Below are 121,896 nucleotides of genomic sequence, written 5' to 3'. Positions count from 1 at the left end.
TAACCCTCTGAGGTCTGAGCTGTTTTCTGGGCCCTGGAGGTGTTCTGACATGCTCTGACATTTCTGGTTATTTCTGTTACTTGTGACATTTTCATGGCTAAAGTCTAATTACACTGTATTCAGCACAAACTCTGCTACAATAATATATCAGCAGCATGTATGTAAAAGTTTGTAGTTTTGAGATAATGACATTTATGCGTGGTTTGTGAAAATACAAAAAAAAAAAAATTCTCACTGAAATAAGGCCATGAAACCCATACTGATTATTTCTTCACAAGACTTTTGAAAATTGTATGACGTAGCCTAGAATATTTGCTGCAAAACTATGTGAAAATCACCCTGACTGCTCATTCAGATAAGACAATATATTGATTTAAAAATTTTACGACGTGTTTTGTGTGAAAAAGCTTTATGCGGGAGCTCATTAATATGTAAGCTTTTCTCACCTGAGAAAGACAAAGAACCTCCCCTAACGGCCCTATTAGGAGCTATCAGGCCCCTATCATTCTGAGCAACCTTGCTCAATACTGTAAATGAGGAGATTTAAAAAAGAATGGCTTTTAAATTGTTTGGATTTATTTACAACACAACATAATCCAAAGATACACAACAAATGCCAAAAAAGCACTTCAAAGACAGAGACCTTTGTGCCATTCCTAAAAACATTGTACATACCTTTCATTTCCAAGATTTTCACTTTACCATGTTCACATACTGAGACTCATGTGGATGTTGAAGTCCTCAGTGGCATCTGGGCCCTGAAAAAAAAAAGTGAACATACTGATATCAAGAGAAAGGCCTGCACGATTTTGGAAATAAATATTAGATTTTTCTGGTTAAAATTGCTTTTTAAAATTGCTTTTTAAAATTCACAGAATACACACACACACACACACACACACACACACACACATGTTTCCAACAATATAAAAAAATGAACACCAGGTTTATTGTGCCTTGTAGGCATAGGTTATATGCGCAGTGCGGATAAAATAATAATAACAAATAGCAGCCTATAAATCTTCCAAAATATTTCAGTAACAACTAAGCTAGAGAAAAATATATTGATTATCATGTTACTTCAAATATTTCCATCCATTATGATGATATGAAATGAGATAATAATAAAAACATGAAGCCGTTTGGTGCGTTTTGCTTTCATCCAAAATATGATACATTCAAACGCGATTGCTTGCAAAATATGATACATTCAAACGCGATCACGCTCAAATATAAAACATTATGGTTACCATAAACATATCTATGTTTGAGCAGATATCCACAAACACAGTAAACACGGGTCTAAATATTATAATATCCCCCATATATCTAGCAACAGTTCAACTGCAACGTGACATTTATGCAACAATAACAAACTAGGCTATGTAACAATGTCTTACCTTACATCTTTCTTGTCTTCAAATAGCGTTCTTCTTCTTCTGAGGTAGCCTAAATCCAATGTAAGCTCAGGCACGTCTTTCAAACTCGACGAAAAGTGAAGTGAAGTGTTTTGTTGTTGAGGTAATGAGCGAGTTCGCATTCCATGTGGAGATTTGCATGTGAATATCTTTTGCGCGAGTAGGCGTGGTCAAATTAACTGTAATGAGCAAGCGTTTGAGAAGCTGGACATCTTGTTGGTTTTATACAAATTACTTAAACAGAGAATATTTTTTTTCGTTTTGAATCCGATTATTTAAAAGTACACACTTAAATGTTTATAAAAGTATATGGCTCATAAATGTGTGACAAGTATTCGCTGAGTTTTGTTTCAGTTTATAGGCTTGCTCAAGAAAAAAAAGTTCACCGCGACGGAGAGGCAGAACGCACACCCTGTTTATTTTCTTTATTTTACAAAAGCACAATGTTTTGATTTGATTGTAAGTGGACACATACAAAAGGAGAAATATCACAGATTCTTTTTTTATATTTCTTTTTTCTGTATGACCATAAATGACGGAGTAATTTAAGTTTATAGTGCTACAATGTGGAGAAAATTCGGCAAAACGCGCCGGCGCGTTTGTCGACCTCAGAGGGTTAATTCAGGTCTCTTCAAGTTTGACGATCGTCCTGAGAATTATTGGGCATGGAAGTCCTCTTTCATCAACGCAATTGAAGGTTTGCACCTGTCAGCTGCTGAGCAGTTAGACCTTTTGTCTAAATGGTTGGGAGAACAGTCTACACAACATGTGCGAAGGATCAGAACTGTGCACACAGGTAATCCAAACACAGGCTTGGGAAAAGCATGGGAGCGCTTGGAAGATTGCTATGGCTCTCCAGAGATTATTGAGAAATCCCTCTTTGACAGGATTGATAGCTTTCCAAAAATCAGCAACAAAGATGCGAAAAAGCTTAGAGAACTTGGAGATCTTCTACAGTAAGTGGAGTCTGCGAAACATGAAGGCTACCTACCCTGACTTACTTATCTTGACACCGCACGTGGTGTTGCTCCCATCGTAGATAAGTTACCTTACAGTCTTCAGGAGAGGTGGATGGCTCAAGGTTCTCAGGACAAAACAGCACATCAAGTCACCTTTCCTCCATTCTCATTCTTCTGTGATTTCGTCAGCAGAGAGGCTCGAACACGCAACGATCCAAGTTTTGCTCTGTCTTCAGGAATCCATAGTGTGTTGAAACCAGAGCAGCAGTTCAAGAGACAAATGAAAAGCTCAGTCTATACTTACAAGACGGAAGTGTCAGCAGCGACTGTGAGTCAGACACGCAGCTCAAGCTATGATGATGTGGATAAGATCTGCCAGATTCATAAGAAGCCCCACCCTCTCAATCGTTGCAGAGGTTTTAGGATCAAACCTCTGGATGAGCGCAATACTTTTCTAAAGGAGAAAGGTGTTTGCTACAGGTGGCCAACATCTACTCATCTGGCCAGGGAATGCTCATATCGCAGCACTTCATCCAGGACCACAGCCTTCAAACTTATTTGATCATGGCGGGGAGGGAGAAATAGACACGCCTCAACCTGCTATAACTTCCAAGTGTGCAGAAGTCTGTGGTTATGGTGAATGTTCACGGTCATGCTCTAAGATTTGCCTGGCTAAGGTTTACCCAGAAGGCCACCCAGAAGGAGCAATCAAGCTTTATGTGATCCTGGATGACCAGAGCAATAGATCGCTCGCTAGAACCAAGTTCTTCAACTTGCTGCATGTCAAAGGAGAGAAGTCAACATATACTCTACGTACCTGTGCAGGTGTGACAGAGACTGTGGGAAAAAGAGCTACTGTTTTCATTATAGAGTCTTTAGATGGAGTAATGAAGGTGAAATTGCCAACGTTGATCGAATGCAACAATATGCCAGACGACAGGGCCGAGATACCAACACATGATGCAGCACGTTGGCACACTCACCTAAAGCCCATCGCTCATTGCATTCCTCCTTTGGATCCAGAAGCCCAAATTCTTCTTCTTTTGGGTCGTGACATCCTTCAGGTTCATAAAGTACGGGAGCAACGTAATGGTCCTAATAACGCATCCTACGCGCAAAGACTAGACCTAGGATGGGTCGTAGTCGGAGACGTTTGCTTATGATCCGTCCACAGGTCTGCAGCACTTAGTGCTTACTGTACCCATGTACTTGATAATGGACGTCCTTCTCTGCTTCCTCCATGTCCCAACAAACTCAGCGTTAGGGAGAAGTTTGACATCAAGCCTCTGCCTGAGATATCTCTGGCGCACGGCACCTTCATCTTTGATGACTATGCCATAGGAGACACCATCTTTGAGAGGACAAAGGAGGATAATAAAGTTGGATTGTCTATTGAAGACAGGCGCTTTTTGGACATCATGGATAAAGAGATGTTCATGGATGAGAGCAATAGTTGGGTCGCACCACTCCCATTCAGAACACCTCGCCAACGACTCCCTAATAATAGAGAACAGGTATTTACACGCCTAACCTCCCTTTTGCACATTTTTAGAAGGGAGCTGGTAGCTGTAACTGCAGACATCGAACAGATGTTTCACAGCTTCATTGTGAAAGAGGAAGATAGAGACTTCCTTCGTTTTCTCTGGTTCAAGGATATTGACACCATCAAAGAGATTATTGAATACCGCATAAGGGTGCACGTGTTCGGTAATAGTCCATCTCCTGCTGTAGCCATTTATGGTCTTCGACGAGCAGCGGCTTATGGTGAGGAGGAATATGGTTCAGACGCCAGACACTTTGTAGAGAGAGAATTCTATGTCGATGATAGACTATTGTCAACACCCACAGCTGCGGGAACAATCGATCTGTTGACACGAACAAAGAAAATGCTGGCCACTTCAAATTTAAAACTGCACAAATTTGCTTCTAATAGCAGGGAAGTAATGAATGCATTCCCGACCGAAGATCATGCGAAGGGACTCAAAGATCTCAACTTGGAAGTTGACCCTACTCCCATCCAACGTAGTCTCGGACTTAGCTGGGATGTGAAGGGAGACACATTCACCTTTCATATAACCGACATTAACCCTTGTGTGGTGTTCATATTTTTGTTACTCAGCCAGTGTTCGTGGGTCTGGTGGACCCGCTGCATTTTTGGGTTTTTAATTCAACACAATCAAAAATATTATGTTAAAATACTCAACAGATGTTTACTTCATCCCAATTACAAGCAATATAAACAGCATATATGGTTCATATTTTCTCTTTACCTTTGTTAGATCCCATTTAAGAACTGCAACCTCGTGTGGGAATGGCACTCACTCTTGCACTCTTTCACACTTACACACAATCTCTCTCTCACATGCACGCACACACACACTCATGCACACACATACACACACCCACAACACACACACAGACACACACAACACACACACCCACAACACACACACACAGACACACACAAAAAACACACACACACTCACTTGGATATGTGGTGTACGGTCACTCTCCATAGGCATAATGGTTTTTCTAATGTACAAACTGTATATTCTATCCCCCTACACTAACCCTACCCCTAAACCTACCAATCACAGAAAACTTTTGGCATTTTTTGAATTTCAAAAAACACCATTTAGTATGTTTTAGTATGAGGACACAGATGTCGTCATAAACCATGTTTACGTTGTAATACCCATGTCATTATACACATTTGTGTCCTCATAAACCATATACAAGAACATACACACACTAACAGCAGGCCCTGACAGGAGGAGGACAGAGTAAAGGTACACAGGACCTACAATTTCCACACTTTTATTAGCCCCGGGTCCAGTGGACCCGAACATCCTGTGTGTAATATAAATGTGTAGGGGGGGTGTACAGTGTGTTTTCATTGAAAATGTGTTCTGATATATATTCCTCACAGAAAATGAGCCAAGGCCAATGAGTCTCAGTTTGAAAAAATAATTAATTGTATCATTTTTCTTTTGATAAAAAATGAAAACGGGTCCAACAGACCCGAACACCATACAAGGGTTAACCCTCTGGGGTCTGAGGGGTTTTTGGGGTCCTTGAGATGTTCTGACATGCCCTGACATTTGTGCTTTTTTCAGTTGCTTATAAACATATTAATGGCAAAGGTGTAAATTCACTCTATTTAGCACAAACAGGGCTACCATAATATGTGAACAACTTGCATGTACATGTTTGTATTTTTGAGAGAATAATGTTTATGCATGGTTTTTTAAAAAACAAAAAACTAAAGTTTCTGAAATAAGGCCATAAAACACATTCTAAATATATGTAAATAAGACTTTTGATGAATGGATGTCGTTGCCTAGAATTTTTTCTTCAAAATTATGTGAAAATCATCCTGTCTAATCATTCACATAACACAATACATTGATTTAAATCTTGTAAAATACTTTTTGTTTGGAAAGGCCATATGCGGGTGGGCGTGATTCACACCTGCAGAGTCAATGGGGTCCGCATAATGAGGCTGCATACGTAATGAGCCTTTCATTCAGGTGTGTGACTGAGCCACAAGAATGCAAGGACAATATATAACTGGTTTGTTGTTTTTTCCACAAAGTTTGCTTGCAAATTGTACAATATCCAAGGTAAACATTTCTAGTAACTGTGCAGTTAATTGTTCTCATACTGTATTTTCAGATTTGGAATATATTCTCTTCCCAAATGTGTCACTAATAAAGCATAATAAAATTATTTAAAGAGAAGGCTTATAATGACCTTTTAAGATTTTGTTTACATCTATCCTTATATATATATATATATTATTTTTATTTTTTTAAGGTTATACAATTACAACAACATTTAAAATTGTAACAATATTTCCAGTGTAATCTTTCTTTGTATTCGCGATTCATATTAAAACAGTATTTTTGCCAGCTGTAGTAGCTCCACAACAGCACGCATCTGTGCGTTCATTCATTCCGATTAGAACAAAGCAAACAGAACTGACCTATTCCTCAGCGGGATCCGTTTGCTCCTCGAAATGATACTTCCAGAACTTCTGAGGTAAATTTTTGCAGGATTATTATCAAGATAGTATTATTCCTCACAGCATCGTAAAGTACATAAGTCTGAAAGTGAACTCGCGGTGTGTGTTATCCAGCTGATGTGGGCGTTTCACAGGTTTGTATGGATCGCCTCAGATTTGCGTTTGAATAGCGCGCGCTCTCCGTAGGCGGAGCACATTAAAAATTAATTAGCTGAGATGAGAACGACTGACATCTCTCTCTTTGCATACATATTACATAAACTGTGAATATTTGTTTTTTATAAAAATTACTTCGTTTTAAAGTAGAGAATTCAAGCTTCATGCCTGTGTGTCTGTATGTCTGTTTGACTGAGTATTCGCTGAGTTATGGTTCATTTTCGGATGCGTTTCAGAATGGACTACACTGGCAGAGAAGAGGCAGAACTCGCTTCGTGTTTATTTTTCTTTATTTGGCAAAAATCACAACACTTTGTTTTTATTGTGAGTATACACAAAAATAATACACATTTAACAGAATCGATTGATGTATGAAACCTGTTTGTAAAATCAAAGTCAAAAGAGTATTTCGGGTCTCAATTCAACTGATTTGGAAAAAAGCGAGCAGATCACGCCGGCGTGATTGTCGACCTCAGAGGGTTAAGAAGCCCTTTACTTGCAGAGGGATACTGGCTACTGTCAACAGTCTCTTCGACCCACTTGGGTTCGTTGCCCCTGTCATCATTGAAGGGAAATTCCTGCTACGAGAACTCTCAGGTGAGACTTGTGACTGGGATTCTCCCCTCCCTGAAGACAAGGAAGAAGCATGGAATGCATGGAGGAGATCCCTACAAGATCTCAAACAGCTGGAGATTCCTAGAACATATGTTTATACTACTCTCACTACAGCTCTGAGGAAGGAACTCCACATTTTCTCTGATGCTTCTGTCAAAGCGATTGCAGTGGCATATCTTCGTGTCATCAATGGCGAAGGAGCATGTCACACTGGGTTCGTCTTGGGGAAGGCCAAATTAGCTCCGCAAGCTGCTCATACCATTCCCAGGCTGGAACTAGGAGCTGCGGTTTTAGCTGCAGAGATAGCAGATATAATCACAAACGAGCTGGACTTCACTCTAGATGCTGTGGAGTTTTACACGGATAGTAGAGTTGTTGTCCTGGGATACATCTATAACCAGACAAGACGGTTCTATGTATACGTAGCCAACAGAGTGCAGCGTATCCACAGAGTGTCAAACCCAATGCAATGGCACTATGTGTCTACTAAGCATAACCCTGCTGATCACGCCACCCGCTCCGTTCCTGCAGCTCTGTTGGGCACCACCACCTGGCTTACAGGACCTGCCTTCCTGTCGCAAATGGATCAGAATCTGTCTCTGGAGGAGAGGAAATTTGACCTCCTCGGGCCCGAGTTGGACACAGAAGTTCGTCCTCTTGCTACTTCTGTGTCCGATGATTTTCATCTTGAATGTCAACGATTCGAGCGATTCTCTTCTTGGAGGTCATTAGTTAGAGCCATAGCTTTTCTCATACATGTCGCCCAGACTTACAAGTCGTCTGATGATAGAGAAAGAGCCTGGAGCTCATGGCACTACTGTGCTAAGCCTCGTACAGTGAAATAGTTGTTACAAGCAGAGGAAGTTGTAATCAAGAGCATTCAGAGGGAAGCTTACCAAGAAGAGCTCACCTGCATCGCCAAAAGAGATGATATCCCAAGGCACAGCGCTCTGAAAAAACTGAACCCTTACGTAGATAGTAGAGGTCTTCTCAGGATAGGAGGTCGGCTTAAAAATGCAACTTTGGATCTCCAAGAGAAGTTTCCTTTGATTGTTCCAGGACGCAGTCATGCTGCGAAGCTACTTGTGGAGTATTACCATGATCGAGTCAAGCATCAGGGTCGTGTGTTTACTGAATCAGCTATCCGCAATGCAGGGTATTGGATTGTTGGTGTTGGGAAGCTTTTCAACAGCATTGTACACAAGTGCGTCGTATGCAACAAGCTTCGTGGGAAGGTAACTGAGCAGAAGATGGCGGACTTGCCCATCGATCGCCTGAGCACTGAACCTCCCTTCACGCACGTCGATCTTGATGTTTTTGGACCTTGGACAGTTGTCGCAAGGTGCACGCGAGGAGGACAAGCTCAGAGCAAAAGATGGGCTGTTCTTTTCACTTGTATGAGTATTCGTGCCATACATATTGAGCTGATTGACAGTATGGATTCATCCACCTTTATAAACGCCTTGAGAAGGTTTTTTGCTCTACAAGATCCTGCCAAACAAATTCGGTCTGATTGCGGGACCAATTTTGTAGGAGCCTGTAAAGAGCTGGAAATTGTGGTAAATGATCCTCAAGAGCCTAGTGTGAGGAAGTATAAGGGTGTAGAGGGTTGTTTATGGGTCTTCAATCCACCTCATAGGAGGAGCCTGGGAGCGGATGATAGGAGTCTCCAGGCGCATACTAGATTCCATGCTCCAACAGATCAGTCCTTCCTGCTTGACACATGAAGTGTTGTCTACCTTGATGGCAGAGATTACAGGAATTATCAATTCAAGACCCCTTGTTCCTATTTCCACAGACCCAGATTCACCTTTCTTGTTAACGCCAGCAATGCTCCTAACTCAAAAGGGTCATACACTCCTCCCACCTCCAGGTGACTTCAAGGAAACCAATCTCCATAGACAGCAATGGAGAAGGGTGCAACATCTTGCTAATACTTTCTGGAATAGATGGAGGCGTGAATACCTCTCAACGCTTCAAAGCCGAAGCAAATGGCAAGAGGAACGATGAAATCTAAGAGAGGGCGATGTTGTCCTTCTTAAGGATGCTCAAAGTAAGCGCAATGAATGGCCTATGGCTCTTGTGACCAAGATTTTTCCCAGCAGTGACAAAAGAGTCAGAACGGTTGAACTAAGAGTTGCAAGGAATGGGACAATCAAGACAGTCCTCAGACGTATATCGGAAACAGTTCTGCTCATGCCAACGGAGGACTGATATTTGTGAGGTCTTATGTGAACATTCTCAGGTTCTATGGTGGTATCTAAACAATACCAGGCGGGGAGTGTCATGGCACACATTTGTTTTTTATTTGTTAGCACCATCTTGTGGCAGTTTGGTGTTATAACTAAGAAATTGATTATTGTAAACCATTTTCTTAGTGGTTGATTTAGGTCATGTGACTCTTGGGTTAGAGGTTAACCAGGATATAGCCGCTGTGTTCCAGTTTCTTTCCATGCGGTGGGCCAACAAGTCATCTCTCTGTTTTCTTTACGTTTTTGTGCCTCAGAAAGGCTTTGCCTTTTTACAAAAAAGAGAAAGAAGAGGAAAGAACAAAACAGTAAAACTTTTAACTTTACTACTGTGTCTGCCCTTTTCTGACTCCTGTTAGCTATCTGTCAATGTTGCGTAGATGGAACACGCATCTAGGACAGAATAAAGACAATTTCTGACAGTTTGTGACAATCCAGCAGGATGAAACTGAGTTACCCTCTTTTGATAAAACATTTGCATTTAATAAATAACATATAAAACATCTCAATTACCTCAAATGGATTAACATAATCTCTCCTGAGTGGAAGAAGCATTATTCTGTGAGTTCATCATCACTGTGTGTGCATTCACTAAATATTCTAAAGTGTTCAGTAATTAATTCATCTTAGTGTAACCAGTGGATCACAACACCAAACGTGACTGATGTTGCTGGAGTTCACAAAACCAGTTTTGTGAAACCACAACTTCTGCATTGTAGATAGTGAGTAACATTGGACACCCAAACACAGGGCAACAGGCTTTCATTCATCTGGATCTTTATTTTCACTTCTGATAAACACACATGAATCGCTCTTAAATGTCCTTTCTCTCCCACGCAATCATGGTGCAAAGGAGTCCAAAAAGGCAAAAAACAAATGAAGTGAAAGAGATTGCTTTACACAAGAAAATTGTATAAAACAGAAAACATGCTTGATATAAACACACAAACAAGCATCCTCTATGGGTGAAACTCCCTTACATGTTCTGTCTCGGGTAAATGTGCTATCTTATCACCATTCGATAAATAATAATAATAAAAAAAAATAAAAATAAAAAAAAAAACTAATACAAAAAATAATAACACACTTAATTAAAATAACATTATAAACATAATTTAAGATGGATATATATAAGGGACTGTTCGTTTTTTATTTAAGGGGCCACCGGAGGAGTTTTGAGATCTGTTGTCAAAAAAGACATGACCCTCCCTTCGCCAGCAATCCATTTTTCTATGACCCTCCAAAATGATTGTGAAAAAAGGCCCTCCCCGATAATTTATTGATTAGCCTACTTCTGTACTGGTTTGCGCTTGGCAAAGATGTTCAGATAGCCATTGTTTGTTTGTTTGTTTACTCTTGCTTTCTCATCTTACTAGGGCTGTAACGATAGACCAAACCTACGATTCGGTTCGTATCACGATTTTTGATTTTAGATTTGAAAAAAAATCATGTTTTCGGTGCATGCGGTGTGACTCGTTCAACATGTGGGTGGCGCTGCCAACAAAGCATCTAAAAGCTGTCACAAAGAACCAGCAAAAGTAATGATTATTAATATGTCAAATATAGCAAGGAGACATTTTAATTGTTTATTAAAGTGTCGACTGCAAAGATGAAGTTGACGATGTGTCGCGATCTTCTCAGAACGCGCCAGAGAGAAATGCACATTTCATGAGCAGAAAGCAGTCTGTTTTGCTTCGTTTTGAATTGTTCTGTTTAAAAGTAGACATTTCAAGCTTTCTATATATTTCTCAGGTCTGTGAGGCAAGTAGCATACCTTACGCTGAGTTTCGGTTAATTTATGAGACAAGAGTCCAGTTCACTCGCCCGCGCCTCCGTGTCATGATTATCTATTTTCTACTATATTTACTTCTTATTTATTAAATCCAGATGAAACATTGATTAAAATTAAGATACAATTAATATTAAAAAAACGAAATTCACTTTAAATTAAGGCTTTGTGCTTTCTGTTTGAGGTCTCTGTGAAATTTTTAAAGTCGCTTTCAGAGCAGTCATGTCCGTAATGGAGAACTGTCACGCCCGTAACATTTTTTTTTTTTTTTTTTTCACATAAATGCGAACACGAAAAATAAAATAAAAATAATATTTTATATTCTGTGGAGGCCGATCTTTATTCATCCAGTGGGTATATCTCTTTTGGTTTGCACAGTGCAATTTATAGAATTGCAAAAAAATATTTTGCCACCTAAAAGATAAAGATTTTTTGTGTCACGTCACATATTTCCCTCATATTAAATATAAAACGCATGTGTAGACTGATATGTTTCTAATGTCTTGACTCCTTTCAGATGTTTCAAAATATTGGTATTAAATGCATTTTCTGAGAATTTACATTTCAAGTTTTGACTGCAAATGTCACGTCCATAACACTGGAATCGCCCAATTTTAACGAATTTATCCTCAACTAGTTTTTGTGGTGTAGGTCTACGTATTTTATTATGTTAACTTAAATAATACTAATAGTAATTTAAAGATGTGGTAGCCCTACATCTTACACATCGTGGAAACAAAATAAGAACGGAAACTAAAATATGGTAGAATCGCGCTACAGCACATTCTATCACTGATATCCATTGCAGTTCTGGCGCCTCAGTCCCAATACTGTAAAACTCGACGTACATATTCACATCACGCATGTTAATGCACCGGCCAGAGTTACACTCACAGGACACTGTGCACTTATTCGCAATCACAAAAGTTCATTATTTGCTCGTGCTTTAAAGCTTTGCCGGGTAAACATTTCATTGGCATTCTGTTCTGACATGATGCACTTTTTCTAAGCGCGAACTGAAGTGCGCGCGCACTGTCAAACAGCGCCAAACTGGATTTTTGCTGGGGCAGACCCATCTGATATCGAAGGGGGGGCTGATAACGCGAGATCAACATGGAGCTAAATGGAAAAAAATAGCACCAAACAAGCCACTTTGAAATGTTGCTGTTTTCATGAATATAAAAGTTGGGTGACCCTCCCCCTAGACTAAAAAAAAGTTGGATGACCCTCCCCTCAACAAAGAATAAAAATACATGACCCTCCCCTATTTTCCTCCGGTGGCCCCTTCCATAAATACCGAACGGTCCCTAAGACTTGAGTACTCAAATGAACTCTACCTCTCCCATGAAATGGTACAAAAGGGAAGAATAAGAGCAAACTCTCAAAAAAAATAAAAAATAAAATAAGACATCATGACTCAATTAAAGGGAAAACCCTCACAAATAGACAGCTATACCAAGTATACAGATATGAACAATTTTGTGTTCGTCCTACTTAATATATTTAACAGTATAATTTTTATATCAGTTACATTAGCAATATGACAGAAAACCTGAATGATCCATCTCTTACTTGCACTTGTGGAAGTTACCTTGTGGTAATTGTGACTTTACATCTTACAATGTGACTTTAAATCTCTGAATTGCAACTATTTCTCATAACTGTAACTTTATATCTCACACTTCAAATTTATATTACAATATGTCTTGTTTTTTGCAAAGCAACCTCATACATTGTGACTATAGCTCACAATTGCAGCTCTATTTATTACAATGGTGACTATTATTTGATTTCACAATTGTGAGACAATTGCATGAAATCTTAATTACCTGTTTGTTTGTTTTTTGCTCTGAGGTGGAAATGTGTCTCTGTGGTTCATCACAGGAGGTTGTTAAATCTGACACAGAGACACTGAAGATTTGGGATAAAGCCCAAATCCAGCATAGAGGGGTTCAGTAAATGTAGTGTTGAATGTGTATATGTGTGTGAGTGTGTTTGTGTCAGAGACGCTGTAGAAGGACAGAGTGCCGGCAGACCAGTCCAGATACACTCCTACTCTATTACAGCGGGCTGAAGGGCCAGATACTTCAGTGCTTTCATTATTGAACCAGACTGTGTAATTCATATCAGAACAGTACATACTCCAGGACTTATCATTCAGTCCAAACCAACAGTCAGTCCCATGTTTCCTGTCGATTCCTTTATATGTCACTGCTACATGACCTGAGCCACTCCATTTAACCTCCCAGTAACAGCGTCCAGTCAGACTCTCTCCACACAGAACCTGCTCCTGGAGCTCAAATCTCTCTGGATGATCAGGATACGGCTGATGCTGCTCTTTCACACATGTTGCCTTTCTGTTGTCATCAGACAGGATGAGTTGAGTGTGTGCTGTGTTTATATCCAGTGTAAGATCACAGGCATCTGAACACAACAAGAGAGATCAGCACATCTTTGACATTGTTAAATATGCACAGGTGTGTGTGTGTGTGTTTGTATGTGTGTGTACTCGGTAAACCCTACATTATGAGGACCAAATGTCTCCACAGTGTTGATAATAACTGTAATTTTTGACATTTTTTTGGTCCCCATGAGGAAAACAGCTTATAATTTTAGGGGTAAGGTTAGTGTAAAGGATAGAATATACAAAGTTCTATCATGAAACTCTAGATGGCGCAGGCTGATAGGTCTTTAACTCAATAAAGACCTCAATTACTGCTTGTAATCACATCATTCTCTGTAAGGCACAGCTGATTGGTCCCTGCTGTATCAGTAGCCAATGAGCTCGCTGCTCAACCTTCAAATACTTGGTCAGCATTCGCTGTAGCTTTCAGAAACCCTCCACCTTCCCCAGCTCCACATGTGTAGATCTGCTATGGTTTATTTCATGCATGCTGTATTGTACAGCTTGTCTACTTGCTCACAGCAGTGTGTTGTGTGTGTATTGGCAATAGCAAGTCTCTGTACATGCACTACAGCAGAAGCAGTGTAGCAGATCTATTCCGCTAAGGCCAAACATATTAACATTGTCATATCCATTACCATAACAAACACTCTGTCATGACAGAAATACAGTTGTTACAGTATGAACATCACTACACCTATGTCATTTCCTCATAATCATAGGAATACCAGTGTGTAGGGCTGGGCATTGACACAAATTTCAAGATTTTATTTCAATTCACAAGCTTGCATTTGGATATGATTTCAATTTGATACAATTAGATTCTAAATCAATTAATTAAATCAATTAGTCATACATTAAATAGCTACTGAAGAACAGGGTAAGTAGAAATACAATGAATATAAATTATAGTGCATATATTAGGTTCATATTTCTAGCTGACTAGCTAGTTTTTGGACATTAATTCGCTTTTCTGTGGTAAATGTAACATAACGTGACACTGTATTCAAGCTGTTTTATATGGGGTGAGATTTCGGTCAGAATTCTGCGCGCGCAAGATCACATTTTGAGGGCATTTCGCACGCGCGTGAAATGAGTTTTGTGGAGAAATGTTCGTCTCGCAGATAAGAAAATATTGCGAGCGAACGAAAATCAATTTTGCATTTAAAATAAGTATTTGGATGTGCGCGGACGTTCTCTTTCGTGTGTGCAAAGTTTCACTTTCTTGCTCCTTTCATACCAGCCGTGAGCGCTCTCTAAGCCCAGACGACTCGCTTGCTCAACACAACCCAGCGTTACAATATGCCATAATTCCAGCCAATCAGAGATGAGACTGCTAAATTCTGATTGGCTGGCTTGAAAACCAATCACAAGACTCCCTGCATCACCGACTGCGGAAGAGAACTAGTGCAGTTGAGTAAAGTTGGCAGTAAATTCACAGATTCGAACTTCCCGGGTCAATAACTCGTGAGCTAAACGTTGTTACTGCACAAATAACACCTCTTTTTAATTGTAGTAATGTAGACAAGCAGCTACAACCTAATTTTCCTCCAAACGAGCTTTCCCTCGCAGTGGACAAAATACATTGATCTCTATGCGCAGGTGGGACCGTCTGAAAAGTGCAAAACCCAAAAAGCGTTACTATGAAAACAGTCAATAACTTCACTGTCATACACTATAGTGTCATCAAATTCAGTTCAGAAATCACTGCTGTCCTGATGGTTATACTACAACACTTATTTTGTATAAATATCGTTTTGCATATTTTTATGATTATTATTTATGAAAAATATTCAATAACTTTACTGTAATTCACTGTATTGTTGCCAAATTCAGTTCACACATCACTGCTGTCCTGATGGTTATACTACAACACTTATTTTGGATTTTTTTTTTTTTTAAGTTGTATATACAATTGTAAATTTATAATTTTTTAAAATGATTTTTATGAAAAAATTCAATAACTTCAATGTAATTCACTGTATTGTTGCCTAATTTAGTTCACACATCACTGCTGTCCTGAAGGTTATACTACAACACTTATTTTGGTAAAATATATATTTTTAATTGTATATACAATTGTAAATGTATAATTTTTATGATTTTTATGAAACATACTCAATAACTTTACTGTAATTCACTGTATTGTTGCTAAATTCAGTTCACACATCACTGCTGTCCTGATGGTTATACAACAACACTTATTTTGGGGAAAATATATTTTAAGTTGTACAATTGTACATTTGTGATTTTTTTATGATTTTTATGAAAAATATTTAATAACTTCACTGTAATTCACTGTATTGTTGCCAAATTTAGTTCACCCATCACTGCTGTCCTGATGGTTATAAAACAATCGAATCTGTGAATTTACTGCCAACTTTACTCAACTGCACTAGTTCTCTTCCGCAGTCGGTGATGCAGGGAGTCTTGTGATTGGTTTTCAAGCCAGCCAATCAGAATTTAGCAGTCTCATCTCTGATTGGCTGGAATTATGGCATATTGTAACGCTGGGTTGTGTTGAGCAAGCGAGCCGTCTGGGCTTAGAGAGCGCTCACGGCTGGTATGAAAGGAGCAAGAAAGTGAAACTTTGCACACGCGAAAGAGAACGTCCGCGCACATCCAAATACTTATTTTAAATGCAAAATTGATTTTCGTTCGCTCGCAATATTTTCTTATCTGCGAGACGAACATTTCTCCGCAAAACTCATTTCACGCGCGTGTGAAATGCCCTTTTGCGCGCTCAAAATGTGATCTTGCGCGCGCAGAATTCTGACCGAAATCTCACCCCATAGTTTTATTGCCATCTTTCCATAGTTGAAATACTGATTGAGCAATTACACGTATTGTGGTAAGATGCATCTTTCAATATATCTTCTGATGTTAATTCATGTTTATGCTTTAACAAGCAATAATGGGGAAGAGATGATCATTTCACGTGCGCTTCGCCTGAACTGAAGGTGCTATGTGATCTGACGCACCACATTAAAGAGCGCCGAAACAGTATTTATTGTTTTGAATTTCGTAATAAAAATGACAGAATTTGAAAGCAGAGATGATGTTTCATTAAAGAAGTTGCACAGCAAAAAGCTTATTGCAATTTATTAGATGGGACGTGTGCTACAAAGTTTTGTTCATTCATCAACTGAAAACAGCAGAAGCCCTATTCGGACAGGACTAGTTTTCTAAACAGCGTTTGAGTAACAATTCTTATCACTCGATGTCTGTGTTCATGTACTGATTTAGACGGGACTAACATCTATGTGTATATTACAGAGCTAGGACTGTGTGTTTTCTAGATGTGGCCGTTACAAAGGTCATGTCCTGTGCGTGTTACGTGTCACGTATATGTCTGTTAAATTATTAATTGTTTATATGATTTTAATTTATTATAAAAAAAAAACATTTAAGTAAACTTAATGAGTTTATAGCAGTGGCTGTTTAAATGAATAATTGAGCAGAGAAATCTAGACAAGTATCTTACTCTTACTTAGTCTAAAATACTGGGTCATTTGCACTGGAATTTTCACAATTTCACGTCTGTGGAACAAATTAACAACCCTATTAAAACTATTCCTGTTCAAATAGAGCTATTGACTGAGAGATTATTGGGATTTAAAGCTGAGAAGCTGAGAAGCTGAGCAGATTGAATGGACTTAGCCAAAATTTTGAATGTTTACAACTCTCATGCCCCTCCCCCACTACCAACGAGCACCCGCCCATCATCAGTGCGTGTGTACCTGATTTTCTGTGAACGCGTACGTCTCTTCAGCATCGATCAACACCATGGACTCGGAGGTAGGCTGCCCTGGCTAATCTATCCATAGATAGCAATAACCGAGGAATTGGAAGCTTGTTAGTAGATTTTCTCTCCGCCATCACGCTTCGTACAATCTTCAGGCGAACTTCAGGCGTGTCGTGTGCATGTGATATTGTAATGTTCGCGTCTGCGCGAGGGAGGGGGGATCTGTGGCGTGTGCACGAACTGTGATTGGCAGTCAGATCTCACACCCCCCTGCGCTGATTGGACCCGATGAGACGGGAGCGGTGGATTTTTGCAAAACAAATAGCACGCTCCAGGTGGAGTTAGAAGCTCGGGTTTTTTCTAAAACCACCTTATTTATGTTGTTCTGTCGGATTATAGTGTCAATTTCACTGAATTTGATCAAAAAAATGTTGCCGACGGCAGCTTTAAGGATCGATAAGCTGTTCTTCAAAATGACAATCGATTTAAATCGAGGAATTTATATTTCTTACCCAGCCCTACCAGTGTGTGTGCGTGTGTGTGTGTGTGTGTGTGTGTGTGTGTGTGTGTATGTGTGTGTAGGACCTACATTTTGCCAGTCCTGGTGCAATCCTGAAATATCCACCATGGTCCAAACTATACAGAGACAAAAACATACACAAAACTAACAAACAAACAAAAATTACATGATATGTGGGAAGATTCATAAAATTGCAAGAGTTTTGTGGCTTTTAATATGAGTTTACATATGAGTTTATTTATATCATTTCAGGGTTCTCAAGTCTCACGCATTGGCCGTGAGACACACGCAATTCAACCAGTTCACACGCTCAACTCAACTCAACTCAACTCAACTCAACTTTATTTATATAGCACCACTAAAAACAACGATTGTTGACCAAGGTGCTGTACATTATTGCACAAAACATTGGCATTAACATCATTTACTACATAAGAAAACATGACAAAACACAGAACATACCAGACACCGCACAAATCAGCTACAATTATAAGCCAGAGAAAAATAGTAGGTTTTGAGTTTAGCTTTAAACTCATGTAGGGTAGTGGCAGTTCTAATAAAAACAGGTAAGCTGTTCCAAAGTTTTGGTGCAGCAACGGCAAAGGCTCGATCTCCTCTCGTTTTTAATCTGACCCGCGGAACATTTAACAGTCTCTGGTTGGATGACCTAAGAGACCTTCCAGGATTGTGAATGGAAAGTAAATCAGAGACGTATACAGGAGCCAATCCATTCAAGGATTTAAAAACCAGCATCACAACTTTAAAATCAATTCTGTAACGGATTGGGAGCCAATGCAGAGATTTAAGAACAGGGGTAATGTGCTCTCGTTTGCGCACACCAGTAAGGAGCCTGGCAGCTGCATTCTGCACCATTTGCAGACGGTTAAGAGTTGCTTGATTAGTGCCCAGATACAGGGAATTACAATAGTCCAGCCTTGTCGAAATAAAAGCATGAATCACCCTTTCAAAGTCCTTAAAAGAAAGAAATGATTTCACTTTGGCTAAAACTCTAAGATGAAAAAAACTGGTTTTGACTACCGTATTAATCTGTTTGTCAAATTTGAGAGCACTATCAAAAACCACGCCCAGATTCTTCACTAATGGTTTCACACATGGAGATAAAGAGCCAAAATTTGGGCAAAGGGAGCTAGCAGCTTCTGATGGTTCAAAAACTATGATCTCAGTTTTACCATCATTAAGGTGAAGGAAATTTAGCGACATCCAGGCCTTTACCTCTGCTAGACAAGCCAACAGACTTTCTAAACCCAAGTTATTTGATCCCAGGGGCAGATAAACTTGGGTATCGTCAGCATAACTATGGAAGGAGATGCCATGCTTCCTAAAAATCGACCCCAGGGGAAGCATATATAAGGAAAATAAAATCGGAGCAAGGATAGAACCTTGAGGGACCCCATACGTAAGCGGCGCTGCATTTGAAGTAAACTCACCAATATTAACAGAAAAACTTCTGTTACTCAAATAGGATTGAAACCATTTAAGGGCATTTCCCCGAATGCCCACCCAATGCTCCAGCCGTGAAATTAGAACAGAGTGGTCAATAGTGTCAAACGCCGCACTCAAATCTAACAGCACCAACACTGCAGACTTGCCGGAATCAAGGGTCAATAAAATATCATTTAAAACTTTAACCAATGCTGTTTCTGTAGAATGGTATTTCTTAAAACCCGATTGGAACACCTCAAATATCTTGTTTTCATTAAGAAAGTTCTGTAATTGATGAAACACTATTTTCTCTAAAATCTTAGATATAAAAGAAAGATTTGAGACTGGCCTAAAATTTGTCAGAACTGCCAGATCTAAATTTGGCTTTTTGAGAAGTGGATGTACAATTGCATGCTTCATGTCATCTGGTACCGTTGCTGCTACAAGACAGCTGTTCATGATCTTTTGAACAATGGGCCCAATCACCTCAAAAATTTGTTTAAAAAACCGTGGGGGAAGAGCATCATAGGGAGATCCTGAGGGTTTGAGCTTGGCTACAATATCTTGTAAATCGGGCAGAGTTACAGGCTCAAAATAACTCAAAAGACCCGTGCAAACTGGCGGGACAGAAAACTCAAGAGATACAGTGGAGATATTTTGCCTAATATTACTTATCTTATCCACAAAGAATTTTAAAAATGTGTCACACATAGCCAGAGACTCTGTGGGGAAAAGACCCACAGAGGGGTTAACAGCAGCATTTATGATGGAAAAAAGAGCTCTTGGGTTGTGATTATGTTTTTCAATCAAATCTGAAAAATACTTAGACTTTGCCATTTTCACCACCTTCTGATATTGTATCAGGTTGTCCCTAAGTATTTCATATGAGACTTGCAGCTTGTCTTTTTTCCACCTTCTTTCGGCCCTTCTGCAGACCTGCCGAAGAGCACGGGTATCATCATTGAGCCAGGGCTCAGACTTTGGTTTGTGTTGTTTGGCTTTTAAGGGAGCCAAAGAGTTTAAAATATCAGTGGAGGTGGTATTAAAATGATTAAGAAAATCTGCACCACTCCAGTTATCACAAAATAAGTCAGATGATTGAAACACCTCCTTAAAAACAGCTGTAAATTCAGTACAAGTAGTCGGCGTGATTTTACGAGACAATCGAACAGCCTTAGTGGGTCTTGTGATATTAAAACAAATGGGCACTCTGAAAGTAATAGGCTTGTGATCAGAAATAGCATGATCTTCTATTTCTAAGTCGCACACTGTCATGCCATGTGAAAGCACCAAATCAAGAGTGTGACCCTGTTTATGAGTAGAAGAATTCACAAGCTGTACCAAATCGAAAGAGTCAATAAGGCTCAGAAATTCTTTAGCTAATAAATTAGCTGGACAACACACATGTATGTTGAAATCCCCAATAATTAACAGTCTATCAAAATTGGGGATAATTCCCCCTAGAAAGTCAGAAAACTCATTGATAAAATCTTTATGAGGTTTAGGCGGACGATAAATAACAGAGATCGCCACTGGGTTATCCAATTCCAAAACAAATGATTGCAATTCAAAACTCGAGTAAACATCAGTCGCTAACATCCGACAGCAATAGTTCTGTTTAAAAATAGAGACCAGTCCTCCCCCTCGGCCCACAGATCGAGGAGAGTTAAAAAATGAACAGTCAGTTGGTACCAGTTCAGAAAGAGGGCTCCTATCCCCTGGAGTAAGCCAAGTTTCCGTGATAAATAGAAAATCTAGGCTGCGTGAAGTAAAAAAGTCATTGAGGATCACCGTCTTATTAGCCACTGACCTGGCATTGATCAAAGACATCCTGATCTGCCGCGACTCGACGGTCCGTTCTGTAGCCCGGCATAACGAACGAAGGTGACTGGCGCAAACGCCGCCGCGGCGCAGACGGGGTGAGCGGCTCTTTGGACGTTGATCCAGCGGATCACCTACAATCGGTGTATTCCATACACGCAGTCGTTCCAGCGAACGCCCTACAACGTAGCGGCCGCACCCTGCCACGTAAGCACGAAGGCCAGCGCGATGCAGGAAATCCGATTCAGACATCAGATGGAGCTTGAACTTGACCGCAACACCTCCGCGCCTTCCCCGTCTTTTGCGGCGCTTCCTTCCAAGCAAAGGACAGTGGAGGCAGCGCAGATAGTCAGGTATAGTCACCAAAGTAGAGTCAAACTGAGTACCACACTGAACGTCATGGCATAGCTCTTCAGTGATGTCTTTGATATCAAGCAGCGTTTGACGATCGTATGTTAAAAGTGATGAAACATTTTGTAAAATAGCGGACACAAAACACGTTAAGACAAAAAGACGAGAAAGTATAACAGCTAACGGACGGCAAGCCACACACACCGGCGCCATCATCCAAGACCAGAACATACATCACGTTTTCAGAGCCGAAAGATGAAGATGATTCACACGCTCACACGCTCACACGCCACACTGTGTATTTCTCACACTGAAAAGGCAATGCCAACCAAGTTGTCCTACAAGCTTTATATATAACATTGTATATGAGGCGCGGGCACACAAAGTGAAGTTTTCTGCCGCCAGCACGTATCTCGGCCAGACTGCGTTCGTTAGTAGGCAACATAGATGCGCGAACACACGGAAGTTGACGGAACATTCTCGGCCACTGTACGTTCATTACTAGGTAACCAACAACATCGCGCGAACACACGTCGTGATGATGGAGAAGGTAAGTTGGAAGAAAGCTCGTCTAACATTTTAAGGCTAGAACATTTAAAATATAGCCCATCGTAAACATTATTATTGATGCAGTCAAAAACTCTACAACTACTTTGCAACCAGGCCAGAAGCTTTGGCTCAGTTTGGCTAGCTTACGTTATCTGAAACTAAGGGAAATGTTAGTCAAGTCAAGTCAAGTCAAGTCAAGTTTATTTATATAGCGCTTTTCACAACATAGGTTGTATCAAAGCAGCTTCACAGTAATAAATTAGAACAATACATCAATGTTTGTTTCTAGTGGAACGTTAGTGGGTATGGGAAGGAATGAAGATGTATTTCTTCATTTTATTTTAAATACATTTAAATGTATTTATTTTATTTTAAATTATATTATATATTATACTGTATTAATAGTATTTCTAGTTACAATAAGGCTACATACGTATTAAAGCAGGGTGCTCTGGGTAATATTTTATATCCTGTCAAAACATAACATTACATTAATCATTGATTGCCATTGCATTTGTATTTTTCAAACACTTGCAACACAAAACACATTTCATAAGCTGGAGTGTGCTCTTGTGTACACACACAAACACACACACATACCTTAAAAATACTCTCAATGTCCCACCACACAATAAATCATTATACCATTTCGACTAGACACATTCAAAATGCAAAAATATTTGTTTTTCTAAACTGTTTGGAGCAATTTGTTATATTTTTGTCATTTTTGTAACTTAATTGTAATTTTGAAATATAACATTAAAGAGTATATTTGATGTGATTAATTGCTCTGTCATTTATCAGATTTACCAATTGTTATAATTTCAATTTGTGCTGGTTAATTATGAACAATGGGTAAAATTGGGGGGCGGGGACAGGTGGGGGCGGGGCTCCATTAGGGCTCCTCCCCCAACCGCATGTGATCTCACTCCAAGATTTTGATAAAACTTGAGAACACTGTCATTTACTCTCCCTCATGTCATTCCAAACCCATCAGACCCATCAAATTATTTCAACACACAAATTAAGATATTGTTAATTAAACCTGAGAGATTGTCCCTAAAAGTAAAACAACTGAATCAAGCAGTTTAATCCAAATTGTCACATCCTCCAGCTGGAGTGCATTTGAGCTCTTCCAGAGGACACTTGTTTTGTCTCTGTGTCACTATTAAGGACTACATTCCCCACGATCCTTTGCCTGGACTCATTATGTCTTCATTCAGTACACTTGTGTATTGTTACCTTGTTTGCACTGGCTTATGGTGCCTTCTTTCTCAATGGGTCAGGTCGGCCCGACAAACCCGACGGGACCCGCAGGTTCGGGTCGAAAATATAAACAAATGACTCGAGTCGGGTCGGACCTCGGGCTTAATCTAAAATTTAAAAAATTTAATTTAAAAAAAACTAAAAAAATTATTAATCATCGCTGCTGTTCACCGTAAAGAAATTCTGGCTGCTGCGTGTAACGTGCATCATGGAGAGGGGAGGGGGCAGACCTGACGCCGCTGCGTACACGCCTTTAGCCTGGAGAAGAAGATGGAGTTGGTGAAAAGTAAACTTGCCACAGGTGAATTCACTGTCGCTACTACAGCCTATTAATATATTTAAAGTTTGTTGTTTCAGTTGTTTGTATTGTTAAAAGTCGTGAACATTAAAGGGTGATTTGAATTCCCATCTGCTGGTCATGATAATACATGTATGAGAAAAAAAAAAATCCGACACGGCGTCGGGCGGCGGGCCGGGTTCGGGCAGATAATTCATGTTGATGTGTCGGGTTACATCGGGTCCGGGCTTTAAAAGCCACGGGCCGGGTCGGGTCGGGTTGTAATTTTCAGGCCCGTTGAGAACTCTAGTGCCTTCCTGTGCATTCTTTGTGTAGTTATGCTAGAATGTTGCCACTGTGTAGTGATGGGAAACCAAAGCTTTCTGAAGCATTTGAGGCTTTCATCAAATTGTGCCGAAAAAGGTTCATTATTTGAAGCTTTTAACACAATGTGCATTAGTGACATCTGGTGGTCAGACTTGTTTTTTCCAACATATCTAACTTATCATCACAGAGCAGAAAAAGCATGTGACCAAACATAGCTTCGGAAGTCTGTGACATGCAAGTGTGGGATCAATACAGTTCTATCTAATCTCATAGAAATGAATGAGACCACAACTAGTGTCATGTGTAGCCTGGCCAATGGATTCACATATTGATCAATAATATAAAATATACAAGTAGGCTATGTGATCACAATTATATTAATTAATTATAATATTTTAATTAATTAATTATTAATATTTTGTGTGTTCTGTTTAAAAAAAAAATATATATATATATATAATTGTTTTAAACCAGCTGTTCCGACCTTTCGACACTGCATGACGTTCGAAGCTTCAAACATCATCAATCATGTGGTATTGTCATTTCGATCAAAGCATCGGTACAGTGTGATACATTAGTGCTATGAAAACTGAGTCGGAGCACCGGAGCCCCGGTATCAACCGTCCCATCACTCCCACTGTGTGTCTGAGCGCCTGTATTCTTGTCCTGGATCCTGTGTTCTTGTCGTCTGCCTGGTTGTTTGTATTTTACCCTGTCTGGATAATCTTGATCTCGGTATGTTTGTACTCTTGCTTGCTTTTGACAACTCTTTGGACTACCTTCAATTAAGACTGCATTTGGATCTTTAGCCAAGTCTCAGGAGTGTTTTTAACACGGTACAAACTACTACTAAAGGCAAGCTCAAACTACAGGACTGTAAAACTACCTGACTTGCTGTGGTGCTCTCACTACAGAACAAAGTTCCTTGCCATCTGTCTTCTTGTCATAGCAGTGCTCATACACAACACAGCTGAGGTGCATAAACCTCAAGTCCTTTGGTCAAGCTCTTGTTGGCCGCCAGCCAGAGGTTTGGTCGTATACCTTTTTTCTTTGACAAAATCTTTCTGCAACAGCAAATCCAAATCATTTGGATCCATCACATTTTTGCCAACCCCCAAAAAGTGGCAATTTTAACATGCTATAAAAATGATCTGTAAGGCATTTTGAGCTAAAACTTCACATACACACTCCGGGGACATCAGGCTTATTTTAAATATCTTAAAAATTAGTATAATAGGTCCCCTTTAAGCTGTACTGGGTTTAAGAGCTACAGTAATTTTAGAATTAAATGCTATGTGAATTCCCTTTAGACGAAAAATGTATTAGTCCTAATATTAGGAGCAACATGTCCCTAATTTTTAAGAGTTGCTTAGGAGCAACAATTAGCTGTAAGATTTTTTTTTGTGAATACAGCCCCTGATTTTGCATCTGTCACGTGAACCACTGCAGCACACACCAGTGTGCTCCAGACCAAAGACAGGATAGCACAGAGTGAATCATATGTGCAGGTCAGCACAGACAACAAATCATTGCAATCAAACATTGCAAAAAAAGACCACAACAAAATATTTAAATAAGTACTGCAAATTGTTATAGCAAGGTGTTACCCTTTAACACTAGGCTCTATCGGATCCTAGTAGGAATTAAAAAATATATGGGTTGTAATAATCTGGTTTTTCTTAAAGCTAATTTAGTATTAAAGTAACAGTTCTCTAAGCTTACACCCTCAAAATTTAATATTAAAAACTGTTCACTGTTTTCTCTTATGAGATTTGAGGATTCTGCTGTATTACATCAGATAAAGCAAGCTAAAAATGATGACCATAAAATATTATTTCTTAACAAAAGATCCCTCTTAGGTGAACCCTAATTACATTTAGTCTCACATATGAGTCGTAACGTCTAAACATACATGAGAAACTGCAGAGAGCAGTTTTGATCCTTCAGTTTGCCGTTGAGCAGCTGGACTCCTGATTCTCCTGGGTGATTGTAGCTCAGGTCCAGCTCTCTCAGGTGTGAGGGGTTTGAACTCAGAGCTGAAGACACATAACCACAGCCTTCCTCTGTCACCATACAGCCAGACAACCTACAGACACACACACAGTCAGATCATTAACAAACACACATCAACATTATGACCGGCTGACTGTAGATTATCCCTTATATGCTCTAACACACCTCAGTATCTCCAGCTGACAGTTTGGACTCTTTAGTCCATCAGAGAGCAGATTCACTCCTGAATCCTGCAGGTCGTTGTTACTCAGATCCAGCTCTCTCAGGACAGAGTTTGAGGATTGTAGAGCTGATGATATCATTTCAAAGGACTGACCAGTGAGATTACAGCAGGCGAGACTGAAAAAGATTAAAACAAATTCAAACAAAATGAAATTCTTAACCTAATTTTTCAACTGTATTTCCATTATATCATTATTTGTAAAAGATGTACAAATGAAATTATTAAGACACAATTTAAAACATTAGTACAAAATTAAATACGCACAGAGCTTTTTTGCAGTTGATCACAGCTGGTATCAGTCTTCTTCTCCCCTCATCTGATGTGTTGTATTTCTTGAGGTCCAGCTCATCCAGCGCCTCCTCTGACATCTGAAGCATATAGGCGATTGTTGAGCAGTGAGCAGGAGAGAGTTTCTTCTCTGAGAGTTTGTCTGATTTCACAAACTCCTGAATCTCTCTGGACAGAGTCTGATCTTTCACTTCCAGCAGACAGAGGAACAGATTAATGGATCTTTCAGTGGATGGTCCATGTCCATCTTTGATCTTCTCTTTAATGTACTGTGTGGTTCTCCTGATGCTCTCTGAATTGTTCTCTGTGTGTGTCAGTAGATCCTGTAAGAGTCTCTGATTGGACTCCAGTGAGATGCCCAGCAGGAACCGCAGGAACAAATCCAGCTGTCCATTCTCACTCTTAAGGGCTTTGTCTACTGCTCTTTTCTGTAAATTATGCAGTGAATCTAAACACACTTCTCTATTGCTGCTTATGTGGTAGTAATACACATACAAAGCAGCGAGAAACTCCTGGACGCTCAAATGAATAAAGCTGTAGACTTTCCTCTGATAAATCACATATTCCTCCTTAAAGATCTCAGTGCAAATCCCAGAATACACTGAGGCGTCAGTGACAGCTATGCCGCTCTCAATCAGGTCCTCCTCATAGAACATCACATTGCCCTTCATCAGCTGTTTGAAAGCCACTTCAGCAAGTTTCACAATCACTTCTCTGTTGGACTGCAGAAGTTTCTCTGGATCTTTCTCTTCATACTTCTGATTCCTCATGTTGATCTGAATCAGCAGGAAGTGGATGTACATTTCAGTCAGAGTTTGAGGGATTTCTGCACTCAAATCTTCTTTCAGGAGCTTTAGAAGCACAGTGGACGAGATCCAGCAGAAGACGGGTATGTGGCACATGATGTGGAGGCTTCTTGCTCTTCTGATGTGTGAGATGATTCTGCTGGCTTGATGGTCGTCACTGATTCTCTTCCTGAAATATTCCTCCTTCTGAGGCTCATTGAACCCCTGAATCTCAGTCAGACGGTTGATGTATTTGGAAGGGATCTGATTCGCTGCTGCTGGTCTGGAGGTGATCCAGATGAGAGCAGAGGGAAGAAGCTCTCCTTTCATGAGGTTTGACATCAACTTACCCACTGATGAAGTCTCAGTCACACCAGAAACTTTCTGAGCGTCTGAAAACATCAGTGTGATTCTGCTTTCATCCAGACCATCAAAGATGAACACAACTTTACACACCTTATAAATCTTTGAGTCCAGATCTTGAAGTTCAGGATGAAAGTCCAGCAGAAGTCTGTGGAGACTGTACTGATATTCTCGGATCAAGTTCAACTCTCGAAACTGAAGCACAAACATGAAATCTACATCCTGATTGGCTTTTCCCTCTGCCCAGTCCAGAATGAACTTCTGCACAGAGACGGTTTTCCCGATTCCAGCGATGCCTTTAGTAAGAACAGTCTTGATTTGCTCTTTTTCCTCACATCCTGGTTCAGGTGAGGCTTTAAATATGTCATTGCAATCGATCGGAGAGTCTTGTGAGTTTTGTGTTTTGGCCGTTTTCTCCATCTGTAAAACCTCATGTTCTTCATTCACTCCTTCTCTCTCTCCCTCTATGATGTAGAGCTGTGTGTAGATCCTATTCAGGAGGGTCCCATTCTCTTGGAGTTTGTTTCCTTCAAATAATCTCTCATACTTGTTCTTCATGCTGGTTTTGTGCTGGTCTTTGACTCTCTGCAGGCCTCCAGTCTCTTGTGTGTGTGTCTGCCAGTGCGTGTGTGTGTCAGATCTGATTGGCTCATGTATCTTCCCCCTGCTGAAAAAATAAAAGAGCAGCAATTGCAGTGATCACAATGAGCATCAGAAATATCATCAGTATATCAGTTTCTGGATTTGACTTTGGTGTCCCTTTTCAAGTTGCACCCTTGTGTAGTGCATATGTCCCTTGTGTTATTTCATTGATTTTCTTGAAATTCTTTTAAATTATCTTATTTATCTGAGATGCACAACAGTAAATTAGCCAGTTAATGTTTATACTAACAGAGGGTCAGAGGTCACTGGTCCATCACTGAAAGTGAGAGGTAGCATCATGGATCTGCTACTCTTCAAAGACACACCGCTAGGTTCTGGAGACTCTGATCTCAGTCTCTTCCTCCTGCTGATACTGACAAATAAAAACAGAATGTTAGCTATTAGGGTAGGGTATTACGGTAGTACCATAAGGAATGTTGTGTGTGGGGCAGGTATACTATTTAAAAAGTTAATATGAACATGCATGCCTGCAAATACATTTGTGCAATGCCTTTCTGCTGTGCCCTGTGTAGTAAATTATGTGTAGAATTAGCGCCTTATGGAATGTTTCATTTAATTTTGCAATAAAGATAAAGTTGGACTTTCACGTAGTTGCTCGCGCTGCAGTTTATCAGAAGAAGGGGTCTGAAATTATTTAAAAATCAAGCATCACTTAATCAACATTCGATAAGGCACTAATCACATTATATGTTAATATATATATTAAAATCAAATTATAATGATTGGAATTTTTGATATACATGTTTTGCTCTCCAGTAAGGGTTGGAAATATGTGGAAAGAAGATATATGGGCAAAAATGCTCCTGATAGTTCAACAATGTGACACGAGCAAGGGTGCTGTTTATATTTCATATCTGAATGAATCTGTGTTTTTGAACAAATGGGGGCGGATCACTAATTCACTAAGTAATTCATATAAACAGTAATTTGCTTTGTTCCTGAATGATTCAGCTGTTTTGAACGAATCAGTTGAAGGATTAAGTGACTCAATCATTAAAACTTGCTGCCACCTACACAGCAAAATCCCCAGTGTTAAATTAACACTCACAGTGTTTATATGAGTCCACACTCAGAGTGTTATATGTAAAACTGAAGCAGTGTTAAAGTTAATGAGATAATTAAGTGACTAATTGAGTGATGATTGAGCATTATTGAAGACACCTGATGTTAACAAGCAGAATCACTGAAGGAGAAAACTGTAATTTTAAGTTACCATTATGGGGATCAGTGTTTGCTTTAGTTGGGGTCTTGACCCTTAAATCATTAACTTTAGATTTTGTTTGCCTCCTGTATTTCAGTTATAACAGCCAGATGAACAAAGTGAAAAGGTGTTTTGATGGTGTTGGTTGTGTTTTAATGTAATAATTATTTCACAATCATTAAACCTCAATCACTGAACTTACATAGAGCCTAATTCTGAATTAGATATACTTTATTAATTACAGCAGCACTGTCCTTGAAAAGCATAATATTTTTAACTTTTACAATGTAATCCAAATAATTTCCTGAAAGTTTTTCAAATACATTTTTGTTATATTTTTTTTAGACACAGACATCAAGAATCAGCCTGTAAATCTCAACAATGGTGACAATAATAAAGCATGTTGCAGTGCATTCTGGGTACCACCAATCAAAACTCATTCATGACTCCCATCATGCATTGCTGCATGAATAAATAATGAGCTTATGTTCAGAGTTGATCTGTTTGTCACCATTGTTGAGATTCATACGCTAATTTTTGATGTCTGTGTGTGCCTGAAAATTATTTTATTTTTTTTCGTAATTGATTTAATACTATGGATTTCATTGAAAAGGCTAAAAATGGCATGCTCGACAAGGACAGTGCTGCTATAATCCATTAGGTAAACTTAATTCAGAAATTATACTCTCAATGAGTTCAGTGATTCAGGCCAACTAATGATTATGTTAAAACACAACCAACACCATCAGCTCACATTTGCTCTTTGTTCATCTGGCTGTTATAAACAAATTACAGCAACCAAACAAAATCTAAAGTTAATTAAGTAAGGGTCAAGAGTCCAACTAAACTAAACACACATCATCGCAATGGTGACCATTTCAAAAATAAATTTTCTCATTCAGTGATTCTGCTTATTAACATCATATGTCTTCAATAATGCTCAATCATCACTCAATTAATCAACTAATCACTTAATTATCTCATTAACTTTAACACTGCTTCAGTGTTAATTATAACACTCTGAGTGTGGACTCATATAAACTCTGAGCAGTGTTAATTTAACACTGGGGATTTTGCTGTGTACGGGCGGCTTTAGCTTAGGGCTGGGCGATTTAAATCCTGATATTGTTATGCGCATCTCGTCAGTAAAGCCGGTTCCTTGATTAGTAGTAAATCACCATCACCTGCTTTCAGATGGAGCGGCATTTACTACAAAGAGCCGTAGTTAACTGACAAGCTGAGCCATATCACATTAATATCACGGACGTATCGCCAGCGATAATTAATGCGATATGGCTCAGCTTGTCAGTTAACTACGGCTTTTTGTACACAGCAAAAACTCCAGTGTTAAATTAACACTCCTGGGAGTGTATTAGTCCACACTCAAGAGTGTTGAAGTTAATGAGATAATTAAGTGATTAATTTAGTGATGATTGAGCATTATTGAAGACACCTGATGTTAACAAGCAGAATCACTGAAGGAGAAAATCACAAATTGTAAGTTACCGTTATGGTGATGGGTGTTTGCTTTAGTGGGGCTCTTGACCCATATATTATTTAACTTTAGATTTTGTTTGTCTGCTGCATCTGAGTTATAACTGCCAGTTGAACAAAGAAAAAAAAGTGATCTGATGGTGTTGGTTATATTATGACAATCATCATTTGAACTTGATCACTGAACTCATTAAAATCCTTCTTTCTGACTTTGTTTTATGTTGTTGGTTGCAGCATAACTGAGAATCTGCATAAATGCCCAGAATTTTTGATATAATATAAAGGATTTCTTAAAAGTTGTTTAAAAAAAAATCTTTATTTTAGGCACACACAGACATCAAGATTCAGTCTATGCATCTCAACAATGGTGAGGAGCAGAATATTCAATTAAGAAAAGTAAATTACATAGACAATTCATTTCATAATTTATTCATACTGCAATGCATGATGGGAGCCATTAATGAGTTGTGATTGGTGGCAGCCACTGCAACATGCTTTATTATTGTCACCATTGTTGAGATTCACAGGCTGATTATTGATGTCTGTGTTTTACATGAATTTACCTAAATGTCTTTTGATCAGAACAATATTTATTAAAAATTTTGAATTATAAGTACTGATAATCATAGCCTGAAGAATCATAAAACTGCTGCTAACAAGATAAACCAAATTATCTCAATAAGTTTCCTTTTTCAGATCACAGCATGATTATGTCAAAACACAACCAACAATATAAGATAACACTTTTCATTTCCTTCTCTCTGGGCCTCGTAGTGTTTTTGCGCTGCGCGTCTGTGTTGCACGTCATCACGCATCACCCACATGACCGGCGTCGGCCAAAAGTGAGCCTACGTGGTGACGTGTAACACGGACGCGCTGCGCAAAAACACTACGCGAACCAACTAGAGGTCCAGAGAGAAGGAAATGAATAGTGGAATAAAGTCGTTATTTTTGTTTGTTTTTGCGCACAAAAAGTATTCTCATCGCTTGATATACTTAAGATTGAGCCACTGGAGTCACTTGGACTATATTAACGATCTCTTTAATAACTTTTCTGGGCCAGCAAGTTTCGGTCACATAGCAGCCTATGGAGAATTCAGACATGGCTCAGATTTCATCAAAAATATCTTAATTTGTGTTCCGAAGATGAACGAAGGTCTTACGCGGTTGGAACAACATGAGGGTGAGTAATTACTGACAGAATTTTCATTTTTGGGTGAACTAACCCTTTAAGCTCAATGAGGAGTGTGACACGTTAATCAAATCCTCTTGACAAACTTTTTTATTAATATAGTTTATCAGATGCTTTTCATTAGGGCTGCATGATATTGGAAAAAAACTAACATTGCAATATTTTGTTTTTCTGCAATATATACTGCGATATGAAAACAATTTCACCTGATGATTTGAATAGCTCTATTTGTAAAGAATGAATCATTCTAGGATGATTCAGGTAATTTTGTAAGGTAGTGCATCTGCATAGAAAATAATAAACACATTACAAGCATCATACAATTGAACAAAGACAGATGAAATAAGCAGTGCTTTATGTTTTTCAGGTAAATTAACTGTATTCAGGTACAGACATTGAATAATCAAATGTAAAACACAGCATAGTATTCAATGTATTTATACATATAATTTATAAATTGATACGATTCATATAATTAAAGGATTAATTCACCTCAAAATAAAAATTTCCTGATAATTTACTCACCCCAGTGCCATCCAAAATGTCCATGTCTTTCTTTCCTCAGTGGGAAAGAAATTAAGTTTAATTATCTAATTAACTCAACACTGCTTCAGTGTTACTTTTAACACCCTGCTGGTGATTCCCATATGAACACCGAGCGGTGTTAATTTAAAGGTATAGCGGAGGATTTTCTTTTTCCGGGTGGGTAGTGTAAACTATTGGTCCACCTAAGGGTCAATCATTCTGGTGATATGTTTACGTAAGGCCGTCGTACGTGCTCGTCCCTTAGTTTTCGCTTTCTGCGCATGCGCACTTTCAGGTGTTTATGTGTGGTGAGCTAGAGCTGAGCCTTTCATTGAAGCTCGCCGTTTCACCGGGTCCTTTGAAAATGTCTGAGGGTCGCAAGAGAAAAAGTTTGTACGAACTGTATGAGAAGAAGAGAAAGGCCTCAGAAGAGAGAAACAAGATCAGAGTGTTTTTGGGAGATTGTTTCACACGATGGCGTGCACTGAATACACAGGTTGGGCTTCCCACTGATGCCTCAGTTGCGAAGTTTCTACTCGACAGGTAAAGTTTGGCATGCTATTTGGAGAAAAAGTGCAAATCTTCTTTTGGAAAGTAATCTTGTATGAGCGATGCCGACAGCAACTTGTAAACAGAGCGTGCACGAGGAGAACCTCGCACACGTTTAATAGGCGTTCCCTCTCGGGAGCAGGTAGAGTGTTGCGCATGTGCATTTTTTCAAAAAGTGGAGAGGGCGGTTCTTATCTAAAATTCGGAAAGATCCTCCGCTTTCACGGAGGATCCACCTTTAACACTGGGGAATTTACTGTGTGGTGTTCTCTTTCTCTTTAGTTGTTTGATTAACTTTAGTGACACAAACAGTTGGGGGTATATTGGGCTGCTGTCACTTTAAGACGAATGCATGTATCCAGTACTAGTAATGATGAGCATCCGTTTTCTACACAGCAAAATCCCCAGTGTTAAATTAACACTCCTCAGTGTACATATGTATCCACACTACAGGGTGTTAAAAATTAACACTGAAGCAGTGTTGAAGTTAATGAGTTAATTAAGTTAACACTGAAGCAGTGTTGAAGATAATGAGATAATTAAGTGATTAATTAAGTGATGATTGGCCATTAGTGGTGACACCTGATGATAACAAGCAGACTCACTGAAGGAAAGAGAAACAAGAACAGAAAAAAGAGAAACACAAGAACCACTGACTTCGAGCCATTATTGCACTTATTATTTTACCAGTTTGACTTTATTTCTGTCATACATCTACACACGGTGTCGGAAAGTCTTTTATTTCCTGTCGTTTTATTTTGAAACTGTAGTGACGTCATTTTCTTTCCGAGCGCATCACATCCTCATTCCCGACTCCGCATTCTGTGGGATGGTGGCTCTCGTGTGCGTAACCTAAGCTAAAGTAAGTTTTCATCCTGCACTAAGATGCAAATATTGCCATCGGACTTGTTTAGATGTTGTCTACTTTCACCTGTTTTCCTGTTAAGTATCTTATATGCACGGTTTTGATACTTTCGTGTGTATTTCTTTAGTTAATAGGTATCACGTGGCTATGTTATAATCCGTGTTAGACTGGAGATTGTTTCCTTTACATTATTTCAGCCTTAAGCTGTATTCTCGAGTGCTATATTTCAGTGCTTATGCCCTTTAGTCCTACCGTTAAATCGTGTTTAGCCTCTGTGTCGCCGTCAGACACGCCTAGAGTGTAGTTCGGCACTCCCTGGCCATGCGCCCCTCACGTGCTGGGCGCATGGGTTGCAGTTGCGTCCGCTTCCACTAGAGGGAGCAAAGACTACCAAATCCATTTAGAATTCCTACTTTGCCTCATTAACCCTTTGTATGCCTGTATATTAGTTGTTTATGACTCTTTTCGGGTTATTTGACCAAATTAATATATGTAGTATTTTGATTCAATGTTTATTATTGTATTGGATATTACTGTATACCTTTGTACATATTTTTTTATACCTTTGTACACCGTGATTAATATTATTTTATTCTTTGTTTCTTTTATAGACCACACACACATATACATACATTTGTACACCAATGCCTGTACCCAAACTTCAATAATAAAGTTTGCTGGAATAATTTCTCCGTGCCCTTCTCTCTGACCGGAGCCCTGTCAAAGGAAACTGTCAGACCAGTATTATCCCCTTCAGAGTGTCCCACTCTATCACATGGTCCTTCGAGCCGGATCTGACAGCTTTCTGGAGACAATATGGAGCCAGGACAACCATCTGCAGATCCAGCAGTGCGTTCTCGACCCCAGCGGGAGATACAGTTACCAGCATCCCTTGCAAACTTTGAAGTTGGGTACACACCGAGAGTCACAGTACTTCCTTCCACCGAAGCTGAGGAACTCGGAGCAGCAGCCCCAGCTCACGACATCCCAATCCCTGATCCACTTTCACTGCCATTTGTGAGAGCAGATTCATGTCGATCCTTGGTATCTTCTCATCGTAGCAGACCGAGATCTCGAGCCAGTGCTACCTCATCAACCAAGAGGTCCGTAGCAGAAGGGTTATCCGAGCTACAGAGTGCCATGTTGGAGGAACAGGTCAAGCGGATGGAATTAGCAGAAGTGCAGCGGCAGATTATGGAGCAGACGCTAGTGGACGAGCAGTGTACTCTTCTAGACAAAGAAGCCAGAGACGCCCTCGATGAGAAGGAGGAACTTCTCAGAGAACAAGAACGGCAGAGACGTCGACTGGAGGAGAAAGCAGAGATGGCATACAAGAGTAAAGAGGCTATCACTAGGCATCAGATGTTGCGACGGCGACTGAAAGAGAAAGAGATGGAATTGGCGCAAGCAGCTCTTATCACGTCTTTCCTGAAGGAAGAAGGAATTAAGAGTCCAAGTTCCTCCAGGCCTCTCAGTGAATGTGAGTACAACCTAAGGTCCTCATCAGAAAATCAGCCTCTCCTAAACCACTCACAAGGTGCACAGGGACTGCTCCATTCCACTCCATCTATTCATGTTCTGCCACCAGTCTCCAGTGCAGTCATTAGTCCACCTGTCTCGACCAGTCTACCATCAGTCCAGCCCGCTTCACAAGTGAGTGCTTATACTACTACTAGTATATTTGCCCAGCCACAGCCTAAGTATATTACCATGCTTCCTCCTCTTGCAATCAACAACCCAGCTTCACAGTCGGCTCCCAGACCAGCCATGAGTGCTATTACCTCACATGCTCCGCCACTGTCAGTAGAACAGTATATGGCCCCACTTCGCCAGCCACAGATGGTCTATAGCCAAGCCCAGGTCCAATATGTGCCTCCACCTGTTACACCTCTACAGCCAGTGATATCAGCTGCTAACACAATGTCCTATCCTTACCCTGCCATGCCACCTTTGCCACGACAGGGCACAGCGCCTCTAGATTACAGGGCAGCGCCGGGTACAGACCTCATGGAGCTTCTAGTTGCCACATCTTATGGCCTTCCTAGACCTACTCTACCTCACTTCACCTCAGGTAAAGAGTCAGACTTTGCCCTGCTCAAGATGGCTTTGGACAATCTGCTCAATACACATGCTCACCTCACAGAGCAGTTCAAATATCGAGTCCTCCTCGATCACTTGAAGTTGCCAAGCGCCTACAAGCTAGCCCAAGCCTACATGTACCATCCAAAGCCATACACCTCAGCCCTCCAGGCTCTCCAAGATAAATATGGGCAACCGCGTCAGCTCGTGCAAAGCGAGCTGGGTGCCATCTTAAACTCACCTCACGTAAGATCTGGAGATCCAGAGGCATTTGACAACTTTGCCCTATCAGTACAAGGTCTAGTTGGCATGCTCCGCTCCCTCGAGGGTGAGAATGGCTACGAACTGCGATGCGGCTCCCACGTCGACAGGCTGCTCAGCAAACTGCCTACTAACTATCGAGACGCGTTTGTGGAGTACAGCATAAACCGAGGCATCCTGAGGACCGGCACTGACCAGACCTACACGCTTGAAGACTTCTCTGTTTGGCTTCAGTTAAAGTCACAAGCAAAGCGCATTTCATCTCGAGCAGCTCTGATGTTCCAAGACCAGCCTAAGCCAGTTAAGGGCCAAAGGAAATCCCAGGGTCCTTCATCTAACGTGTTTTACAACACTGAGAGCCAAGCTAAGGTAGCCCCTCCAGATCCTGCTCGCAGCACAAAGTCACCCAAAGTTAAACCCAGTGTGAAGCCTTACTGCCCGTACTGCGACGCCCGTGAGCATTACCTCAGCTTATGCCCCAAATTCAAAACGCTCACTCCATCAGAGATTTCCACCTGGATTAAAGACAGAGGCTGTTGGAGGTGTGGCAGGAACCATAAACCTGAGGCATGTACTCTCAAGAAGCCTTGTCAAGTGTGCAAACAGCAACACCTGACCGTGCTCCACGAAGTGTGTTTCCAAGAGGCTAAGAAAGTGTTAATGGTCAGTGCTGCTCCCGACACCATATATGTTGACCGTCCTAGTCGTCCACAGAGAGTCATGTTGAAGCTAGTTAAAGTGTGCCTGTACAATGCCGAGCACTCTCTGGAAGGTTTCGCTATTCTGGACGACGGATCAGAGAGAACCCTCATCCTTCCCTCAGCAGTCCGGCAACTCCATTTAGCCAAAGAGCCTGAAAGCTTGCCTTTGCGTACTGTCCGCCATGAGGTGATCCATCTACAAGGAGCCGCTGTCTCGTTCGACATCTCCCCAGCTCATTCTCCCAAACAAAGGTACCACATCTTTCATGCCTTCACTGCTGGTGAGCTGAGCCTGTCCGAGCATAGCTATCCTGTCAAGTCACTCATGCGCAGATACTCCCACCTGCAAGGTCTTCCTCTGCCGAAGGTTGACAAGGTCCAGCCGCTTCTGCTGATAGGCTCTGACTTTCCACATCTGCTGCTTCCCAAACAACCGGTCCGAGCAGGTCCTCCTGGGAGTCCTGTAGCTGTGCGTACTGCTCTTGGTTGGACATTGCAAGGCCCCGCCAACCTCAACCTCACTGGTGAGCACTCTCATTGCTACTTCACCATGTCTCCTAACTCAGAGCTGCAGCGGCATGTTGAACGACTGTGGGAAGTTGACATAACCCCGTATGCCAACGCCAAGACTGTGACCTGCTCCAAAGAAGATCAGCAGGCCCTAGAGCTGCTAGAACAGCGCACAGTCAAGGTAGAAGTGGATGGAGTAACAAGGTATGCTACTCCACTACTGAGGCGCAAAGCTAGCCTCACGCTCTGGGCTCCAAAGCACACATTGCTCCCACAGCTACGGAGCACAGAACGCCGTCTAGCCAAAGACACGGCTCTAGCCAACACCTACTGTCAAGAAATACAGAAACTTGAACAGTTGGGCTACGCCAAACCTCTACCTCCTGACACAGTAGACAGCTCCACAGAGTCCTGGTATCTGCCGCACCACGTTGTCCACCACAACGGTAAGGCAAGGATTGTCTATAACTGTTCCTACCAGCACAACGGTCAAAGTCTCAACAGCCAACTGTTGCCCGGTCCGACCTTAGGTCCTACTCTCCTCGGTGTACTTCTTCGGTTCCGAGAACACAGTGTGGCTATCAGTGGTGACATCAAAGCGATGTTTCATCAAGTTCGCCTGCTACCAGAAGACAAGCCCCTTCTCCGTTTTCTCTGGAGAGGTATGAAGAGGGAGGAGGAACCAACGGTGTATGAGTGGCAGGTTTTGCCATTCGGGACGACATGCAGTCCCTGCTGTGCCACGTACGCCCTTCAGCGGCATGTGAAGGATAACAGCAGCGGTCATGAGGACATCCTACACCTTGTGGAGACTGCCTTCTATGTCGACAACTGTTTGACCAGTGTCACGAACGCTGAGGAAGCCAAGACCATCATCAACCGGATGCGTAAACTGCTCTCAGCTGGAGGCTTTGACATCAGGCAGTGGGCCAGTAACACCCCCACAGTTGTTGAGCATCTTCCATTGGAAGCGAAAGCAGCAAGCACCGAGTTGTGGCTCTCTCAGCCTCGACAAGATCCCGAAGAGCCAGCCTTAGGCCTTCGCTGGAACTGCCTTACCGATCGCCTTGGTTACCGCCACAGACCAGTAGAGTATTCACAGCCAACTCTGAGGAACGTCTATAAGGTGATGGCAACGCAATATGATCCCCTCGGATACTTAATTCCATTCACCACACGAGCGAAGATCCTGATTCAAGACCTGTGGAGAGTGGGAGTTGGCTGGGATGAACCGATCAGACCAGAGGCTCTGCTGGATATCTGGACACATTGGGAGAGAGAACTAGTCCATCTTCCACAAGTGGAAATCCCCCGATGCTATGTCCCATCAGTAGCAGACACTGGGCCACCCAGACGAGAGGCACACATCTTCTGCGACGCCTCTGAAAGAGCCTACGGGGCCGTCGCTTACCTCCGCACCCAAGACAATCAAGGTGAAGTCCACGTTGCATTTGTGATGGCTCGGTCACGAGTGAGCCCTCGCAAACAACTATCCATGCCACGCCTCGAACTGTGTGCTGCTTTAGCCGGAGCCCAGCTGGCTAAAGTCATTATGACAGAATTGTTACTCCCTTCCCAGCAAGTCACTCTCTGGACTGACGCGATGACAGTTTTGACGTGGCTCAATTCCGACTCGTGTCGCTACAAGGTCTTTGTAGGAACTAGAGTCACAGAAATTCAAGAGCTCACTGAAAACTCGACCTGGCGATACGTCAGCACCACTGACAATCCAGCCGATGACCTTACTCGCGGCAAACCCTTGCTCGAGCTCAGCCAACCGAACCGGTGGAGCCAAGGTCCACCATTCCTCCGACGACATCCAGACTCTTGGCCAGTGCTTCAGTTAATAGAAGCCCAAGAAGCTGACGAGGATGAACTTCGGAAGACATTGTTCTGTGGAGCCACCACCTGCTCTCCGACCACGACACTCAGGTCTGATATAGACAACTGGGACAGTCTTCTCAAGGTTACCCATGAGAGCCTTCATGGGGCGGCTGATGACCAGAGCAGCCTCACCATGACAGCAGCTGACGTCCAAACAGCAGAGCTACATGTCCTCAGACAAGCCCAGAGTGAGTCCTTCCCTGAAGAGGTGGAAACTCTTGCTGCTGGTAAGTCCATCTCGAGACTGAGTCGCCTGTTAATGCTTGCTCCAGAGTATGATGAAGCTGTTGGCCTGTTGAGAGTGGGAGGTAGACTACGCAGAGCAGAAGATCTTGACCCAGATGCGATGCATCCTATCATCCTCGATCCCAAATCTCATGTTACGAAGCTGCTCATTAAGAAATATGACAGTGAACTGCTACATCCTGGTCCCGAGCGGGTTTTCGCCGAAATTAGGAGAAGATATTGGATACTCCGGGGAAGAGAGTCCATCAAGCGTCATCAGCACGGCTGTGTTGAATGTCAGAAATGGCGAGCTACTCCAGTGGTGCCTCAGATGGCAGACTTACCCCCTGCCAGACTCCGCTTATACAAGCCACCTTTCTGGTCGACTGGAGTCGATTGTTTCGGGCCTTACAACGTCAAGGTGGGCCGGCGCACAGAGAAGCGGTGGGGTCTGATTTTCAAGTGCATGACGACGAGCTGTGTGCATCTTGACCTACTGGAGAGCATAGACACTGATGCTTTCCTGATGGCTCTCCGCCGCTTCATCGCTCGCCGCGGCAAGCCATTTGAGATCCTGTCTGACAGAGGAACCAACTTCCGAGGTGGAGCTGCGGAGCTGCAAGCCAGTTTTGCCGCTTTAGAAGTTCCTCTTCAAGAACAGCTGGCCAGACAGCAAATCGAGTTCCGTTTCAACCCCCCTGGGTCTCCACACTTTGGGGGAACGTGGGAACGAGAGATCAAGTCGATTAAGTCAGCTCTCCAAGTCATCCTTCAGGACCACACCGTCGCCGAACCTGTGCTGCAAACTGTGCTGATTGAAGTGGAGGGAATACTCAATGCTAAACCGCTTGGGTACATCTCCTCCGATGCTGCGGATCCGGATCCCGTCACACCAAATTTACTGTTGATGGGACGCCGCGACGCATCACTCCCGCAGGCTGTTTACGCATCTAGTGACCTTCTCAGCAGGAGAAGATGGCGCCACAGCCAGATCCTGGCGGACCATTTCTGGTCCAACTTCATCCGTCGCCACCTCCCGGACCTTCAGAAGCGGTCGAAGTGGCACAAGGACACAGACAATCTGACTGCTGGCCAGGTAGTGATGGTGGTTGATTCGCAGCTACCCAGAGCCCAGTGGCCCATCGGGAGAGTGGTGAAGACCTGTTCCGGCTCGGATGGACGAGTTAGGGCAGCTGAAGTCAAGATCAAGGGACAGACCTACTTACGGCCAGTCGTGCGCCTTGTGCGGCTGCCAGCCTGGGAGGATGAAGACGACGCCAACTAAGTAGACTTTCCTTTGGGATTCAAATTTATTGCTAAATTTGGGGGCGGCTATGTCGGAAAGTCTTTTATTTCCTGTCGTTTTATTTTGAAACTGTAGTGACGTCATTTTCTTTCCGAGCGCATCACATCCTCATTCCCGACTCCGCATTCTGTGGGATGGTGGCTCTCGTGTGCGTAACCTAAGCTAAAGTAAGTTTTCATCCTGCACTAAGATGCAAATATTGCCATCGGACTTGTTTAGATGTTGTCTACTTTCACCTGTTTTCCTGTTAAGTATCTTATATGCACGGTTTTGATACTTTCGTGTGTATTTCTTTAGTTAATAGGTATCACGTGGCTATGTTATAATCCGTGTTAGACTGGAGATTGTTTCCTTTACATTATTTCAGCCTTAAGCTGTATTCTCGAGTGCTATATTTCAGTTCTTATGCCCTTTAGTCCTACCGTTAAATCGTGTTTAGCCTCTGTGTCGCCGTCAGACGCGCCTAGAGTGTAGTTCGGCACTCCCTGGCCATGCGCCCCTCACGTGCTGGGCGCATGGGTTGCAGTTGCGTCCGCTTCCACTAGAGGGAGCAAAGACTACCAAATCCATTTAGAATTCCTACTTTGCCTCATTAACCCTTTGTATGCCTGTATATTAGTTGTTTATGACTCTTTTCGGGTTATTTGACCAAATTAATATATGTAGTATTTTGATTCAATGTTTATTATTGTATTGGATATTACTGTATACCTTTGTACATATTTTTTTATACCTTTGTACACCGTGATTAATATTATTTTATTCTTTGTTTCTTTTATAGACCACACACACATATACATACATTTGTACACCAATGCCTGTACCCAAACTTCAATAATAAAGTTTGCTGGAATAATTTCTCCGTGCCCTTCTCTCTGACCGGAGCCCTGTCAAAGGAAACTGTCAGACCAGTATTATCCCCTTCAGAGTGTCCCACTCTATCACACACGGTCTTATTTAGATTTAACAGAAGTTTAGATGGTAATGTTTTATGGAATGTTTCGTTTCATGTCACCATTATGGTGGTCAGTGTTTGCTTTAGTTGGGCTCTTGACCCTTTACCCTTTACTGGTTGCTCCAACTCTGTGCTTATAAAGCATATGTGTTGTGGCAAGAGAAACTATGATTTGGACTGTGTTTCCTGAAAGCATCGCAAGCCTAATTTGATTATAGACCATTTGTTGCAGTTGGTCTGTGATCAAGTTAAGTTTAAGATGCTTTTGGAAATACAGCCCTGGTTATGTTTCAATGATGAAATTACTAGTGACCTGATTCAATGATGTCACCCAGTATTATTAACTAATTATGTAATTGTTACTGCCAGCAATGTTTTACAGATCTGAAGGATTTAAAATCACACACTGCCATCAAGAATCTACATATGAATCTCAACAATGGTGACAATCAAACAAATGCTTAATGTTGCAATGCATGATGGGAGCCACCAATCAGAACGCATCAATGGCTTACATCATGCATTGCAGCATGAATAAATTATGCAGCTGAATTGTCCTGTAATTTTCATTGTTTTTTCTGTTGGCTTTTATTTTGCTATTGTTTTGTTCTGACTTTAGTGGCTTGTTTTGTGATGTTCAGAGTTGATCTGTTCGTCACTAGTTTGTTTATTGTCACCATTATTGAGACTCATATGCTGATTCTTGATGTCTGTGCGTTTAAACACAATAACTTCCTTGATCAAAGTATTCTCAAAATTGTTCATATTGCTGTTGGACCTCAAACTGTGGAATCTCAGAGCTACAATCACCAATACTAAAACAAGACATCAAGCATATAGTCAAAGATTTAGATTCTCACATCAGTGAATCAGGACACTACATGATAATGTCATTATCATCAAAACATATTGTGAGCAGGTCATGTTTTCTCTTGCAGTAACAAATGTGCTTTATAAACACAGAGTTGTAGCATCCAGAGAAAATCTAATATTAAAAAATGAAAAGTGTCAAGAGCCTTAATTATCTTAATTATAACTTAATTATCTCATTAACTTCAACACTGCTTCAGTGTTCATTTTTAACACCCTGTAGTGTGGACTAGGGCTGTGCGATATATATCGTGAGATTGTTATGCGCATCTCGTCAGTAAAGCCGGTTCCTTGATTAGTAGTAAATCGCCATCACCTGCTTTCAGATGAAGCGGCATTTAGGGCTGAGGAGATAATTAAGTGATTAATTTAGTGATGATTGAGCATTATTGAAGACACCTGATGTTAACAAGCAGACTCACTGAAGAAGAAAATCACAAATTGTAAGTTACCATTAAGGTGATGGGTGTTTGCTTTAGTTGGGCTCTAGACCATTATATGTTTACTTTAATATTTACTGTTGTTTGTCTGCTGATTTATAACAGTTAAATGAACAAAGTAAAATGTTATCTATCTTATAGTGTTGGTTATGTTTTGACATAATCATGCTGTGATCTGAAAAAGGAAACTTATTGAGATAGTTTGGTTTAACTTGTTAGCTGCAGTTTAGTGATTCTTCAGCCTATGATTATCAGTATTTTACTTATTCTAAATATTTAATAAACATTGTTCTGATCAAAAGACATTTCAGATAAATTCATTTAAAACACAGACATCAATAATCAGCCTGTGAATCTCAACAATGGTGACAATAATAAAGCATGTTGCAGTGGCTGCCACCAATCACAACTCATTAATGGCTCCCATCATGCATTGCGGTATGAATAAATTATGATGTGAATTGTCTATGTAATTTACTTTTCCTAATTGAATATTCTGCTCCTCACCATTGTTGAGATGCATAGACTGAATCTTGACATCTGTGTGTGCCTAAAAGAATCATTTTTTTTAAAGCAACTTTTAAGAAATCCTTTATATTATATCAAAAATGCTGGGCATTTATGCAGATTCACTAACCAATAACATAAATCGAAGTCAGAAAGAAGGATTTTAATGAGTTTAGTGATCAAGTTCAAATGATGATTGTCATAATATAACCTACACCATCAAATCACTTTTTTTTTCTTTGTTTATCTGTCAGTTATAACTCAGATACAGCAGCCAAATAAAATCCAAAGTACACATATAATGGTCTAGAGCCCAACTAAAGCAAACACCCATCACCTTAATGGTAACTTACAATTTGTGATTTTCTCCTTCAGTGATTCTGCTTGTTAACATCAGGAGTCTTCAATAATGTTCAATCATCACTAAATTAATCACTTAATTATCTCATTAACTTAAACACTCTTGAGTGTGGACTCATACACTCCCAGGAGTGTTAATTTAACACTGGAGTTTTTGCTGTGAAAGAGCCGTAGTTAACTGACAAGCTGAGCCATATCGCATTAAGTATCGCTGGCGATACGTCCGCGATATTAATGCGATATGGCTCAGCTTGTCAGTTAACTACGGCTCTTTGTAGTAAATGCCGCTTCATCTGAAAGCAGGTGATGGTGATTTACTACTAATCAAGGAACCGGCTTTACTGACGAGATGCGCATAACAATCTCACGATATATATCGCACAGCCCTAGTGTGGACACATATAAACACTGAGGAGTGTTAATTTAACACTGGGGATTTTGCTGTGTATCTCTGTTTACAACTCATAACCGACTGCGTTTACGAGGAAACTTGTCAGGACGGGCATTTTGACTTAATTTTCTGTGGACATGTCCGTTCAAGCACAAATAGATAAGAAAAGGAAGGGAATTCTGTGTTCATGGACTTCTCGTGTTGTCTGCGTGGCTCTGTCTGCGCACACACAGTAAAAACCCCAGTGTTAAATCAACACTGCTCAGAGCACATATGGTCCCACTCTACAGAGTGTTAAAATTAACACTGAAGCAGTGTTGAAGTTAATGATATAATTAAGTGATTAATTAAGTGATTGGCCATTAGTGGTGACACCTGATGTTAATAAGCAGAATCACTGAAGGAAAGAGAAAAAACAATAACAGAAAAAAGAGAAACAAGAACTACTGACTTCGAGTCATTACACATTGTTGCACTTATTATTACCAGTTTGACTTTATTTCTGTCATACATCGACAAAAGTTCTTGAGATTCAACAAAAGTTTAGACGGTAATATTTTATGGAAGTTTTATTTTCAAGTTACCATTATGGTGGTCAGTGTTTGCTTTAGTTGGGCTCTTGACTCTTTTCATTTTGTTAATATTAGTTTTTCTCTGACTGTTCCATCATTGTGTTTATAAAGCACATTTTTTTCTGCAAGAGAAAACATGACCTGCTCACAATATGTTTTGATGATAATTACATTACCATGTAGTGATCTGATTCACTGATGTCATTCAGAGTCTAAATCTTTGACTATATGCTAGATGTCTCATTTTAGTATTGGTGATTGTAGCTCTGAGATTCTACAGTTTGAGATCCAACAGCAATATGAACAATTTTGAAAATACTCTGTGTAAAGAAGTTATTGTGTTAAAACACACAGACATCAAGAATCAGCATATGAATCTCAACAATGGTGACAATAAACAAACTAGTGACGAACAGATCAACTCTGAACATCACAAAACAAGCTACTAAAGTCAGAGCAAAACAATAGTAAAATAAAAGCCAACAGAAAAAAACAATGAAAATTACAGGACAATTCAGCGGCATAATTTATTCATGCTGCAGTGCATGATGTCAGCCATTGATGCGTTCTGATTGGTGGCTCCCATCATGCACTGCAACACTAAGCATTTGTTTGATTGTCACCATTGTTGAGATTCATATGCTGATTCTTGATGTCTGTTTGTTTTAACAAAATAACTTCTTGATGTCTGTGTGTGATTTTAAAACTTTCAGAACATTAAAACATTGCTGGAAGTAATTACTGTAGTGAAAAACTAATAAAACATGTGGATAATCAGTTTATAATGGGTGCCATCATAGAATCAGGTCACTAGTAATTTCGTCATCAAATCATAACCAGGGCTGCATTTCCAAAAGCATTTTAAGCCTTACTTGATTGCAGACCAACTGCAACATATGGTCTGTACGATCAAATTAGGCTTGCGATGCTTTCAGGAAACACAGCCTAAATCATAGTTTGTCTTGCCACAACACATATGCTCTATAAACACAGAGTAGGAGCAGCCAGAGAAATACTAATGTTAAAAAGTAAAGGGTCAAGAGCCCAACTAAAGCAACCACTGATCGCCATAATGATGACATGAAACGAAACATTCCATAAAACATTACCGTCTAAACTTCTGTTAAATCTAAATAAGACCGTGTGTAGATTAGGGCTGTGCGATATATATCGTGAGATTGTTATGCGCATCTCGTCAGTAAAGCCGGTTCCTTGATTAGTAGTAAATCGCCATCACCTGCTTTCAGATGAAGCGGCATTTAGGGCTGAGGAGATAATTAAGTGATTAATTTAGTGATGATTGAGCATTATTGAAGACACCTGATGTTAACAAGCAGACTCACTGAAGAAGAAAATCACAAATTGTAAGTTACCATTAAGGTGATGGGTGTTTGCTTTAGTTGGGCTCTAGACCATTATATGTTTACTTTAATATTTACTGTTGTTTGTCTGCTGTTATTGTTTTATAACAGTTAAATGAACAAAGTAAAATGTTATCTATCTTATAGTGTTGGTTATGTTTTGACATAATCATGCTGTGATCTGAAAAAGGAAACTTATTGAGATAGTTTGGTTTAACTTGTTAGCTGCAGTTTAGTGATTCTTCAACCTATGATTATCAGTACTTTACTTATAATTCTAAATATTTAATAAACATTGTTCTGATCAAAAGACATTCAGATAAATTCATTTAAAACACAGACATCAATAATCAGCCTGTGAATCTCAACAATGGTGACAATAATAAAGCATGTTGCAGTGGCTGCCACCAATCACAACTCATTAATGGCTCCCATCATGCATTGCGGTATGAATAAATTATGATCTGAATTGTCTATGTAATTTACTTTTCCTAATTGAATATTCTGCTCCTCACCATTGTTGAGATGCATAGACTGAATCTTGACATCTGTGTGTGCCTAAAAGAATGATTTTTTTTTAAGCAACTTTTAAGAAATCCTTTATATTATATCAAAAATGCTGGGCATTTATGCAGATTCACTAACCAACAACATAAATCGAAGTCAGAAAGAAGGATTTTAATGAGTTCAGTGATCAAGTTCAAAGGATGATTGTCATAATATAACCTACACCATCAGATCACTTTTTTTTCTTTGTTTATCTGTCAGTTATAACTCAGATACAGCAGCCAAATAAAATCTAAAGTACACATATAATGGTTTAGAGCCCAACTAAAGCAAACACCCATCACCTTAATGGTAACTTACAATTTGTGATTTTCTCCTTCAGTGATTCTGCTTGTTAACATCAGGTGTCTTCAATAATGTTCAATCATCACTAAATTAATCACTTAATTATCTCATTAACTTAAACACTCTTGAGTGTGGACTCATACACTCCCAGGAGTGTTAATTTAACACTGGAGTTTTTGCTGTGAAAGAGCCGTAGTTAACTGACAAGCTGAGCCATATCGCATTTAGTATCGCTGGCGATACGTCCGCGATATTAATGCGATATGGCTCAGCTTGTCAGTTAATTACGGCTCTTTGTAGTAAATGCCGCTCCATCTGAAAGCAGGTGATGGTGATTTACTACTAATCAAGGAACCGGCTTTACTGACGAGATGCGCATAACAATCTCACGATATATATCGCACAGCCCTAGTGTAGATGTATGACAGAAATAAAGTCAAACTGGTAAAATAATAAGTGCAATAATGGCTCGAAGTCAGTAGTTCTTGTGTTTCTCTTTTTTCTGTTCTTGTTTCTCTTTCCTTCAATGATTCTGCTTGTTATCATCAGGTGTCACCACTAATGGCCAATCATCACTTAATTAATCACTTAATTATCTCATTAACTTCAACACTGCTTCAGTGTTAATTTTAACACTCTGTAGAGTGGGACCATATGTGCTCTGAGCAGTGTTGATTTAACACTGGGGTTTTTACTGTGCACAAAGCAGCGCGCGAATTACAGTCTTCTTGCACTTGATGTTTAAACTGACAGGACTTTAAAGCACATGCAAATGATAAACTATCACTCGGGATAAACTTATCAATTAATCTGATGAACCGGGCGGCATCTGGCGCACATTGCAATATCGATGCTAAAAACGATACATCTCACAGCCCTACTTTTCATACAAAGCCATTTAAAGCAAACTACACATACATTACTAGAAAGAGAGAGAGTGGTTTAACAGGATTTAGTCAAGAGAAGTCTTTATACACATCTTGAAAACTGCAAGCAAGGAAAGTGATTGTGTGCTTCTCTGTGAAGGTTCAGTATCAGCACTCACCCACTGCAGGCTTCTGGAATACACTGTAAATCACTTTGTATAAAAGCATCCGTTAATGCTCAAATGGCCAGTGTCTCACCTGGGGTCAGAGGTCACTGTTGCATCACTGAATGTAGGAGGAGTTTTCGTCATGGAATGATCACTCTTCACAGACACACAGCTGGGTCCAGGAGATGGAGGACTCATTTTAGAGGCAGTGTCCTCATCTTCTCTCTCATTAGGGAGACTCATTTTAGTTTTCTCCTACTCTCATTTACCAAAAGAGTGTGGAGAGACTGATTTCAGACCTGTATTGTGGAAACACAGTTAAATTCTGTAGCACAATTATACAATACAATCAAAGTATTCACAACAATCCCGGACAAAGAATGAGTGAAGGAGAGGAACTGAAATACACATGGTGATGAAGTAAGTGACAAACAGCTCTGATGAACAAATGGATATACATGGAAACTGAAAATGGAAAACAAAGGGACACAAGAATACAGGCGACTAAACAGACTAATAGAAAACTAAACCAAAACTGAGTATAACTGTGACTTATAGCTTTGTTTGGCCATAATAAACAGAACTGATATTACTTAAACAAACAGACATTTCTCATGGATGTCACATGAGAAAATGATCATCTGCAGAGAGAAACTGCCATTCTGAAGACATCCCAGTCAACACGTTGATCTCACAGTGATCTCTCCATATGACCACAATGTGAGTTCACAGTGAGCTAAAAGTGTAACCGCACTGTGCACTCACTGTGTGCTCATATTATGGACACAATTAGTAGTAAATCGCCATCACCTGCTTTCAGATGAAGCGGCATTTAGGGCTGAGGAGATAATTAAGTGATTAATTTAGTGATGATTGAGCATTATTGAAGACACCTGATGTTAACAAGCAGAATCACTGAAGGAGAAAATCACAAATTGTAAGTTACCATTAAGGTGATGGGTGTTTGCTTTAGTTGGGCTCTAGACCATTATATGTTTACTTTAATATTTATTGTTGTTTGTCTGCTATTATGATTTATAACAATTAAATGAACAAAGTAAAATATTATTTTATAGTGTTGGTTATGTTTTGACATAATCATGCTGTGATCTGAAAAAGGAAACTAATTGAGATAGTTTGGATTAAACTGTTAGCTACAGTTTAGTGATTCTTCAGTCTATGATTATCAATACTTTACTTATAATTCAAAATATTTAATAAACATTGTTCTGATCAAAAGACATCTAGATAAATTCATTTAAAACACAGACATCAATAATCAGCCTGTGAATCTCAACAATGGTGACAATAATAAAGCATGTTGCAGTGGCTGCCACCAATCACAACTCATTAATGGCTCCCATCATGCATTGCGGTATGAATAAATTATGATCTGAATTGTCTATGTAATTTACTTTTCCTAATTGAATATTCTGCTCCTCACAATTGTTGAGATGCATAGACTGAATCTTGACATCTGTGTGCGCCTAAACGAATGATTTTTTTTTTTAACAACTTTTAAGAAATCCTTAATATTATATCAAAAATTCTGGGCATTTATGCAGATTCACTAACCAACGACATAAATCGAAGTCAGAAAGAAGGATTTTAATGAGTTCAGTGATCAAGTTCAAATGATGATTGTCATAACATAACCAACACCATCAGATCACTTTTGTCTTTGTTCAACTGGTGATTATAATTCAGAAACAACAGACAAACAAAATCTAAAGTTAATAATATAAGGGTCTAGAGTCCAACTAAAGCAACCTTTGATCGTCAAAACGGTAACTTACAATTTGTGATTTTCTCCTTCAGTGATTCTGCTTGTTATCATCAGGTGTCTTCAATAATGTTCAATCTAGGGCTGCAGCTATCGATTCTTTTTGTAATCGATTAATCTACCACTTTATCGATCGATTAATCGAGTAATCGAATAAAAAATGTAGTGTGTTTTTAAACAACCAAAACAAATAATGCATAACGAAAATGATGTGGCTGTAAAATGATCAAGCATTTGGCTTTTATTTCTCAAAAGAAAAGGGGAAAAAAGGAGTAATTTATTCCAACTCCAACATTTGGTTCCAAAACTAAGCCTATTTATTGTATATTTTACCCATGTAGTGTTTATAAGTGCCAGTGCCAACAATTATATAACAATACAGTTAAGTCAACTTATTGTAAAACATGTATAACATGTAAAACTATGAATACAAACTTAAATAGTAAAGGCCATTTGGCCTTAGTTTTTTTGTCTTCTTAATACAACATTACTAAAAAAGGATTGCACCTTCTGCAAATTACCCACCTGAGAACAAAAATAAATAAAATGAATATAAAATATCAAGCCAAACAGGTACACAATGTATACAATTTATAAAAAAAAATAAGTGTAGCTTTGAAAAGGGGAATGTTTTATTGCAAATATGCATGTTGTTAAATAGAAAAAGAACAGCATTTTGTTTTTCACTTAGGCTATCGAAGTATATTAGCACGTTTTGTAGTATTATATATATATTTTTTTTTAATTGAAAATGTTCTATGCTCAATTACTTTGGTAGCCGTCTTCCCCAAAAGTACGAGTGGATTTGGAGAAGCAGGCTGGGGAGTTTCATTTTTTTTTAAGTTGTCTGTAACTATTTGGCAGACGTGACATAGCCTACAAACAAGGTCTCGCAAAGACTGCAATACAATATTTGTTCCTCCATCACGTCCCGGTGTATACAGTAATGCATGCTGAAATTATTGTTGCGTGGCTACATAAAGTTTAAGCATATGTGATGCATTGCCGCAATTGGTCTGACTGGCGCGTGAGAGAGACGAGGGTGCGTGTGCGTGTGTGTGTGTGTGAAGGGGTTCTTTTTTAGGCTATATACTCTCTTGCAATTGAACGTGAATACGTTACTACTTAAAAACATCAAAGCTAAACATCATATCTAGTCAAACCGCATCACGACATCACTACAGTATGGGATTAAAATCAGCGAACCTGTATAGGCTTCGGCACGGGCGGAAATATTGGCGCTGGGTCAAAAAAAAAAAATGCGGGGGACAGAATCATTACCTTGTTTCAGCGACGCTGAAAGGAAGCGATCCCAAACTTTAGACATTCTCTGCCGTTTATATGTACATCTTTACTCTCCGCCATCGCGCCAACTAAATTCAAAATGTATCACGCGCTATGGTGTGCTTCCTGAACACTGAACAACGGTCCGTGTGAAACAATCAGACGCGTGTATAGTGCGCGTCATAGGAATTTAACGAGGCTTCGAGGCAGAGTTTTTGCCTCGAGGAATTTTTGTAATCGAGTAAATCGAGTAACTCGATGAATCGTTGCAGCCCTAGTTCAATCATCACTAAATTAAACACTTAATTATCTCATTAACTTCAACACTCTTGAGTGTGGACTCATATACACTCCCAGGAGTGTTAATTTAACACTGGAGTTTTTGCTGTGTACAAAGAGCCGTAGTTAACTGACAAGCTGAGCCATATCGCATTAATTATGGCTGGTGATACGTCCGTGATTTTAATGCGATATGGCTCAGCTTGTCAGTTAACTACGGCTCTGTGTAGTGAATGCTGCTCCATCTGAAAGCAGGTGATGGCGATTTACTACTAATCAAGGAACCGGCTTTACTGACGAGATGCACATAACAATATCGCGATTTAAATCGCCCAGTCCTAAGACCAAAGAGACCAACTACAGCAAACACTGACCTCTACAATGGTGACCAAACCAAACTCTTCAAACAAACTTCAACATCTAAACCTCTTAAACATAATTTCTAAACATCGAAACTTCCCGCTATAACTGTCTAAGAATGTTAGGGGGGATAATGTTCTATCAATGTCATCACTAAACATGTTTGAAATGTTTATAGAGAGTGTTATCCTACCTTTTAGCAGAACATTCTGGTTACAAAAATAAAATTAGCTACAGAAAATATTAAAAATTAAAAATAGAAAAACATAACATAATGCTCTCAAAACATTCATAGAACAATAACATTTCTAGCTGGGATGAGCTCATATTGTGGTCATAGTTTGAGCACACAGTGAGAGTGCTGTGAGGTTACACTTTTAGATCACTGTGAACTCAGATTGCTGGCGTTGTGACCACATGGTGACATCACTGTGAGATCATAGTGTTGACTGGGATCAGAGGACTGGAACTGCATTAAATTATTTTATGTTGTTGTTTTTATTTATTCATTTAAAATATTCAGTTATCATGTATCAATGTATACTATGTGTATCATTATGTATCCAGCTTGCAGTCCTTTTTAAATGTATTTATTTTTTTTACCAGATCAATATTTTCGTAGATAAAGTGGTAATTATTAACTAACCCTTTCGTTGTGCGTCAAGTTCAAGTGTTACTCTTTTGGCATAAATCGATGCGTACGGCCGTCTGCCGGAAAGCTAGTTATTTTAGTCAATAAATTAAACACAATAAAGCACAACTGCAGTTCGGCTATTTCATTTCAAACTTTGTGAATTGTTGTTCAGATATTTTTGTAAAACTTACTTTCATTTACCATTTTCTTACTGCTTATTATTTTTTTAATGTTTGTTAGAGCAGTGTGTGAATGCAGGAAGTGAAAACTCGACACTGTTTGAAATAAATATAATAGGCCCTACATTTTGAAACTTAATTTACATTAGTCTTTAGTATTTTGTGAAGTTTAATACTGGTATGATAATCTGAATGCAGTATTCAGCACTGTTGTTTCCAATAATAACCAACTGCAGCACCGCAGAACCATACGTCACGACAGCTCCAGCCTGACAGTCTGATGCCAGAAGTGGGCGGGGTCAAAGGCTGATGCCAGAAGTGGGCGGGGTCAAAGTCTGATGCCAGAAGTGGGCGGGGTCAAAGTCTGATGCCGGAAGTGGACGGAGTTCGTTTAACACGATAGATCAAGAAAAAGAAGAAGAGAAGAAGCTAAAAATAAGTTATATCTTTGTTGGATACAACATACTTAACGTTACGCTTATACAAAATGGCTCAAATAATTAACTGAAAGAATAACTTTTGATTATGACACTATTTTTTTCTAGATCTGCCGAGACAAACTTTATTGCATTATTTTCCTATGATTCGTGTAAAGCTGCTTTGAAACAATCTGTATTTTAAAAAGTGTTATATAAATAAAGGTGACCTGACTTAATAAATGTGACTAAGTGAGAATTCTGACAATGGCACTTTTTTAGGTTACATATTTATTAGGGCTGTCAAAGTTAGCGCGTTAATAACGCGTTAACGCAAAATCATATTAACGGCACTAATTTTTTTAAATTAACGCAGCGCGTATTTTCTGTTTGACCCGTGGCCCAACCCCTAGTTGGAGAAATGGAGATACACAGTGTTGCTAACTTAGCGACATTGCAGACCCCTTTAGCGATTTTTTCCCTTCAACAAAGCGCGCAAACCTTATTTAGTTTCTGAGAATCTACCGGTACCGCCGGTACTGCTCTGTCAGCACGCGCGCGCGCCTCTCTCTCGCTCTCTCTCTCTCTCTCTCTCGCTCTCTCTCTCTCTCTCTCTCTCTCGCTCGCTCTCTCTCTCTCTCTGCGTCTCGCGCGGAGGAGCAGCGCTTTAACTCAATTAAGCACAGATATTATGTTGCTTCTCTATTTTTACAAGTATAGCCGAAATCAGAGCACAGATATTGTCTTTATCTTATGTGAATTTGATTTCACCAGACGACGGCTCGATTATCAGAATTTTTGTGCAGATTAACGTCTTGGAAGGGAGAGCTGGTTATGTCTTAATGGGTCGCGTTTCAGTCACCATTTCAAATTCATTCCGTTAGTTTGACAACAGAAACAGTAAAATATACCAATGAAAACAGTTTTATTGAGAATTTAGCTTCATCAAAATGGGCACAGAGAGAGACAAACTATAATGTAATAGGCTAATAAATAATAAATGTACATTTAGTATTTTCAGAAGAGCTGCCCTGTCATGCAAAAATCTAAACATGTTTGTGTTAGTAAATTGCTTAGTGCAAAGAAAGAGAAGTAATGGTAACCTGGCATTTTTTTTTTTTTTTGTTCTTTCTACGTGTCTAATAGACATGAACAAGTTATTTGAAAAACATCTGTGACCTTTGAAACATGTCTCGTCCTTACCCAGTCAACACTATGATCTCACAGTGATGTCACCATGTGGTCACAACGTCTGCAATCTGAGTTCACAGTGTTCTAAAAGTGTAACCTCACAGCGCTCTCACTGTGTGCTCAAACTATGACCACAATATGAGCTCATCCCAGCTAGAAATGTTATTGTTCTATGAATGTTTTGAGAGCATTATGTTATGTTCTTGTAATATTTTCTGTAGCTAATTTTATTTTTGTAACCAGAATGTTCTCCTAAAAGGTAGGATAACACTCTCTATAAACATTTCAAACATGTTTAGTGATGACATTGATAGAACATTATCCCCCCTAACATTCTTAGACAGTTATAGCGGGAAGTTTCGATGTTTAGAAATGATGAAAATCACAAATTGTAAGTTACCGTTATGACGATCAATGGTTGCTTTAGTTGGACTCTTGACCCATTTATTATTAACTTTAAATTTTGTTTGTCTGTTGTTTCTGAATTATAATCACCAGTTGAACAAAGAAAAAAAGTGATCTGATGGTGTTGGTTATGTTATGACAATCATCATTTGAACTTGATCACTGAACTCATTAAAATCCTTCTTTCTGACTTCGATTTATATTGTTGGTTAGTGAATCTGCATAAATGCCCAGAATTTTTTATATAATATAAAGGATTTCTTAAAAGTTGTTAAAAAAAAAATCATTCTTTTAGGCACACACAGATGTCAAGATTCAGTCTATGCATCTCAACAATGGTGAAGAGCATAATATTCAATTAGGAAAAGTAAATTACATAGACAATTCAGATCATAATTTATTCATACCGCAATGCATGATGGGAGCCATTAATGAGTTGTGATTGGTGGCAGCCACTGCAACATGCTTTATTATTGTCACCATTGTTGAGATTCACAGGAATATTATTGATGTCTGTGTTTTAAATGAATTTATCTGAATGTCTTTTGATCAGAACAATGTTTGTTTATTAAATATTTTGAATTATAAGTAAAGTACTGATAATCATAGGCTGAAGAATCACTAAACTGCTGCTAACAAGTTAAACCAAACTACCTCAATAAGTTTCCTTTTTCAGATCACAGCATGATTATGTCAAAACATAACCAACACTATACGATAACATTTTACTTTGTTCATTTAACTGTTATAAATCAATAACAGCAGACAAACAACAGTAAATATTAAAGTAAACATATAATGTTCTAGAGCCCAACTAAAGCAAACACCCATCACCTTAATGGTAACTTACAATTTGTGTCCATCCATGTCCAATAACATTTCTAGCTGGGGTGACTCACATCGTGTCCATAATATGAGCACACAGTGAGTGCACTGTGCGGTTACACTTTTAGCTCACTGTGAACTCACATTGTGGTCATATGGAGAGATCACTGTGAGATCAACGTGTTGACTGGGTATGCTCTATATTGACTATGGTTTCAATAATAAACATACATTTGCATAAAGCATCTATATTTATCCATGCCCACGTTGATTAGAGTATTACAAACTTGAAAAGTATTAATTTAAGGTACATTTAGAACAATTAAAAAAAAGGTGCGATTAAATGCGATTAATCGCGAGTTAACTCATGACAATATGCGATTAATCGCGATTAAAAAATTTAATCGATTGACAGCCCTAATATTTATGGTTTGTGATTTAATTTGTTGTTAAACGTTGCATTTTATAGCATTTGTTACATTTTCTGACCATGAGAATTGCATTAATTGTATTTTATTTCACCTACAGAACCACATAATTCAGAGAGGTTCAGCGATAACACCTTTGGAGCAATGCACAACATGCTGCAGAAATGTTCACTGCCATTTTTGTGATAGCAGTATATTTAAATGGGACAAATTGAATAATCACATTAAAATCCACTTTAAAAAGGCTGTTGTTCATGGAGGTACATGAACATCTGGAGTTATTTTTTAACCCCTTAACGCCTGAATTTATATAGCTGTATATATAAAAAAAAATTATGTGTGTTTTTGCCTTTAAGTAGATGGTAAATAATGTTGAGATTATCATTATAATGTTATAATTTCACTTTTGCACAACAAATAAATAGAAATTTTGGTATGTTGCAAATTTGCGACAACAGGCATTTAGGGTAATTTTTTTTACAAAATGGTAAAATTAATAAAACACATTTTCCCATCTCAGGTAGGGCTGGGCGATTTAAATCGTGATATTGTTATGCGCATCTCATCAGTAAAGCCGGTTCCTTGATTAGTAGTAAATCACCATCACCTGCTTTCAGATGAAGCGGCATTTACTACAAAGAGCCGTAGTTAACTGACAAGCTGAGCCATATCGCATTAATATCACGGACGTATCGCCAGCAATAATTAATGCGATATGGCTCAGCTTGTCAGTTAACTACGGCTCTTTGTACACAGCAAAAATGCCTGTGTTAAATTAACACTCCTGTGAGTGTATATGAGTCCACACTCAAGAGTGTTTAAGTTAATGAGATAATTAAGTGATTAATTTAGTGATGATTGACCATTATTGAAGACACCTGATGTTAACAAGCAGAATCACTGAAGGAGAAAATCACAAATTGTAAGTTACCATTATGGTGATGGGTGTTTGCTTTAGTTGGGCTCTTGACCCATATATTATTAACTTTAGATTTTGTTTGTCTGTTGTATCTGAGTTATAACTGCCAGTTGAACAAAGAAAAAAAAGTGATATGATTGTGTTGGTTATATTATGACATTCATCATTTGAACTTGATCACTGAACTCATTAAAAAACTTCTTTCTGACATCGATTTATGTTTTTGGTTATTGAATCTGCATAAATGCCCAGAATTTTTTATAATATAAAGGATTTCTTAAAAGCTGTTTTAAAAAAAATCATTCTTTAGGCACACACAGAAATCAAGATTCAGTCTATGCATCTTAACAATGGTGATGAGCACAATATTCAATTAGGAAAAGTAAATTACACAGACAATTCAGATCATAATTTATTCATACTGCAATGCATGATGGGAGCCATTAATGAGTTGTGATTGGCGGCAGCCACTGCAACATGCTTTATTATTGTCACCATTGTTGAGATTCACAGGCTGATTATTGATGTCTGTGTTTTACATGAATTTACCTAAATGTCTTTTGATCAGAACAATGTTTATTAAAATTTTTTAATTATAAGTATTTATAATCATAGGCTGAAGAATCACAAACCTGCTGCTAACAAGATAAACCAAATTATCTCAAGTTTCCTTTTTCAGATCACAGCATGATTATGTCAAAACATAACCAACACTATAAGATAACATTTTACTTTGTTCATTTAAGTGTTATAAATCAATAACAGCAGACAAACAACAGTAAATATTAAAGTAAACATATAATGGTCTAGAGCCCAACTAAAGCAAACACCCATCACCTTAATGGTAACTTACAATTTGTGATTTTCTTCTTCAGTGATTCTGCTTGTTAACATCAGGTGTCTTCAATAATGATCAATCATCACTAAATTAATCACTTAATTATCTCATCAGCCCTAAATGCCGCTCCATCTGAAAGCACGTTAAGGCAATTTACTACTAATCAGGGAACCGGCTTTACTGACGAGATGCGCATAACAATATCGCGATTTAAATCGCCCAGCCCTAATCTCAGGTATGTAGATTTTATTCATGGCACAAAGTTGTTAGAACTTATAAACTTTAATTGACAAATTAATGAATCTTGACAACAGCAAGAAACAAAACACTCTCCTACTCCCTAACATTAACAGTAGTTTTTATACATTCCATGTTACACTCTGTTTAACTCTTTCCTTGTTTCTCCATTGCATACATTATATATTCTTATAGTGTTATATCCTAACATGCTATTTTTTGTGAAAATATTTTTTTTTTTTTTTTGGCTGAAACCATCTAAATACAGCATTATTATATTATGTAGCCATTAGCCCAATCCAGCCGTTATGGACTAATGTCGCAAATTTGCTACAAACAGAAATCTACAAAGTACGTAAAAAATATTCGTCACATGAAGTCTATATGAATAACATAGCTATAGAAGCAATCAATAAGCTGGTACATATTTTTATCTTAGCACAACTTAACTCATTTTGGGCAATTTCTCCACACACGGCAAAAAGAGATGTGTCAAAAAACAACACATGTGACTGTGTAGATAGCATTTTGACACATGTTGTGTAGATTTTAGCACACATTGTGTATTAAAATGTAACTCTGGATAGAATAGCACTGGGTGGAGGGCAGTTTGTGTTTATGAAAATAAATATAGGTATATTTTATATAGTATCCCATAAAATGCTCTAAAATAAATAAAACAATACATTCAAATAAATAAATTAAATCTTAATTCATGAAAACTAAAGAAAATAAAGATCAACGGGTGTTTTTTTGCAGCCAATCACATCATGCCTCTTTTTCAATGTCTTTTTCAAATGCTGCTTTCACTTGTTATTAATAACCAGATTAACTTTATTTCTGTCAGACTCTACAGAAGCTCTTATTGAGAATGGACAGGTTTTGGTGTTGAAGATTCATTGAATGTTTCATTTAAAGTCACCAGAATCGTGATTAGTGTCAGCTTTATTTGGGCTCTTGACCCTTGACTCTTTAACATTAGTTTACTCTGATTGCTGTAAATGTGTATTTAATTTAACACATTTGAAACAGCAGAAATAATCATGAGAAAAATGTGCTCAGATGATAATATTATCATCATGGACATGTAACATTGTTAAATTCAACAAGAGTTTAATATTTTAAAGATGAGTGAAATATATAAAAAAAGATATTTTAACAGTTTAGCATATTGCAATTAACTTAAAATTTAATTATAAATACACAGTTTGTACAGAATCTTACAGACTATGGTATCAAACAGACATCAAGAATCAGCACATGAATCTCAACAATGGTGACAAACGAAAAGCTTCATGCCGCAATGCATGTTGGGTGCCACCATAGTACAATTTTCATCCATGACTCCCAGCATGCATTGCAAGCATGAAGCTTTTCGTTTGTCACCATTGTTGAGATTCATACGCTGATTCTTGAGTTCTGTGTTTGACTAGTTTCTGCCGCAGATTAAAATTTTCAGAAAACATTTATTTTTTTTATTCTGCACTGCTGGACAGCATGATGTAGTGTCACAAGATCGTTATACCTAACAGCACATAAATAAATTAAATGCACACCATACATATACTCATAAACTTGATCAGATCAGCACTTGTTGATTATAACATCATCAAGAAACATCTGATCATATTTTCTCTCACCATAACAAATGTATTTTATTAAAATACAGTTAAAGCAGCCAGAGAAAAACTAAAAGAAGAGTAAAGGCGGGCGTACACGGTGCGATTTTTGCTGTTTTTACGAGCTCGCAGATGATTTTTTTCACTCGGGAGAAATCGAGTGGAATCGGTGATGCTCGCATGGTCGCGGCTCGCAGCGTGTGAGAGGATTTACGAGCCGAGCCGAACACGTTATGAGCACCTCCCCGACCTCCCGATCATTTTTAAATATGTTTAAAAAATTCGGGGAGTCGGCTCGATTTTCACCAGCTGTCCCCTATTGCTAATCATACACAACCACGTGGGGCTATACCTCAGTGGCAGCAACCATACAGCGTGCGCATACACACTCTCTCTCTCACTCTCTCTCTCTCTCTCTCTCTCTCTCTCTCTCTCTCTCTCTCTCTCTCTCTCACACACACACACACACACACACCTCTCTCTCTCTCTCTCTCTCTCTCAAGTTTTTATGTTGAAAGGAATGGCTACTGTTCTCTGCTTTACAACAAATCATTTGCACACACATTTCTGTCATTTTTTTCTATCTGAAGCTTTGCCTGCATGCAACACTGACGGTCTCTGTGTTTAGCGCGAAAGCTCACGTGATTGCTGCCGGCTCGGGATAAAATTCGTGCAGGACAGTCGTGCCGTGTACCAGCTGCTTTGACGCGATTATCAGTTAAACTGACTCGCAACGTGTGCAATATCTCACGATCTCCCGAGTGTCCGATCCTGGTTCGAACTCGCACCGTGTACGTTTCAGTGTTCGTCCAAACAGTTGTAAAAACACAGAAAGTGACTCTGGCAAATACACACCGACTACAGTCACATGTGACACATATCTGACACAAGTTGTGTAACTATAACACATTAGTGTGTAAAAGGTTTCAACACACTTCTGTGTAAGAGGAATAACACATTAGTTGTGTTAAAGGTAATACAAAATGTCTAGTCCTTATAAACACAGAGATGTGTTAAGAATCGACACAGGTTGTGTGTTAAATTTGACACAACATGTGTTGTCCTTGAGCACACTCACTACATGTGTTAAAACTGACACAATATGTGTTAAAATCTACACAACATGTGTTAAAATCTACACAACATGTGTTGTCCCTGAGCACACACACTACATGTGTTAAAACTGACACAACATGTGTTGTCCCTGAGCACACACACTACATGTGTTAAAACTGACACAACATGTGTAATTTTTAACATCTCTTTTTACAGGTTGTGTTGTTTTCAACTCCTCATTTTGAGCACCGACACTCACCATCACTGTGAATGGTATGCAGTGTTTGCTATGTTCTCAAACAAACAGGCCTGTGGAAATACAAGTTATTTATATACAATATTTTGTCAGTTGCTTCTTTTTAATTAAATTCAAAGTGCAAACTCGGTTAACTGTTATCTCTTCATGAACTTTTGTCAAAAGCAGCATTATCAATGAGGGGTTGAAGCGTGAATAACTGAATAATGTCCAGTACAGTGAGTCTGTCCAGTCATTGAGCTTGAAACATTGTGTTGTACTTTGTGCGCACATGCATTCTGTACTCGACTATTGATTAAACGGTTAATATTTTTGCATCTGGCCCTTTCGCTTTATTTTTTAAAATGACACAATTTGTGTGTTAAAATGACTTACACATTCATTTTGTTAAATTTGACACATCATGTGTAGTCCCTGAACACACTCACCACATGTGTTAAAATTCAACACATGATGTGTCATTTTTAACACATCTTTTTTTGCAGTGCATTTGCGCCCTTGATAGCCTATGCGGATTTTGCAAACCAAAATATTAGCTTCGGTGAACCGGATGTAGTTCCCACTCCGACCGCTCCTACGAGAAACCAGTGCGTGCAAAATGTTCATAGGTATGTATCGAATGTGCACAAACAGGCATTGGGGGAAAACACCATAGACCAGTGGTTCCCAATTCCAGTCCTCGTGACCCGCTGCTCTGCACATTTTGTATGTCTCTCTTATCTGACACACTCAGTTCAGTTCATGAAGTCTCTCCTAATGAGCTGATGATCTGGTTCAGGTGTGTTAAATAAGGGGGACATACAAAATGTGCAGAGCAGTGGGTCACGAGGACTGGAATTGGGAACCACTGGTGTAATATACAGTGGCAATACATATTATTTTACGTTTATCCATTTGGCAGACGCTTTTATCCAAAGCGACTTGCATTGCATTTCAAGGTACACATATTTAATAGTAGTCCCTTTGGAATTAGATGGTTTTCTGCATGATTTAGACCAGTGGTTCCCAACCTTTTATTGTCTGAGACCCCCTTTTTCCCAAGAAAATATTTTAGGGCCCCCCCCTTCATATTAATGATATTATCGCTCTTGTTGGCTACAGCAAGGATGACAAAATATGTTGTTTTCAAGCAAACGGTAGGCTATGTTTATTATAACCAGATATGTTTATGCACAAATAATAGCCTATAGCCTAATATTGAAAATACAATAACAAAAACATCAGTGGGCCATTTGTAATTTAAAAACGTAAGCCTAAGAGTAGCCTATAAATTGGCCCTATTTGAATCGCAATAAAAAAATATCAGTATTCACTCTGGTGTGTAGGTAAAAAAAAAAAGAATGAATAGCCTATATATAGGCTATTACAAAATTACTGCTGTCTGGGACCCCAATACTTGCATGTTATTTGTGAGGCTTTATCAATAAGTGTGAGGATCTGCTGGTCGTGAGTAATTTGGTCAATGGTGGAGAGATCTTTAACAGGGTAAGACATCTTTATCATCCTCAAGGGTCAGTCTGGCCCATTTGTATTTGTTTTTTAAGGCTGTCATGGTTAAAATCCCATTTTTGGTCAGCCAGGCCAGGGAATGGATCAAATTAGCTAATGTAATATGATCGTTCTCCTTAAAGCATGCATTCCTTTTTTTTTTGCGCTATAGCGATCGTTAATAAACATGCGTTTGTTAACAGAATAATGCGTCTTTTGGAGCCGGAATTACTTCTCTGTGTTTGGCTATGACGAGTCACGCAGGTCAAGTACCACTACTCCGCAGCGGCGGCGATCCGAACCAGTGTTAAATAGTCCCAATATAAACACTTATTATAGGTGTACCATATTCAGAATAAGACAAAAACACGGTTTGGAAGATGGATTCATAATGAACTCGCTGTCTCGCTCATTATATACATTTTGTAAATTTTTAACATAGAAGAAGTTACGGACGACTTGAATGCTCATTACTCAAAACTTTTCAAAATATGACGCGACCCCCCAGAGAGCTCGCCGAGACCCCCTTGTGGGCCGCGACCCCCCTGTTGGGAACCACTGATTTAGACAAAATATTAAATTATCTTCATTAACGTCTAAAGGTTACACAAACAATCCACACTGAAACTTAAGCTAACAAAACACAAAAAAATTATATATTTCTGTATTTATATTTTGTTATAATAATATTTCATATCTATGAATGCATCCCATTAAACATGCAAACACATAGGATAAGTTTGAGTAGGGTTGGAGTTAAAGGAGATGAAAGGCGCCTCAGGATTAACTCCATTTGTATGGAGTTTTGATTTATTTGATTTATTTTTCACTTGAGAATTATTGTTAAATGTGTGCCTGCATAACTTTTATAAGATTTATTTTCTTTGGTTTGATTTTATTTTGTATAACTTATTTATTATTAAGTTTGATTTTGTATTTTTATTTAATTACTATTATTTATTTGGAGCAATTAAATCAAATGTTCAAACGTTCAACCTTTGTTTTAAGCTTTGTTCAATTTATATTGTTAATCATTTGACTCAACAAAACAAATGGATAAAGTATCATTTTAACTTTTAAAAAACTATTAACATTTGTTAATAGTAGTATATTGTATTTTGTTAATAGGACAAAACATTATTATTATATTGAATCATATTTAAGATATTACATGTTCAGTTAAATCGTTTAAATGCCTTGCTGCGCCCACTTCCGGCATCAGACTGTCAGGCTGGCGCTGTCGTCCTCACACTGACGTATGGTTCTGCGGTTAGACCTATCACGTTGTTGTGCTGTGTCAAACTTGAACACTTAAACAACAGCAGGCTATATTATATAAAACTAACTATTATAATTATAATTATAACCATTATTATATAAAACTAAAACTAAATGTTAAAACAAAGATCACAGGATATCAAAAGTAAATAGGCTACTTTCATCGTTAATGTTTCTGCCATTTTGGTTTGTTTGTCCTGTCTAAATATAATGATTTGTGTTTTAAATCTGGAGTAAAGAAGAGCATAAACATATAGCAGCTCATTTTAATATCACTACATGGTTGCATGAAGAATGAGTCCTGAACTTACCACAAAATATGCGAAAGTTTAAACACCCAGAGTAACAGGTTTAAAGCCTCGGAATGGCGTCTCTTCTCTTCCGTCTCTTTTCCTTTCGTTTCTACCTGGTTAAGGTGTGTCTTGTTTTCTTGTAACTCCACTAATATGAAAAACAAACTCACTCCCTCTAGTGGCGCAAAGAGTCTGTAATCTGATACGAGAGAGAGAGAGAGAGAGAGAGAGAGAGAGAGAGAGAGAGAGAGAGAGAGAGAGAGAGAGAGAGAGAGAGAGAGAGAGAAGAGAGAGAGAGAGAGAGAGAGAGAGAGAGAGAGAGAGAGAGCGACTGACTGTGTGTTTGTGGCAGAATCACCAAAGGAGAAAATCTCTCTTCTTTTAGTTGCCATTATGGTGATCAGTGTTTGCTTTAGTTGGGCTCAGAGAAAAACGCAGAGAAAAGTTGATCAGGTGGTGTTGGTTATATTTTGACATAATCATCATTTAACCTGACTCACAAAACTCATTTAGAGAGTTAGGTTTGCCTTGTTGATTACAGGAGCCTGTGATTCTACAGTATACTATTTTCAGCTTTTTCAGTATAATCAAAAAGATTTCTTACATTTTTTTTAACAAAAGTTTTTAAAGAAGTATTGTATTTGGACACAAAGACATCAATAATCAGCCTGTGAATCTCAACAATGGTGACAATAATAAAGCATGTTGCAGTGGCTGCCACCAATCACAACTCATTCATGGCTCCCATCATGCATTGCGGTATGAATAAATTATGATCTGAATTGTTTTAGTAATTTCCTTTTCCTAATTGAATATTCTTTTTGTCACCATTGTTGAGATTCATACACTCATTCTTGATGTCTGTGTGTGCCTGAAAGAAAGTTAGTTAGTTAGTTAGTTAGTTAGTTAGTTAGTTAGTTAGTTAGTTAGTTAGTGTTAGTTAGTTAGTTAGTTAGTTAGTTAGATTTTATTGTATTTAGACAATAACTTTTTTCTTTTAAGAAATCATTTGGAATAAAATGAAATATCTGGATCTTATTCTGCAGAATCACTGTGATGCTGTAATGACCAATATACATTTAAGTCAGAGATTAGACTCTAAATGAGTTCAGTGATTCTGGCAATAAACGAAAAGAGGCAGGTTTGTGTTTTATATATATATATATATATATATATATATATATATATATATATTTATAAATAGGCAAACGTTATGTGCAGTGAATATAATCAATACGCGTTGCCTGAACCACATTTGTGTGGCTATCATGTTTAAGATTTCTTTAAATGAAAACGAAAATAGTTAGTATGGTGTTTTATCACATATTTCGTTGCCTAAAATATACACAGAGAGAACCGGAGTAGCAGAGCGAGCTGAGTGACTCGCGCTGCGTCTGAAGGTGGGCGGGGTTAGGATTTCCCAAGATTTTCCATGATGAAAGTGACCAATCATAAGAGGGTCAGTGCCCTACTTGGTTTCCGCCCCCATATTGTCAAAAGTCATGTAGACTCGAGCGAGCAGAAATCAGCTGAGCGAGCAGAAATCCACTGCGCGAGCAAAACAGCACTCCGCGAGCAGAAGCCCGCCGCGCGCGAGCAGGATTCCACTGTACAAGCAGAGTTAACCTATGAGAGTATGCCAGGCGCTCGCTCGCAGCTACCTGTACACCTCTCGGTTGTTGAATTTGTGCGCGAGTACTTTTATCATGCCAGCTGAAGGTTCATTTTTGCGCGTGTGAAATAACATAATGTGCTCGTGAGCATGTCTTACACGCTCATAACTTTTGAATAAAAAATAACGCCATAATACAAAACCCCATTATAGTGGTCAGTGTTGAGCCTGACAAGCAAAGAGCAAAAGTCATCCAGTGGTGATGATCATGTTTGACCTAATCACCTGAATAACTGAGTTTTCTTTGTTGGTTATATAAATACTGTGGACAAAATAAGTTCTGACATTTTCAGTATGTTTTTTTATTTATTTTTTACGTTAATCAAACACAAATCCTTCCAAAATTAATAAAAAATACAGAATTGTTCACGGTGGAATCACAAGGCTATTGTAATCAATAAAGGCAATACAACTATGAGACTAGACTGAATGATTTCAAATAATGAATGTTAAAACAATCATCACCACCTGATGACTTTTGCAAAAGTCTAGCTGCTATAATTAAGTAAAAAAAAAAAAATTAATTGTTATATAAAAAATAATAATAAATATCAAGGTTCAAGAGCCCAACTAAAGTAAACACTGACTGCTATAATGGTGACACAGGTTTAAAATAACACAGGGATGAGTAAATAATGACAATTTTCATTTTGGGGTGAACTATCATTTTAAAAGAGCAAATACTATACATGCAAGTACATTTCCATTAGGGCTGTGCGATATATATCGTGAGATTGTTATGCGCATCTCGTCAGTAAAGCCGGTTCCTTGATTAGTAGTAAATCGCCATCACCTGCTTTCAGATGAAGCGGCATTTAGGGCTGAGGAGATAATTAAGTGATTAATTTAGTGATGATTGAGCATTATTGAAGACACCTGATGTTAACAAGCAGAATCACTGAAGAAGAAAATCACAAATTGTAAGTTACCATTAAGGTGATGGGTGTTTGCTTTAGTTGGGCTCTAGACCATTATATGTTTACTTTAATATTTACTGTTGTTTGTCTGCTGTTATTGATTTATAACAGTTAAATGAACAAAGTAAAATGTTATCTATCTTATAGTGTTGATTATGTTTTGACATAATCATGCTGTGATCTGAAAAAGGAAACTTATTGAGATAGTTTGGTTTAACTTGTTAGCTGCAGTTTAGTGATTCTTCAACCTATGATTATCAGTACTTTACTTATAATTCTAAATATTTAATAAACATTGTTCTGATCAAAAGACATTCAGATAAATTCATTTAAAACACAGACATCAATAATCAGCCTGTGAATCTCAACAATGGTGACAATAATAAAGCATGTTGCAGTGGCTGCCACCAATCACAACTCATTAATGGCTCCCATCATGCATTGCGGTATGAATAAATTATGATCTGAATTGTCTATGTAATTTACTTTTCCTAATTGAATATTCTGCTCCTCACCATTGTTGAGATGCATAGACTGAATCTTGACATCTGTGTGTGCCTAAAAGAATGATTTTTTTTTTAAGCAACTTTTAAGAAATCCTTTATATTATATCAAAAATGCTGGGCATTTATGCAGATTCACTAACCAACAACATAAATCGAAGTCAGAAAGAAGGATTTTAATGAGTTCAGTGATCAAGTTCAAATGATGATTGTCATAATATAACCTACACCATCAGATCACTTTTTTTTCTTTGTTTATCTGTCAGTTATAACTCAGATACAGCAGCCAAATAAAATCTAAAGTACACATTAGAGGTGGGCAGATCGATACTAATATCGATAATATCGATACCAACGTTGGTATCGGTATTGATCGATACCAACGTGAAAATATCGATACTTAAGTTTCAGTTTCTCTCGTTTTGCGACCTGACCGTGTTTGTCAAAATGCTGCTGCTGTCACAGAGCAGAGCAAGCAAGCTCTCTGTGATCCTCCTCCCAAGAGTGCTCGACACTGCTCTCCTTCCCCTCTCCTGTGTTGCACCGTCACGTGACTCACCACTAGCGCGCTACCACCCGCAGTCAGGCGCGTGCTCAGCCGCGTATTTCTACAGCACAGTCAGAGACGGAGAATGGAATTATTTTTTTTTAAAGAAAAAAATCCTGAAAAGAAGTGCACTAAAGAGGAGAAACGTCATTTTATTCTCATTATATCTTACAAAGAGAATTTGTTTTACATTTTTTATATTTGTTGTTAAGTAAAACTTTGTGACTTTGTTTATTTAAGAAAAAAATCCTGAAAAGAAGTGCACTAAAGAGGAAAAACATTTTTTGTTAACATGCTACTTGAAAAGAGAATTTGTTTTTACATTTTTATATTTGTGAAGTAATAATTTTGTAACTTTGTTTATTTAAATAAAACATAAGTAACCAAAAGTTGTTTCTGAACAAAAGCTTTTGTAGTACTGATTTTAACTGATTAATAACCCAAAATGCAAATCACAAAAACAAATTAAAAGTCATGAAAATTCATTTAGATTTAGGTTGAAGACGCATCCACCTTAATTTAATATAATATTTTAATATATTAAAAAGTATTGGTATCGGTATCGGTATCGGCGATACTGGCCCTGTATTTACTTGGTATCGGATCGATACCAAATCTAGCGGTATCGCACACCTCTAGTACACATATAATGGTTTAGAGCCCAACTAAAGCAAACACCCATCACCTTAATGGTAACTTACAATTTGTGATTTTCTCCTTCAGTGATTCTGCTTGTTAACATCAGGTGTCTTCAATAATGTTCAATCATCACTAAATTAATCACTTAATTATCTCATTAACTTAAACACTCTTGAGTGTGGACTCATACACTCCCAGGAGTGTTAATTTAACACTGGAGTTTTTGCTGTGAAAGAGCCGTAGTTAACTGACAAGCTGAGCCATATCGCATTTAGTATCGCTGGCGATACGTCCGCGATATTAATGCGATATGGCTCAGCTTGTCAGTTAATTACGGCTCTTTGTAGTAAATGCCGCTCCATCTGAAAGCAGGTGATGGTGATTTACTACTAATCAAGGAACCGGCTTTACTGACGAGATGCGCATAACAATCTCACGATATATATCGCACAGCCCTAATTTCCATCATCATCTTAACAGTACACTGCCATTCTATATTCCATGGTCCTGCTATGCCTCGACATTGCTTAATTTTAGGTTGTATGCTGTTTGTTTTTGATCACATTAAAGTTAAGGTAATGTCTGAATCTCAAAGTTTTCAATAACTTCACAGGACAATATTGTGAACTTGTGATGCTTACTGAATATGAGCCACCAAACCAAGTGCTAGTAAATACCAGAGGTGGAGAGTCCAGGGGTCAGAAAGTAAAAGTCCTGCCATATTTTTATCCCACCCATGAACTCACACAGCAAAAACTCCAGTGTTAAATGAACTCTCCTGTGAGTTTATTTGGCTCCAGACTCAAGAGTGTTAAAGTTAATGAGCTAATTAAGTGACAAAGTAACAAGACAATTCAGATCATAATTTATTCATACCGCAATGCATGATGGGAGCCATGAATGAGTTTTGATTGGTGGCACCCAGAATGCACTGCAACATGCTTTATTATTGTCACCATTGTTGAGAATCACAGGCTGATTCTTGGTGTCAGTGTGTCCAAATAATGTATTTTTTCAAAGTCTTTTGATCAGAACAACTTTCAAGAAATCTTTCTGATTACATTGGAAATGATTAACATGGCATAATATTAGAATCACAGGAAGCTGTAATCAACAAGGTAAACTTAACTCTCTAAATGAGTTTTGTGATTCAGGTCAAATTATGATTATGTCAAAACATAACCAACACCACCCGATCAACTTTTCTCTTTGTTCATCTGAGAGTTATAATTCAGATACAACAGTCAAACAAAATCTAAAGTTATTAGTTTAAGGGTCAAGAGCCCAACTAAAGCAAATACTAATCACCATAATGGTAACTTAAAAAAGAGATTTTCTCCTTTGGTGATTCTGCTTGTTAACATCAGGTGTCTTCAATAATGCTCAATCATCACTCAATCAATCACTAAATTATCTAATTAACTTTAACACTCTTGAGTCTGGAGCCAAATAAACTCCCAGGAGAGTTCATTTAACACTGGAGTTTTTGCTGTGTGAGTTCATGGGTGGAATAAACATATGGCAGGACTTTTACTTTCTGACCCCTGGACTATACACCTCTGACAACAACTATCGGCTTTGCATCCCTATCGTTCGCCTTAGCTTACTCATTCACCACTAGAACTGCCATGTCAGTCATTTTGACCGTTTTGAATTTTATATCTGCAATAACTTTGTTGAAAAAATAAATAGGCCTATAATCCTGCTGATACCTGACTTTTCCTACACTCTTAAAACGGGTGTGTTAAAAACAACACAACCTGTGTTATATCTTAACACACCTGTGTGTCTAGTTAAGGACAACACATTTTGTGTTACTTTTAACTCAATCAGTGTGTTATTGTTCTTAACACAGAAGTGTGTTAAAACCTTTTACACACTAATGTGTTATAGTTACACAACTTGTGTCAGATATGTGTCACATGTGACTGTAGTCGGTGTGTATTTGCCAGAGTCACTTTCTGTGTTTTTACAACTGAGTGTTTGGATGAACACTGAAACGTATTGTTAACTTGTGTTTCTGGAGTCCAGTGACGTTTAATAAAGAGTTTGTTTGAACATTTGGATGTTTTAGACATCATGAATCTACATAGACAAGCTCTTATTGAGAATTAACTGAGTTTAGATGTTGATGCGTCACTGAATGTTTTATTTGAAGTCACCAGAATCGTGATTAATGGCTCCTTTATTTGAGCTCTTGACCCTTTACTCTTCTTTTAGTTTTTTTCTGGCTACTTTTAATGTATTTTAATAAAATACATTTGGCAAGAGATAATATGATCAGATGTTTCTTGATGATGTCATAATGAACAAGTGCTGATCTGATCAAGTTTATGAGTATATGGATGGTGCGCATTTAATTTATTTATGTGCTGTTATTTATAGCAATCTTGTGATACTACATCATGCTATCCATCATATTAAAACATGTTTTCCAAAAATTGTAATCTGCAGCAGAAGCTAGACAAATACAGACCTCAAGAATCCGCGTATGAATCTCAACAATGGTGACAAACGAAAAGCTTCATGCCGCAATGCATGCTGGGAGTCATGGATGAGATGTGTACTATGGTGGCACCCAGCATGCATTGCGGCATGAAGCTTTTCGTTTTTCACCATTGTTGAGATTCATACGCGGATGCTTGATGTCTGTTTGTTACCATAGTCTGTAAAGTCCTGTATGAACGGTATTTAAAAATAATTTGAAGCTAATTGTAATATGATAATCCTTTTAAAAGTACACTAATCTTTCAAATATTTAACTCTTGCTTAGCTTAACATTTTTACATGTTCATAGTGATAATATTATTATCTGAGCATGTTTTTCTCATGATTATTTCTGCTGTTTCAAATGTGTTCAAATAAACACACTTTTACAGCAATCAGAGTAAACTAATGTTAAAGAGTCAAGGGTCAAGAGCCCAAATAAAGCTGACACTAATCACGATTCTGGTGACTTTAAATGAAACATTCAATGAATCATCAACACCAAAACCTGTTAATTCTCAATAAGAGCTTCTGTAGAGTCTGACAGAAATAAAGTTAATCTGGTTATTAATAACAAGTGAAAGCAGCATTTGAAAAAGACATTGAAAAAGAGGCATGATGTGATTGGCTGCAAAAAACACCCATTAATCTTTAAGTTTTCATGAATTAAGATTGAATTTATTTATTTGAATGTATTGTTTTATATATTTTAGAGCATTTTATGGGATACCATATAAAAATACCTATAATTTTTTTCATAAACACAAACTCTCCTCCCCCCAGTGCTATTCTATCCAGAGTTACATTTTAACACACATTGTGTGTTAAAAATATACACAACACAACATGTGTCAAAATACCATCAACACATGCTGTGTGTTGTTTTTTAACACATCTCTTTTAAGAGTGTAAAAGTGTCTGTATTTTCATTTAAAATGTTTTTCATATAAATTACACACACTGTAAAAAAAAAATCCTAATTTTACAGAAAATAACTGATTTTTTGACGATCATTTTCTTTAATTTTAAATTGTAGTCAAAACACTGTAAAATTACAAATAATATCTGTAAAATAAAATTCAGCTGTTATTTTAGGTATTGTGACATGACATTAATGACAAATTCGAGTAATTCACATTTTTTATACAGAAAATTGATCGTATTTTTAATACAGTATTTTTTCTGTTTTCTTAAATTACATAAAAATGTATGTAAAATTACAAATATAACCTGTAATTTAACAGTAACAAAACAGTTAAATGATAAAATGGTCAAATGACTGTCAGCCCCCCAAAAAACTGTAAAACATCCTAAATTAAATAAACTGAAAAACACAGTTATTTTACAGGCATTTCCTGAATAATCACGATCATATACCTTCACTGTAAAAAAAAAAATTCGTAAAAAAAGGGTCAATGACTGTCAGCTGCAGCTGCCAAACAAAAACCATAAAAATAAAGTCAAAAATCCTAATTTAAACAAAATGCAAAAAACGTTTACAGAAATGTTCCTTAAATGTTTTACAGAAAAACACTGTTATTTTACAGCTATTTACTGAATTATTAAAGGGGTCATATAATGCCATTTTTGTACAAGCTAATATGATTCTTTAGGGTCTAAATTAAAAGTTTGTAATATACTTTAATTAAAAATTCTCATTAGTATTGTAAGAAAACACTAATTTCACCTGCTCAAAAACAGCTCTGTTTTCAGCACGCCGTTTCAGTGCATGTGTCTTTAAATGATAATGAGCTTTGCTCACCACGCCCCTCTGTTCTGTGCGTACACCGTTTCTAACACAATAACCACGCGTTGTTCATTATAAACGTGGGATTATGAATTATATTGAGAACGTCGTACATAGAAAACATGCCATAATGTACCCTGAGTGTAAACCTTAGATGCATTCATCATGAAGCGTGCAGCAAGGTTTGCAAATTTCCAAAGATTAATATAAATATATAAAGGTTAATAAAACATCACACTCACTTCTGGAGGTTCAGCAGGAACACGTTGGTACCGATCCGTTTTTTCTCGTTTTATAAAGCTGTCTGGCAGGCGCGTCGTTAGCAGAGGTGTAAAATACTTGAGTAATTTTACTTGATTACTGTACTTAAGTATTATTTTGGGGGATTTTTACTTTACTTGAGTACAATTAAAATTCAGTACTTTTACTTTTACTTAATTACATTTTTTAAGAAAAAAAAGTACTTTTTACTCCTTACAATTTTATTTACAGTCAAAAAGTACTTCTTTTTTGGAGATCACTTCATTCTATTTTTCCTTGCTATTACCAAACCAATTGATTTGCGCTGATGCCTAGATTAATTAAGCTTAGTGTCTAGTCTAGTTTAATGAGATTTGTTTTCACATTTCACCAAATTGGTCAGACGTGTTCATTGGTCCTTTGGAAGTGACATCATGTCGCATCTATTACCACAATGCACAGCACCTTGACCTAGAAATTAGAGAAATTATAACAGTCATTCTTAGGGGGACAATCCAGCAGCCGAAGAGCGTACCACCCCCGGGGGCCGCCATTGGCTAACAAGCCATCACCTGCTGTTAGCATTCCATTGACTCCCATTCATTTTGGTAGGGGTGTAACGGTTCACAAAATTCACGGTTTGGTTCGATACGATACACTTGTGTCACGGTTCGGTTCGAAAGAAATGCCAGAGAAATTTCCTTGATTACATTTTTTTTTTTATTAAAACTAACATCATAAAGTATGATATTTTTGTACTTTGAGCAATTCTGGAGCTATAATTGACTCTTCTTAGGAGCATATAAAACAAAACAGCTCCTTGGAAAAAATGAAATTTAGTAGTATAGTAGTTAAAATAGTAAAATAATAGTAGTTAAAAACAAAGGTTTATTTTAGTTCAGATTAACATTTGAGGGCAGCAATTGTATTCATAATGTCAAAATAAAACTGACGTAATGTTACTTGAAGGCATTATAGCCACTATTCCTGCCAAACTTACATGGTTGCAGTTTGTGTTACTACAGTAAATCCATGGTGAATGTTGCTGATCTGTGGACACTGGATAGTTCATTCATGGCACAATGTTTCTTCCTGGTTTCCACATCAGCGCTGTTTGATCCGTTAATAACAGAGAAATGTGAATGTTTCTCACTAGATCTCGCAGCGATGTTGTTACTTCTGTGGCGAATTCAAATGCTTTCTTTACTGGATCTCTTATTAGCGCTGTGTAGTAACAGTGTCGCTTGATCACGATCGGCTCGCGCTGCACTGGTCCAAACTGATAAACGGCCCTTCAACCACACAATAACGAGCAGTTTAATTCCGCTTGCATTACATTTGCCATTTGATGTTGGGCATTGTTGTGGTCGCGCCGGCGTCTCTTACATTATGAGCACGCTTGCCACGTGCAACAAGCCTACATTTGAAATAACGAAATTTTGGTCGGCAGGAAAAATGGTCCAACGAACCGAACCGTTCTACGAATACGTGTATCGTTACACCCCTACATTTTGGCGTCACTTTGACGGCGAATAACTTTACATCTGAGGCGTTTGAAGACTCCATTTGTCCATTGTTTTTGGTCCAAAATCAGCCACAGGATCAAGAGCACCAGTGGCCATACCTTAGCTAATTCTTTTCTTTTAGTGGTAAAATCATGTTTAGTGGATTGTTTAAAGAATGTTGCATACAGGCATTAGATAGTAGTATTATAGTTTGATAAATAAATACAATTAAATATAAACAGTTCTAAAGCAGGATAAAACCTTGTATGTGGTTCATTCACTTCATGTTTTTAGAGATTAAAATCTTTAACAAGAATCTCTAGTTTTCATTCTTGCTGTTACTTTTACTTCTTTAATACTCAAGTACAATTTTAATGTGGTACTTTTTTACTTTTACTCGAGTACGAATCTGGCCAGATACTTTTACTTTTAATTGAGTAAAATTTTCCCTCAGTACTTGTACTTTCACTTGAGTAACATTTTTTAGTACTTTTTACACCTCTGGTCGTTAGACATGGGCATCCGGGGCTTTTTTTATAGCCCCGGATCTCAAAAAATTTAATTTATTGATAATTATTATTATTTTTTAATAATTTTGTATTTATTTAAAAAAATTGACCGGGTCTTTTAATATATCCTTCGGAATCAATCATGTATTAAAGACGATTAAAATGTGTTCAAGCAGATCAAAGTTACTATGGTTAGCCTACTCTCACACAGAGACGCACCACGTGAGCGATTTAGCTATCCAAGTTCATCTCCAGGATTTGCGCGCAACAGCATCTCACAGCAATTAAATAATTTTAAAAATAACGCAGTCAGCACCGCCGTCTTCTGTCAGACCAGATGTTGTCAGGCTATATGTCAGTAAAACTCAGAAAAACTAACCTACTGTAGTGTCAGCCGTTTGCTCGCGGCGCGCACTCTTCAATCACGCGCAAATGCGGCGCGCCCCGTATCACGCAAAATAAACTACTAGCATGTAACGTCGTGTTCTGTCGTCAATTAAGTAGGCTATTGAAATAACCAAAAGGGAGATTAAAGCTGCGTCAAAACTCTATGTCGGGGCTTTTGTATTCCTTTGTAGGCTACATAAGTTACACATTTTGGCGTAGCCCTACTCATTTTTCATTATTAATATTCTAATATTTTATCAATATTGCAAAGTCATCAAAACTGACTAAATATTTTGTGACCAAAAATGTGATAAATAGGCCTACATCTAGCCTAAATGATCGTTCATGACATTCTTTTAACTATAAGCAACCCAATTTGTCTAGATCTGTATTGTTTCATTTGTATAATGAGCTTAAATATTGCTGCGCAGTCGTGTGATTTAGGCTGCTTGATTAACATTATTATAATGTATTCCTATTTAACTCTGATATGTAGCCTATATAAGGTCCTCGAATGTGTTCGAATATTTCACCAGCATCAGCCTTTTCACAGTTTGTATCACTCCGCTTGTGTTTGCGCAACTTGCATCATTAAGCCAGTAGGTGGTGACAAGTGACTGTCTTTATGAGTGAACAATTGAAATTTAATTTAACTGATTTAATAGTGCCAAAAACATTGATTAACTCAAGAAAGAAACAAGTTGCTGAAACCAAACTTTAATGCTAAAAAGTTTACATCTATGCAAAATAATCCTTGAAAGATTTCTCATTTAAGGCCATTCCTGTTTGGAATATGTGATTGTGTATTGTCAACTATAAGCAGAAACATTTTGCATTTCCATTTTCTAGTGTGGATCATTCATTTCAACATTTATCCTCATTCTCATGTTTAAGAATCTGTTATCTGCTTGACAAATAATTTATGCTACTGCCCACTGACATGCTTTTAAAGCTATTGTTATCAAAAAATGTTGGCCTTCAAACACCTTAAAATGCACATATGTAGGTCCGAGAAATCCAAATTTTCTCGGGGGAGCATGCCCCCGAACCCCCCTAACTACCTCACATTTTAATGTGTGTGTCTTTGTGGTAACCAGTCTGCCCCCTGCATATAAGCCTAAAATATACATTATTCTCTGTATCGAATCATGTTATCTGATTACCCACCCCAGCCCCTGATGTTTCAGGCTCAGCCCCTGATGTTTTTAAAACCTAGAAACGCCCCTGCTGTCTGGTGTTAAATGATTCATGCAAACAGGAAAGTGCAGACGATCGTGGGGAATCCCCGCGTCAATCCTTTGGGCATATCCCTTCAAAAACAAAACTCAGCCGCTGCATCTTCAACAGCTCGGATTTAGGAACATCCAAATGACTGCTGTGTACGTTATTACACCGAAGATCAATCGCAGACGCCATTATGCTCATAGACAGCGCTCCAGTGAGGGTATCTATGGGAAGCCAAACAAACCAAAAGTGGGACGAGACAGCGGGGGTTTACAGAGCTCGCGCCGCGCTGACATGTCATCTGCGCGGTTCAATGGTCCGAGCCGCGCGGCCGATTCGTCAGCGCAGCGCGGACGTGTTTCCTAGCGACACCCAATGGGCAGCGCGGCGCGAACAATCCTCACCAGCGCTGCGCTGACCAATTTAAACAGATACAAGTTAATTTGGCGCCACTCAATTATATTTTACCCATAAACCTCTGCTATTAATGTAAATGAGTACAGCAGATTTTGATTTACATGAACCTAAAGAAAAAGCCATGAAAAATTAATAATTGCAAAACTGCTGTGTCAAACTTAAAATTAACATTACCTTGGCCGTCCCCTGGTATGTAAAATTGGTAGTGAAAATGGGGCGTTCACATGAGGGTTGAAAATATGGTCCACCAGAAGACATACGTCTTGTATAGCCAGTTCATTGATTGTGGTGATGAGGTCAAGGTCATTCTAAAACATATCTCTGTATAATATATATATATATATAGTGTGTGTGTGTGTGTGTGTGTGTGTGTGTGTGTGTGTGTGTGTGTGTGTGTGTGTGTGTGTGTGTTCTCAATGGCAGAAAGTGTCCAAATCACACTGAATTCACCCTATAAATCAATATCACAAAATATCAAAAACATAAAATCGATCTTTAGTTTTAACATTTTATTCAAAATTAACAAATGATTGTTTTAATTATGGAATTCAGACATAAAAAGCTTAAAGTCTACAAATGATGGCTGAATGCAAAAATTACTACAATAATAAAATACTGTCTATGATTACTGTCCGATATAATTACCAGAAGGTTGGCGTGCTCCTCAAGACGACTACGATATTTAAAGTCAAGTTTCTGCTTTATACAGCTCTTTCCGTAGCCTCTATACATGTGCAGTTCTTCAAAGTATCGACGCACAACACTACTCTTTACTAACACTATTAAACTTAATAAACATAAGATATGTATTAATTTCGTCTCTCTTCTTCTTTGTCTTCTGTAGGGAAAAACTCTTAAACTTCAGCAGAGAACCATTTTTTTGTAAGGAAGGAGGGGTTTCTTTATTGTACATTCATTTGCATGTATGGTTTGCGCTGCGCTGTTTAAATTGGTCAGCGCAGCGCTGGTGAGGATTGTTTGCGCCGCGCTGCCCATTGGGTGTCGCTAGGAAACACGTCCGCGCTGCGCTGACGAATCGGCCGCGCGGCTCGGACCATTTAACCGCCCAGATGACATGTCAGCGCGGCGCGAGCTCTGTAAACCCCCGCTGTCTTGTCCCACTTTTGGTTTGTTTGGCTTCCCATAGTATCAACAATGACGCGCGGACTATGATTGACAGCTCGCTCATGAGCGAGGGCGGGTCTGTGTTGTATGAAGGTAAAACAGTAGCAAAACTCGAGAGCTTGCTAATTTGAATGTGAGAACTTGTAAAATTAATATTTGTATTTGTAAGTTGAAATTTATACTTGCAGCTCTGATGTGAAAAGCTGCATCTATCGATTTGCACACACAGACAATACTCAGAACACCTGTGTTTTGAATTCGAAGTTGCAGATGAATAGTTGCAAATGTGTTAAGTGTCATTTACATAAACAAAATGACAGGCACAATTGTGTACTACACATTTATCTTTGTGCTTTAGTTCAGTTTCGTTGTACAACCACAAGTCGGCACTCACAACCTCTCATATCTGGCAGTACAACTTCAAATCCTAGCGCTTTGACTTTTGCTACTCTTTTTGCGATATGCCTGTAGCAAAACTCACTCGTGCACTTGTGAATGCAGACTTGAGAGAGCAGAGTCGGGGGCGGGGCTGGGGTCGGAATGAAGTCATTTTATTGGTCGATGTCTCACCAATGAACAACGCCAGCCACAATGAAAACATTTATGCTTATGTATCAGCTATTTTTTAAAACGCTTGGAAAATATTTTTATGAAATATCATTAGTTTTACTGGAATAGTTTTACAGAATACGAACGCAACGCGTTTAATTGAGACAGTGGTATTAAAAGACCATACAGGAAACACCATATAGCCTATACAGAAAAAAATTGAGCACAGAATATGAACGCAACGCGTTTAATTGTACGTTTTCCTCGAAACCCAAGAAAACGCTTAATGAGGCTTAATGGACCAACAGTTATAAAATAAAAATTAAAAACAATAAAAAAACACATAATTTGTTACTTTATTAATAAAACACTAGGCAGCAAGTTTATTTGCACTGAACACACATTTGCTTATATATATATATATATATATATATATATATATATATATATATATATATATATATATATATATATGAAGAGTTCAGATGCTCGTATATTTAAATTCAATGATTTCACTTAAATGGCAGTGAAGATTACCTATTAATTATCATTTAAGTGAAATTACTGAACTTAAATATACAAGCTTGATAAAAATGATCATTCTATAAGAAAATTTCAAATGGCATTTAGAGGCTTTTGCATCTGAACTCTTCATATATATATATATATATATATATATATATATATATATATATATATATATATATATATATATATATATATATGTGCCAATTCCATTGCAATATGAAAATGCACCTAAATTATCTGATAAGAATGTAAAATGTATACCTTAATATGCAATGTAAGTCGCTTTGGAAAAATGTAAATGTTTTAAATATTCACCCTAGCCTAACTGTTGGACACACACACACAAAAAAAAAAAAACATAAATAAATTATATATATATATATATACGTACGTGTGTGTGTGTGTGTGTGTCTTTTACCATATATATATAGGGCATATATATATATGGCATACGTCATATGTTTTACGTCATATTCTGTGCTCATCTGCTTTTCTGTAGTATGCATTAGCATTGTGTCTACTGAGTTTGATAATTTCGTTTATTTATTTTAATATCAGTCTAATGCATTAAGCCATGTTAGTGTTTCAGTGCACGCGGGTTTCGTGACATCATCGAACTCCCATTTCATTGGCTAGGTGCCAACCAATAAAACGGCTCCTTTGACCCCCCCTCCTCCCGCCCCCCTTTCCCTCTCACCGCCTCTGAGTTTCAAGTGCACAAGTTAGTTTTGCACCTGATATATCGCGAAAAGAGTAGCAAAAGTCAAGGCGCGAAATTTGAAATTGCAGTGACAGATTTGAGAAGCTGCAAGTGCTTAATTGAGGAAGTACCGCGAATGTGAACGTAAGATTAAACGCAAAATATATATTACAAGTTTGTGTCTGTCGTTGTATTTCTGTGAATGGCATTTTACACATTTGTGTCTACTTGTCTGCAGCTTCAGATTCAGAATACAGGTTTGTGACTATTGTTTGCGAGTGCAAATTTCAACATTCAACTTCAGATTTTTATTTTACAGGTTTTCACATTGGAGCTGTGAGTGTAAATGTTCATGTACAAGTACGAATATTTATTGTACAAGTTCTCAAATTCACATTTACATGCTCTCGAGTTTTGCTACTGTTTTACCTTCATAGTGTTGAAACGCTGCAGCTGTCAATCACAATCGTAGGAGGGGCGTCCGACCGTGTGACGTCACACGGTCGAACGGCTTGATTTCAGAGAGAGTCAAACATAGAAGGAGATTAAAAAAAAAACACTGGATGGATTTTTATCATTTTATGATGGTTGTGTACAGGCACTGCCAACACACATTTCAGTACAATCAACTTGTAAAAGTGCATGTACCATTATATGACCCCTTTAAGATCAAACACCTTCACTGTAAAAAAATCCCATAAAAAAACAGTCAAATGACTGTCAGCAATGGCTGCCATACAAAAACCGCAAAATTAATGTAAAATAACCTAATTTAAATAAGTGCAAAATACTTTTACAGACATCTTCATTAATCTTTTTTTAACAGAAACACACAGTTAAAACACAGTTATTTCACATTTTTTCAGATTTTTTTTCTTACTGAAAAACATGCAGTTAACTACATGCATGATTTGCTGTGACTATACATCACTGCATCAGCAACTACACAGTTACTGTCTGTTAAATAAAGCAACATGCAGCATATCATCAGTGTTTCTCTGCTCATCCTGAACTGAAGCTCAAGCTCTACTCTTCAACACAATGGTGTAGCGCAGTGGTTCCCAAACCTGTCCTGAAGGCCCCCCAACACTGCACGTTTTCTTTGTCTCCCTACTCAAACACACCTGATTCAACTCATCAGCTCATTATCACATGGGTTAATTGAGCTGATGAGTTGAATCAGGTGTGTTTGATTAGGGAGACAAAGAAAACGTGCAGTGTTGGGGGGCCTTCAGGACAGGTTTGGGAACGCCCACGTATAAATATAATTAATTATTATTCATAACGGATTATGATCAATAATTAATATTTTAATTATTTTTAATTATTTTCAGAATTTACTGTAGCAGAATCAATGGTATGATCATTTTATCAGTTCATCCAATGAACAGAAAGCATAAACAAGTATTAACTCTAGGAAATATAATATCTTCCTGGCCAAGAAAGAATTAATCCCCAGCTAACAATAAATTAAGAAATAATAAAGCATCGGTAACTTAAATCGAAGTTCAAGACAATAAATTTGTAAGCACATAAACAAACAATCTCCTTTCAAATACAAACAATACTTTATTGATTACTAACACCTAACTAACACAAACAAGACTCTATTGATTATTCTAACACATAAAGCTAATATCTAAAATATCTAACACAAACACACGCGCGCGCACACACACACACATTCATACGCGTTGCAGAAAGGAAGAGAGTGAGGAAAGAGTGAGATGATGATGAGTGAGATGATGAAATCTCACGATTCCATATGCACTTAGACATGACCTGAACGAACCATTAAACATTAATTTAACCCTGCTATCGTTTTAAGCAGGTTATTAAATTTATAACAATGCACCAGTTAAGATTTTAGTCTGGAGGTACTTGCGTCTTTGCTTTTCCTTTTGTTTTTGCGTGAAAGGGGTTTTGCCGGTCCGTTGGCTGGCTGGTCTCCTCGTGCCTGATGTCTGGGACGGCCAATCACGTGTTGTGCTGGCGGATGAATTGAAAGTCTTTGTCTGAAGCTGGTTTTGTCGAATCGTGGAACGAAACTTTGCAGCAAAACTTAACTTAAAACCGAGACTTTCAATCGGAAAAGAAAGAATAACACAAAGAAAGAAAGAAAATGAGATACGGAAAAGAGCTAGATGACTGGACATTAATCTAACCCATGTGATCTTAATTTGGGTTGATCTGCTCGTCCGTTAACGTTACATGGTTACTAAACCATCGTCTGCCGTCTCCGTCTTTGTTCTGCACTCGTTGAGAGCTCTTCTGTATCAGAACATTTTGAACGAACTAACTTTTTTCCCAACGCTCTGCGCTGGTTTTTAAAGGGTTTTTTAAAACAAAACAAAAGTTTGTTAGGCTACTCCTACAAATATGTCATGACTGCTGCTTTGTTTGCAAAGTCATAAATCATGTATTCCCTGGGGGGGGTTCTCTAATGAAACTAAAAGACCAGATGCAACAGTTTAGGCATGATTTCTAATTATCAGAATATGAAACATTTTACACAGATTTAATTCCAGTCATCTTGCTAGTTGTGTTCGTAAGATGGCATTAATATGAAACAGTACACACTTCATTCACACATCTAATAATTATAACAATTACATGAATTATATGGGATTAAAGCATATTAAATGGACACATGTATTGTAGAAACACATAGAATGATGTATGATTTTGTCCATTGAAAATTGTTCTTGAATGATTTGATGTATACTGTATGAAAAATCTCAGTTTTCTGGTTTAGAAGAGAAAATAACTCTGGTTTGTTCGTTCAGAGGTCTTAAGGAGGAGGGGTTCAGGAATGTTGTGGGGGTTCAGTAACATCTGCTGGTGTCGATTCTTCTTTTAAAAAACCCCTCACATTGACAAATTTTTCCGTTAGTTTGGTCATTAGAAGGGTCTTTTGCAGACTCTTTGGCGCCAGGATGGGTGACTTATGGCTCTGGCCTTGGTGATTTGACTCTGGAATGTGAGGACACTGTCTTTATCTTAACCAGTCAGTAGTCGGCCCCAAAGCTAGTATTGACCAGTTATGTGTTAGTGCTGGGGGCTCTTGTAATTAGTCAGACTGGTCGGCGCCTGGATCCCGTGACAAGATGGATGAGGATACGAAGTCCTGACCAAATCTTGAATTAATATTCTTTTTGAATTAATATTCTGGAAGAAGATTCGTTTGTGGTTGGTTCCTTCTCATTGTCGCTACAATGGTGACACACGAAACACACCATACAGAAACACTTTAAACCCCAACAGAACATTAAACACTACCAGATCTCTCAGGATATCTGCATCTTCACTTATTACAATCCAGACTTTATTTATTTCATACTAACATTCTTATTGAGAATAACAGAGGTTTAGAAGTTGAAGTTTTATTGAAAAGAATAAAGTTTGATGTCACCATGATGGAGATCAGTGTTTGTTTTATTTGGGCTCTTGACCTTTTAGTGTTTAAATTAAGTTTTTCTCAGACTGCTTAAACTGTGTGTCTCTGATGCATATTAGTTTTGGTAGGAATCCAAGAAAAACTCAGATCAGATGATGATGCTCACTTTTTAGTGATAATAGTCATCATGTAGTGTCATGCTTTATTGATACCATCAGAAGTATAATATTCGATTAAATTATTAAATGTTAGTTATTAATTTTGCATGTCAAAACTCCTATGTAAGATCCTGCAGTGCTGTGATACTCAGATTTTATGAAGTCATTATACAGAACATGTTTTGACAGGATCATATAGACTCACTCAGACATCAAGAATCAGCGTATTAATCGCAACAATGGTGACAATGAAAAAAAATCTGAATTACTATAAAGTCACAAAAAGGCTTTGTTGGTTGTCACCATTGTTGAGATTCATATGTTGATTCTTCATGTCTCTATGTTACTAAAATAAATTAACCAGCTCAAAACGTTTTTGTATGACTTTTTAATTTTTTAAATTTCATATTATAATACTGATGCTAAGAAAATAAAAATGATACAATATTTCAAAGGACTCCTTAGATTAATAATAGACTTTGTATAAAGCTAAATTCCATCTACATATCATTTAATAATTAATTATGATATTGTACCATCATATCAGTGAATCAGATCATTATATGGTGAATATAACATCACCAATGAATGATCAAGATCATCTGATATGTTCTCTTGCATTTATTGCCATAACAAATATGTATCAAATACACAGTTAAAGCAGCCAGAGAAAAACACAGGTTAAAAACTCAAGGGTCAAGAGCCCAACTAAAGCAGACACTGATCCCAATCATGGTGACATCAAATTTATTTTAAAGTTTTTTACACTTTATTTAAATTAGCATATTTTACATTAATTTTATGGTTTTTGTTTGGCAGCCGCAGCTGCCAGTCATTTGACCCTTTTTTATGATTTTTTTTCCAATGAAGGAATATGATCGTGATTATTCAGGAAATACCTGTAAAATAACAGTGTTTTTCAGTTTATTTAATTTAGGATGTTTTACAGTTTTTGGGGGGGCTGACAGTCATTTGACCATTTTTGTGGTGTTTTTTGACACTGTTTTGTTCCTGTTTAATTACAGATTATATTTGTAATTTTACATACATTTTTATGTAATTTAAGAAAACAGAAAAAATACTGTATTAAAAATACGATCAATTTTCTGTATAAAAAATGTGAATAACTAGAATTTGTCATTAATGTCATAATACCTAAAATAACAGCTGAATTTTTATTTTACAGATATTATTTGTAATTTTACAGTGTTTTGACTACAATTTAAAATTAAAGAAAATGATCGTCAAAAATCATAGTTATTTTCTGTAAAATTAGGATTTTTTTTACAGTGTGGGGAATTGTTTAATTTGGATTTCTCTGTGCATGCTCTTTGAGGTGGTGACCATCGACCTGCATTATATGACTGACAGACAAGAACGGTTTGACCTAAAATTATCAAAATTGAAACTAATGCGGAAACAAAGACACCTACATCTTTGATGCCCTTGAGGTAAGCTAAAACATATGGGGGTATTATTGTTGCAATATTCCAAATAAATAGATTCATATTCACAAATAAATGTAAAGAGATTCACAAAAATGTATCGAATTCACAAATAAATAGATTAAGATCCACAAATAAATGTAAAGAGTTTCACAAAAAATTATAAAATGCACAAATAAATAAAATGAGATTTGCAAATAAATAAAATATTTACAAATGTTTTATAATTTTACAAACACAACTCTGTCTGGCATTTATTTGTGAATCGGTTCCTGTGCATTTGTAAATCACTGCACACATTTGTGGATTTTGAAACACTTCTAGCGTCGACGTGCAGACAAATCCACAAATACGTGGACTCCACCCACCGTGTACTCAAGACAATCAGATAACGGCCACATCGAGCTGGCCAATCGTAGCACGTTCTCGCTTCAACCAATGACGTTTGGCTTTACACTCGGGGCGGGAACTGATTCTTGCATCCTTGAAAGGAGCAGTAGTAGCGCTGAACTGTCTGTGTGGTAAAAACACTCTGTTTTCAAAAGATTGTTGGAGTTTAAGGCCTCTTTATATTTCCATCAGGATACATTCAGGGAATTATGATAATCAGAGATCCCGAGCATCATGAACAGTCTCTACACCGGCAAGAGGCGCGTCAAAAGGAAATAGGCACTATCTATTCACTGCTGCCGTAGCAGTTTCAAATAATGTAAAACTAGCATGTTTGAAATGTTAACACATATTCCCTAAGTGACGTCTGCTTAGCTGCAGACATGCCTGCATAATCGTACTCTTAATGGCTCTGATCGTAGCCTACTTATTGACTAGTGCTGGTTACTTGAAAAATCATATTTCGTGATAGTGTCCTGGACGCGGGGCATTCATTGATAGTAAACGGATGCCCAGACTTCTTCTGATGTAGCGGCTACTTCACGCAATTCGCCTTTGGCTAAGCCACACCCTAGAACGTAGATTGACCAATCACAGCGCAGCCAAGAACGAGCTCCGACAGAGGTCCGACACTTTTTCCACAGCGCTCCATTGACTTTAACGCAGGCGTCTCATATTTTTGGTCTCGGCAGGCTATCACCGTCGTAGTTTTATCAGAAATATGGTTAAACGTTGTGCCTGGGGCATTTGTAACCAGTGATGGGCAGTAACGCGTTAGAAGTAACGCGTTACTGTAATCCGATTACTTTTTTCAAGTAACGAGTAAAGTAAGGGATTACAATTGCAAAAACAGTAATTAGATTACTGTTACTTCCCCGTAAGCAGGCTGCGTTACTGCGTTATACTGCGAGACTGTCTCGCGACGTGAGCCGTGACTCGTGAGTGACAATCACATGAGTGCCGCGAAGTCAGTGGTAAACACTACGGCAAGCGTTCAAAAGTCTTTAAAGGGGTACTTCACCTCTGGGAAGATGAATGTGTATTTAAAATAGGTCATTTATGTAGAAGAAATGTGAAGAAATTTTTTAATTTGGAGCTTTCTAGCCTGAGAAAAGCCAGAAAATGTATTTTTGGCTTATGTGGATGAAAGACAACAACTCCCAGAATGCACTTGCTTCGCTGCCCTAGGAGGCCACGCCTACCGGTTAGAGAGCACAGTTGAAAACAACAAGAAGGTTAGGCTACTAACTTAGTGAGTCTCCGTGACGAGTTTACCCGTGATTTCGAGATCGCACAAAATGTCCGGGATTCGGCTTTTGCGTTCAACAGTCGCCATTCATCATGTTTACTGTGGCGAGCAGGACGAGGCTGACGGCCGCGGGAGAACAGCGCGAGGCCGGTGGCATGATTACTGAGACGCGCCGGTCTCGCATCTCTCACGGAGGAGCGGGAATTTTCTTAGCAATGGTAAAACGCACATCAACCGATGACTTGTTTAGCGTTCATGTAAACACTACATTCAGACTCACCGATCAGAATGAATTCAGTTAGATTGAAACAATGTAAACAATTAATGGCGACCGCAGAAAGCAAAAGCTGAATCCCGTACATTTTGAACGATCTCGTCCGCCGGACAAGTCCGGGAAAAGGAGGATGGTAACCCCTACTACTCAGCTTTCTCCTACTACTCAGCTTTCTCCTACTATTCAGCTTTCTCAACAGAACAAGAGCCTGCTAGCTTAGCTTCCAAAGCTGACACTGTGTTCTGTGAGTGAGATGAGATCCCACCCTCTATGGGCGGGCTGAAAACATGCGGAACAACGCCATCTACTGGCTGTAGTCTTTAGCCTCTGGCCAGAAAATCCTCCGATGACGCAAAATGACGATTTTTGCGTCATCGGAGGATTTTTTCCAGACAAAAAATACATAAATCTCTCCTCTCAGGGGGATATGAGGGTGGAAAGCATGGTAATTCGACAATACTACAGGTTTTCTACTAATACAAAGCTTAATGCTAAATCCTGAAGTAACCCTTTAAACGAAATGCGTGAATTTTGACGCGTCAACACGCACCTGTTCAGACGTCATGTTTATTCATGAACGATGTCGTAATGGTAAACTGTATGCGCGTGCAAACATCAGACGTTATATTTGTTCATGAGGGATGCATTGGTACGTTGTGAGTGATGTCAGTCTTATGTCATGATTTGTCATGCAGTTGTTCGTTTAACGTTCTTTCTCAAGGTAGAAAAGTCAACAGCTCTTAGAATGGCTCTTTTATTTTAGCAAACTGCCAAAAAGCATTTTCAGACTGTGTGCAGCTGAACCAAGAAAAGCTTAAGATTGCATCGAGCTGATAAGCATGAATGGCAGAAGAAAAAGACTGCAATTAAAAAACAAAACAAGAGAAAATTATTTTAATGCAAGCAATAAAAAACTGCACACATCAGCTGTGGAATAAAAGAAAAGAAATGCATGATCAACTAGATTAAGGCTCCTGTCTTAATTTAAACCCTGTCCACCACCCACAAAGGTTTCACAAAGGTATTCTTGCCACTGTAACTTGGCTTCCTAAACACAGGTTTATGGGTAAATAAATGAATAATAATAAAAAATATATACCAGGGCTCAACATTTAAGCTTTTTCATTTGTTCTTCGGTCGGTCATTTACTTGTCTGAGTAAAAACATTTGTTAGAACAGGAAAAAAATGTGATTTTTTGTGTGTGTGTTGTAAATATAATTTATTCCGAATCAGTATTCTCATCAGTTCAGTCAGCTTTAACATATATAAATCGGCATATTTATGATATTTTAACCTTTATAAAGGGCATTTTTCCCTAATCGTTTGCTTCATCTTTCATTTAAAATTCTTAAATTTGATCAATAAATTAAAATAGAATAATAAGATGCTAAAGGACTGTTACCACTCAAATAAACTGCATTAAATAATGTAATGAGATTATTTAAAATATTTTTTGAATATACAAATAAGAAATATTATTTGTGCATAGAAATAATATTTATAAACCGCCAGTAGGAGGCGGCAGGCGACCATCTTAATGAGTGAGTCATTGATGCAATGTGCATAAAGTTAAAATACTGAAACTAATAAAACATTTGATTAAATTTTAGATGATGGAATATGCAGAAAGAATAGAATTAAGCAGAAAGGTCTATTGCTTTATAGCGTATTCATTTTATGCATCATGTTTTTGAAAAGTAACTAGCCTAGTAAAGTAACTAGTTACTTTTGAAAATAAGTAATCAGTAAAGTAACTGGATTACTTTCTTGGAGAAGTAATCAGTAATCAGTAACTAATTACTTTTTCCAAGTAACTTGACCAACACTGTTTGTAACACAGATACGCGTTTCCCAGAGAGGTTGGAGGGGGGTGTCTGTTTTTTTCCCTTCCCAAAACCGAAGTCAAATCCTGACAAGTGTCGTCTTTGGATTAAACTGTGTGTGTGGACGTCCTCACAGTCAGCTAAACCCCTCAAGTATCAACAAGCACACTTGTGTGTGCTCTAAGGTAAATTTAACTGTGAAGTTATACTAGTTAGACAGTTTTATGCGGTTTGGTTTAGCTAACTTTGTAATTCAAGATACTTTGTTATTCAAGATACAAGCACCTAACGTTAACGTTAGGTGTTTGTATCTTGAATAACTAAGTTAGCTAACATCCAGCCGCTAGTCAAAACATACAATCCTGATTTACGTGATAACTAAACTATCGCTAAGCTTGCTTGCTAGCACCTTGATTCTTCATTAATTATGGTAGAAAACCGAAATCATAACCTAAAACAGCATAAAACTGTCTAACTAGTATAACTTCACAGTAAGGTTAAAAGCCAAATTTACCTTAGAGCACACAAAAGTGTGCTTGTTGATCCTTGAGGGATTTAGCTGACTGAGGACGTCCACACACACAGTTTAATCCAAAGACGACACTTGTCAGGATTTGACTTCGGTTTTGGGAAGGGAAAAAAACAGACACCCCCCTCCAACCTCTCTGGGAAACGCGTATCTGTGTTACAAATGCCCCAGGCACAACGTTTAACCATATTTCTGATAAAACTACGATGGTAATAGCCTGCCGAGACCAAAAATATGAGACGCCTGTGTTAAAGTCAATGGAGCGCTGTGAGAAAGTGTCGGACCTCTGTCGGAGCTCGTTCTTGGCTGCGCTGTGATTGGTCAATCTACATTCTAGGGCGTGGCTTAGCCAAAGGCGAATTAGGACAAATGTTTTGCACATTCGGTTTGCCCAGTGTAGATAGCCTCGCACGGGATAGACACGATGCAAGAAATTACAGAACATACGATTTAGCCTTTTAAGCACAGTCGCGGTGACAAATAGCAATAGGACATAAATAAATGTCATGTAATACCATATATGAGCCCAAATGACCACCCAATAACAGTACGAGCCTCAGCATCAGCGAGTAGTAGGCTACTGGGGTCGATGCTGCAAATAAAAATCTTGCAATGCAAATTAAAAACTCGTGTAGCTATTTATGGGTTGAACCCAGTTATTCATTAGTCAGCTACTTGATGCTTTTCTGTTCTATCTTGAATAACGTGACGCGTCCATAACGCGTTGTTCTCATAACAGAGATGCAAAGTGCTGTTTCTCTGGCTTTTTTCAAGGCTCATAAAAATTGTGGCTTATTGGCTTGACAAGCAGTTTAATGGTGTAATTCTAACAAAATCCAAATTTTAAACATATTTTATGGGACTTTACACGTACACTTCCTATTAGAGCAAATGCAGATGAATGAGCAGTTATTTCAGAGCAAGATCTCCCAGTGTAAAGCCAAACGTCATTGGTTGAAGCGAGAACGCGCTACGATTGGCCAGATCGATGTGGCCGTTATCTGATTGGCTTGAGTACACGGTGGGTGGAGTCCACGTATTTGTGGATTTGTCTGCACGTCGACGCTAGAAGTGTTTCAAAATCCACAAATGTGTGCAGTGATTTACAAATGCAAAGGAACCGATTCACAAATAAATGCCAGACAGAGTTGTGTTTGTAAAATGATAAAACATTTGTAAATATTTTATTTGCAAATCTCATTTTATTTATTTGTGCATTTTATAATTTTTTGTGAAACTCTACATTTATTTGTGGATCTTAATCTATTTATTTGGAATATTGCAACAATAATACCCCCATAAAAACATACCAACATTTAATTTCAAAGTGAACTATCCCTTTAACACTGGAGTTTTTGCTGTGCAGCTGATTTCACTAATTAGTTCTCTCTCCTGCTGAATTAGCAAATCCAGGTGATTGGAGCAAAATACTGAGGAGGACTTTTACTTTCTGAACCTGGACTTTACACCTCTGGTCATTTACCACATCATGCCAAATTAATATTATTATATGAAGAAACTCTGGGGTTGCTTTACACCTCCACACTGATGCCAATACATGCGTTCCCTTAATATCTGCTGTTAGAAATCACTCCTGCTGTTTTATTCTTTCTGAAAAGAGGCACTGTTGGGTAAAAGCTGCAATGTTTCCATCATTGACTGACTGTTTTAAATCTGTCAAATTTTTACACAGAAAGCTTTCAGAAATCTAATATAAAATTATGTAAATGGCGCTCTGTGGCATGGCACAATTTTGAAAAAGGGTCTGAGCCGTTGCTGGGCGCCGCAGACAGACGCCGAATGGCGCCGCCAGTGTGTGTACACTCATAGAGAATAATGTGTTCAAATTTTAAAAGACATGACAGTGTGTAACCCGTAATGTGGACTCATGTATTTTCTGCAAAGATGCATTGAAACAATGTGTAGCGGTATTGTGATTGTGAAAAGCATTATACAAATAAATGTGAGTTGAATTATTATGAACTTACACTGATTTAAACTCAAAATGACTAATGATAAGTTTCCTTTATGTTCATGATTTTTGGACAAACACAAACTGTCTGTGAGTTGCTTGCAATTACAAAAGGAAATTACATTGAAATAAACGTGAGTTTTAATTTAATGCATCCTGAGAGTTTTTATTTGGTCCAGAAACAGTATAAATTATATCTAAATGAGACCATAAATGATGTTGAAAATATGTCCACAATGGCCACATCTGAACTAGTTTTAACCTTGTACGGAGGTTCCAAGAACGTCTATATCGGACGTGCAGAACACGTCAAAAAAAGACATCATGAAAACTTTAATTCTGGCTCCTCAGTGGACGTCTTTTCAACGTCCGACTTTTGTGACAAAGACGTTGAAAAGACGTCTTTTGATTAGTGGGATATATTGAGGATATACACTCTCAGAAAAAAAGGTACAAAAGCTGTCACTGTGGCGGTACCTTTTCAAAAGGTACACCTTTGTACCTAAAGAGTGCATATTAGTCCCTCAAAGGTACATATTGGTACCAAAAGTGTACATATTAGTTCCTAAATGGTACATATTATAACCCTTTTGAAGGGTACCATCCCAGTGACAGCTTTTGTACCTTTTTTTCTGAGAGTGTAGCAGATTTCAAAATGCTAATGATAGCAGTAGATAAACTAAAATAAATAAAAAAAATTACTAGCTGGAATAGTAAGAATATTTGCAGTATTTTAATAAGCTGTGTGATATCATAATGCAGGATGGCTGAAACAATGTCTTTTTGCACGTTCCCTGCTCAAGATTTATTGGCACCCATAAAACACCCCAACAAACAAGTCTGGATCTGTCACTAGACTAACAGTTTTACTTTTGCTGGATCAAACACACATTTGACAGCATGAGCACAGGAGCAGTTCTCAGTATCCAGCAGGACGACCCCAATTCCTCTCGTCAGATTCAGCACAGAGTTTGTTCCCCTCTCGCACAACCGCCTGGACCGCTGTTAATTCAGTATTTACACAGATTTGATGTTTCTTCTCCTTCAAGCCTTTAATTACACCCTGAATTCATAAACACAGAGAGAACATTTTAATATTTCTCACTTTGTGAATCTATTTTACATTTAGGCATTTAACAGATGTGTTTATCCAAAGCAACTTCCATTACATTTCAAGGTACACATTTACATTCTTATCAGTTCTTGCTTTCCCTGGGAATTGAACCCATGACCTTGGTGTTGCAAGCACCAACGCTCTACTGTTTGAGCAACAGGAAAGCTGTATTTAGGATGACAAACTTTTGTTGTGTAAGAATCCTACCATATCAAAATAATCGTCTACATTTGTCTCGTTCATCTGGGTCTGAACTCTGGGTTCTGCAACAGCTTTCTTCAGGTCATAATCAAAGAATAGATAGTTTAGGATCACCTGAGATGAGAGAGACAGAACAGAGAGAAAAGTGTTTTTAGATAAAAGACAAATACATTTAAAAATCACACAAACTATTAGTGGCAAGTTAATGCAAAGTCTGCAGCGGGAGAACGAGTGCGGAGATGAACGGGAACAAGGAAGTCAAGTGCATGACGTGTCTCTAATGCCTGGCTCACACTACAGGAGTTTTAGGCCGATTTATCCCAGATTTTCCAATCCCGAGAATCTGAGAAAAAATCTTGTTGATGACCTCGATCAGTTCCGATGTTTGGCACAGATTATCTGGTAATGTGAGGCGTTCACAGATCGAATCTTGCAGCTCCCAATCTGCTCTCACACAAACCAGGCTTGCCCCGATCACATCAAACATGTTTGATATTTAGGATTTTAAAATCGTTTAAGACTGAGATTACGTCAGTGCTGTCAAAATAGCCAAGAAACAAGTAGGGCTGTCGTAGTGAAGGAATTTCCCTTGAGGTAATTTTGAGTGACTCAACAGCGCGATATGCGTTTTTATCTCCATTCTTGCTAATAAGTGTAATGCTGTGGTCAGCAGGCACGAAGATGGAGACATGTTCAGTAATGAAACCGAAACTAAAAAGTGTGTTAAAACGAAGTGGAGAAAAATGAAGATACAATGTCAAAATAAGGGTCGGGTCCACATAATATAATAAACACAACATAAACCTGACAATGAGCTTGTTAGACCATTGTTATATAACAGTTAGTTCCTCGAATCTCACTTTACGAGAGGCTTTCTGCTGATATTTCACCAGACATTGAAAGTCTCTGCACATTCTAGACCGGCTGTCACTCAGTCATTAAACTGTTCATTCTACGGAAATGTAAAAATGAGGATGCATTCAAAGATAGATGTAATGAAACAATCTGTTAATTATTTTAATATTTAATTTGAACTTTGAGCTCCACTTTACAAGGCTCAGCTGAGCAGCAATGCAGTGCATGGGCAACACTGAAGTTGCGTCACTTCATGATCAATGGCATTGATTCATTGTTTTGACCAGCGCTGACGCCATTCATTAGACATATCCTTAAAAGGATGATTTTTGAAAGTTTTCGCTTTCCTTGGTCACGGCTACCTTTTCACAAATTATTGTGTTTACATGCTTTTCCACTTCGGATCTACTCCGTGAGATCACATGAGGCGTTATGTTAAATTGAGCAAAGCTTTAATTGTTCATCGTTCATCAGTGTGTTTTGTTACCTGAGCAGTTGCAGTGGTGATATTTGTTCCACCTGAACCTCCAACCACCATTCTGACTTTTTTCTCATTTTGACTTCTGTTTTCGTCTAATATTATTGTGGGACACATTGATGAAGGTGGCCGTTTACCTTGTCAAAACAAATAGTTATATATCTTACATTTTTATATTTTTATATTTATATTGGTGGTTTTACTTGTTCTTAATACTGTAACTCATTTAAACTCAAGGCATGCCATTTTCTTTACCTGGTTTAATTAGGTAGTTTTGTTGTCTGGATCTTTTTTTATGTCCTCACAGGTTTGGCTCTGGAGTGATGTCACCCTCAACAGGCATTATATTTAATGACCAAATGAGGGATTTCATCGATCCAGAGCCAAACCTGTGAGAACACAAAAAAAGATCCAGACAACAAGTTTGAAAACAACAGCAAAGCGACAGAGCTTCATAAACTACACTGTTAGTGTTAGACCTTACCAGGCTGATGTGTTGCCAGTAATTTACTGTTAACAGTTCTTTACTATAATCTAATCTACAGTATGTTACTGTAAAAATACCATGCACTAAAATAAAATTTGAGTTAACTGATTTCACTTGCAGAAACCGACTGCCTTAATGTTTCGTAATACAGCACACTCACTCCCATTCCATCTGATTAGCCAGTTACTATGCAAATTAGACTACTAAACAAAAGGCTAAAAACTAGTCTAGTGGGAAGTCTGCATAAAGCACTAGTGTTATGGATGTAAATATCGTTAGAGGTGCAATGTTGTCAATGTAGTGGAGGAGTGCTCAATAACTGAATCTGCACAGCAAAAACTCCCGTGTTAAATTAACTCTTTATGTGACTCCACACCCAATAGTGCTTAAGTGTTAAAATATGAGTGTTAAATGAACACTGAAGAAGTTTTTAAGTTAATGAGATAATTAAGTGATTAATTGAGTGATGATTGAGCATTATTGAAGATATCTGATGTTAACAAGCAGAATCACTGAAGGAGAAAATCATTTTTTGGTGTCACAATTGACCATTATGGTGATCAGTGTTTTCTTTAGTTGGGCTAATTACCCTTAAATTATTAGATGTTGTTTGGCTGCTGTAACTTAGATACAACTGCCAGATGAACAAGGAAAAATGAGATCTAATGGTGTTGGTTGTGTTTTGATATAATCATCATTTGACCTGAATCATCGAGCACACATAGAGCCTAATTTATGTGTGAGAATTATATTGTTGATTACATCGTTGATTGCTGTGATTCTACAGCATAAGATCCAGCTTTTACAAAATAATGCAAAGGATTTCTTAAAAATTGTTGTGAAAGAAAAAAAGAATTCTAAAAAATGTATGTAAAATGTAATATATGTCTAATATATACAGTATTACACAGCAAAAACTCCAGTGTTAAATTAACACTCCTGGGAGTGTATATGAGTCCACACTCAAGAGTGTTAAAGTGTTAAAATATGAGTGTTAAATTAACACAAGAGTGTTAAAGTTAATGAGCTAATTAAGTAATTCATTGAGTGATAATTGACCATTATTGAAGACACCTGATGTTAACAAGCAGAATCACTGAAGGAGAAAATATTTTAAAGACACCGTTATGGTGATCAGTGTTTACTTCAGTTGGACTCTTGGCCCTTAAATCATTAACTTTAGATTTTGTTTGTCTGTTGTATCTGAGTTATAACTCTCAGATGAACAAAGAGAAAAGTTGATCAGGAGGTGTTGGTTAAGTTTTGACATAACAATAATTTGACCTGAATATAAAATCTCATTTAGAGAGTTATGTCTACCTTGTTGAATACAGCAGCCTGTGATTCTACAGCAAATTATTTTTATCATTATCAATATAAGGCAAAATATTTCTAAAAAGTTGGTCTGATCAAAAGACTTTAAAATTACTTTATTTAGACACACTGACATCAATAATCAGCCTGTGATTCTCAACAATGGTGACAATAATAAAGCATGTTGCAGTGCATTCTGGGTGCCACCAATCAAAACTCATTCATGGCTCCCATCATGCATTGCGGTATGAATAAATTATGATCTGAATTGTCTTAGTAATTTCCTTTTCCTAATTGAATATTCTGTTTGTCACTATTGTTGAGATTCATACACTGATTCTTGATGTCTGTGTGTGCCTTAAAGAAAGATTTTTTTTTATCAGAACAATTTTAAAGAAATCCTTTAGATTATTTAGAAAATTACGGATCTTATGCTGTAGAATCACAGTGATGCTGTAATCAACAATATACATTTAAAGGGCACCTATTATGCCCCTTTTTAGAATATGTAATATTGGTCTTGGGTGTCCCCAGAATGCATTTGTGAAGTTTCAGCACAAAATACCCCACAGTTAATTTATTATAACCATTTGAAAATGTCATTTTTGGGGCCCGTTTTAAAAAGAGCTGTTTTGTGTGTACCACTTTAAATGTAAATGAGCTGCATATCCCCGCCCTGCTGCTGGACCTAGATGAAGAAGAGACTCCGGCACAGAATAAACACTAATGAGAATGGACTAAACGTCTCGGAATGGTTATTTGATACATTTATGTACTTACAAAGTTTTAATCGCGTCCCTTTTGCCATTATGGATGTGCAACACACACACACACACACACACACACACACGAACTGTGATAACGTTTGCGCAATTTTTTGAAACTACACACACACACACACACACACACACACACACACACACACACACACACACACACACACACACACACACACACTACTGTGAAGTACAAACAATTTTTTTTTATTTCTTAAGGGGAGGGAGATAGACATTTATATAGCCTACTGTCTATGGAGATAGAGCAGACCTTAATTTATTTACATTTGTAAATGCTGCAAAAAATGCCTACGTGACATAAAACTGTCTGACGTTGTTTGTTGAGACATCCTATGACGACGACAATAAATAGCTTTAGACGCATTTGTTGTTGAACTGGCTGACATCGATTGAAATGACTATTTGCTCAAAAATCACAAAATACACTTACTTCTTCTGGAGGTGACGTTGGATCGCGAACTGTAGGCAACGATCCACACTTGAGGATTAACTTTGACCCTCGTTCACTAAACAGTCAGTCAGAAAATGAATCTCGTATTTAGGAAGTTTAAGTGGTGCCTTTTCTTCATAAATAAAATCCATCCGCTGCGTTTTCAGTGGCTCTGATGTCAGTGAAGACTAGTATGTCCATTCTTACATCCCACGACAGAACACCTACACTTCTTAGGAGACATTACCGGCTGTCGTTGAAACAATGGAGGATGCAGATCACCGAGGGCGGGGTTTATGCCAAAACCAGATGTCAATCAAATCACGTCGGTGGGGCTTAGCTCATTTCTACGTCACAGTGAGGGAAATCTAGAACAGGGTGTTCTGAGACAGTGCTTATGATTTATTGAGATAGTAAAAAAACTACTGGGTGGATTTTTATCATTCTAGGGTGGTTTTGCTCACACACTGCCAACACACATTTATGTTCAAACACCATGTAAAAGTGAATTTTGCATAATAGGTGCCCTTTAAGTCAGAGATTAGACTCTAAATAAGCTCAGTGATTCAGGTCAAATTATGATTATGTCAATACATAACCAACAACACCTGATCAACTTTTCTCTTTGTTCATCTGAGAGTTATAACTCAGATACAACAGCCAAACAAAATCTAATGTTAACAGTTTAAGGGTCAAGATTCCAACTAAAGCAAACACTAATCACCATAACGGTGTCTTAGAAAATTAGATTTTCTCCTTCAGTGATTCTGCTTGTTAACATCAGGTGTCTTCAATAACGCTCAATCATCACTCAATGAATTACTTAATTAGCTCATTAACTTTAGCACTCTTGATTGTTAATTTAACACTGGAGTTTTTGCTGTTTATATATATATATATATATATATATATATATATATATATATATATATATATATATATATATATATATTATAAGTTTTTGTATCTGAACATCTTTTAAGAAATCATTCAACATACATTAAAAATGCTAAAAATAAAATAGTATGCTGTACAAGGACAGTGCTGCAATAATCAATAAAATATACCTAACTTTAGACCTAGAGATTAGACTCTAAATGAGTTCAGTGACCAACAAAAACACAACAACATCAGATCACCTTTTCTCTTTGTTCACGAGCGTACTATATAAGCAGCAGACACCACGTCATCCCATTGACCAATTCTTCTGGTTTGAGCCTCCTCCAGGGACAGCAAGCTAAGTTAGTTTACTATTAACTGTTAGTTTAAGGTTGAATGGGCAGGTGAACTGGTGAAACACTCTTGTGTTGATTGAGGAGCCAAATAAAATCCAAGGAGAGTTAATTTAACACTGGAGTTTTTGCTGTGTGTGTGTGTTAGTTCAAGACAAAGATTAAGAAACCTTCATCTCTTAGTCTCTTTATATTTCTCTTACTCGTTATTGATACTGCTGGTGACTGCCACTGCACTCCCATCTTCTGCGATAATAGACAGGTGAGATGTGCCATGGTCATCAGACACTGTATCAATGTCCTCATCACCATAGCTGGTTTGTTTGATGTCATCTTTAATCTTACTCCTGATGCGGTCCGCAAAGCTTTCTGAGGTCATATTTTTGACCAACTGTGAAACAAAATAGACAAAACACATAAATATAGAAACAGGCAAAAGCTTTGATAAAATGACGTCTGCTATAATCACAACATGATTGATCACGATGAATCAATCGCATCAGTTTGATGTCACTAACTGCAGGTGTTTTCAGATCTTGTGTGTGTCATGTCACTGCTTACATCACATTTGGTTCATATGAACATTATCAGTGAATAAACACGTGATTTTCAATCTGCTTCTCACACAAAGCTATTGAATGGATTCAACATTTGGAAAATAAGTGGACAAGTCAAATGAAGCTTTTATACTGTATGGTACATTTTTCAAGTATATTTTTGGTCTTTTATTCCTTTATTAAACAAGACAGTGGAGATGAGACAGGAAACAGTTGGGCAGAATGAGTGGAACAGAATCGGCACGGCAAGGACCTTGAGTCTGGATTCGAGCTGCGGACGTGCTATATATCAGAATGCTAATCACAAGGCTTTTCATCCAACATCTGCGGTACACTGTTAGACCTTACCAGGTTTAAGCGCTGTTAATTTACAGTATATTCCTGTAGGCTATTTTTGTTTTCTACGGTATATTACTGTTTTAATGGAAAATAGTATGATACTGTCAGAATTTGGCCTTTTTTTACAGCAAGGGTTAACAGTGTACGTATTTGATGTGTTTGGAGCTTGAAAGGGTCACACTGAACTGCTATAGGATGGAGGGAAAAGTTTCCCCATCTTGTCTCTTTGGGGTCCCAGAATTGTTCTTTTTTGTTGAATAATGTCTTTAAAACCATAAGAATCCATAAAGTTGAACTCACCTCAGTGATGTTTTCATAATGTCCCAGTTTTCTCTTTTGGACATCAGCGAAGCGGAACGCCTCTATCATACGATGATACATCAAAGTCTTTTTCTCTACAGGGGACACACTGCTGCTTGAGATGTTGTAACCTGCAATTATAGGGTTTTTTTTCAACTGCTTACAATCAAAATCCTTATTTGTCACACAATTTCTGAAACCTGACACTCAAACACCAGAACCACACACCAAATCTGCAAAATCACACTAATACTCGGCCTTCGACTCAGTTTTCAATTTCATAAAACACTTTTTGCAAACCACAACACACAATTCTCTATATGTAACACACAAAAATCTAACAAGAAGTCTCTTGATTTAATTTTTAAACACAACCTATCATAATGCCACAGTAATTCATCAGAGCCTCACACACACACACACACACACACACACACACACACACACACTCACACACACACACACACACACACACACCAGGGTTCTAAATTAACTTTTTTGATCACCAGTTTCTTTCTAAAGTTACCAGCCAATCAGAATATCCACTAGCCACATTTTATTTTATTTTTTTTGAGTAGGCTACATGTGGCAATCCTGACAATACATGATAACATTATTGTGATCAAACACTAGCCATTCACGACCCGTCAGCCATTTGGCATTACATTTTCTTTTCTTAGTTTCTCTGTCGATACCCTCCTCATCCCCTGCCTCGTTCCTCTTCTCGCCCCCAGAAGTCTGTCCCAACCACTGCCGCATTTCGTTTAATACTTTCTAGCCAACTCCGTTTGTCTTATTTCTTGTGTTTTCTGTGTCCATTCGTTTCCATGGTTTCTCGCAAACTTTAGGCTAAAGAAAACTCAGAAAAAAGTTTCTGTAATTAACAGAAGAAAGACAATATAAGTTGCACTGTAGTTTCCACAAGTGTAATAATGGCTGCCGACATTAACAGACGATTTTGCACAAAAAAAAAGAAAAAAAAAAAAAAGTTCCGTCTCGCCCCTCCGTGTTCGGCGATCAGGTTTCATTCTCTCGCAGCTAGTAAATTCACAAGCGTGTCTTTTCCGCTCCGCATGTGCGCCGTTCTCTTCCGTGTGTGTCGGCGCGCTGCGCTCTCTGCTCAATGTTCTGCTCTGTCGTTAACGGCCCAGATGCTCGAATCATGTACTGATCGGCGATCACGCACTGGAAAAGCGTGAAATTTAGAGGTGGATAAACGCAATTTAGAGGTGGATAAACACACTCAGGAGGTGGGTAAACGCTATTTCCGAATTTTTGGAGGTGCGTAAACGGCGTTTACGTGCGTTTAGCCTCCACTACATCCCTGCATGTAATGCCTCATGCATCACCGGCCAAACTGGCTAGTAAGTTTTTAATTTGTTAATTTAGAACCCTGACACACACACACACACACACACACACACACACACACACACACACACACACACACACTCATCGCTTTACTCACAGCAAAAACTCCAGTGTTAAATGAACTCTCCTGGGAGTTTATATGGCTCCAGACTCAAGAGTGTTAAAGTGTTAAAATATGAGTGTTAAATTAACACTCAAGGGTGTTAAAGTTAATGAGCTAATTAAAGGAGAAGTTCACTTTTAAAATGAAAATTCTGTCATCATATAATCACCCTCATATTGTTTCAATCCTTTATGAATTTCTTTCTTCTGCTGAACAGAAAGGAAGATATTTAGAAGATTATCAGTAACCAGGCAGTTTTTGGGTCCCGTTGACTTCCATAGTAGGAAAAAAATATACTATGGAAGTCAATGGGACCCAAAATCTGTCTGGTTACTGATAATCTTCTAAATATCTTCCTTTCTGTTCAGCCGAAGAAAGAAATTCATACAGGATTGAAACAACATGAGGGTGAGTATATGATGACAGAATTTTCATTTTTAAAGTGAACTTCTCCTTTAAGTGATTGATTGAGTGATGATTGACCATTATTGAAGACACCTGATGTTAACAAGCAGAATCACTGAAGGAGAAAATCATTTTTTAAGACACCGTTATGGTGAATAGTGTTTGCTTTAGTTGGGCTCTTGACCCTTAAATCATTAACTTTAGATTTTGTTTGACTGCTGTATCTGAGTTATAACTCTCAGATGAACAAAGAGAAAAGCTGATCAGGTGGTGTTGGTTATGTTTTGACATAATCATAATTTGACCTGAATCACAAAACTCATTTAGAGCCTAATCTCTGACTTAAATGTATATTGGTCATTACAACATCACAGTGATTCTACGGAATAAGATCCAGATTTTTCAACTTAATCCAAATGATTTCTTAAAAGTTGTTCTGATATAAATAAATATTAAAAAGATCTTTCTTTAAGGCACACACAGACATCAAGAATCAGTGTATGAATCTCAACAATGGTGACAAAAAGAATATTCAATTAGGAAAAGGAAATTACTAAGACAATTCTGATCATAATTTATTCATACCGCAATGCATGATGGGAGCCATGAATGAGTTTTGATTGGTGGAACCCAGAATGCACTGCAACATGCTTTATTATTGTCACCATTGTTGAGATTCACAGGCTGATTATTGATGTCTGTGTGTCTCTTTTTTGTATAAGAGAACCTTTTAGAAATTATTTGGATTACATTGTAAAAGTTACAAATATTCTGCTGTACAAGGACAGTGCTGCTATAATTAATATAGTTAATCTAACTAAATTGGACTCTATATGAGTTCAGTGATTCAGGTCTAATGATTGTGAAATAATGATTATGTTAAAACACAACCAACACCATCAGATCACCTTTTCTATTTGTTCATCTGGCTGTTATAACTCATGTACAGCAGCCAACCGAAACTTAAAGTTAATAATGTAAGGGTCAAGAGCCCAACTAAAACACACAATTCTGCTTGTTAACATCAGGTGTCTTCAATGTTGGCAATAGAATATATTTAGTAAATTTTACTCATTTTAAATGATTAACTTTTAAGGAATTAATTTGATTAATTATTACTCAATTCTAATTTGTTAAATTTAATTAATAATATTGCTTGTAATCTGTTGCCTCAATTTTATTGATTAGATATCAATAAAATCAATGTATTATTTTTTACAGTGATATGACAGAAATAAAGTCTGGTTAGTAATAAGTGAAGCTGGTAATGCTGTTTGTGGAGTTGTTTAATGATGAGTCTGACATCATGTTTAGACATCAACCCAATTTTCATTTTCAACCAGAGTTTGATGTCTGAGTGATGTTGGAGTCCATATCTAATAACATTTCTAGCTGGGGTGACTCACATTGTGGCCATAATATGAGCACACAGTGAGTGCACAGTGCGGTTACACTTTTAGCTCACTGTGAACTCAGATTGTGATCATATGGAGAGATCACTGTGAGATCAACGTGTTGACTGGGTGAACAAAGTAATAACAAGGATGGTGACCATAAAACTGAAAAGTCGTATCACATTTGACACAAAAACAATCCAATCGAGCCTCGAGTTCATCTGTCAGATATTCATTAACTGGCAGCAACTTTTATATCTGCGTGGAGAATGGAGCATTTGAGTAACGCACAGAACACAAAACTGAATTATGTGTGACTAACCTTATTAAGGACTGAAATATAGGACTGACAACCTTATTCTGGTGCTGTGTGAACGTTGTCACACACACACACACACACACACACACACTGACCTTTGAGTATGTTGAGTATCAGAGCGAGTACAGGTCCACCGAATGGAGCGGTAGGAGCATAAAATGTGTATTTCCCCACAGTAAAGTTTAATGCATACTCAGTCAGATTTGCCTTATAATCCAGTAGGTCCTTACGTGTTATATTGCCTCCTGTGTAATGAAAGATCAGTTCTTTTGACACTGCAGGACTATCTGGGGAACATTCAGTCACTGCTGTGTTCACACTGCACGATGGATCGGCAACAGGTGGTTTCACACTGCATGACTTTACATAAGAAAGAATCGCAGACAATTTCTGCTTCTGGTCCGCAAACTACGTTTCACAACCAAACACACGTGAGAAGTGATCAGGAAATAACGCAAGATCACGCGTGCGTGAGACAGGAGTTCTCGCGCGACACTGAAATTGTAATTAAAAATGATAGCCTGCAAGAAGTTTGCGATCCAAATTGTCTGTGTGCCGATTTGCAGCGAAAAAGAGAAAAAGAAAAAAACAGATTATGCAGCAGGGAATGGTTGGGGAGACGAGGGGAGCAAGGATTGTGTTTCAGCAAAGAGAGATAAATTATTTTGCAATGTGCTGATGTTCAAGCAAATGGTTCTGCTTTGTCTCTATTTGATATAATTGTAAATATATCTATTAAAACACTAATATTCTGGTCTATAACTCCTCCCCAAACTTCCCGCTGCTCTGTATCTTGCTCTGATCATCTGATATCTATCAGGTCATCGCCGATGTAGTTTTCAGTCAGAACACTTTCACACAGCAGGATTTTGAATCACTGACAGGTCCAGATATTTAGCTTGTCAAATATCTAACGGGCGTCTGCAACTCGTCAGCGATTCTCTCAGATCGCGTCTTTGATAATTCACACTGCGTGAAATTTTTTAGTGATTGTCACTCGCGTGAACGAGCACTGATTTTCCTATGATTTTGGGCATTTGTCGGGGATCTCGCAAAACCGGTTGGCGAGTGAAAATCGTGCCTAAAATCGTGTAGTGTGAACTCGACAGTAGATGAATAAAGTCAAATTTAAGCATGAAATAACCTTTAGCCTTGATATCATCCACTATAGTCTGAGTTAATGCCCCATTATAAAAGACATCTGGTCCTTCGTCTGCGATCTTCTTATAGGTGAGAGCTAGTTCAGGAAAACTTAGAGTGTCATTTTCCTTCAAGAGTGTTTTATTATCTGATTTATTGCAAAACACTTCACTGGAAAGAAGAAAAAGAACAGAAGATCATTCGATAAATTAAAAGGCTAATGCTTTAGGGAACATGCTGTAAGTAGAGATAATATTATAATATAACATTATAATAGTGTCAGATCTGCCTTGTAGTGTCACTGGTGGCTGTTGCAAGGAAGCACACAACGAATGAAAACACCAGGAAATAGTCTTAAATCCAACAATGAAAGCAAAAACACAGAAAAACAACCTCTCAATGCTGACAAGAAAGAACAAAGAAATCAACAAAACAGGGAGTACTTATATCACAGGGATGGGCAAACGCTGTCCTGGAGGGCCACAGCTCTGCAGAGTTTAGCTCCAACCCTGATAAACTCTCCTGTCTGTAGCTTTCTAGTAATCCTGAAGACATTGATTAGCTGGTTCAGGTGTGTTTGATTAGGGTCCCAGATAGACAGCAACCATCACAATAATGTTAATGTGTCAATGTTAACTGTATTGAATCAACATCTCTTTAAAATCTCCAGCAATTAATGTTTTTTTGGTTTTATTTTTAATTTTCATCCATAAATCAATGGTGATAACATTGAGTCAGTGTTGGTTCAACATCATGTTTGCACTCTCAGAAAATGAAACACAACAATTACAACTGACTTAAAGCCACACAGCCTGAAATCAACTGCAAATAAAAGACAATAAATCTCTCAAGATCTCAGCAGAAGTTTTTATTTTATTTATTTATTTAGAATTAACAGAATTAATCTGGTAAATAAGTATTGTTTGTGAATGTAACTTTATTAACGAATTACCACTTTTGGTCAGTGGTAAAATTAGTGGATTATGGTGCTGAAAACTATTTCACCTGATTATCTTTGTTTCTGGCTTTTTTTTTTGCAAAAAAATATGTATTTCAGCACACACTGTTACAAAGACCACATTACAATTTGGGCAAGTTATGCATACATGATAGCCTGACTACGTCAGACTTCCTACTTCCGCTAATTTCATTTCGCTCCTGTAGTCAGTCTGAGATAGCAGCGTATCTTTCAGTTTTCCTCCGGCCTGTAAACAGCCGGGCCAATCAACGAACAGAGGGCGGGCTGAGAGCCGTGACGTAGACGCTGATTGTACCGTGGATGCATAGATTTACTTCACATAATCTGCAAAAGTCATTCACAGCCATGTTCACTCCGGTATTTCGCTCGATGGTTTAGTTTTTGCATCATACATGTGTTTACAGTGGAAGTTAGATGCGGCTGAGCATGCGCATAACACACACCATAACCAAACGTTATGTGATTGGCTTACGGGTAACCAATGATTTTAAACTTCAGACAAGCGCCCCCTGCGAGAGAGAAAACACTTCTCTATTATGCCATTCCAGACTCTGTCTACGAAGCAAAGTGAAGTAGCAGAGTCTGGTATTACCAGGCTACATACATGACATACCCAAAATAAAAAAGGTTGCTGCTCATAAGTCATTCTGAATAGACACATAACACACATACATTTAGAAAGCCAACCCTTGAGAGTTTACAGTTCAAGACTCAAAATTAACCAGACTGTTATTAATATTGAGATATATAAGTTCAAACATAAAAACAAAAAAAAAACAAATATTAAGAATATATTTATTAAATGTATAAAAATATTATGTGAATATAGTATAGCAACTTATAACCACAACTAAAGTGTAGCCACAACTGTGGTCATGCTTCATTTCAATTCTGAGGTTGATATCTCTAAAATTATGCATTTTATGAAGCCTATTGTGAGACCATGTTAGGTGAGGATTTGGAGAAGTTTCAAAGGAAGGCTAACAAGATTCTCATCAAATATTGTATTGCCCTCTAAACACCCATTTACTGTCTCTGACTAATGTCTACACAGCAAAATCCACAGAGTTAAATTAACTCTGTTCAGAGAACATTTGGTCCCTCTCTACAGAGAGTTAAACTAATTCTGAATCAGAGTTAAAGTTAATGAGATACTTAAGTGATTAATTAAGTGATGATTGGGCATTAATGATGAACACCTGCTCTTAACAAATTCTCAGCAGAGGAGGATTCAACAACTCCATAAACAGCATTACCAGCTTTATTTATTACTAACCAGATTGACTTTATTTCTGTCATACGTTTACAGAAGTTCGTATTGAGAATTAACAGAGGTTTAGATGTTGACGATTTATTGAAAATGTATGATCACCATTATCGTGATGAGTGTTTCCTTTAGTTGGGCAGTTTGCCTCTTAGCTTATTTTTTTTGCGTGTTTGTGGTTCTCATACGAGAGGTCTCTCGTACTGCGTAAGATATCTTTACCAGTCGATATCTGCCTATAAATACCGCTCGCAGGCAGCTAGTATCTGATTTTTCATCCTTCAAGCGAAGCACACGCATCGCTGGAGCTGGAGAAGAAGCCGCGCCGTCTGAGAGAGAGCACCTTCAGCGGGACGAGTCACAGAAGTCGCTGCCCGCGGCGCCTTCCTTGCCTTCCTGCTGCGCTTTCCGGCGCTAATATCCTTTCATTCTCTGTACTCTGTGTGTGTGTGTGTCGCCGCCGCGACACACATTCTAAAAGAGCAGCGTCTTTTTTAAGATGCCTTCCTGCGGCTCGTGCAGAGCCACACTCAGCGACGGGGACCGCCATGTTATCTGCGTTTCCTGCCTGGGTGAGCACCATGCAGCACTCGCGCTCGCTGACGGCGGCTGCCCTCACTGCGAGCTGATGCCCATGGCGACTCTGAGGACTCGCCTGGCTTTCTTCACCGAGACTGCTCCCCCGCCCGCCGCGGTGTCGCGCCGTAAAAAGCGCAGTGCCCAGCGGGTCCCGGAACCTTCCCCCAGCCGCCAAAGCTCGCCAGTTCGCCCGCCTGCTTCACCGGCTTCGTCAGCTTCTTTTTCTTTCTTTCGACATCGCTGACGAGGAAGCCCTGCTGGGAGAGGATGATTCCTGCTCTATCCTGGCGTCAGGCAGTGAGGATTGGGCAAGCTCTGAGGATCTCGCGGCCCCTGCCCGCGCATCGTCAGGCAAGAGAGCACCCATCGAGACAGAGCTCATGCGGATACTCGAGTGGTCTTCGCCCGAGCAACCCGCTCACAACCGGCTGGATGGCTTTTTCCTGCCTGGGGAGCGCGCTTCGCCTGCGTCCAGACCAGCGCCTTTTCTTCCTGAGCTACACGAAGAAGTCGCTAAGTCCTGGAGTCCTATTCAGCGAGAGTGCGTCCTTCTGTTTCTTTGGCATTCTCTGCAGTTGACGATGCCAAGAACAGGGGATACCTTTCGCTGCCGCCGGTTGAAGAGGCGATAGCGGCCCACTTATGCCCGCCCTCCGCTGGACGGCGCGCTAAGCTGGCCCTACCCTCTAAAGCTTGCCGCACGACGTCAAGCCTGCTCCGCCGCGCTTTCTCCGCCGCCGGGCAAGCTGCATCAGCGCTGCACACTATGGCCACTTTGCAGATCTTCCAGGCCGATCTCCTCCGAAAGCTGGATGAGAAAGGACCTGACGCGATCTGTGTGCCGGACCTAAGGAGCGCCACGGACCTCGCTCTCCGTGCCACTAAGTCCGCAGCACAGGCCATTGGACGGAGTATGGCCTCTCTCACTGTGACCGAGAGACACCTGTGGCTGACGCTCTCAGAAATGGCCGAGTCCGAGCGCACCGCGTTCCTCGACGCCCCGCTTTCACCCGCGACTATCACCACAGCGCGCGGTAGACATTCAGCGTACAGCGAACTCATTCCGCTGCGGCGCGTCTGTCCCGCTCAAGAAATTTCAGAAGATGCTGGGTCTCATGGCCTCAGCATCGTCAGTGCTCCAGCTGGGCCTGCTCCGCATGCATGGGCATCCTGTCTGCTTCGCCTCAAGGTCAATCAGAAGTGCGTCACAGCTCTGAAACCTTGGAAAGCGGACGACTGGTACCAATCAGGTGTAAGCCTGGGGACTTCCTCGAGGGTGAGAGTGGTGTCCACGGACGCTTCCACCTCGGGATGGGGAGCGCTGCTCGAGGGCAGACCGTTCTTCGGCTAGTGGTCAGAACGAGAGAAGCTCCTGCACATAAACTGCTTTGAAATGCTGGCAGTAGACAACGCGCTGACGCGTTTTTGTCCCCAAATAAAAGGACGCCACGTCCTAGTCCGCTCGGACAACATGTCTGTGGTGTCCTACATAAATCGCCAGGGCGGCCTCAGGTCCAGGAACCTGTACAGGCTAGCAGAACGCCTCCTGGTATGGGCTCAGCGCAACCTGCGCTCGCTGAGAGCAGCGCACGTGCCAGGGCTCCTAAACATAGGACCAGACAGACTGTCCAGGAACAATGTTCCGGCAGGCGAATGGTCTCTACACCCAAAGACAGTCCAACTGCTGTGGAAGAAATTCGGCAGAGCGGAAGTAGACCTGTTCGCGTCTCAAGAAAATGCTCACTGTCCGGAATTTTTCTCCAAGAGCAGGGACTCATGTATGCTGGCTCATGTATGGCCCCGCCGCCCGCTCTATGCTTTTCCCCCCGTCTCTCTCCTGCCTCAGGTGATAGAGCGGATCAGGGAAGAAGGATGCTCAGTACTGCTCGTAGCACCGTTCTGGGAAAACCAACCTTGGTTCCCAGTTGTGATGCAGCTAGCGAGCACAGCCCCGTGGCCAGTGCCAGTGAGGAGGGACCTCCTCTCTCAGGCCCACGGCTCAATCTGGCATCCTCACCCGGAATTGTGGTACCTTCATGCCTGGGCCATCAACGGGTACATGTTGAACTCCCTAAGGGAGTGTTAAACACGATCACGCAGGCTAGAGCCCCGTCCACGAGACGGCTCTACTCCTCGAAATGGTCAGTGTTTGCGGGCTGGTGCACAGCCCGTGGCGAGTCACCCACAGACTGTGGGGTGACGGAGGTGCTTTCCTTCCTACAAGAGCTGTTGGATAAGGGCAGGGCCCCTTCCACGCTCAAAGTTTATGTGGCGGCTATAGCAGCGTTCTCAAGAACAACGCTTGGTCAGTCAATAGGAAGGAACGATTTAGTCATCCGCTTCCTTAGAGGGGCTAAGAGACTGAATCCTCCCAGACCTCCCTCAGTCCCCGTATGGGACCTTTCTACGGTACTGGAAGCCATGAAAGGTGGACCAATCGAGCCTTTACAGACGCTTGATCTGAAACATCTGTCTTTTAAGACTGTGTTTCTGCTGGCTCTCGCTTCAGTGAAGCGCATAGGGGACTTACACGCGCTCTCTGTGCATGCGACGTGCATGGAATTTGGGTCTAACGACTCAAAAGTTATACTCAAACCTAAGCACGGTTATGTTCCAAAATCCCTCAACACACCGTTTAGGGCTCAGGTCATCTCCCTATCAGCCTTACCGGTCCCTGACGAGGAAAGAGACGCGGGCCTCCTTTGCCCAGTCAGGGCATTACGAGCTTATGTGTCTCGCTCGTCTGTTTTCAGACAGACAGAGCAGCTCTTTGTTTCGTTCAGCGGGCGTTCTAAGGGACTAGCCGCATCGAAACAGAGCCTATCCAAATGGATAGTTGATGCTATAGTGCTAGCATACGCCTCCAAGGGCATGCAGTGCCCGTTGGGTGTCAGAGCGCACTCTACGAGAGGCATGGCCTCTTCGTGGGCCTGGTCGAGTGGGATTGCCTTGCAAGATATTTGTATGGCGGCAGGCTGGGCCTCCCCTTCTACATTTATAAGGTTTTACAACCTAGAGGTTCCCGCCCTGCAGGCCAGGCTGCTGCCGGTCTAGTTAACCAGTATTTTCTGACCTGATGCTATCAGCTCAGAATGCTGCGTCTACTCAGCACAGCTCGATGATCGACAGTGAAAGGCAGTAGCACAAGATGTGCCTGGGCAAACTGTGTAAGACCCACATTTCCCCATCAGTTCAGGCCGTACCCCGCCCTGTCTGTATGATGAAATTCGCGTCTAAGCGACGCTGCCATATGTGAAAGAGTGCGGCTTTGCCCCTCCCTCTTCCCGGACTCCCTGGGTGATTGTGCACTATATGAACCCCGGGCTTTCGCCCTTGGGTCTTTGGTGTCAGATCTCAGCATGCACGGCGTTTTGCATTGGGTCCCCTAGCGTAAGATATCTTACGCAGTACGAGAGACCTCTCGTAAGAGAACGTACTCGGTTACTAACGTAACCTCAGTTCTCTCTAGAAGAGGGAATGCAAGCTCTGGTTGCTTCGATGATGAAAAACCAGATAATAGCTGCCTGCGAGCGGTATTTATAGGCCTAGGCCACGCCTGTTTCGGCGGGATGTGACGCAGCGGGCGCGAAGCACCCTCAATTGGGTCTGGCGTGTCACGCCAGGCCTCGCTCGATAGGCTGCTGCAGTTGCCGCAGAACAGCCAATAGGTGCGCAAGCTGCCTCGCCTATGTCTGTATGCTGCCGCAACGCGTTTTTCATTATTACAAAATTAAGGATCATTTTTGGCTTCAATATCTCGCGGAAAAAGGATTTTCCCCTAGCGTAAGATATCTTACGCAGTACTCGTTCCCTCTTCTAGAGAGAACCGAGGTTACGTTAGTAACCGAGTACGTTTTTGTAACAGCTTTTACCAAAACATGTAATTAAAAAAAAAAAAAAAAAAATCCCCGATTATGTATTTTAAAAATTCAAAATGTCCAATCTGTGGCAAGAGAGTATTGTTAGTGAATAAAATCTATTAACATCAAATGACCACTTTTGGACAGTGATAAAATATGTGCATTTTTTTACTATCTGCTGTTAAACACTATATCACCCGATCATCTTTTTTTTTGGCTTTCTTTGTAACAAACTACGTGTTTTGGTAAAAGCTGTTACAAAACCCACAAACTTGCAAGAAAAGTCAAACTGCCCAACTGAAGGAAACACTCATCACGATAATGGTGATCATACATTTTCAATAAATCGTCAACATCTAAACCTCTGTTAATTCTCAATAAGACCTTCTGTAGACATCTGACAGAAATAAAGTCAGTCTGGGGTGCGTTTCCCGAAAGCATCGTTGGCCAACTATGGTCGCAAGTTCCGTCGTTACCAATAGAGTTCAGTGGACATTGCGATGAACTTGCGACCATAGTTGGCCAACGATGCTTTCGGGAAACGCACCCCTGGTTAGTAATAAGTGAAGCTGGTAATGCTGTTTATGGAGTTGTTTAATCCTCCTCTGCTGAGAACTTGTTAACAGCAGGTGTTCATCATTAATGCCCAATCATCACTTAATTAATCACTTAAGTATCTCATTAACTTTAACTCTGATTCAGAGTTATTTTAACTCTCTGTAGAGAGGGACCAAATGTTCTCTGAACAGAGTTAATTTAACTCTGGGGATTTTGCTGTGTAGCGAGGAGAACAGGCCCATTCATGTTCTATTCATTTCAATAGACCAACCTTTCACACCTCTGCCGGTATGAGACTTGATCTTCATTATTCTTTTATCCTTATTCTTTTGTTTGAATTCAGCCATTATAGCCTTTCTTCTGGCATAATGCTTGGCCATTGACGCCTATGTAAATCCCACTACACATGAATAATCCACCTATTAACTTAAGTCTTGTTAGAAAACAAACAACAAAAAAATATTCTTGGAACTTTTAAATGCGAATTCTTTAATATATATATATATATATATATATATATACATATACATATATATATATATATATATATATATATATATATATATATATATATTATGGAATAGAAAGCTCCTGCAGCAGGTGCATTAGCACAACAGTTAGCCTCAAGCTACATGACACAATTTAATTGATCAATATTACACTTTTACGTAAAACTCACTTTAAAACACCATCGAGTATTTGTATCATATTCCGGTCGCGGTTTAAAATGGTTTCAAGTCGATTTTTTTTTTTGTGAAATATGTTATATTTAGCATTTTATATGAAGCTATGGGCTAATGCTTACCTTTACCTCTATTCTTTATTCATATAAAAATACCCCAAATCGCACGAAAATAGCACACAAAACACATATACTTCAATCGTGCATTTATTAACTTATTGTTTCGGTGCAGAAATGTCACTTTCGCTTTGTTTATCAAGGATGTCCAGAATCAGGAAGTGTTACATGCGTCATGCAGAAGATGTCACGTTGAACCACGTGAGATGATTGACGGCTGTACAGCGAATCATATTTCTCGAAGGTCAAATCTGACGCAAATCAGGAAGTGGAGACACACATCGAGCTCCGTTTGCTGTTTGAGCTCTTCAGATCGCATAATTCAGTGGAAAATGAATAGTAATTGTTATTCTATGACGTAATATTTTACTAGCATGTGATAATTATCCATTATTTCTCCAAATATGCGCACCATTGAACTAACAGCCCTGTCGTATGCTGTTTATTATATGTATATGAACACAAATAAACCGGAGAAGACGAGAATGAATGTCGTGTGAGTGATGATTTCTATTCAAAATAACGATCATTACAGATTATTTATTTTGCACGCCTGGCATAAATTAAGAAATTAATTTCACTCCAAACCAGTTTAATCATAAACAGTGGTCAAATATTGAAGCTGGAGTCTTAAACCTTTATTATGATGCTGAGTTTGTCCAGATCAAGCAAGAGTGTGATGTTTTAATGAGTAATGAATTGTGAACAACAATAATCCGGGATCACCAGTGATCCCTGACAGGTAAGGGGGCCAAGAGGCAAACTGTCCAACTAAAGGAAACGCTGATCGCCATAATGGTGACCAAATAATTTCAAATCATCAACATCTAAACCTCTGTTAATTGCAAAAAGACCTTCTGCTGAGATCTTGAGAGATTTATTGTCTTTTATTTGCAGTTGATTTCAGGCTGTGTGGCTTTAAGTCAGTTATAATTGTTGTGTTTCATTTTCTGAGAGTGCAAACATGATGCTGAACCAACATCACATTGTAACATTGACTCAATGCCATCACCATTGAGTTATGGATGAAAATTAAAAACTAAAAAACACTAATTGCTGGAGATTTGAAAGACTTGTGCTTCATTTTCTGAGAGTGCAAGCATGATGCTGAACCAACATCATATTGTAACATTGATTCAATACCATCACCATTGATTTTTGGATGAAATCTTAAAAAAAAAAAAGATCTACATTAATTGTGGGAGCAAAAGTGATGTTGAGTCAAAAATGTACACATTAATATTGATTTAACAGTATTTTGATGGTTGCTGTCTATCTGGGACCCTAATCAAACACACCTGAACCAGCTAATCAATGTCTTCAGGATTACTAGAAAGCTACAGACAGGTGAGTTTATCAGGGTTGGAGCTAAACCCTCCAGGACTGCATTTGCCCATCCCTGTTATATCAGAACTAAACGAGGGAACTAATGAGTTAATTAATGAACAACAGGTGAACTGAATGAAACTGACGCAGACTAGAAACTATGTCAAGTGAAGTACAAACACAATGAAACAGAGCATTCTCCTGACAGTAGGATATTTGCCATTGAGAAAGTTTTTTTTTTTTTTTTTTTTTGGAAAATTCGTTTTACGGTTGTTCACAGTTGACTTATTCTTACCACAATGCTTTATCATTCAGAATTATTTCACTAGTCTCCTTGATGGCATCAGCCAGGGCCTTGCCAATCCGAAAACTCTCATTTGCCAGCTTTATACTGGGCTCAAACAGCTCCTTCCATGGCAGTCTACCGTGTCTTTGGTGTGCCATCTGATAACCACGCAGTTCTCCTGGCACAGCGATATACAACCCTGGCATGAGATTCATATAAAACAGACAAGTCAAGTCATTCAATGGCCAAACGGGCAAAAAAAAAAAAAAAAAAAAAAAATCAGAGACATACCTTAGCTGTTTCAATGTTTTAATGTGTGGACGAATGTGCTTATTCTGAATCTGCTTTAAAAACATAACGGAGGCTGAATTTGGAGATATGTAGATTTATGGTGATTTACCTGGTTTTTCTTTCACAGTGTCATTGTCAAACATGTTCTGTGAAGCATTCATTGGAGCTGTTTCTCTGGCATTAATTGTCTCCACCGTTCCTGAAGGAGTAAACATGAAACTTTGAATTTAGCACAAAGATGTGGCCCAGTGGTCAGAGGTTGCAGTGATTCAGCCAGATAGGACACTGGAGAATTTAGGAATCTAACTTGAGATCTTTAATAGCAAGCTGTGGTTCAGCTTAAAAAGGGCAGTCATATACAGTATGTTGCAGGAAGCCACTTCTTTAATGATTCATTGTATTTGCTTGAATTGTTTCTGCTGAATGGCAAATAACATCTGCATCACCTTAAGTTCGTTTAACTGAGGGCACTGTTTTTCAGCTCAGCCCAAGACAATCTTCAGATACTGGAAATTAGAAAACATTTAGTAGCCTGAGTTTGATTTAAGTCTCTCAAAGCCTATATCTGTACCTGTTGATGCATTGTATATGGTGAAAACCACTCCTCCTCCGATGCCCATGCTGTGGGGATTAACCACACTCAGACACAGCAGAGCAGCAATAGCAGCATCAACTACTGAACCGTTACGCTCCAACATGTCCCTGCAAACACAAAGAGCTCTGTGTAAAGTCAAGTGAACTTCATACTATTAATGCAGACTACTGTAGGTTTGCAAAATTTCTCCCAGAAATATAAATGTGTCTCTTTGTAATTGTTCTGTACCTCCCAATCTTAGAGCAATTCTCAGCATCCGTTGCCACTGCTGCTCTATCATAGCAATTACCAGTGGATGTCGCATTAACAGTGGATGTCGGAGTGGGTCTCTTAGTGAGTGTCAGAGAGAGTGTCAGAATGAGCACCAGTAAAACCACTGCAATCACAATGGCAAACCAATATCTGAAAGTAAACCATCAGAGTTCAGTTTGAGAAGTTTCATATTTATTCATTACACACACACAAAATGTTTTGTGGTATCATTTTCTATATTTTATAGGCTGAGATTGGCTTATCTCTTACTTATATTATCAACTACCTGATCAAATCATGTCATGCAAATTATTCAATGACAATAGATCCTGTTATCATGGAAAAGAGCTCCGGACGCCACGTGACCTATTCTGTTTACACCGCCATTTTGGCAGTAAAGAGGCCGTACGAGACGAGCATGAACGGATGACGGCAGCATGAGTTTTAAGGCAACAGAGTTCACTGCGCACTTTAATTACGAAGATATAGACCTGTACATAGCAAAACTTAATAGATTAAACATAACAGATCCCTATAACGCCACCGGGGTGCTTTGCATGTGTATTAATAAAGGAACTTATAGCTTTCCTGAACTGCAGTATCCTGATATAACGTTATATAACTAACGTTACTTCATTAACTTTCCCTCGTCCTATTCCAGAGACTCTTTAAAGGCCTACAAAAGCCTGGAGGGTACAAATGGACGCAATCAAAAATTGTTATCAATATTAAATTTTGGAGTATACCAGCTTAAAGTGTGGAAAAGAGTGATATCTATACAAAGACTAGTTGCTGTTAAAGTGAATTTAACTCTGTTCGGAAAGTTTACAAAGACAACATTTATTTATTTGATTTATTTGTCCTTTTATATTCTTTATTGTAACTTTATTTTTGTATGTTTAACGTTAGTTCTCACTGTGAAGTTATACTAGTTAGACAGTTTTATACTGTTTGTTTTAGCTAACTTTGTTATTCAAAAAGATACTTTGTTATTCAAGATAGGATAACGTTAACGTTAGGTGTTTGTATCTTGAATAACAAAGTTAGCTAACATCCAGCCGCTAGTCAAAACATTCAATCCTGACTTACGTGATAACTAAACTATCGCTAAGCTTGCTTGCTAGCACCTTGATTCTTCATTAATTATGGTAGAAAACCGAAATCATAACCTAAAACAGCATAAAACTGTCTAACTAGTATAACTTCACAGTAAGGTTAAAAGCCAAATTTACCTTAGAGCACACAAAAGTGTGCTTGTTGATCCTTGAGGGGTTTAGCTGACTGAGGACGTCCACACACACAGTTTAATCCAAAGACGACACTTGTCAGGATTTGACTTCGGTTTTGGGAAGGGAAAAAAACAGACACCCCCCTCCAACCTCTCTGGGAAACGCGTATCTGTGTTACAATTACAGTTACAATTATTTCTAATTTAATTACTTATTTCATTATTTAATGTATTTAATTTTATTTCTGTTATACGTCTACAGAAGTTATTATTCTGAATTAACATTAGTTTAGATGTTGATGTTTAATTGAAACTATTTGGTGTGCAGGCTTGTGCAAAATTCAGAATTTCAGAATTGGCCTCTATTCAATTCATGAATTGGAATTTGAATTGAATTGACTCCGCCCCACAGGAAGTTGAATTGGAATTGGAATGAGAGGAAGTGGAATTAAATTCATGGCAATTCAAAGAAATTCCACACAGTCACACAACAGAAAGAATGTGTTAAAGGGCACCTATTATGCCCCTTTTTACAAGATGTAATATTGGTCTTGGGTGTCCCCAGAATGTATTTGTGAAGTTACAGCACAAAATTCCCCACAGTTAATTTATTATAACCATTTGAAAATGTCATTTTTGGGGCCTGTTTTAAAAAGAGCTGTTTTGGTCTATACCACTTTAAATGTAAATGAGCTGCATATCCCCGCCCTGCTGCTGGACCTAGATGATGAAGAGACTCCGGCACAGAATAAACACGAATGAGAATAGACTAAACGTCTCGGAATGGTTGTTTGATACATTTATGTACTTACAAAGTTTTAATCGCGTCCCCTTTGCAATTATGGATGTGCAACACACACACACAAAAACTTTCGCGCATTTTTTTTAAACTAACTTACAAACACGCTTATGTGGCAAATATGAGAAGATGGCTAACGTTACAGAACCAGAAAACAAATGCTGTAGGGAGATAGACGTTTATGAGAGGTATTCATTTTACATTTGTTATTGCTGAAAAAATAATGTACGTGACATAAAACAGTCTGACGTTGTTTGGTGAGACATCCTATGACGACGACAATAAATAGCTTTAGACGCATTTGTTGTTGAACTTGCTGACATCGATTGAAATGACTATTTGCTCAAAAATAATAAAATACACTTACTTCTTCTGGAGGTGACGTTGGATCGCGAACAGTATGAGCAAAAACCATACACATGCACACTTGAGGATTAACTTTGACCCTCGTTCACTAAACAGTCAGTCAGAACATGATTCTCGTATTTAGGAAGTTTAAGTGGCGCCTTTTCTTCATAAATAAAATCCATCCGCTGCGTTTTCAGTGGCTCTGATGTCAGTGAAGACTAGTATGTCCATTCTTACATCCCACAACGGAAGACCTACTCTTCTTAGGAGACATTACCGGCTGTCGTTGAAACAATGGAGGATGCAGATCACCGAGGGCGGGGTCTATGCCAAAACCAGATGTCAATCAAATCACGTCGGTGGGGCTTAGCTCATTTCTACGTCACAATGAGGAAAATCTAGAACAGGGTGTTCTGAGACAGTGCTTATGATTTATTGAGATAGTAAAAAAACTACTGGGTGGATTTTTATCATTCTAGGGTGGTTTTGCTCACACACTGCCAACACACATTTATGTTCAAACACCATGTAAAAGTGAATTTTGCATAATAGGTGCCCTTTAAATCTCACATACATTCAGAGTTAAGAAGGTTACTTTGGAAATGTAATTGTTTACTGTTATAAGTTACCCATTATAAATGTGGTTTGGATTACTTTATTTGGATTACATTATCAATGCAAAGCAATTTCCTTTTAATTTGATTAGTAACCAATTGAATTACACATTTTACAATTTTTTATAGTAATTCAACTAATTTAATAACATAATTTCATTACACGTAACTAGTCACTCCTCAACCTGCATACATTTTGTCCTAAAATATAGATAATGATCAAATTCTTAAAAAGTCCAGTGTTGGACTAAGACATTGTGTAGAAAAGAAACTTTTAAACAAAATGTCCATTTCAAATTGTTTGGCAACCATTTTAAATACTTAATTCAATGGAGTCACGTTCCACAAAAATGACAATTACAATAAATCAAACTGAATTATTTGTTCTGTGACTAGAGCTTTTAACATTCATTGCTGGGGGAAAACATTACCTGTTAATGTAATCTGTACAAGTAGTTCAAACTAAAATCATTTATATAATATTTAATGCAATCATATCTGACATATACTGCAAAGCTTCATTGTTAAACACTTCACTTAAAATATGTATATGAATTTCTTTGAATTTTTATTGAATTGCAATTCTGCTTCCTTTAATTCAAATTCGAATTGTAATTCTAGATCCTGTTTTTGACATCAATTCAAATTCAGTTCAAATTCAAGAATTGAATTGGAATTCAGGAGTCATTCTCAATTAAATTCTGAATTGTGCACAAGCCTGTTGGTGTGAAGTCATCATTGTGGATATCGGTGTTTGTTTTAGTTGAAACTTCTTTTTCGTAAGCGGAAGCATGTGTTGATTTTCATTTGACTCCTCTATAAAACCAAACATTAATGTAGGCTTGTTTAAACAGGGTTGGAATTGATCAATATTAAAATTAGATACTCAATATTAAAGAGTATTAAATATTAATACTCAATATTAAAGAGTATTAAATATTAATACTCAATATTAAATATTAAAATATCTCTTTAATACTCAATATTAAAGAGATTCACATATTGGTAGGGGTTTCACATGACACAAAATCTAAATAAACTAAATCAAATCAAATTTGCAAACAAAATACCTCTGTTTCATGATGTCCTAAAACTGATTTTCTCTTCTTGTATAGATGGATTTATATATGTAGAAAAGTGGACTGGACTGATATAATCTGTAGAATAAAAATAATAATAATTAGGGTTTTAAATCACTTTGAACTTAAAATTTGATATTGACTCACCAAACAAACAAGATTGTTCTTCATATTTGTGTAACTTGTAATTAAACCCTGTTCTGAGTTTTTAAAAGTTAAACAAATGTAATCTCACACTGTAAAACCTAACAGTAATATGTACTAAATACAACTGAGTTCACAGCACTCAAATATTACCGAAACTTGAATGACTGAAACAGAACTCAAATGAGTAATAGAACATTTCTAGATCCCAGAATGATAATTGTATAATTAAGTGATTAATTAAGTGATGATTGAGCATTAGTGATGAACACCTGCTGTTAACAAGCAGAATCACTGAAGGAAAGAGAAACACAAGAACTACAACTGACTTCCAGCCGCAGCAAAATCAACTGAAGAGAAAAGAAGACATTAAATCTGTGAAGATCTCAGCAGAAGAGGATTAAACAACTCCACAAACAGCATTACCAGCTTCACTTATTACTAAACACTTTGACTTCATAACTGCCATTCCAACACGATCTCATGAAAGTGCGTATCTATAGCACGAATGATATTTCTCGTATCATTTATACGCCAAAACGAGTTTTTGCGTTCAAATGATACGCACTGTAACCCCCTTGGGTAGGATTAGGGGTGAGGAGGGCGTGCATATTACACGCCATAAAGTACGTATCATATGCACGCGAAAACTGCGTATCATATACGCAAAAACTCATTTTGGCGTATAAATGATACGAGAAATATCATTTGTGCTATAGATACGCACTTTCATGAGATCGGGCTCGCTATTCGTCTACAGAAGTTCTTATTAGAATTAACAAAAGTTTAGAAGTTGATGATTTGAGTTTCATTTAAGGTCACCATGATGGAGATCAGCGTTTGCTTTAGATGAGCTCTTGACCCTTGACTTTTGCACTTAAGCAGTACAGCACTGCAGCAGAATCAGTTATATTATAATGTATAATACTAGTAATACATCACCTGTCTAATCAGAGATTAGGCTCTGGAAAAGATCAGAGAATCAAGTCACTAAATGATGATATTTATCATCTAAACACAACCACATGCTCATATTTTCTTTTGGTGTATGTGCCATAACAACTGTGTTTTATAAACACTCAGTTACAGCAGCCAGAGGAAAAACTGGTGTTATAAAGTCAAGGGTCAAGAGCCCAACTAAAGCAAACACTGATCTATATCATGGTGTCTTTAAATGAAACTCAATAAATCATTATCATCTAATCCTCTTTTCATTCTCAATAACAACTTCTGTAGACGCATGAAAAAAGTCAAACTGTTTAGTAATAAGTGAAGCTGGTAATGCTGTTTGAGTAGTGGTTTAATCCTCCTCTGCTGAGATATTTAGAGATTTAAACATCTTTTATCTTGAGTTGATTTCATCTAAGGCTGTGACTGGAAGTCTGTTGTAGTTCTTGTGTTTCTCTTTCCTTCATTGATTCTGCTCGTTAACAGCAGGTGTTAATCACTAATGCTCAATAATCACTTAATTAATCACTTAATTTCTTGACTGCAATGTATATCTACTTTTAGTAAACTCAAGTACTTCCTTAAAGGCAATCGGTTTCCTTAAATGAAATGAGTTAGCTTAACTTATTCAATTTGACTTTGTGTGTGACATTGTGAGCTAACAGTAACTGCAAGTGCTCTGAGTTCATTTAAAGTTTGTCATTTCACTTTTTTTACTCAATAAAGTGAAGTTTCAGCTATATAAAGTATTTAAATGCAGTGTAAAGTTTAATTGTGTATTAAGAAATATAATTGTTTTAGTGGACTCAATTAAAATAAGTTCAGAGTACTCATAACTATTGTTTTTTATAAACTTAATTGAATTGAGGTAATCGGCTTCCTCAAATGAAATGAGTTAGCTTAACTTGTTGGGTTTTACAGTGCACCACATTCTGTTATTCTAGAATTATGCATTTCTACAATACAATTTTTACAAAACAGTAGCATGTGTTATAAGAACATATTTTTGTCAACGGTATCTGTTACATACATTAAGTAAATATTTTAGCAATATATCTCAACAAGCTACACAAACAAATAGGAGTCTTTAATTCTACTTTGTGTGCATCAGAAGGACACAAGCTACAAGAAGAAGAAAAACAAGAACAAGTGTGTTATTCTAGCAAACAATAATATATGTAGAAGCTGATATATCTTACTGGTATCTTTTATATCCCAAGTGATCTTTAAGTCAAAGTGTTGTAATCCATGCAGAGCAGAAATAACAAGAGGACATGTAGACTTCCTCCACAGGCTATGTATTTGTATAAAAGGTACTCACGAATTACAGGCACACTCCCTATCCGGTTTGTGCAGTCTGATCCTGTTTGAAAAGTAATGTGATGACAGACTTATAAAAAAAAGGTTTCACTTTCGTTGTCAGTTGTGTTCTAGCAAGCAAAATACATTAATGCACTTCTCAACATTGCATTTTGGTTGAATTACATTACATTGCAATACAACATTTTTAAATCATTCTTGGCATTACTGCATTCTAAACAAAAATGGTGCTAAATTACTCTAAATGTGCATTGGCTTGTAATCATAGGGGAAGCACTTTAAGTGCTGTTTAGCACATATCTTTAAAGTGATATACAGCATCTTTGTCAAATGGTGCTACGTAGAACCATAAGAGTCTAATGAGGGACTGCAGTATTTCCTTATGGGGGCCTTGGGGCTAAAAAGGTTGAGAACCGCATTATCTTCACACTGTTAGACCTTACCGGGGTTTTTTTTACAGTAAAATACTGGCAACACTGTTGCCAGTAATTTACTCTTAATTGTACAGTTATTTTCTGTAATCTACATATGTTACTGTAAAAATGCACTAAATTAAAACTCGAGTTAATTAATTTCTTTTGCAGAAACCGACTGCCTTAAATTGACCAACTGTCATTTAAATGTATTATCTAAAATTTATAATGCATTAATAATGTAATAAAGTATTACTGTGAACTTATTTAATTTGAAACCACTAAAAAACTATTG

At 38.4% G+C, this 121,896-nt stretch overlaps 1 protein-coding gene across 1 annotated transcript; it reads right to left on the bottom strand.

Moving 5' to 3' along the window:
* Nucleotides 1–13,101: 13,101 nt before the first annotated feature.
* Nucleotides 13,102–64,257, bottom strand: LOC308687466 (NACHT, LRR and PYD domains-containing protein 3-like; the record flags this gene model as incomplete). The annotated part of the gene is made up of 8 exons (XM_081360037.1): nucleotides 64,168–64,257; nucleotides 48,473–48,680; nucleotides 28,474–28,600; nucleotides 26,414–28,242; nucleotides 26,092–26,265; nucleotides 25,826–25,999; nucleotides 17,949–17,995; nucleotides 13,102–13,634 (listed from the first exon to the last, which is right to left on the bottom strand). Exons 2-8 carry the CDS (start codon nucleotides 48,622–48,624, stop codon nucleotides 13,102–13,104), a joined length of 3,036 nt encoding a protein of 1,011 aa, XP_081216163.1. The 5' UTR covers nucleotides 48,625–48,680; nucleotides 64,168–64,257.
* Nucleotides 64,258–121,896: the final 57,639 nt, after the last annotated feature.

The sequence above is a fragment of the Scardinius erythrophthalmus genome (assembly GCF_964197995.2).
Source record: "Scardinius erythrophthalmus genome assembly, chromosome: 3".
Lineage (NCBI taxonomy): Eukaryota > Metazoa > Chordata > Actinopteri > Cypriniformes > Leuciscidae > Scardinius > Scardinius erythrophthalmus.
Note: the sequence above shows the minus strand (reverse complement) of the source record. Positions and strands in the feature narration are given on the sequence as shown.